Genomic DNA, 144,179 nt, shown 5'->3' with positions numbered 1-144,179 from the left:
CAAACATAGAGCATTCAACATGTATTGTATGTAATGCTATTAATAAGATATAATTGATTTGATAGTAAACAGAAATCCAATGCAGAGGTTGATTTGTACTTTGGAGAGTTCTTTTATCAATGAACTGTTGATACATTGCATAAGATATCACATAGCACAAGTAGGTACTGATTCAGAAGCAATGATTTTTCACTTCAGGAAAGTCCTAAGATTCAAACATGCTACCCACCCCCTACTCCAAGACAGCAAGAAAAAAAGATGTTTGTGAGCAGATGTAGCATCTTGAAAAATCAAAAACATGTGTAGAGAGATTCTAATACTTCCCCTTAAAAGGTCATGCCAGAACCAGGGTTGGAGGTGCCTGAACTCCAAAATCGAGTTTGGGAGGCACGTAGAGAGGGTCTTCAGAAGAAGTCACACAAATGATCTGGGTAAAATCTTCACCACTTTCCCCCCACCTCCATCTGTGAACTAAGACTATATAGTTGGTTTAAATCAGTAATTCTCAAACTTTAATGAGCTCATAAACTGAGGGTCTTGTTAAAATGCAGATTCTGATTCAGAAGGTCTAGGGTGGGGCTTAAGATTCTACACTTAACAGAAACTGATAGATGGTGCTGACACTGCTGGTCCGAGGACCTCAATTACAGGAGTAAGGCTATTTATTATATTTTTGTCAATAATTTGATATGTAGAAGGAGACTTGATTTTAGTTGGTATGATGGTTAATTTTATGTGTCAACTTGACTGGACAAAGGGATGTCCAGAAAGCTAGAAAAACATTACTTTGGGGTGTGTCTGTGGGAATTTTTCCAGAAGGGATTATCATTTGAAGCAGTAAGACCGAGTGAAGATCACCCCTCACCCCTGGCAGGTGGGCATCATCCAATCTGTTGAGGGCTTGGATAGGACAAAAAGGTGGAGGAAGGACAAATTTGCTCTCTCTGCTTATGCTGGGACATCCATATTCACCTGCCCTTGGACATCAGCCTCTCAATTCCCAGGTTTTTGGACTCAGATTACAGCACTGGCTTTCCTGGTTCTCCAGCTTGCAGACAGCAGATTATGAGACTTCTCAGCCTGCATAACCACATGAGCCAATTCCTATAATAATCTCCTCTTACCTGTATCTATCTCTATCTCTCTATCTCCTACTGGTTCTGTTTCTCTGGAGAACCCTAACTAATACACTTGAGTAAAAACAAACTGAGTCTTGTATGTATAACTGACTCACCTTGCTGTACAGCAGAAACTAACACAACATTGTAAATCAACTATACTCCACTTTTAAAAAATTAATTAAAAAAAAACTGGATCTCACAACTTTCCAAGATGCTCTTCCCCGGTTATAATCCTCAAATTTGGCTCAAATAAAATTTTCTAATTCTTTCTTTAAAAAAAAAATGCTGGAGGGCTTCCCTGGTGGTGCAGTGGTTGAGAGTCCGCCTGCCGATGCAGGGGACACGGGTTCGTGCCCTGGTCTGGGAAGATCCCACATGCAGCGGAGCGGCTAAGCCCGTGAGCCATGGCCGCTGAGCCTGCGCGTCCGGAGCCTGTGCTCCGCAACGGGAGAGGCCACAACAGTGAGAGGCCCGCGTACCGCAAAAAAAAAAAAAAAAAAAAAAATACTGGAAATTGATGTATGAAGACTCAGTTGGATTTGTGCTGTGCAATATGGTAACTTCTAGCCTTGTGTGGCTATTTCATTTTAAATTTAAATGACTTTAAATGAAATAAAATTTAAATTTAATTTCCTCAGCCACATTAGCCACATTTTAAGTACTCAACAGCCACATATGGCTAGTGGCTACCATATCAGAGAGCATGGAAGTATATTTCCATTACCATAGAAATCTCGAACAGTGAGATGGTTCAGTTACCAAACAAAAATTTAAAGAATAAACTATAAAGTTTACTCCACTTTAAAACAACTCAAAAAGTGAAATCTTGAACTATCTAAAATTCCAGCCACCTTTGCTCAGAAAAAAAAGAAAAAAAGGAAGGATAGGTCAGGACAACATGATACCCATTAATAAAAGCAGCTTACATTCTTTCTTCCCAGCAAAGAGCAGTACAGCTCAACCTCAAATGGAACGTGACATTCATGGGCTAAAAGGGAAAGATGGGTAACAGAGAGCAGCTGAAGCTTAACAGAATAGGCCCCATACTCTGCATGCTTCATTCCAAAGCCGTTCTCATTACCCTTAACTTTTATCAGTCTATCTCATGACCTGATGAGGAAACTAATACCAGTGAGAAAAAAAGTCTAGGTATGTGGAGCACCACATTATGTTCAGCTCTCTCTGAAATACTCAACTCTTGACTATTTAATACAAGTAACAACCACCAAAAAAAAAAAAAAAAGACTGTATTAGTCAGGGTTCTCCAGAGAAACAGAACAAATAGGAGATAGATAGATATATAGGGAGCTAGAACTATATATATGAAATTTAAATTTTATATTCTAATATGTATTAATTAATAATTGATTTATTATTAGAGAGAGGGGATTTCTTTTGAGGAGTTGGTGCATGTGATGGTGTGGACTTGCATGTCTGAATCCACAAGGTAGGCCAGCAGGCTAGAACCCCAGGGAGAGTTGATATTGTAGTTTTGAGTCTGCAGGCAGTCTGAAGGTAGAATTCCCTCCTCTGTGGCAAGCCTCAGGCTCTACTCTTAAGACCTTCAACTGATTTGATGTGGCCCACCCACATTATGGAGAAATCAACTTGACTCAAAAGCTATTGATTTAAATGTCCTATGTAAAAACTACCTTAACAGAAATATCTAGACTCATGTTTGACCAAACAACTGGGCACCATAGCCTAGCCAAGTTGACTCAGAAAATTAACCAGTACAGGGGCACAGAGGTTATATAAAATCTTTAGCTCTGGGTGCCTAGCATTTGAGGCTTCCCTACCAGCTCCCTTTCTTGCTTCTTTTCTCCAACTCAACAGCAACACCAGTGGAAACTGTAATGATAGTGATGCTGTAATCAAGGCAGACTCAGCTCTGGGGGCCACCTGTCACCTGTCCAGTTCAGTTTGTGGACAATCGCAAAGTCGCCATGAGTTTTCAGGTGGGGACACCTGATGTCAGCACTGAGACTGCTCTAGGACAAGGGGAGAATGGAAAGTGTTGGCCTTTCTCTTCTCCCCAAACTCTCCCTTGCCAAAGCCCACCCAAGACACTGAAAATTGAAATTACATTTTGCTGATTATATGATCACTTGGGAAATCTGGAAAATAAATGTTTGTCAACTACTCTGAGCATCTCAAAGAACAAGCACTGATGAAAGGAAAAAAGGATTTTCATTAAAAGAGCCTTTCCAGCCTGCTAAACTTGAATTTGTCCCTGGCTTTGGTATATGGAAGAGAAGGGAATTTGCTCATCTTCTAGAAAAAAAAATAATTCTTTCAGACCATGGAATTCATGGTCTATGAAAGATATAAGTTTATACTCCCACTACAAAGTTCCTTCTGCCTTTATTCCTAATTTTTTATTCAGAACTGATGAATATATAGACTGCAGTGGTATTATCTGAGAAGAGGAAATTAAGTTATAAATCTATAGAAATCCTTCCTCCTCATGATATTAAATATTGAGGGAGCAGGTTTCTGGACTGATTTCCTTTACCACTTATTTCAAAGTCTAACCATAAACTTTGTGAATCACAGGTTCTAATATCCAACTTGCAATCCAAGTGCAATTTTTTTGCCATGCTTTGGCATAATCCTTGGGGCATTTTTTTTTCTAAGCATTTTGGTCAGAGACACAGCCTCACTTGGAATATTACAAGCCATATTCCTTGCATCTGCTTATTCCACAAGACACCACTAAAATCTATGATTACCAGTTACCCTCAGTTGCTAATGAGAAAAGATTAGCAAAAGCACAATTATCTTAAATCATAAAAGCGTCGGTTTGTTTCCACTCCATGCAGACTTTGAAAGATTCCATGGACCAAATGCCACCATAATTGGGTTTCATAGGAAGTATAAGAATTGTATATGATTAAAGGGACTTAGTTTCCAATAGTCAATGTAAATTCACTGAAATGAAACTAGTAGTAAATTCATTCATATGGGGTGAAAAAAAAAATAGAATATGCCCATGCTACAACTTGGCCCTCTATCCACCTTTCTAAATTCTAGACTTATCTCCTGCTACCTTCACCTACCCTCTCAAATTCATCCTTCCCTTTGAATTAATCCAACCCATTCCCATTTTTAGACCCATCAAAAGTCCTGTCTGCTACGTACTTACCACTCAAATCCCATATCTTCCATAAGCCTTCTAGATCATTTCCCTATCACGTCTCTAATCACTGAGACTTTAATCTCTCCTCCTCTGTACTCTCAGAATGCACTGTCTTTACCCAAATTAGAGCCTTTATCACATTTCAGATTGGGGTTCCTTGTATCTTTCTCATTATTTGTGAGCTCTGACTCAAAAAATTTACTGTGTGTCATTTTTGTCCAACACCTAATGCCCCACGCCCAAATAAATGTTTAAGATGTCATGGGATGGAAAAGGCAATAGCTCCAAAGAAGGACAGTTTCACAAGCCCAGGTTAAGTTGCTAAAACAACTTTTCTGAAGGCTCAGGGATTCCGTAGCATAGCACAATGTCATTAGCCCATGGGACCCTAAAGACCAGGGAGAAAATGTCCTTAGAAAAATGACATAGAGAAGTAGAAAAGGACAGGGGGTCCAGTGAAGGGGATAATTTAGCAAGAACCAAGGTGTACTCACTCTCCCAGAATTGCCTCAAATTCCTCATTCTTGCAAGAAGAATCTCCTAACTCTGCCACTGAATCTTCCCCAGCCAAGTGCAGCGGTCAACTATGACTCCCCACCTCCCCCATCACAGACTATAATAAAAGAATAAATTGAGTTTAAAGCTCTTCTGCACACACTTCCACATTCCATTCTTATGTACCTTGTGAGGGTAGTTTTTACTCATTTTATAGATGAAGAAAGAGAATCTCAGAGATTCAGTAATTTTCCTGAGGTTCCATAAGTAGTTTATGGCAGAGCAGGGACTGTAAGTCAGGTCTCCTTTATCCCTGTTTTAGAATTGGAGGTGCTGTCTACACTCCCACTTTTGTAGAAGTAAGATTTCCAAGCCTTGACTACCACTGAACGTTTGGGGGTTTCAGAGAGGAGAAGAGCAAGCAGCTCAGCTGTGGAAGCAGGAAAGGCTCAGGCAAGGCAAGAAGGGGGCAGGAGGGAAGAGGGTGAGCCCCGAGATTTGGGTTTATTCTATCAGGGAAGTTCAGATAGTCTGTTGGATCTTTTCCTCTAGAAGCAGAAACTTTGTTCTTTTAAGTTAAGATAAACCCTTTAAAGAGAATCAGTCGGGCTTCCCTGGTGGCGCAGTGGTTGAGAGTCCGCCTGCCGATGCACGGGACGGAGGTTCGTGCCCCGGTCCAGGAAGATCCAATATGCCGCGGAGCGGCTGGGCCCGTGAGCCATGGCCGCTGAGCCTGCGCGTCCAGAGCCGGAGCCTGTGCTCCGCAACGGGAGAGGCCACAGCAGTGAGAGGCCCGCGTACAGCAAAAAAAAAAAGAGAATCAGTCATCAAAATTATCCAAGTCAAGTTAAAGTAAAGGACTCTATTCCAGCTGGTGGGGCTGGAATGAGAGAGCTCCTGGGACCCATCCAGGAGTCATTGCTCCAGAGAGGGAGGAAAAGGGACTGTCCACTTCTCAAGAAGAAAGAAAAGGTCAGGGTCCCTTGACCTCTCAAAATATGCAATCTTGAGACATTCGATCTTGAGAGTGCAAGTATCTCCTTGACTAAAGTCCACGACAGTCAACCACAGGCAGCAGACACTTCTCGTGGACAAGAGCTGCTGACAAGGATGCCAAATTCAATGTTGTGTCATTTCATGGGAATTAGCCCAATACCATGGTTATCTGCTAGTGATAGGCTGGATAGGAAAGGTGTTCCACAATGCAAGGCAAGGTTATTTATCAAAACTTTTTGACTTTGGCATTTGGTATGAAGCCAACATTAACATATACATTAAGCCAAAATGGAACAAATGTAAATGATACAGCTGATAACAAGAGAGAAAAAACGCTAACCAAGATGATGGAAAGAGGTGAAAACTGAGACAGAAAAAAAGCAAGTTTCTATAAATATGAACATCTGCTCATCAAAAAAAGATTTTACTCTTTAACATAGATTGTAAGAGTACTATTTCATAAATTTATTTAAATATAATTCCATTTTGCTTCAGTAGGTTTAAAGTATGCAAAAAGTTTGGCTTTTTAAATAGAAATATTGAAATATAGTATAATCTACTGAGATGGTAGGACTGGGAACACTTTTTAAGTTTAGATAATTCTAATATTGTTTGGAATATGTATGTGTGAATATGTATAAGTGTGTGTATAATATATATCATTACACCTATATTATATGCATTTTGTATATTATGTGTAATAAAATACAAAAGTATATATATATACTTTAAGAATACTGGCAAAGACTCAGAGATTGTAAGCAGGTTGTGAACTTTGGGTTCACTAGGCTAAACAGAATAATAATTTAGCTAAAGAAACAAATTTGGGGAAGAATAAATGACTACGCTGATAGGGGAATTTTCTCCTGGCTGGTCCAAAAAGATAGCTAAAGGGAAAGATTGAAAGAGGGAACTTGCCCTCACCCACTCGCATACCCACCACCCCCAGATGTCAGCCACTAGGAAGTGAAGCAGAAAAGAGTGTCACCCTTCAACTCAGAAGAGGGGTCTTTGAAAAGCTGGAGGCCATGGCTAATTCAAAGAGCTAAACAGAAAAACCCCTTCCTCCTTTCCTGATCAAGAAGAAGAAACTTAAGACTTGGTTACAGGGTTGCTGTATAGTGTGTGCACATGTGTGTTATACTGCAAAGTTAAATCAAGTTCTAAATGACTGTCAGACAAGTAGAACCTAGAAGCACAGTTTTGACTCCGAAAGAAAAATCCAAATGGACTGTACTTTATCTGAAGAAGTAAATCCATTATTATTTATGTATTATTACTTCTTGCCTAGTCAAAAGAGGGTGTGGGGATTTGATATAGCTTTTTGGTAAAGTCGGGCATAAACACTGTTGGAATAGAAATTAAAACCAGAAAAGGAGAAAGAAACAAATATCCTAACCACAAAGGATAATACAGTTACTGTGATTGAACTCCATGCCTGGCCCCAAGCCTCTTGGCAGTCAAGACCAAAAGGAAAACACAGTGATTTATACAATGGCAATGAAAGAAAGCATACAAAGCCTTCAAGGGAGAAAACCTTTGTTTCTGGTAATAAATTTTCCAAAAGCATTCATCACTAGATTAAACAATAATTGATAACAGTTGAGGTCTCATGGAAGGAGCCTGCATTTGTATTTCTGAGAGAGTGTTGTTTTTTTATCTTGGTATAAATGTATAATTCATCTCTTACTTATGAGAGGTTAATATGTCTGTGACTGATGCTACAATTGAATTATTGTAGAAAAATGTATAAGAACGTGGACAATATGTTAAAGTCTTTCCTTCTCTTAGTTTTTTATAAGCAAACTTTACCATTTTAATCAAAGCCAGATGCCAGTCCATGGTGACACCTGGTAGAACTGGTTTTCATCTTCAAATCTACTAAGGGATACAAGGAACCATCTCTACCTTCATAAATAAGTGAGCATTCTCCAGAGAATAATAGTTCCAATGGGATTTTAAAATAGCTTAGATATTTTACTATAGTCCAAAGCTTTTTGGAGTACAGTGGGTTTGTTTCCATTTTAATGTCAGAAGTAGAGGAATGGTTTTATTCTTCTTCCTTGGAATGATGGAGAAAAGTGTCTCCATCAGAGCCTAACACTGGCACATGGAAAAGCATTATAGAAAAGATTAAGAAGTGAAAAATAAAGGCTTATAGCAAGAGACAAAACAAGGGAGTGCAGATATCAAGGGAAAGGATGTCAGCTATGAGGGACACAAGAAACATATGCAGGTAGATTTTCAAGGAAAAGGTAAATTTTAGAAACGAAAGTTGCTGAAAATCCTGCTTTAAAAGCAGAACTCAAGAACCAATAGGAAGAAAAACTTACAAAGACTACAGATATTCTGGAGATCCAAGGGGTTACTTAGGGTTTAGGGGCATAATTCTAGAATATATAATAGATCAAGTGTATGTTGTGTAAGAACAGGAATAATTACATCCACATGAGGATTTAAAGCCTGTGACTATTGCTAACACAGCTAAAGTGGAAACAAAAGGGATAGACAGGATAGGTGATTAGGTATAGAAATAAGGAAAGAAGAGAGAAAGACAACGTGCAGAGCAGCAGCATAGAAAAGCAGATAGGAAGAGCCTGGATTTGGAGTTGGACGCACTTGGATGTGAATCCCCTTTTACCACTCACTGTTCTGTGATATGGGACAAGTTACAAAACTTCTCCAAGCTTCACGTTCCTCATTCATAAAATAAGGATAACAGAGTTATGAGGAGAGGTAAGTGGCATAATACAAACAAATACCTAGCACAGTGCCTTTCACAAAGACTACTGAGGCAGGGACTTCACTGGTGGTCCAGTGGTTAAGACTCCGTGCTCCCAATTCAAGGGGCCTGGGTTCGATCCCTGGTCAGGGAACTAGATCCCGCATGCCGCGACTAAGACCTAGTGCAGCCAAATAAATAAATATTAAAAAAAAAAAAGACTACTGAGGCATTTACAGGGACTGGGGGTCAGGGAGGACAGAGAAAGAGAGAAGGAAAAAAGGAAGGAAGGGTGGGGGGAGAGAGGAGGGATGGAGAAGAAAGAGAGAGAGGAAGGAAGAAAAAGGGGAAGGAAGGAAGGAAGGAAGGAAAGGAGGGAGGGAAGGAAAGGAAAAGAAAGAAACAAAGAAAGGGAGAGAAAGAAACTAAAAGACATGGGGACAGGAGGAAGGAAGCAAAGAAAGAAAGGAATCTCTACTTAGGGAGCTCGAAAAGAAATATAGATAGCCAAATAAAACAGCAAAGAAAGCCCCTGCTGTTATATACTATTGGACGTAGTATAATGGAGTAGCCATGCCCCTCAGAAATTATTGAATTCAACTCCAATTTTATAGATAGTTAAACTGAGGCCCAAAGTGGTTCTAACTCAAGATCACACTGCGTGTTTGCAATAGACCTCTTCTTTGGAAAAAAAAAAAAATCTATTATAGTCATTTTAGAAAAGAAAACTCATGTCAGGCAAGGCTGGGTGATTACTTATAACGATAAACAGGGGAAAAGCACAACCCTGGCTGACCTAAATTTCCAAAATGTATTACCTGAATTTTTTACTTGCTTTTGGCCTAGTCACTTGAAGACTTTCTCCTAACTTTAATGAATAGTGTTTCAGATTCTATTTAAATATAAACCTAAAGAATCTCTTGAACATTTTATTCATTATAAGACTGTCAAGACTGAGCATGTTACTCTTCGGAGTAAATAAGTATTACCTCTTTGTTACTGTAACCACCGTCTCTGAAAACAATTTAGCCCAGACATGACAATTAATACCAGAATCATTAGTTCCTGGCAACCAGTGCTTCTTGATACATTTTCCCTTATTCTAGCCAAATCCTAGCAGCTATAATAACATAGATCCTTTTCAATGCCTTATACCCTTGGTTGTTATTTTTAAATTGCAGCCAGGAAGTGTATTTCTCAAATGAAAAAATACACAAACCTTCTTTTGTGAAAAAAAAATTATATGTTCCAGCCAATGAGGCCTATTGTTGAATACTTGCAGGGAATATAAGAATATGTTTCAGTTCTTTCTTTCATTGCTTCAAAGTTCAAATTAAAAAGTCACTAAAAAATACCTGGAACGGGGTTTTGGTTTATGTTTATTTTTGACATCAGCATATGCCCCAAGATCTACTTAGGAAAATGGCAGAGGTACTTGGTTCTACTTTTTAACCAGATTTCTTGACTTTTCACTTGGTGACCATTATCAATCTCCTTTCAGTCCTCAAACACTAGCTATAAGATGTTTTTAGACCCTTCTAAATCTTTACAGAGTAGTGTCAGGAAGATTCTCCCATTTTCTTGAAGGAGTTTAGCATCTAAAAGAGGAGATAATACTTAAATAATTTAAAAGATAATTACCAACACAAGAAAAAACATCATTCTGCCAATGAGTAATTTAGTCAATAAATGCTGAGTTAAGAGGGGTGATGTAAAATGCTCAAAGACTTGTTTTTCATCGTGTCATCATCGTCATCATCAACCTCGCCATCACCACCATATAGATATCTAACATGTGAAAAGTGTTTATCATGTGCACTGGCTAGTTTAAGTACTTTATATGTATTAACTCATTTAATATTTACAACAACTTGTGAGACAGGTGATATTATCCTTATTTACAGCTGAGGAAATTGAAGCTCAGAAAAGTTAACTGACTTGTCCAAGATCACAAAATTAGTAAGTACTATACCAAAGCTGAGATTTGAATCCACACATTCTGGCTTCAAAGTACAAAACCAAAGAAAGTTAGGTTTCATCTGGGTCTTGAAGGACTGATAAAATTTCACTAAATGGAGGGGAGACTGGTGGGGAAAGGGATGAGCAAAAGCAAAAAGGTGAGAAAAGTCACAGTTTGCCAGAAGTGGAGAAATATAAGAATGGAAAGATTAGCTATTGGTAACAACAACAAAACCTCTGAGACTTTTAAGCAAGAAACAGAAAAATCAAAATGACATTTTAGAAAGATGACTGACTATTATGTTCAAGATGGATTCAAACAGCTGAAGGATCAGTTAGCACACCTTCATTATAAGTCAGGTTTGCAGGTATAAAGACTTGGACAAGCAGTAATGAGAAGGAAGAAATGAATGAGAAACATTACAAAAAGAAGTGTCAGATCTCACTGAATGAACCTGAGGGGTCAGAAAAAAAATGAAGAACAAAAGATGACTCTGAACTCAACCTAGACAAGTAGGAATATGGTGTCATATTGACAAATTGTAGAGTTGATTTTACAAAGACAATGATGAATTAAATTGACCATTTCCCTGAAGTCACTGGTTCTCCTACACAAATGGTTTCTTCGTTGTATTACTTCTGTCCCTGACACTCCATGTTTCTATTTCCCAAGGCTTAGTCTTTGACCCTCTTTTCTTCTTTCCCATCCTTTACCCTACAGACAGCTCATCCATTCTCATAGCTTCAATGTTAATTTGTATGTTCATAATTCCTTAATTCCACATCTGTATCCAGACTCAGTCCGTCTCCTGACTTCAACATCTCCTCTAATGGGCTAAGGCTTCCACTTGGAGACACTTGAGACATCACCTATGAATATGTTCTCCGATAAGTAAAGTAATGGCACAGCAGGCAACAAAGCCCAAAATGCAAGCCTTTACTGCCAAACCATATGGTCAGTGGAATCTTGACCCTTGCTACACATTAGAATGAACTATGAAGCATTTAGTATTCATACATGTCCAGTCCATACCCCAGAATTCCAGGAGAGAATCTGAACATATATCTTTGGAAAGGTCTTTCTATTGTGACATGAGGGTTGGAAATTACTAACCCATGATGAGATTGATCAGCAGAACTACAGCTCAAGGTCTGGAAAAAGGGGACGGAACAATCAGAAGTTGGAGTCAGGCTGTAGAACAGAGCTCAGTTTCTTGGGTGAAACAGTCCCAGCAAACATGTGGAGTTGTTAGTCTAGCAAAGATCAAAACTGAGTTGTCAGCTGAACATCAGGGGTAGTGGACAACAAAGCAATGAGAAATAGAGGAGGCATTATGGTCCGTACCAAGAGTTCTGTGAGTGTGGTCCCAAGACCAGCAGCTTCAGCCTCACCTGGAAACTTAAAAATGCAAAGTTCTCAACCACACATGACCTACTGAACCCAAAACTCTGCATTGGGGCCCAGCAATATGTGTTTTAACGAGTCATCCACGTGGTGCAGATGTACACTAAAGTTTAAGAACCACTGGTCAAGAATCTCATAGAATAGACAGAAAGAAAGGACCTAAGTAGAGAAGATGTCTGGAGGCCTTAAATGTTTCCAGGATCTCATGGAAATCTTAATTAACCATGCCTATACTACAAAGGAAGCTTCATCTAGTACAAAAGAATTGATATTACAGAGATAGTATTCTTTGACAGCAATGCAACGAAGTTAAAAGTTAATAACAAAAAGCCTGTAAAAAATACAACGAGAAACTAAAAACCATACTTCTAAATAATTAATTGAAGAAATACAAAGTATACTGGAAATTACAGAATACTTAGAACTGAATGTTGACAAAAATACTACATATAAAACTTGCGCAAGGCCAGTAAAGTGATACTTAAAGTGGCAATTATAGTCTTAAATACGTATGTTAGAAAAGATTGTCTTACACGAAGAGGACAGTCTTGGACTTTCCATAAGGCATCTGTTATTCAGTTCCATTTCTGTGGCATGCCATTCCCCTTCAACCACCACAAACAAACTTTCAACAGTATTTGTTCTTTGGAGCATTTTGTTTCCATAACTTCAGGTCACAGGAAGGTTGGATAGGAGAGAGGGACTTTTTGTTAATGAACCCCCCTCTCTTTTTCCAAAGGCTTGATCCTGATCCATTAGAATGCTTAATTTTCTTCTACAATAAATATACCCCAAGGTTATTTTCCCTGGTGAATTAGCTGGGTACAAATGAATCCTGAGTTTTCATGGCCTGACTTCAATTTTTTTTTCCTTTAACAATTCTCTGCCTGGCAGAATTCTCAAATTGAAGACTGACTCACACAGGCTGCCAGACTGGGCATTCTGATTAAAAGAATGAGTCTCTTCAGGTGACACTGGTTATTGGGAGAAACTAACCAAGAAAAGGTGAGTCCTAAATATCTATTCTAGAGAAAAGGCTTAGCCAGCCAAAGTAAATTAAGTACACTTAGACAAGGCACATTCTAAACATTTCTAACCCACTATCCAGATGTTTCTATGAAAACATCTCCAAATTGGTTCCTTTTGGGAAACATAATTTTGAAACACTGATGAAACCTCTATTAGAAATGAAACCTCTATTTTTCATCAGATCTAATGAATGGTTCCACTTTATTAAACAAAGAACTTATTATTCTGCATTTGTTTTCCCAGACAAAAGGTCTCATTTTCATAGTAAAAAATAATAAATGTTTGAATTCAAGTTGTCCTCACCTCGAAGGAAGTCAAGAATTTTATGATTTTAAAAACATCTTTGAAGATAGTCATTGGTAAGGTATAAGAACACTTAATAACTGACTCACATTTACTTAACTTGGTTTCTTAAAGGAGCTTCACCTTCATTTTCTCAAAACCTTCGAGATAAGGATGAGCAGATACAATCATTACCATTTTGCAGATGGGGAAACTGAGGTTCAGAAATTTAAGGGATTTGCTCGAGGTCCCAAAATTCAGAATGCTAGAGGCAAAACCCAATTATATGACTTCAAACACCAACTCCACAGCCTTTCATGACATCACTTATGTCCCCTTTGTGTATCTGAGCAGAAGACAGTGAATCCGACTGTACAGTCCCTGTTTCCAGTGGGTTATATATCAATCCTTTCTCAGCTGATTTAGTAACTGAATTCCATACTGGCCTTACTGAATGGACTACTGCAAAGACCATAGCATTTATAACTTTTTAAAAAAATGTTTAAACCACAAAACTTGTAATGCTCAAATAAGTTCATGGTTCAAACATAATAAGGAGTCTAAAGATTTAGAAGTGATTTAAAGAAATATTTCTAGTCAATACTTCATACCATAATGTTAAACCATATAAAAAACCCTATCTAATATTAACTTCCCAACAGTTAGAGAAAAAAAGTGTATGTTTGTTAGGATGGAGACTGAATAAGAGCCTAATAAAGTAATAAGCAATTATACAGAGCTCACAAAGCTTTCAGTTCAAGGTGACAGAAGAAACACATATGTTTACTTTTCATTCCTTCCCAAAACCCATTTGAAAATATAAAAAGTTTTTTTTTAAAGAATAAATCCCTAACAGCGCTGGAAACAAGAAAAACTATAATCAGTAGACCAGAAACTTTGAGGAAATAAAAAGCAGATGAGATCAGACTGATGGAAATCCAAACCAGAGAAAACTGAAACACAAAATAGGTGTGGGAAAGGCAACCATGAAAGAGACATTCATCTCTAAGGCCTCGTCACAGAGAAACTGTAAGTTCTGAATCCACAAATGTGAGGGGCAGAGTGGATGATGAGGAGATTATCAAGGTAAGCAATTAAAGAAATACCTATAAAATACCTGAGCCAGCTCTGTCCCTGAATCTCCCTGTCTATGGAAATCTTCTGGCTGGATATTTGCTTCCAGAAGATCTAACTGAGCAGGGCTATTAGCATAGGGCAAGAAACAGAAGCACAGCCAAGGCTGAGGTAACTCCAGACACCCACAATCAACACACACACACACACACACACACACACACACACACACCCAGAAAAGGGGGCAACTTCTGCACCCAAACATTTCTTGCACTGGCAAGCCTGGGGTCTCAGCTTGCACAGCTGCTCCCAGCTAACTTCGTCTAAACGAAAGCATGTCTGCTTACACAGAAATTTTAAAATTCTATATGAAACACTATGCTCCTAGAAAACATAAATATACAGAGTTCCAGAAGAAGTTGTAAACCCAAATTAGATAACAACTTTAGGACAAATTAAATAAATATGTTTGCCCCCGAAAGGGTCCTGGGTCCAGACCATTTTATGGGTGAATTTGTCTCAATAAAACCAATAAACTCTATTTAATTTAAATTGTTTCTATACATTTTTTTAAAAGCCTCCTAACTCATTCTGTAAGGCTAGCACAAACACATACACAAATACTAAATGCTACTAGCTGAGTTCTATGGGCCATACCTGTTCTTGCCAATGATATGTTTAGATAGCATTTTTTAATGCTGCATAGACGTTATGAGACCCAACATCCATTCTCCTATTACCGCAGTCTCCACTTCTCTTTGTCAGCCTCATCTACTCAATTTTTTTAGACAAATTTGGCTCCTCTAGGCATCTGAGACTACAGCTCTTACCATAAACCAATTTCACTTGTGAATGTAAATTTTTAAATTCTTACTAAAATATTAGTGAATCAATTCTAGTATAGAGTAAAAGAACAAAACATCATAATTAAATATGGCTTACATAAGGACTGGTTTATCATTAGAAAATTAATTCACAGAATTCAGTATGTTAACATATTAAAGAGCCATTTGATAGATGGACAATGAGATATCCCCTCACACGAACTATATGTGGGTCTAAGGATATATGTGGGTCTAAGGATATACAGCTTGCTCTGAATAAAGACAGGAAGAGTGGATAGGGTGGAGTCGTTTATATGACTCTTCAGTTAGTTCCTACCAGGTATCAAAAAAATTTTTTTTAATGTTCTGGGGAAATATTACCACAGCCCAGAAATGAAAAACAAAAGAGTATCTCCAAGGAATAAAGTAGGCAAGGGCTCAATATAAAAGAGCTTAAAATGCCGTTTAAAAAAGCAATGTCTAAAATGTAATACCCTCAAGGCATAATTTTTTTTAAATCTCACATGGACAGAAATCACAAAACTATAGCATGAATAAACTTTCCCTGTAGTGACTACCAGCAACATAGTATGACTAAAATGGTGACTAATGACATCACCACATCCTTGAGACTCACCTAACACCAGCATTTCCAAATGCTACTTAACCACAGAACACTTTGCCAATGATAAAATGTTGATGAAACACCAACCTAGAGGATACTCTGCACACTTGACTAAAAGGGGACAGCTAAAAATAAGTGCATCAGGAAAATATCAAAATTGAATTCATAAGTTTGAGAAGAAATAAACATTTAATAAAATTGGAAATGAATTCTTCCAATAATAGGAAAAGGTTCTTATAGTTGAGATAATCAAATATTTAGAAGTGAAGGTTATGATGTCTATAATTTACTTTAAAATACTTCCACAGAAATATATACATTTGTGAAGCACATAAAGCAAACTGTGAACATTTTTCTTTAAATCACTCAAACCCAAAGGGCAGTACATGAAGCAGCAAGTGGGAGCAAGGCCTGGAATGCAGGGGTTCCATGGCTGCAAAATCATGCTGCCATTCCAAGACACAGAGTGCAAGCATTAGATGTATTTATGGGCTGAATTTTGTCCCCTGTAAAATTCATATGTTGAACTCTTGACTCTCAACAACTGTATTTGGAGATAGGGCCTTTAAAGAGGTAATTAACGCAAAATGAGATCATATGGTGGGCCCTAATCCAACAGGACCAGTGTCCTTGTAGGAAGATAAGACTAAGACATACACATACTCACAGAAGAAAAGACCATGTGAAGACACAGCAAGAAGGCTGCCATCTGCAAGCCAAAGAGAGATGCCTCAGGAAACCAAACCTACCAAGACCTTGATCTCAGACTTGCAGCTTCCTGAACTGTGAGAAATAAATTTCTGTTGCTGAAGCCACCCAGTCTGTGGTATTTTGTTATTGCAGCCCTAGCAAACAAATACAGATGTCCGCCCAGGAATATTCAAATCAGAAAGCTGTAGACAAATGTCCTTGAGATGCTGTCTAATCCATCCACCCTCCTTTAGGCGAAGCCACCTCTAAGTCTTCCAGTTGAGGGATAACAAGAGTACCTGGGAAGGAGACCTCATCCATGAGAGATGACTGAGCTGTTGGCAATGGCACATTGAGAGAATTCTGAAATCTGAATTCTAAATTATTTACAGCACAAAACCCATCACCCAGTTTTGGACATGTAAGTAGTAGTCCTAAAGCCTTGATTGACAAATTAAGATGAAAAAAATTGGAAAGCTTTGTGACAGAATACACTCTGCATTAAAGATACTTAAATGTCATCAATAAATATACATGAAAAGCCAGAAGTCTCAATTGTTGGTTTTTTTCTTGTAGTATTTTTTATGGTTTCATTCTTTACATTTAAACTATTGATTCATCCAGTATTTATTTAACAAATGAAATGGGTGTAAAGCCTGTCCCCAGTGTTTAGTCATTCCTCAGATAACCTTTTTCCCACTGATGAATGATTTGTAACAGATAATTTATTGATACCACTGAGACTTCTGGAGTCAGACTGCCTGGCTTCAACACTTACCAGTAATGGCTGTGGGTAATGCTGTAAAACCAAGAGAGTCATTGGGCCTAACTTACAGCAACTTAAATAAGATAACCTGAGAAATGGCTCCAGTAGCTGACACACAAGCACTCAGCATATGTGAGCTACTATGATTATACTAAACACTTACACGTACACAGCAATTTCTGGATTCTATATTCTGTTCACTGGTAAATCGCCCACATCTATCTGATCCAGACGTTAACACTCCATAACCCAACTCACTGTCCCATCTAACCGCTTCTTTTTCCTCATTTTGAAACCAAGCAGGACCCCGTGGGGCTCCTGGGCACAAAAGTCATTCTGTGTCCCCCATTTCTTTCTTTCTTTTTTTTTCCTACTCTGTGCAGCTTGCGGGATCTTAGTTCCCTGACCAGGGATTGAACCCAGGCCCCCCCAGTGAAAGCACTGAGTCCTAACCACTGGACCACCAGAGAATTCCCCCCCCCCCCATTTCTTGATTACAGGAAATAGGCTTCATTCAGCCTCCATGACCTTCCCTGCATTCCAATGTGCAGGTTCAAACAGTTGCTAATCAGGGAAGGGAGGGGATCCGGAGACAAGGGAGGAACAGTCAAGAAACAATAGTGCAGCCTTGGGGCAGGGTCCTGGTTCCCCCTCAAGGGATACACATAATATCTTTGAGCTGTTTTGCAGATACTGAAACCCCTACCAGGTAAGAGAAGTAACAGGTATGCTGCCCACAGGCACGTAGCCCCCAGACCAGTTGGAACCAGAAGGTTGATGATGCGGACTCCCACTTACCTCCCCACCAACCAATCAGAAAAATGTCCGTGAGCTGATCATACCTTCCTTTTTGAACCATTACTATAAAACTCCTCACTACCCCCTCCAGGTAGGGACACAGTTTTGAGGGCACTAGCCTGGTGTGGCCCCCTTTGCCTGGCAAAGCAATAAAGCTATCCTTTTCTACTTCACCCAAAACTCTGTCTCAGAGATTTATTTCCGTGTCGGGGTATAGAGGCCAGATTCGGCATCAATTTCAACAAAAAAGTCCTATCTCAGGTGCCTTTCTAATCGTAACTAGAGACTGAAACTGTTAACCTTGGTGGGGTGTGGTGGCTGGGAACAAGCCCCAGCTGCACCTTACACTGAGAATCAAAATCCAACCAAGGCACCAAACACATGTCGGGGAAGGCAGGGTGTGCAGTTCTCCCACTTCCCTTTCTGAGGGTTGAAACCTTCTTTCAGCCCTTGGCATATAAGAGAGGTTCTCAAAGACTAGGACCTGTCTTACAGCTGTGGTTTACAGCCTACAGACAGGTTACCCTTGTCTGCCCTGTTACCCACCCGGGCCCTGAACTTGAGGTCACACTTTGGAGATCTGGAGCAGGCAGTTCGGGAAAGGATTCACGCCTGAGCTCTGGTCCTGACCTGGCGTGTTCCTCTGGGCTGATGGTGGGTGGCAGACTTCAGAAACCATGAAATCTGCAGTCTGGCACGAGGGCAGGCAGGGGTGGTGGCAGAACCTCCATTGGAGCCCTCACAGAAGGCGGCGGGAGGAGCCGGCAATGGAAAGGAGATGCGAGAAATGGAGGGAAACCCGAGGAGACGGTGCGTGGGGAGGGGGCGAGGGAGTGCCGCTTCCCTGCTCAACCGCGCACGCGCGTCCCTCTGGCTCCCTGAAGCCCGTGCAGGTCCGGACCTTGCGTCTTCTTTCTATCAGGGCATTCCTGTGGCTCTCCCAGGGCCCTTTCTCATCACCGCTGGGGCCCCAGTCTTTCCACCTTCGTTGGCTGCTTCTCCCGCCTCTGCCTGCTGGCCTTCTCCCTCTCTCAGTTATTGTTTCTTTCTTTTTTTTTTTTAACTTTTAATTTTATATTGGAGTATAATTGATTTACCATGTTGTGTTAGTGTCAGGTGTATAGCAAAGTGATTCAGTTGTACATATACATATATCTCTTCTTTTTCAAATTCTTTTCCCATTTAGGTTGTCACAGGATGTTGAGCAGAGTTCCCTGTGCTATTCAGGAGGTCCTTGTTGATTATCTATTTCATATGTAGTAGTGTGTACATGTTCAGCCCAAACTCCTAATTTATGCCTCCCCCCCACCTTTCCCTTTTGGTAACCATAAATTTGTTTTCTTAGTCCATGGCTCTGTTTCTGTTTTGTAAATAAGCTCATTTGTATCATTTTTTTAGATTCCACATATAAGTGATATCATGTGATATGTCTTTGTCTGATTTACTTCACTGAGTATGATAATCTCTAGGTCCATCCATGTTACTGCAAATGGCATTATTTCATTCTTTTTTATGGCTGATTAATATTCCACTGTATAGATGTACCACATCTTCTTTATCCACTCATCTGTTGATGGACATGTAGGCTGGACACTTAGCCTTCAGATAAAGCCATGGAAAACATATTCACCTTTAAAAAATGTAAATTAGAAATTAGCATCAATAAAAGGCTTTACCTGACATGCAAGCTTCCTTGTCATTGTTCACCTCCATATAAAAATAGAAAAATTATTTCCCAAGAAAATAATTTTCCTTTTCCAAAAGTTACCAAGAAGTCTTGAAATAAAGGCTAATGTAGCAATGCTAATTTCAGATGGTGTTGATTTTTCTTCCACCTATTATGAAAGTAAACTTAGCAAAAAGATTTATACTCACTACTTAGCAATGTTTCTGCATGTCTTTTTGCACTGTTTCTAATTACTAAGGTATTTTGAATGTGTGTAAAGCAGAAAAGTTTGCCTAAAGGCTCAGCTTGACAGCCTTAGAACAATATCCCCCTTATTGCCGATCTCCATGACCCATTCCCACTCTTCATTCCCTTTGACCTCTCTTGACCATTCATTCATTCCTAAAACTCTCCTCTTTCTTTGTGTCACAGACACTGCCCTTCTTCTCTGGTTCTTTCTCGGGTGATTCTCTCTGATTGACAAGCTTCTAACTGAATGCTTTGTACAAAGCTCATCCTCATTTCTTTGCCCTTTTCTTTTTCACATTCTGTCTCCAAATGAAATGCATCCAACTCTTGGCTTCAGTTACTGATCTCTACATGCTTTAATTTCAAGCCTGAAGCCCTCATATGCCCTTAGATTCAAGCTATTTAAAAACTGAATTCTTCTTCTTCCCACATAAACGCCTCTGGCCCCCCAAACCTGGCTTCCCTTTTTAGGCACCCTAACGGATTCACTGTCCATCTTTCTCACCTGGTCACTTTGCTTACATATTGTCTAGGGCTCCTTTTGTGTGATCACAGCAGAGTTCACTGGTTGTGATAGAGGCTGTAGGGTCCACAGAACCAAAAATACTTACTAGATATCCCTTTACAGAAAATGTTTCCCAGCCCCTTATCTAGCAAATAGGTCTATCCTAACACTTACTGTGTTGTTTTTAAGCTGTTGATTATCTTTTCCCCATTAGACCCGAGGCTTCTTTAGGATAGGGTCATATCTTATTTGTTGTTGCTTTTTCAAATCTCTGTTCCTAGCACAGAACCTGATACACAGTTTTTACTAAATAAATATTGATGAACAGTTCTGAGCTCACTCCAGGAAATTTTAGAGTCATTTTTTAGTCTCTTCTAACTTCAACCCATAGATCCAATCTGTTCCTCACACCCCCCCAACACCGCAAGAAAAAAAAATTCTGGGTTGCATTAGATTGTTTGCACAAATGATTGCAATAATTGTCTCTCTCTCTTTTCATGCCCTTGGCTAGTCTCCACCAATACTGACTCTGGGCTTGACCATGTTACTTGCTTTGGTCAACAGGATAATAGCAAACATGATGCCAGTACTTGAAAAGTACATGAGCATTCGGGCTTGCCCTTTCTTGCTGCACTTGAAACACTGATACCACCAGGCGAATGAGCCAGGATAACATGCTGGATGATGAAAGACACATGACACTGATAACTAACCCCTTACTCCAGCCAAGAGCCAAATATGTTAGCAAGGCCATAGAAGCTGGGTGACTGCAGATACGTGAGGGCACTCTATGGCATGAATGAGCCTGGCTAAGACCAGCAAAAGCCCACCCAGATGAGCCTAGCCCAAATTGCTGACCTACAAAATCATAACCTAGTAAAAAATTGTTGTTTTAAGCCAACGTGTTATTTTGGGGTGATTTGTTATACAGCATAAGCTAGCTGCTACATCAGTCTTCTTCATTTTAAATGTCTCTAGGATTTGTGCCTTAAACATTATCCCCAAACCACCAAAGCAGTGTTCATCACCACTTTATTCTCTACCACATGCTTCATACTAAAATAATACACCAACCTAACCTGTCTTCTTGCCACTAGTTACTATTCAGATATGTGAAACACTTCTGCCAAATTAATCTTCCAAAGCTTTTCTTTCACATATCCTGATCAATGATAAATAAAGACATCTTATTTCCTAAATATAAAGTCCACTTTATATCCTAAATATCCATTTTGATCCTAAAATCATTATAAGATAATCATAGAATCATAAAGCATTAAAAAAAAGCCTATAGTTAATATGATCTTACAACTTCCTCTTACATATGAGTAAACTGTCTATCCTATGCCTATCTCCCCATTGTATTTTGGAAATACATAACTTGTCTGTTTTCGCACATTCACAGCAGGAGAGGAATTTTGTCTCAGGGCAAATCATACCTTAAGTCTCACCCATATCTGATTTAGATAACGTTTAAGTGAAACTTTGGACCTTAGACTTTAGAATTGATGCTGGAATGAGTTAAGACTTTGGGGGCTGTTGGAATGGAAGGAATGTATTTTGCATGTGAGAAGAACATGAATTTTGGGGTGGAATGATATGGGCTGAATGTCTGTGTCCCCCCCCCCCCCATATTCATATGTTATAGCCTTAACCTCCTATGTAATGGTATTTGCAGATGGTGCTTTGGGAGGTAATTCAGATTAGATGAGGTCATGAGGGTGGGGCCCTGAGGATGGAATTAGTGCCCTCATAAGAAGAGACACCAGGGTTTCCCTGGTGGCGCAGTGGTAGGGAATCCACCTGCCAATGCAGAGGACATGGGTTCAAGCCCTCGTCCAGGAAGATCCCACATGGTGCAGAGTGGCTGAGCCCGCGTGCCACAACTACTGAAGCCCATGTGCCTAGAGCCCATGCTCTGCAACAAGAGAAGCCACTGCAATGAGACGTCCGTGCATCACAACAAAGAGTAGCCCCCACTCTCTGCAACTAGAGAAAGCCCTCACACAGCAACAAAGACCCAACGCTGCCAAAAATAAATAAATAAATTTATTTTTTAAAAAAAAGAAGAGATACCAGAGTACTCTATCTATCTATCTCACTTTTCTTCCCTCTGCCATGTGAGGGCACAGCAAGAAGGCAGTAATCTGTAAGCCAGGAAGAGGGCTCTCACCACATCTTGAGCATAATGGTCCCCTGATTTCAGACTTCCAGGTCTCCAGAACTGTGACAAAATAAATTTCTGTTGTCTTAGCCACCCAGTTGGTGGGTATTTTATGGCGGCAGCCCAGCTGACAACATCAACATCCACAAGACAAGAATCACTTACATCTCTACCAGTCAAAATTAATTTTCATTTCTATGGACAAGAATCACTTGCATTTCTGTCAGTTTTCTACAATTAACAGAGTCATAAAATAGCTCAAAGATGAGGAAAGGCATAGATAACACAGAAGAGTGCACTAGACAGGACACCTACCAATCTTTTCTGCCAATGTCAGGGTCTTTCATGTTACCCTGACATATCTAAACAAAAATTATAAGTTAATGGCCTTTTCCTCTTCTGATCTGAAGTTACTATACATGAGACCTGCTGTCACCTTGTATGGCCAGGCCATTCAAGATGGCTGTTCTCTTGCTCTCTGTACATCCCCTGCTCGATCCATCCCTGTTTCATTTACACTCTACTCACATAACTGAACTTCCCTCTTAATCATAGAGCCTAATCAGTAAATACCTACATACTTGCCCCCAGCCTGAGCTAGTGACTGTTCTAGTCTTTAGGTCAGAATGGCTCCCCTACAATAGTTTACCAAGGTACTTCCCTGGTGGTCCAGTGGTTAAGACTCTGCCTTCCAATGCAGGAGATGCAGGTTCAATCCCTAGTTGGGGAACTAAGATCCCACATGCCACAGGGCAACTAAGCCTGTGTGCCACAACTACTGAGCCTGCATTCTAGAGCCCTCACCACAACTAGAGAGAAGCCCTTGCCATGCAATAAGGAGCCCTTGCGCTGCAAGGAAGGATCCCCAATCCTGCAATGAAGATTCCATGTGCCTCAACTAAGACCCGACACAGCCAAATAAATAAATAAATATTTTAAAAATTTTAACAAGTTTATCAAAAGGAAGACCTCTGCCCATGAAGGTACTTAGCCTGAGGGTCTAAGAGGGCCATGTCCCTCTGCTGATTTACCTGGTAACCGATGAGTCGACTCCCCCTATAAGTAGTAGTCTCCCTATTCCTCCCAGGAGTGAAGATTGTTGCCATGTCCTGCCTGCTGTCTGCTGTCCACGGTGGGGTATCACTCCAGGACCCTTTTGCTCAGACATGGAAGATTCCCATCATTAAACTATTGATGTCTCTGTCACTGACTCCAGGCTCTGTCTTCGGTCTCAAGGCTGGGCAAGTACAGGGCTTGCAGGCCTGGGGGGAGCAGCCCAATGCACCTCTTTTCACTGTCTCCTTCATTCAAGATCAGGCTTTCTGTTTGTTTGTCTTTGACTGCAAGTGCAACCCACAGTTCCCAAGCCCACATCAGCCTAAGGAACATTCAAGAGTCAGAGTCATAATGACCTCATGATAGTACTCATTTTGTTCTGTCCTCACTAACAAACTCTGGAACTCTCAGGTCCCTTCCTTTTTTTTTTTTTTTTGCCTCACCACGCAGTGTGCAGGATCTCAGTTCCCCAGCCAGGGATCGAACCCGCACCCCCGACAGTGGCAGCACAGAGTCTTAACCACTGGACTGCCAGGGAAGTCCCAGGCCCCTTCCATCTTGTTAAGGATCCCTGCTGCAGCATCGACATTAAACTCTGCTGTAGATGGTTGGTCTCCTCTGGGCCAATGCAAGGCATCAGATCCCCTTCCATCTTTTACCTTGTAGCTCCTTGGATGCCACTGGTCTCCTTGGCCTTAGCCCTACTGCTATGACACCTTCCTGAAGTCAGCCAGGTTGTCACGTGATGCTGCTTATTCTGCTCTACCAGTCACCTCACAGACAAACAAGGAAGGAAGAAATGAAAGTGAAAAGATCTATCATTTACTGAGCTCCTGTTATGTGCCAAGACTTCAGGTACATTTTTATTCTTCTTCTTTTTTTTTTTTAACTCCTGTCATTTTTGTTTCTGCTTTGGTAGTTAAAAGTAAATTATATCTCCCCTAAAAGAATCTCAAAAAGATAAGACCATTCTTCTATATGCCCCAAATAATGACATTTAATTAAATTAGTAATTTCTTAATAACATCTAATACCTAGTCCAAATCAAAATTTTCCCAGTTCTCAAAAAAAAATGTCCTTTATAATTGGTTTCTCCAAGCCAGGATCCAATCCAGGATGGTGTAACTGGTTGTTGTGCTCCTTTAAATCTCTTATAATCTAGAAAAATATCCCTTTTTTATTGATTAATTCACTGAAGAGTAAAATGTCATACTTTCTGGATTTATCTATTTGCTTCTTCATGGTATTTGTTTAACTTGTGTGTTTATCTCCTATCTTTCCTGGAAACAAGAATAGCTAAAGTCTTGATTCAAGTTAAACATTTCGGGCCAGATGGAATATGTAATCAGAGGACACCTAATATCTGCTCATCCAGTCATTAGTGATGCTAAGATTGACTGACTTTTCAGCCCTCCTATGAGGCCGCCAGCAGTTTACAAAACACTGGGCTACATAATTATGCCTTCGGTATATTTTGATGAGATACCCTGCAGTCTTGACCACCAGGTGCAACATTGTTGCGGTGAGAAAACTTCTAGAATCTTCAGCAACCCCTCTACAACCTAGCATTTTGGAATACTTCCTTTTGGAAACAAACTGCCTATGGTGAATTTTAATTAAAAATGGACCTTCAAATCACAAGGCTTGCTTTTTCTCCTCCAGGTCAGTGATGTTCTCTGCCAATAGTGAGTCTCAGCCATGATACTGCCCAGTGCTGCAGTGACAGGTTCAGGATTTGGTGTACACTTCCCCAATCTCTCCATCTTTCTTCTCACAACCAGCTGTCCAGTCTTTCTTTATCTCTGTGGTTCTTCCCCAAACCCATCATGTTTTATTGCCCCAGGGAGCCTTAAAGTGAACACAACATTCCTAGCAAATACTGTGCAATTCAGATCCTTTATTGCAGTTCAGATATGAGGAGCTAAGGAATTAGCGATTGTGAAATGGATCTGCACATTTGAATCAAGAAACTTAAATTCATAAGAACATTTACCCCCAAGGACCCATGAAAAGTTGGCTTTTAAGTGGTATCTTGAGTACTTCTTAATCTTCTGCAATTATTGTTCAGGAAATCAATAATGATAATGTGATGCTGAGAAAAACCATTGTAAATACCATTACGGTAATGCTCCACTTAATGAGCTGCATGAACTAGAAGTCAAGTGTGACTGAGAAAGTCTCCCTGAAACCCAGAAGATCTGCAGATTGCTTCCAACCCACCTTTCAGGGAAAAGAAATAACCTTTGGAAGTTGAGTTGAGAAACTTAGTCAAATATGTGAATTATATGTTCGTTAAAAGTACAAAGCAGGGAATACAATAGTGAGGCAAGTATTTAAAGTCTTGGCTATAGGGAGAGGGGTTACTGGAGGTAGTTACTTTGAATGACCACTGGTTTAAATCCACTGGAGTCATTTTCCCGAAAGTAAAGTGGAGAAGATGAGAAAATAAATCTTCAACAACTAAAGTTCATGTTGTTCTCACCTAGAATGAGGCAACCTCAATGTCTTACAAAGGCAGATCTGTGCTGGTGATGCACATAAACATATTTGTTTGTATCTAAAGATCTTTCTCAGAAGAGACAGAAAACTGTTTTTATGAACTTATAGGGCCAATCAAAAGGTAATATTATGGGGAGACAGATTTCAGCTTAATGTCAGGGAGAATATCTTTTATTGTGGTGAAATATACTTAAAATAAACTTATCATTTTAACCATTTTTCCGTGTATGGTTGTGACAGTAAGTGCATTCACATTGTTGTGCAACCATCCTTACCATCTACCTCCAGAACTTTTTCAACACCCCCAACTGAAATTCTGAAACCCATTAAACAATAAACCTTCGTTCCTCCCTCTCAAGTCCCTGGTAACCATCATTCTACTTTCTGTCTCTAAGATATTGACTATTATTCTAACTACCTCATATAAGTGGATTCATACAATAGCTCTCCTTTTGGATCTGACTTACTTTACTTAGCATAATGTCTTCAAGTTTCATCTATGTTGTAGCATGTATCAGAATTTTTTTCCTTTATAAGGCTGAATAATATTTCAGGTTACATATATATACCACACTTTATTTGTCCATTCATCCATAGATGGACATTTGGGTTGTTTCCGTCTTTTGGCTATTGTAAATAACGCTGCTATGAATATAAGTATATGAATATCTGTTCAAGTCCCTGCATTCAGTTATTTTGGGTATATACTCAAAAATGGAATTGCTGGATCACACAGTAATTTTCTGTTTAATTTTTTGAGCAACTTCCAAACAGTTTTCCACAGCTGCCGCACTATTTTACATTCCCATCGGCGACACACATGGGTTCCAATTTCTCCACATCCTTACCAACACTTGTTTTCTGCTTTTAGATCATAGCCATCCTAATGAGTATGAAGAAAAGACTTTGAACAATTAGACCTGCACCACAGTGGGATGAGCTGTCCCAGGAGGTAGAGGCTGATAGATGTGCTCTACCAAAGACTGGATAGACTGCCATGTTCAGTTGTGCAGGTTGTACTGTCCAAGTGTGTCTGGTCATAGGGTGAATGGGGGCTAAAAACCAGCACACGTTTCACATGCCAAGGTTTGAACCCTGGTGTAGGACTTCTTCTTCTCTGAAAATATTGTCAGCTTGCCAAGCCCTGTGCCTAAAGGGGCACCTTTTTTTAAATGCAAACAAAGGCACTTATAAAAGCTATTAATTATTCTGGCCGACTCTTCAAAGTGAGGGAGCTGTAGATAGAACAGATTAACACACAGGGTAATACCCAGCCCATTGGACTAGGTGACTATTAAGGTCCCTTTCAACAATGGTATTCTGTGGATCTCTTTGAATGCATTACAAAATGCCCCTCAAATCTTCTGACACGCCTTGCATTGACAGGTGAGGTCTGTATTCCCTCACCTTGAATCTAGGATCTGTGACTGCTTCACTAATAGAATTCGCAGAAGTGACACTGTATCAGTTTCTAGGCCCAGACTTTAAGAACTGGCAGCCACCATTTCCTGTCTCTTGGGACACTCCTTCTTGGAACCCAGCCACCATGCTGTGAGGAAACATAAACCACTCTGTAGGGAGACACACAGAGAGAAAACCCAACACTCATTACCAAGAAAGCAAACTCTTGGAAGTGGAGTCTCCAGGCCCAGCAAAGATGACGAGCTGTTCCGGCCAAGTCCCGCCCAAATTGCAGATTGATGACTAAGGTATGTTGTTTTAAACCACTACCATTTTAGGGTGATTTTCTTTAGCTGCAGCTGATAATCAGAACAGTCTGTAATATAATGTGACTCCAAACTCACATTTGCACAATGTGCCTCCTACCAGCAATGCATTGAAGGACTCCCGGGCAAGGCCTTCTCTAAGGAGCCCTCGATTATATTTTTCCATAGAATGTTTTATTTTTATTCTTTTCTTGATATTGAACATTTACTCAGGTTATTAAATATTGTCTCATATTGTGATTTTAACAAGGTATAGTTAATTTACAATATTATATAAGTTAGAGGTGTACAACATAGTGAGTCACAATTTTTAAAGATTATACTCCATTTAAAGTTATTATAAAATACTGGCTACATTCCCTGCTATATAATACTGCTATATAATATATAAATACTGCTATATAATATATCCTTGTAGCTTATTTATTTTATACATAGTAGTTTATACTTAATCCCCTACCTCTATCTTGTCCCTCCCCTCTTCCCTCTCCCCACTGGTAAGCACTAGTTTGTTCTCTATTTCCGTGTGTTTCCTTTTTGTTATATTCAGTAGTTTTTTTTATTTTTTAGATTCTACATATAAGTGATTACCTACAGTATTTGTCTTTCTCTGTCTGACTTATTTCACTAAGCACAATACCCTCCAAGTCCATCCATGTTGCAAATGGCAAATTTTTGTTCTTTTTTATGGCTGAGTAGTATTCCATAATATATATATATATACACCACATCTTCTTTATCCATTCATCTATTGATGGACACTTGGGTTGCTTCCATATCTTGGTGACTGTAAGTAACACTGCTATGAACACTGGGGTGCATGTATCTTTTCGAATTAGTGTTTTCAGTTTTCTTCAGATATATTCCCAGGAGTGGGATTGCTGGATCATATGGTAGTTCTATTTTTTCATTTTCCGAGGAACCTCCATACTGTTTTCCACAGTGGCTGCACCAATTTACATTCCCACCGACAGTGTACAAGGGTTTCCTTTTCAAGGGGCCTTGATTTTTTCTCACCTGTCAAGGCAATGGCCTTTGTCCCTCATCTCCTCTCCCACGACCCCATTTAGGATAAACTCTCTATGGTATAGACATGTTGAAACCCACCTTCTGCAGCATCTGCATCCTCCCTGCTTGGATTTCTTGAGGAATCATGGATTTCTCAGAGCAACATACTGGACCTTTCAACAATCTCTCCAGGGGCTCCTGCTTTGCCCTGGGCCGGTACTAGGTAGCCCTGGGGTGCTGGCTTCAAGGGACAAGATAGAAACAAAACGTCCTTGATCCAGTAAACTGCTGTCCATGTTGGCTCTTTTACTTGCTATAAGCTTAAGGGGGGAACGTACAAGACAAGCAAAGGGGCAGGGAACGCAGAGCAGAAACCATGCTCGGATCCTGACTCTGCAGTCGCTCCCTCCAGATCAAATCTGCCTGCACTTAATGGGAAAGGAAAGTTTTCTCTGCAAGGCCTTCCTCAGTTCTGAGTCTTGTCTGTTAAACTACCCTCCTCCTCGATCACCGTCCCCTCACAACCACTTTCATTTCAGGAAGGAAATAGTTAAAAAGACTCCTACCCTTCAGGGCCTGGGAGGGGGCGGCAGCCTAGTGCTTTATAGTGGCTGCATCCCTGGAGGGCTGGAAGGTTTGGACATTCTTGCCGCCCTAGAGTGGAGTAGAAGGTCTGGGAGCCTTGGGAGAAGGGGAGGACAGACGGGAGGCGTGTTCCTCCGGAGTTTTCCTTTTCTTGCGAGTCCTCGTGCGCGCGCACAGTCATCCCTTTGGTCTGGCGATTGCGGACGGGAGGTGGAGACGCTCCATCCCACCGGGTGGCCGGAGGCGGGCGGCTCGGGGAGGACCTCCCCAGAGAAGCCGTGCCCAGGAAGTTTTGCGAAGCGGAGGCAGCGGTGCAGCCGGGGCCGCTGCAGCGCCGGAGCCCGGGAAACTCGCCACCCACCCTCGCCGTCTCGGCTTCCTCTCGCCCAGGCGCCGCGCGCGGACCGGGCAGCCGTCCGCGCCCGCCGAGCTCCACGGTCGGTGCAACTCTTTTTCTTTAGGGGTCCCGAGCTGGGTAGGGGAGACGCCGGCGGGCCCTTCGGTCGGGAGGAGAGGCGAGCCTGGAGCGTTGTAGCCCGGCGCCTGCACCTCCTGCACCAGGGCTGGCATCACCTGCCAGAGGGCGCGAGGCGGCGCGGGCGCTTTTCCTGGTCGGGGTGCGCTCCGGGTACGTTGGGGGTTTGGGAAACTGATCCAAAGCGCCTCAGCCTTCCCAGGCGGGCGTCGGATTTTTAGTCGAAAGAAAACCAGCAGTTCTCCCCGGGTCTCCCTTTCCCCGAGGCTTGCGAGAACTTTGTGGAAGCTCACGCCCTTGTTGTTGACTCAAGAGCCTACTTGTGAAGTTTGCCCCGCAGCCTGCTTCTCCCGCACGCCCGGGGCATGCCAAGGGTAGCCAAGGACACTGGGTGTGAGGAACAGATGTGTCTGGAAAACCCCCAGGGCAATGAGTTTGGAAACCTGCCCTTGGAGGTCTGGGCGTTTTGTTCTGTGCCCTCCTTTCATGGACACTTGTTGCCCTTCACGTGCCGAGAACAAGGGCTGTTTCCCGATAATCAGCCTCCGTTTACACCATCCTAATGGCGTTCCGGGATAGACCAGACGGCGGAGGGGGGTGGGCTGGGAGGCATATTAAAGTCAGGCGTTGTCAGTCAGGAGAGTTACTAATTTCTTACCCACCGAGCAAGACCCACCAAAAAAACTTATTTCGAAGTTCCTAGTTTATTTGGTTTATTCCTCCTCTTGTAGATATTTACGACTCCTCCCATTCCCTCTGTTTTGTGTTAAGTAATTGAGAAACACCTTGGCAGTCGTTTCTTGTAAATTACCTGCTCTAAACGCTTGCCTTGTGGGTAAGGTCGGAATTTCCAAATTGCTAATTACGAGTGAACTTTGATCCTGGAAGTCTGAGATGTTAAACTGTTAAAGCACAAAGGATTCAGTCCTCTTGCTTAATAATAGCTTTTTTAAAAAGATAAATTTATTTATTTTATTTATTTATTTTTGGCTGTATTGGGTCTTTGTTGCTGTGCACAGGCGGGTGGGGGGCTAGTCTTCACTGCGGTGTAGGCTTCTCGTTGCGGTGGCTTCTCTGGTTGCAGAGCACGGGCTCTAGGCATGCAGGCTTCAGTAATTGCAGCACGCGGGCTTCAGCTGTTGCAGCACGTGGGCTCAATAATTGTGGCTCGTGGGCTCTAGAGCACAGGCTCAGTAGTTGCGGTGCACGGGCTTAGTTGCTCTGCAGCATGTGGGATCCTGGACCAGGGCTCGAACCTGTGTCCCCAGCATTGGCAGGCGGATTCTCAACCACTGCGCCACCAGGGAAGCCCTTAATGGTAGCTTTTGAACTCCAGCAAATCCTTAGACCCCAAATATGAAGAATGCTGAATCTATAAACCATGTCCTTCAGGTCTGAACCTGAGGTGCTTCACTAGAGCTATGACTGATTATGACTGATGATCTGAAGCGCAGTGTGACTTAGAGAAATAAGCTTGGAGGAACATGCCTTTGAAAGGGTTTTTTCCTTTGGTTTTGTATTTTTCACCCAATGATGGCATGGCAGCCACGTGCCTTTGCCAGGTATCCCTTAGTTCTGCAGCTTCATATGTGTAGAGAGCGGAAAGAGATGTCTTCAGAAATGATTTCTGTGGTGGCGTCATTGTTGGAGGAGAAAGAAAATGGTTTTCATGGTAGCTGGCGCACACTTTGATAAGAACCCACAGCTTTGATAAGACTTCTCAGCCCCTGAGGTAATCAGCTCACCAAGCAAACCAATGTGCTGACGTTCAAACACGAGTGGTACTTTTGTGAGTGGTGTCAACCCACCATAGATAGCCAGGTCAGTTCATGAAATAGCCTCCTAGCAGACTGATGGGCAAAGAGCCATTCCATTTCTGGAAAAGGCCTTCTCTCTTTTACTTTTAAGAAAACTGTTTCTGAAGGTTCATTCCTATTGGGCAACTGGGAGGCTTTAGTCATTAAACAGCACAAAATACTGAAGGATTTCCTTTTTACCATCTCTGATCTGAAGGGGTGGATGACAATATGCTTTGTTCTTAGAGTTCTGGTCTCCACGGTGGAATGGAAATAGCGGCGTGTCGTAGGTCTATCAACATTTGGTCAAATACTCCAAACTGTAAGAAGCAGGAAAAAAAAACCCCTGCAAACTACTTATAATTAAGTCTAGGCAGAACTGTATGCCCCTAGCTTAGAAAAATTGATATTTTAAGACTTGACTGAGTCAAGTCTTATGAGCAAAGTAGAGTGAGGTGTTTTACCTGTCCTGCCATTTCTTGGCCACAAAAATGTGACAACTTCTTCAAGGCTCAGTATCTTCATGATATTGTCCCTGCTTACCTAGAGTTGTAAAGTTCAAGTCTGACAACAAATACTGTATATAATAGATTAATACTATACGTAAAATGTTATTATTAATTCAGGTTCCTGGGGGGAAATCTCTGAGGAAGGCAGAAGTATGCAGTATTTGCACCTTATATTTATTTTAGACCTTCTGTACCACTTGAATAAATCTTATTTCATCCATATATCGACTAAGTCCTAAACTTTGTTGATAACCAAGATAACTGTCAAAATTCCTAAAAGTTCATATCAAAATTCATATCAACCATGAATAGACTCAAAAGGACACAATTCTTAAAATTTAAATTGTGACCTGGGTGTATTCATCATACACACACACCACATCATCATAAATGAGCTTATGGCCTTCATTTTAAAGATTCACAAAAATTCACAGAAAATATACAAAATATTAAAATGGGAAGAGCCGTTTTTATTTACCTTTAATTGTTGTGTTACCACCAACCTCCCTCATTTTCCCAGCATCTTTTCTTCAAGTAGAAACCTAGACTTCCTGAACAAGAAGGACCACTGCTCTCTGCAAGTGACTAAAACAAAACAAAACAAAATAATGAAATGGTCTTTTGAAAATATCTAACCAACCTCCAAAGTCTATTGCTTCTTCAAAACGCTGGAAACATTGTTAAAACACTTTAGATGCTAAGAAGTCGTGAGAATGAGAGACAGTACAGTCTAGTGGTTAAGAGCTCAGGCTCAAAGTCAGACTAACCTGCCTTTGAATCACAGAAGCACCACACCAGCTACGGCCTTGACAAGCTACTTGACCTTGTGTTTCCCTGTGTTTATAATGGAACCATGTAACTGCTTCAGAGGGTCATTGTATGGAATAGAGGGCATCACGCATGTGAAGTGCTCAGCACAGTGACTGGTCATAATCAATGTAGCTATAAAGGATGTTTAAAGGATGTATAAAGGATGTTTGGAAAACCAAATAGTATGCCTGGCCTGAGAAAGTCTATTACTCCTAGTTTCATTCATTGGCATATATCCTGATAATAATTTCTGACGAATGGAAAAGCAGAAAAACTCCTGTCAGAAGATGTTGATTGTACACAGTAATCATCCAGGTTTTCAATAAAATAAATATTTGGTCTTTATCAACTATCTCACTTTTAAATGACTAAGATTGTTAATTGTATTGATGGTGTTAATCAGAGTTCTGTTTTTAAATGAACATTTCATAACACTTCGAATGGCTACCTGAGCTGCATGTTATTTTCATGTTCGTTATTTGCCATTGGCAAAACAGCACACATGTTGGAATACTGAATTGTTAATTACAGAATTTGGTGATTTTATGCCTTAATACTACATAACTTTCACTCAGCATATAATGTCTCTTCTCTTCTGTTAATAACTAAAATATTGTTATCTCAACTCGTGAAGGTTTTTTGTAATTCAGGCTATCAGCCTAGGTGTAATGTAACTTCTTCTCTACTACTCGAAGGAAAAACTGCCATGTCCTCATATTATAATCTAGATGTAAGTATAGCTATGGACAAAAGCGAGAGAGACAGAGACAGAGACAGAGACAGGATACAGAGATATAACTTGCCCTAGTAGAGCTTTGATCTTTGCTTCTTTTGTTCTTCCATGGGGTAACCTGACAGAGATATATCTTATCTAATTACCAGATACGTCCTGCTTTTTAATTGAAGCAGTAATTATCATTGACTACAGTCTTATTGGCAGCTGGAATTTGTAACCAAAATTATTTTTTCTCTTGTCTCTTTTCAGGTAGAAAAAAAAAAAAAAAAAGAGGGTGTCAAAGCAAAAGAATAAGAGACCTTTCCTCAAATTTGCATCAAGATGGAAACCTTTTGCCTCAGGGTGTTGTTTGGGTTGGCGCTGGTTGGATGTGTCGTCAGTGATAATCCTGAGAGCTACAGCACAAATCTAAGCACCCGTGTGGACGATTTCACCACTTTTCGTGGGACAGAACTCAGCTTCATGGTTACCACACATAGACCCACGAATCTGGCCCTCCCCAACAATGGCTCAATGCACAACTATTGCCCACAGCAGACTAAGATTACTTCAGCTTTCAAATACATTAACACTGTGATATCGTGTACTATTTTCATCGTGGGAATGGTGGGGAATGCAACCCTGCTCAGGATCATTTACCAGAACAAGTGCATGAGGAATGGCCCCAACGCACTGATAGCCAGCCTTGCCCTCGGAGACCTTATCTATGTGGTCATTGATCTCCCTATCAATGTATTTAAGGTAGGAAGTAACCACAAATGCGTTTGCAGGTTGGAACATATGCTCTGATTCCACAGTTGAGAGAGGTGCTGCAGACTTTTCTGTCCTTTGGAATTTCAGTCTGTGTTTTTACTGAGAGCCATTTCTGCTCTCTTAAAACTGGGTGACATTTGAAATTTTTATTGTTTGTTAAATGTGACACTGACTTTCTAACTTAATTGTTAACAAAATAGTATTTCAGGGATGACTCTTCAAAGTCATGGTCTTGCATGAATGGGATTCTCATGCCAGCCGTGAGCTGGCTGGGTAGATGGGCAATCTGGGGAAGATCACTGGATTTTTCTGACATTCCATTTCCAGGGTAAGACCTGCTGAGCCCAAAAAGTACTTAAAATAAATTTATCTTCAGTTTCGGTTACCTTTTCAATGTGATGCTATTCGGAAGCCCGATATCCATAGTACGGCTTGAAATGAGAAGGGCTTATTTTATTTTGACTGTCTGGATGATTGAAGGCAAAGGTCATGCTGGCTTCCGCAGTTAGGGCAACTTAGGGATAACGGGTGCACGAGATGGCAGGCCAGTGGTGACCTCATTGAGCAGCATTACTAAGCATCAGTTTACTGTTGCCTCCCGCATTGCTTCAGCTTACATTCAAGGAGCACCTACTGTGTGCCTGCTGCAGAGCTAGGCAACAAGGATCCAAAGACAATCAAAGTTAGAGCCTGAGTGGGAGAGGAAGAGAACTCACCCACCGTTGGTGTGATCACCTTGCTCTAGGGACTAGTTAGTACCAAAACAACTAAAGCCAAAAGGAATCAGTTATTCCATATTTGGTCTAGTGGTTGTGTGAGGGAAATTGCTGCAAGAATTCAAGTGAGCTAAAATTCAAATGAAATTTCATCATCTGTGTCAGATGTTTTAGAATGTCTTTATTCCTAGCACAGGGAAAGCACTTTCCTCAGCCTTTAGTTTTTTGTCTTCTATGTATTATCTGTAGAAACAAAACTATTCTGAGCAAGAATATTCTGAACTATGACTTGAAATGGGAAGTTTGTCAGTTGAAGACATGATTAGTTTTAAGTGAAATAGTAGCATCTTGGTTTCAAGTAGATACACTCCAACTGTGGTGAAATGATACTAGCCTACCAGAAAAAGCAGTGGTCTAACCATAAAGATGAAAACAATGATGAAAATTTTGAACATTACAAGGAAAAATCATCTCAAAATTACTCCAATACACTGTTTGCAAAATTGGGGAAATTAGACAAAATTGGGGAAATTAAGGGATTTCCCTGGTGGTCCAGTGGTTAAGATTCCACCTTCCAATGCAGGCCAGTGGTGACCTCGGGGGGCATGAGTTCAGTCCCTGGTCGGTGAACTAAGATCCCACATGCCACGCAGTATGGCCAAAAATTTTTAAAAAAGAAAAAATTTTTAAATCACATACCATCTCTTTCCACAGAAGAGCATGAATACATGTGTTTTCTGTTTGAACTCAAAGCAGGATTTCAGAACCAAATTAGGAGGCAAAATTGAAAATATGTAAATAATTTTAAATATTTAGCATATGCTACAGAACTTTTTTTCTTTTAAAAAGGTTTTGATTTTCTCTTAGTGAAATATTACACATACTCAACACGACTTCCTCGGGACATCTCTCTTTAATAAGAGATTTGAAAATGTTGACTTGACTCACTCACAATCACGGTGCGGGGTATTAAACATTTTCTGTTCACACTTACACAACTAGTTAACCAACCCATTATGGCTCGGGAAAATAACATAACCATCTCTGATTAACAATTCCCATTTGACCATGTGCAAAAGCAGCTTTTGACATAACCGTATCTGCTGAGAAGGAGCCTTGCTTATCTCTTTGAGGTGCTACCTGCTATTCACGAGACTAAACTTCATTTCTATTCCGTAGCAACATTTTAAGTCAGATCATCTGAAATATCTCCAAATTCGGTGAAAATTCCAATAAAACTTTGTTTTACATTCATACAACAATGGAAAAAAACTGACACTTCCTTATTTGACCTTAAGATTTTTCCATCTTGGGAATCCAATACTTTATATACCTTATTGTAGTTCTCAACAACGTGGACAGTTTGATGTGTTTTTTCATAGCAGGAGTACATTTGTATAATTCCTGTTTTTCTAAAACTCATGTAGTGAGTCCTTTAACCAACATTAATTTTAGAAAGTAAACCTTTGGGGTTAAAGAAATAAATACTCTTTAGTCATTTCAATCTTCTTCCAGAGGAAAAGAGAAAAGCATTGGAGCGAACAGAAAAGCCTCACAATATTCGAGCGTTATTTCTATTTCCTCCTGGCAGTCCATTCCTCTAGGTTAGGAAACCATAAGATGTTACTGTTTCTCTGACTTCTGCCCAGGAGAGTCAAGAGAAATCCTTCTAAGCAATGTGTGCTCTAGGTCCTCATGCCTTTTCTCCACAGCTGCCTCCTGCTCTAAGAGTCTGATGCTTTGGAGTCTCATATATCAGACCTGTGGATTCCTCTGACCATGTCAAGCTACCTCTGCATTGCAGGGCAAAGTAGTAGCCATCCAGTCTCACTTTACCATTATGTTTAGGTACTGATGACAAATGCATAGACTTGAAGAACATTCTATTAAAGGGATGCATGAAGCTTCTTTATCTCCCGTATTATTAGAATTAGGTTGAAAGAAGAATGGTGTAAAAGATCTGCTGTGTTCGTCAAAGAAAGATAAGTTTTCAAATCGCACAGGTCGTTGTGTTTAACAATTCTATCAGTTGCTTTTAGACTCAGTTTTAAGGTGTCTCCAGAGGGAGAACATTGCACTGAGCTAGGTTAGAGTCAGAGTGAGTGAAAGTAGTATGAAGATTGAATCTTGGGGCAAGTGAGACTTGCTAATTAGACTCTAGTAATATTACAAGAAAAAGGAGAGCACATGACAAAGTGTTCTTTCTATTCACATTTTATTATCTTTCTCTCACTTTGAAAGAGTTGTACTGAAACTGTTTCATATATTGATATGCTGTAAAACACAACTGAAAATCAATGCAGCAAGTATATCAGACGGCTAGGCTGTTTCTGTTCTGTCATTATCCCGTGCAGCTAGTGCTGGGTAGCTTTGGATCGTCTGTGGGCATGGAAGAGGGGTTCACTACACATCTGAATTTCCAAGTTTCCTAGTTGATCTCTATAGCTTCAGGACTTCTTCTGCCAGGCTGTACTGGACTTTGCTTGTACTTATCGAGTGCTGCTCTGCTCAGAAACCCCCAAGAGCTCCTGCTTCTTACTGGTTCCTAACACGCATGCGCAGCTCTTGTCCGAATGTCATCATTACCCCTAAGTAACATTCTCTGCCCTAAATGTCATTCTCAGAGAGGCTGGATATAGTCGCCAAATTGCTGCTGCTGAAGCATGTACAGATCCTAAATTAAAAAATGAATTAGGTCTGGAGTTATATACATTTCATAGAGAAGAAATAACCCAGAAAGTGGAGAGAAATTCCTCTAGCCCTTGTTTACACTCGTGCACGTGCACACACACACACATACACTACCTGGTGATAAAAATCGGACAGTCTGAGACAATAAAATGTAAAACAGAAGGAACCAAAAGATGCAAATAAATGCCAATTACCTTCTTGGTTTTCAAATGGCAATGTTAAAGAAACGGTATTATTTATCAAAGGATTACTCTAATTTGGAATTGTGCAAAAAACATATCATTAATTTCATGAGCAGACTGACAAAACCAGGAGAGAAGAAGGAAAAGGAGTTAGTAGACCCTTTCAAGTGTTCACACTTGTAACCCAAACTGATGATGGATTCAATTTGTCAAGAAATTACACTATCTGATATGCTGAATTTTCAAGGAATGCAAAAAGTTAGGCAAGTAGATTAATCTGCATACAAAATATTTACATTCATTACAATGGCAAAATAATTAAAGCATTGTATCTGTGTTTAGAATCCAAAAATGCCCCCCAATGACTAAATGCCAATATAGATTAGAAGTATAGAATTTAATAATCATATTCTTTAATGATTTATTTATGCCCTAGAGTGTCACCTATAGGGAGATGGGTTTTAATTTTGAATAGAGTGGAAACCCTAAAAGTGATGTTTGTGCATGGGTGGGCCAAAGTTTGGTGTCATGTGCTTTCAAGATAACTGTCACCCAGATGTGCACACGGATATGCCCATAAACCACTGCACCTTAGCCTCTTAAGTAGAAACAGAAGTGTGGAGAAATATATGTAGGAGAGAAGTAGAATGGAGAGGATGAGAATGATGGTCATGGGAAGAGCGAGGCAGTTGAGTCCAATGACTTGACATAGAAATGTTGGCACAGCAGGGAGGTGGAACCAGTGACGTCATAGATAATACTGTAGATGAATAATGTCTCCACTTAATGTGTGGGGTAAAGCAGATCTCTGAGAACAAAGGAAGCAGCCAGTGATACATCCAGTAATCAGCTGTTGACTATTTTAGTCCACTCTAAGCAACCACCTCTTCCTGAGGACAACAATGAAAAATAAACAAAATTTCTGTATGAAATTTTCAGGAATATTTTGCAATGAAAAGCCAAGATTCCCAATATGTTGCTCTGGCAGAGGATCTGAGCAATGTGGAAACCAGAGACATTCACACAAAGCCAGTTTATCTCCATATTCACACAGCCTTTGACATCTTGTGCAACTGGGATCCATCCTGTTGGGGCAGCCATACAAAAGTTGTTTCTTGACACATCAAGAAACACATATATATGTTGTGATAAACACATATCACAACATATAAGTTGTATGCCTCAAACATAGTAGCTGTTCAATTAATGCTTTTTGATATGATTAAAACTTCTTTTTTTTTTTTTTTTTTTTTTTTTTTAAACTTCTTTTTTTAATTGAAGTAGAGTTGATTTACAATGTTGTGTTAGTTTCTGGTGTACAGCAAAGTGATTCATTTATATATATATATTCTTTTTCATATTCTTTTCCATTATAGGTTATTACAGGATATTGAATATAGTTCCCTGTGCTATACAGTAGAACCTTGTTTATCTCATTCTATATATAATAGTTTGCATCTGCTAACCCCAAACTCCCGGTGCCTCCCTCCCCCACTCACCCTCCCCATTGGCAACCACAAGTCTGTTCTCTATGTCTGTGAGTCTGTTTCTGTTTCATAGATAAGTAAAAAATATGGGAACACTTCACAAATTTGCATGTCATCCTTGCCCAGGAGCCATGCTAATCTTCTCTGTATCATTCCAATTTTAGTATATGTGCTCCTGAAGGGAACACTAAAATATACTTGTAATCAGATTTTTCTGAGACCTTCAAATTAAAATATTGATGATGGTGATGATGTTGATTTGTCAGAGGGATTCTTTGTTTACAGACAAGGCATAGGGTATTATCTGTGGTCTGCACATACTACTCCCCCAAGCTGATCCAATTACACACCGTTGCATATGTGATAGATGTTTGCCTTTTACTCATCATCAAGCAAATAAAAACAAGCCTTTCTCAGGTATTCCAGTAATAGCGCTATAATCGTAAAAGTAGGTATAGAAACTGTATTCCCTGAATTTTAAGAGAGAAAATGTTGTCCCTTCACCAAGCTCTCTGTCCCTTGAAGGTGCATTGCACTCCAGCTCATCGTGTCCTGTTAGATAGCTCTGACCCTGCCTCATCTCCAGGCACCTCTCTCTTCCTGTTTTTCATCTACCCCTCTTCACTCCAGCTAACCAAGAGTACCAAGATGATCCTTCTACCTTGAATATCTTCCCTCATGCCTTCTCTGGCTTATTCTACTTTATTCTTCAGATCTCAGCTGAAGCATCTCTTTGTCTGGCAAGTATCCCTAACATAGACTAGGTCAGTGCCTTTCTCATGTGCTCCCATGACACCCTCTAGTAACCCCCTAAGAGCATCTAACACACGCTCTGTTGTGCCTGCCAATTCGCTTGCCTGTCTGCCCCGCTAGACTGCAAGTCCCCTGAGGCACGCTGCCATGATTCTCATTTATCATTGTATCTCCACATCCAGCACTGTGCCCAGCTTTCAAAATATTTGATGCATGAGCAAAATACTCATTTTGCTCAAATACTCTATTTGCCTCTGTAAGAATGTTTTTCTCCCATGCAATTCCGGATCTAAAGGCAGACTTGCTTTTTGAATTCACTGAATCTCTACTTTTTTCCTGCAGACCAGGGATGTTTCAGGGTCCATAAATCTGTGAAAAATCTGTCAACCTAGAGTTGTTTTCCCCTTGTCCCTTTGTCTTTAGAAGTCAAGAGTTCTTGTTCTGTGGTTCCGGAATTATATTGTTTAATTTCCTCTCTCTCCGGTACATATAACCAATTGAAGAGTCACTTTTCAAGATTTCTGTGCAATAGGCATTTTTTGAGCATAGTTGTAATTGTGGTTTTGATTGAAATATTAAACCTACAAGTGATTTGGAATATCAAAATGAACATTCATATCACAGACGATTTTAGTTACTAATTTAGAGAACAGGAAACATGTTGATTTTCTAGCATGGCTAAAACACAAGCACACTGAACAAGCACACTGTTCATTCACACAATGAACAAGCAAAAGTTCATTATGCTAACCAGCTGACTTAAGGATATATGTACATATAAAATAACAGAGTGATACATTTATTACCCAACTTGCTGTTTGTTATAAGGAAGTTGCTGTCTGGAAAGGCTTCAGAACCCTCTCCAACTCTACCTCCCCTTCTGACTTTTCGTTTCCTGTGTCTGGGAACCTCATTGCTTTCTCTCATGGTCCTGTTAAGTAATTATTCTCATGTGAGGTTACTGGGCTAACCCTCAGCATTTGGTTCACAGCACAGTTATTCCCGTTTCAGGGATGGGGGATGGAAACCATCCGTAACTGCAAGATCGTTCCCATGGCTGAGGAGGGAGAGATGGATTCAGTCCCCTTCTCATTAGGAAGGTGTTGGGCTGTGTAAAGCATCGTGGTTGAAGATATTCCTCCATCAGACACTTCAGATCACAGAAGAGGTTGCTGTATAATAGTGATGCATAAATGTTTTACTTTTGAGAAAAGAATTTTCACATACACACTGTGTGTGTGTGTGTGTGTGTGTGTGTGTGTGTGTGTGTGTGTGTGTGTGTAATGTTGCAGTAATTCCAGCACTCTGTGCAGTAAAAGCAGATGTCCTGGCTATTTTATTCTGAAATATTTCTAGAGTGTCTTTATCTTTTGAGTTGCTAGCATGTGAGTGTTATTTTTTTATTATCACACAAAGTTTATACAGTTCGTGTAAAGCATGTGTGAACTAAAATGAAAGAGGTATGAAGTTTACTGTCTCTGAAGTTGATTTGAAGACTAGAGTGGTTAGATAAGGAATGTTCTAAGAAATTCTGTCAAAATAAATTTGATATACAGCCAGAAATTCTACAACTGCTTTCTGGAGCTACCATATTCTCTTGAGAGCTAGAGTAACTGCTTTCTATAGCTACAGTTTTATTTTTAACTAGGTCTAGTTTTTCTTGGAAAAACTTTCCTTCATTATAAAGTTAATAGTTGCAATTAAACTCAATAATAGAACTGAACGTATCATTCAATGTTAATATTTGATAGCCTTATTTTTAAATTTGAACATCAAAGATTTTACAAAACCACATGCTCTAAAATATTTATTTAAATTTGCAAGGTTTGAAATCCCCAGTGTTCCTGAACTCAAGAAGAAAAATCAAGTGTGCCCTCAGATTTAATACCATTTTTGTGGATGTGCAAATTTAGAGGTTACTTTGTATAATTTAAACTTCTCTAAAAGTTTCATCCACATTTTTTGCCATCACGACTTACTTGGAGACTAGGATAGATAACAGAATCTACTCAAATCATGCTTCTCACAACACTTATCTTAAACACGGGAGTCCTATTATTGGTCCGGCCAAAAAGTTCATTTTGGTTTTTCATAACATCTCACGGAAAAACCCAACTGAACTTTTGGGCCAACCCAATATTTTTTAGGTCAAATTTTATACTAGAAATTAATGCGGATGGGCAACTGATTGGCTATTTGGTTACTCAGTTACATCAGGTCTCTCTTCTCTGAATGTTCTTCATTTATTCATTCATAAATATTTATTGAGCTCCTAGTATATACCAGTTACTGGGGAAATAGCAGTGAAGAAAAACAATCATCCTTGTCTTTGTGGAGTTTGCATTCTAGTAGAAGAACAAGACAACAGGCAAGTTAATAAGTAAATATATAGTATGTGAGATAACTGCTAAGGAGAAAAGTAAAATAGGGAAGAGAAATAAAAGAAGAGGAAGAGGGTATTCATCTTAGTGTGAGTGGCTGAAGAAGAGCTCAATACAAGGTGACGTTGAATAAAAACTAGAACTTAAAAGGAGCAAACCATGCCACTATCCAAAGTGAGAGCATCCAGCCGGAGGAAATGGCAAGTGCAAAGGCCCAGAGGCAGGAATGTGCCTGGAGGGTTAAAGAAGCAGCAAGGAAACCATGGTGGTTGAGTGGAAGGAAGAGAATAGTAACAGATGAGATCACAGGGATACTAGGGTAGGGCAGGTGATAGGGAGAAGCAGATAACGTGGGGCCTAACAATAGGTGACCATATAATTTATTGTCCAAACCAAGATGCTTTGAGAGTGAAAGTAGACACTATCAATAATTGCATCTGGACAATAGGCATAAACCAAGACTCCTGGAAAAAATAGGAAGCGTGGTCACCCTATGTATACACCTTTATAAAGCCTTTAGCCTTTTTCTCTGAGTGAGATAGGAAGCTTTTAGAAGGTTATGAGCAGGACTTCCCTGGTGGCGCAGTGGTTAAGAATCCACTTGCCAATGCAGGGGACACAGGTTCCGAGCCCTGGTCTGGGAAGATCCCACATGCCGCGGAGCAGCTAAGCCTGTGTGCCACAACGACTGAGCCTGTGCTCTAGAGCCCGCAAGCCACAACTACTGAGCGCACATGCCACAACTACTGAGCCCACGTGCCTAGAGCCCGTGCTCTGCAACGAGAAGCTACCACAATGAGAAGCCCATGCGCTGGAATGAAGAGTAGCACCCGCTCGCCACAACTAGAGAAAGCCCATGCGCAGCAGTGAAGACCCAAAGCAGCCAAAAAGAAATTAGTTTTTTTAAAAAAGGAAGGTTATGGGGAGATGAGTGACATGATTTGGTTTACATTTTAACAAAAACATGCTAGCTACTGTGCTGAGAAGCATTTCCTGAATCGATGCAGGAAAAATATGCAATCTTAAAGTATGTTATGTATACCAATTTATAACATGACCTAAAGCCTAATTACTATTTACTCTGTACCAAGCTAACTCATTTGATCCTCACAGTAAACTTATCCTATATGACTGTTGCCTGAAAATGAATAAACTGAGGCATGGTGTTTAAGGAATATCCTCAAGGCTACACAGTTAGCGAGTTGCAGAGCCAGGATTTGGATCCAGTCCGATCCCAGAGGCCATGCTGTTAGCTAAGCTGCCACATTGCTTCTCTTCCATATGCCTCATAAGGCAAACTTGATAGTCATCCAGATGTCCTCCCTAGTACAGAAATATATTTTCAAAGACTGTGTTCAAAAATAGTCATTCTCTTTTCTCTCCTGCATTAAACCCAATACTTCTTTAGTTGCTTATTTAAGACAGAAGTGACACACTATAAAGGAAGATGTGTATGAAACAGAGGTTGCTCTCCAGAATAGCATTTACGTTGTAAGTCTTGCAGATTGCATGGGAACATCTGTCAAACAGATTTTTGTATTCCATACTCATTGTCATGTTGGTGAGATCAATTGACGGAAGGGAGCCAGAAAATAAAATTTTTTAAAAATGAAAAGAAATGTTAAGTTCTTTGATGGACTGACTGCCTAGACATATACATCTGCTTATCTTCCCAGAGGAACACTTTTTGCCAAACTGGTGTCTCATCCAGTTATCATTGGAAAGGCTAGGCAATTTGTGGCATGAGACAGAAAAGTGAGTGTCTATGGCTATCCCAAGGTTTCAGTTGGCGTACAAACACCTGGTTTTATTGATAAAACTAAATGTTGCATTTCTAGATCTTCAACTCCTTAGGAGTTGAAGGAGTTTCTAGATCAACTCCTTAGGAGTTGACCAGATGCATAGGAATTAAAAGGGTAATGTGAAAGCATAATGGATGACATTTGGGAATATGTCTCAAATGATATTTAAAAAGAAGCAAGAAATAAAATACCTAGGAATAAACTTAACCAAGGAGGTGAAAGACCTATACTTTGAAAACTATAAAACACTGATGAAGAAAACTTAAGATGATACAAAGAAAGGGAAAGAAACCCCATGCTCTTGGATTGGAAGAATTAATATTGTTAAAATGGCCATACTACCCAAAGTGATCTACAGATTTAATGTAATCCCTATCTAAATACTCATGACATTTCTCACAAAAGTAGGACAAGTAATTCTAAAATTTATATGGAACCACAAAAGGCCCTGAATTGCCAAAAATATCTTGAGAAAAAAGAGCAAAGCTGGAGGTACCACCCTCCCTGACTGCAGACTATACTACTGTACAAAGTTACAGTAATCAAAACAGTATGGTACTGGCACAAAAACAGACATACAGATCAATGGAACAGGATAGAGAGCCCAGAAATAAACCCACACACATATTCAGTCAATTAATCTTTGACAAAGGAGGAGGCAAGAGTATAAAGTGGGAAAAAAGACAGTCTCTTCAATAAGTGGTGCTGAGAAAACTGGGCAGCTATTAATACACGTAAAACAATGAAATTAGGACATTTCCTCACACCATATGCAAAAATAAACTCAAAATGGATTAAAGACCTAAATGTAAGACCTGAAACCATAAAATTCCTAGAAGAGAACATAGAATATGCTGTGACATAAATCATAGCAATATGTTTATGGATTTATCTCCTAAGGCAAAAGAAATAAAAGCAAAAATAAATAAATGAGATCAATTAAACTTAAAAGCTTTTGTGCAGCAAAGGAAACTATCAGCAAAATGAAAAGACAACCTATGAAATGGGACAAAATAGTTGCAAATGATATGACTAACAAGGGGTTAATATTCAAAATATATAAAGTTTGTACAACTCAATATCAAAAAAATAAACAACCCAGTCAAAAAATGGGCCAAAGACCTGAATAGACATTTTTCTGAAGACAGCATACATATGTTAACAGGTACATGAAAAGATACTCAGCTTTGCTAATTATTAGAGAAATGCAAATCAGAACAACAATGAGATCACCTCACACCTGTCAGAATGGCCATCATCAAAAAGTCTACACATAACAAACACTGGCAAGGATGTGGAGGAAAGGGAACACTTGTGCACTGTTGGTGGGAATGTAAATTGGTGCAGCCACTATGGAAAACAGTATAGAGGTTCCTCAAAAAACTAAAAATAGAACTACCATATAATCCATCCCTGGGTTTATATCTGGAAAAAATGAAAATACTAATTTGAAAAGATACATGCAACCCCAATGTTCATAGCAGCACTATTTACAATAGCCAAGGTATGGAAGCAGATAAATGGATAAAAAAGATGTTGTAGGGCTTCCCTGGTGACGCAGTGGTTGGGAATCTGCCTGCCAATGCAGGGGCCACGGGTTCAGGCCCTGGTCCAGGAGGATCCCACATGCTGCAGAGCAGCTGGGCCCGTGTGCCACAGCTGCCGAGCCTGCGCTCTAGAGCGCACAAGCCTGGAGCCTGTGCTCTGCAACGAGAGAGGCCACTGCAGTGGGGGTCCCACACGCCACAACCAAGCGTGGCCCTCGCCGCGGCTGGGGAGGGCCCGCGCGCGGCAGTGGAGACCCAATGCAGCCAAAAATAAATAAATAAATATAAATTTAAAAAAAAAAAGATGTTGTATATATATACAATGGATTATTACTCAGCAATAAACAAAGAATGAGATTCTGCCATTTGTGGCAACATGGATGGACCTAGAGAATATTATGCTTTGTGAAGTAAGTCAGACAGAGAAAGGCAAATACTGTATGATATTACTTATTTGTGGAATCTAAAATATAAAACAAATGAATGTATATAACAAAACAGAAACAGGCTCACAGATATAGAAAACAAACTAGTGGTCACCAGTGGTTTGGGGGGAGATAGGGGCATTGGATTAAGAGATACGAACTACTATGTATAAAATAGATGAGCAACAAGGATATATTGTATAGCACAAGGAATTATAGCCATTATTTTGTAATAACTTTTAATGGAGTATAATCTATAAAAATACTGAATCACTATGCTGTACACCTTAAACCAATGTAATATTGTAAATTAACTATACTTTAATAAAATAAAATAAGCTAGAAATCCTCAATTTAAAAAAAAAATTACAATGAAGTTTAATGAAATTGTTTCATTAAATCTGAAGCTATTTGAATAAGGAACTTTATTAACATCGCTATTTTTTTTTTTTTTGGCCATGCCACACGGCATGTGGGATCTTAGTTCCCCAACCAGGGGTTGAACCCGTGCCCCCTGCATTGGAAGCATGGAGTCTTAACCACTGGACCACCAGGGAAGTCCCTAATATCCCTAATTTTAAAAGCAAACTATATTGAGCATGTTCAAAATATCCAAAATCATTCCTTTCAAAATATAAAAGGTAATGGGCACACATCTCTTTGCCAAATATTGAATAGCATACTATGCCCCATCCCACATGAGTTTTATCTCAGATAAAGCAATTCTGTAGAATGTCTGTGTATTTTTAAAAATCTGGCCACTGTGAACTTTTAGCTTAGTTTCACAAAACAAAAATGTTCAGAATACTCCAGCGTTTCTCTTTCAAAATGATGTCATGTATGTCACAAATGCTGTGTTTCTCTGCCTATTTCCTCTGTTTCCACAAATTTGATGTTCTTATAGAAGGTAAATTTATGAAAATTTAGGGTAGTGTTACATCATTTAAGTGCCATAATACTTCGTAAACATTTTCGACATTTTATTGAGATGTAATATACATGCAAAAAAATGTACATTAAGTGTCAGCTCTATGAATTTTCACCAAATGAACACATCTGTGTATCCAGGATCAGGAATCAGAACATTACCTGCACCCAGAAGTCCCTCGGTCACTAATTACCCAAACTCCCAAGGCAGCCACTTTCCTGACTTCTAACAGCATGAATTTGTTTGCCTACTTTTGTGTTTTTTGTAAATGGAACCATATGACGTATGATCTTTTCTGTCTGGCTTCCTTTGATCAGCACTATGTTTGTGAGAGTAACCCATGCTGTTGAGTTTAGTTGTAGCTTATGCATTCTTATTATTGAATAGCACTTCACTGTCTGAAAATGCCACAATGCGTTTATTCATTCTACTTAGGTAGGCATTTAAATAGTTTCCAATTTTGAGCTCATATGAATAGTGCATCTATGGACCTTCTCACATGCATCTTTTTGTGTGCATATAGATTACCGAAAAAATAAATATATACAGATATATAAAACTTAACATGTATATATAAATATATATAACACTTAAATATCAACATATATACCTATATACTAAATAAATGCTTTTAATATAAATCTTGATCATGAATACTTAAATATCAACATATATATTTATATACTAAATATATGCTTTTAACATAAATCTTTATCATAATCCTTTTCTATTTTGATCAGTAATTTTGGAGAACCACCAGGGCATGGTACAGTACTGGGAACTAGGCAGAATTTCCTAGACAGAATTCTTTTCTAAAAGCTCTAAAGGCTTGCGTGGCATATGTCTGAACTTTGTTCATTATAATTCTTCTTGGCCTTTCAAGCAAATCTATTATCTGCCTTCATATTGGATAATCCCCAAATCAACTCACACATTTACTAAGTGTCTATAGAAAACACAAAGAAATCTAGGACAGCTGTGCCTCTGAGTGGCTTGCATTCCGTGTGAGGATACATATATTCCATCAAGTTAGCCTGAATGCCAGGCGAATGTTATAGTCCAGTCTTCTGTTGAAATTTTTGAGACCATTGAACACAATTTTACTGAAAAAAATAACATTTTGAATGTAAAACACCTATTAACATTTTCTTTAAAAACAGAAAAACTGTCATCTCTCCTTCTCCTAAAGTAATATATACAGCTAAACCAAAATTAATCCAATTAATCTCAAGAGACACAGAAATAAAATTAGGTTTCAGCATTTTCCATTACTGCTGCAGTAAATGGCCATTTATTTTAAAACTTTAAAACACCCCACGAAACACAGATTAAAAAGCACTGATTTCAGACAGTAAATGTTCTGAGAGTTTCAGTTGGATTGATGAAATTTTCCAGACAATCTCTCTGAGGTTATTTTTGTTAAATGACATATTTTGGGATGCCAGTTGCTAGGTAAAACTTGGAGGTTTAGTTGTAATCTGGTTACCGCATTATTCTAAGACAAAATGGTAAGGGAGGGTTGTTATAGGAATTTACCAAATTGTAGCATACGAAGACAGATCTAAAAGAAAATCCTTCCTAACATCAACACCAAAATTTGCATTTCAACATCACATAAAAGAAATCTTATGTATCAAAACCACTGAGTAGATTTTAAATGGAATTCGATGGCGGTCTTACAAGGCCCTGAATACATACTGCCAAGAAGTTATTCAGAACTTTGTGAAATGTGTGAACACTGGGCTTTGCAGTCTTACGGTTGTGCCTTTAAACTTAGAGGATTTGTTGAAATTTTTCCTGCTTTTTGTTCTGAGGAAATAGTTACCTTCACAGTAATATTTTTATTGGTTTCATGGAGTGACCTTAAAATGCCTCCAGCTCCTGGGTTACCGTAAAGGAGGGGAAGTAAATCCAGGGGGAAGTTTGCACATTAAGGTAATATTCCAGGGCCTAATTTGCAAGCACTGAGTACTCACCACTTCGGCTTGATCCTGTCTGATTCTCTGACCCAGGGGTGGGCAAACTACAGCCATGAGCCAAATCTGGCCCAAAGCCTATTTTTATAAATGAAGTTCTATTGGAACACAGCCATACCCATTGCTTACATAAATGGTTTCGACAGATACCAGATGGTCTGCAAAGCCCAGAATATTTACTATCTGGCCATTTACAGAAAAAGTTTATCCACCCCTGCGGCATCTCACCCGCTGCCCTGGCCCTGCTTTTACTTTTTTTTTTTTTTTTTTAAGTTTATTATTTATTTATTTTTGGCTGCCTTGGGTCTTTGTTGCTGTGCTTGGGCTTTCTCTAGTTGCGGCAAGCGGGGGCTACTCTTCGTTGCGGTGCGTGGGCTTCTCATTACGGTGGCTTCAGATTGGGAGAAAATATTTGCAATCAACATGTCTAACCAAAGGAGTAGTTTCTAGAACATATTAAAAACTCTCAAAATTCAACAGCAAAAAACCAAACAATCCAGGCAGAAAATGGGCAAAAAAAACATGAACAGAAAATTTTCTGAAGAGGATATAAAGCTGGTCGATAAACACATGAAAAGATGTTCATCATTATTATCCACTAGTGAAATGCAGAACTGAAACCTCGGTGAGATATCACTACACACCTATCAGAATGGATAAAATTTAAAAATAGTGACAACACTTAATACTGGCAAGGATGAGAAGAAACTGAATCATTCATACATCACTGGTGAGACTGAGAAATTGTAGAAGCACTCTAGAAAAGACCTTGCAAGTTTATTATAAAACTAAACATGCAATTACCATAAGACCCAGCAATTGCAATCTTGGGCATTTATGCCAAAGAAATGAAAATTATGTTCATGCAAAAACCTGTTCAGGCATGTTCATAGTAGCTTTATTTGTAATAGCCTGAACCTGGAAGCAACCCAGATGTTCTTCAGTGGGTGAGTGGTTAAATAAACTATGGTACATCCATTCCATAGAGTACTACTCAGTGATCAAAAGGAACAAGCTATTGATACACACAACAACTTGGATGAATCTCAAGGGAATCATGGTGAGTGGAAAAAAATAAAGCCTATCTCAACAGATTACATACTATAATTCCATTTATATAACATCCTTGAACTGACAGAGTTATTGAGATGGAGGACAGATTAATGGTTGGCAGGGGCTAGGGAGTTCAAGGGAGAGGGGAAGGGAGTGTGGTTATAAGAGGTCATTATAAGGGGTCCTTGTGGTGATGGACCTATTCCATGTCTTGCCTGGAGGTCGATACACAAACCTACACGTGTGATAAAATTGCATAAATACAAATAAATCAATGAGTAACATGGGAGAAATCTGAATAATATCACTGGATCATATCAATGTCAGAAAAATGGTTGTACCAATTTACATTCCCACCAGCATTATATGAGACTTCCAATTTCTCCACATCCTCACCAGCTTATTGTTGTCAGTCTTTTTTATTATAGCTATTCTAATGATGTGTAGCGGTAGCTCATTGTGGCTTTAATGTACTTTTCCCTTAATGATGAATGATACTGAGCATTTTTCATTTTCATGTACTTAGCTCTTTGTATTTCCACTTTGGTGAAATGTCTATTTAAATCTTTTACTCTTTTTAATTATGTTATTTCTCTTTATATTTTTTAATTGTAGGAGTTCTTTACATGTTCTGGACGGAAATCCTTCATCAGATATATGATTTGCAAATATTTTTCCCACTCCGTAGCTTTTCTTTTCATTTTCTAAATGCTGTCTTTCGAAGAGCAAAATTTTAAAATTTTGATGAAATCCAATTTATCAGATTTTTTTCTTTTATGGACATGTTTCTGTGTCATATCTATGAAATCTTTCCCTAAGCCAAAATCACAAAAAATTCTCTTATGTTTTTTTAACAGTTTTATAATTTTAGCCATTACATTTAGATCTATGATCACAATTAATTTTTGTGTAGTATATGAGGTAAGCTTCTAAGTTCACTTTTTTGCATACAAATATCCAATTGTCCCAACACCATTTACTGAAAAGACTATCGTCTCCTCAAAGAACTGCCTTGGCACCTTTGTTAAAACTTAATTGATGATAAATGTAAGGGTTTATTTCTGTCTTTTCTTTTCTAGTCCAATGACTTATGTGTCTATTGTTATGTCAATACCATCCTGCCTTGATTACTGTAGTTTATAGTAAGTTTTTAAACAGGTACTATAAGTTCTACTTTGTTGGATTTTTTTTTTCAAAAAATTTTTGGCTATTCTGGGTCCTTTACATTTCTATATAAATTTTAAGATCAACTTGCTAATTTCCTTGAATTTACCTAGGAATTGTATTGACTCTTTGGGTGAACTTAGAGAAAATTGCCATCTTAACAATGCTTATCCTTCCAATGCAAAAACATTTATTTAGGTCTTTGATTTCTCCAGTATTTGGTAGCTTTCAGCAAACATGTCTTACACTTCTTTAGTTAAATTTATTCCTGAGTATTTTATTCTTTTTTTGATGCTATTTTGAATGGAACTGTCTCAATTTCATTTTTCATTTTTAGTATATACAAATGCAGCCAATGTTTATATATTGCTGTGGTAGCCTATGACCTTGCTGAAGTCCTCACCATTATACTTGCAGCATCAACTTTTTTCCACAGCTAGTGTGTGATGGCGAAGAATGCAATGACTCTTAGAACAGTTTGCACCAATAATGCAAATGTCAACCAGTAGAAAAGGCAGTCATCTCAGCGTTATCTTGACCTTGCAGGTTCTATGAAAGGTTCTCCTGAACTGTGAAAAGGGATCTTCAGGGGTCCTCAGGCAACACTTAGAGAACCACTGATCTAGATGGTCTCTAAGCACCTGTCCAAAGTCTGAAATGCTGTAATTTTTCATATATAAGATAAATGTTGTTTACCAGACTTGTCTTAATAACATTTGCTTAAGTCACTGATTTTCATGGCAGTCAATATTCCTTAGACAATTGCTGCATGTAAAACAATGTACCAAGTGTTCTGAGAGAGATGAAAAGGAAATAGAACATTGGCCCTAATCTCAAGGAAATGGTACAATTCTCTCTCACTACTCAAGTGTCTAGGAAAGGAAGCCCAGCTAATTAGTAGGCTAATTACATTAGACCCCAAATTTGTATGTTTTCTGTTCTAGGTAGCACTAAAAATAAACAAAATACTTATAATGGAGATACAGTATGTGTCGAATATCAAGACTGAGAAGTAAAACTAGGTTAAAATCTGTTATTCTTGACTTATACAATTTAATGTTATCTCATTTCCAAATGACTGGAAATAAGACAAAGTAGGATCAAACTCATTTTCAAATCTTTTAATTCTTAATTTTACACTATGATTTATAACAGACCCTTGACTGGAAGCTTAAAATAGCCACTTACCTACTGTTTTCTCCTGCATTTTACTTATAGTCCGGGTTTACAGTATGGTGCTTATAGCTCACTGGGCAAATTTTCCGTATATCTTAGCTTCTCCCTGGAGAGGAATAAAATACTGTTCATACATTCGAGGTAAATAAAGTCTCAAGACTTCACCTGTGAGATTCCACAGGTACTGACATCCTTCATCCTATTGGGTAGAAAAAAGAAAGGCAAAAAGGACTAAAATACTCATAGTTGGGAAGAATAAAAGAGAAATTGGGAAGACAAAATTATTCATATAAAATGAAGGGGGGGATTGAGGTTAAGCGAGTTTAGGGATAAATGGAGTTGCTAATAGTTTCAGTGAAACCAGCTGCAGACTGGAGTTCTGATATGAAAAAAAAAAATCGTGCAATTTAAGAGCTGGCAGAGAATTTAGAGATAAGAAATGTTGGGCCAGAACGAGATTATATGGCAGAGGAGGAAGGCAAAGCCCAAAGATTTCTGACAGGGCTAGAGCCGGAAGCCAGAATTTCTAACTTCCCTGCAGTATATTACATCCTTCCCTCTTCTGAAACTTTAGTGGGTGAACTGTTTACATGCACGTCATTCTTATGTGAAGCATCATTACATGACTGGTAACTCAGCCATCTTGAGCAGGTCTTCCTAATTCACTTTATACCTCAGCTATTGCAAATTGTCTTATTTCCTAATGAATTTGTTATTAAATATTCAAAATCACCTCAACCTTATTTACTGTAACACATCAGCTTCAGCATCAATAGTGTTCTTTTTTCCCCAAAAGACACATATGGTATCATTTTCTTCATGCCGCATACCGTATCTTAGTTGGGTCATCGTTTCCATCAACACAGGATAATTGTGACCACATGACATACTTTACAATGAAGAACTAACCTCAGTTCTTAAGATTTCACACATTACATCATTATATAGGCAGCATGCTTTCAAATATGCCGTTGGCTTTTGCTTTTTTCTACTTATTACCACCTTCCTGATAAGTTCTTTGGGGCTACTACCTAAATCTACATGTGGAAATCATTACCAGTTTGTTTTTTGTTTTGTTTTGTTCTGCTTGTTTTCGCCTGCATGTTTCTTTTAAATAAGCACTAGCATGTACTACCATAGAGAGTGCTGATTAAAATAAACAGTAACGTTTTTTCAATAGGTTTTGGGTCTTATTGTGTGTCCAGGTCAGAGCACTTATTTTCTATAATTAACTGTCTTTTCTCCATCCAGGAAAAGCCGGGTTCATTCTTTCCAGTGTAACTCTTCTCTCCATTATGAATTAAACCCTAAAATACTGACACACACATTTGGCACTAACCTATACAATTTTGATACTGAGTGCTTCTAACTTTTTTTTTTGAAAAACAATTAATTCTTCTCCATCCAATGATCCTTTGGTTTTAGGCATACCAAAAAAGTAGAAGTCATAAATCCCTTGATTCTAGATTGGCATCCTTACAGCAGCTTTATCAGAGATATTTCTTTTCATTCCCAGCCTTCAGGTGACTGAGATTCTTGGGGATAATAAGCCCATATCTTGGGTGAACCATTTTTCCTCTAATGAAATAACCTTCCTGGGTTTGGAACTTGGTTTTAGAAAGTATTTTTTCAGGACTTCCCTGGTGGTGCAGAGGTTAAGAATCTGCCTGCCAATGCAGGGAACACGGATTCAAGCCCTGGTCCGGGAAGATCCCACATGCCGCGGAGCAACTAAGCCCGTGCGCCACAACTACTGAGCCTACATGCCACAACTACTGAGCCTGTGCTCTAGAGCCGGCGAGCCACAGCTACTGAGCCCGCTCGCCTAGAGCCCGTGCTCCGCAACAAGAGAAGCCACTGCAATGAGAAGCTTGCGCACCACAACAAAGAGTAGCCCCCGCTCGCCACAACTAAAGAAAGCCCATGCGCAGCAACAAAGACCCAACGCAGCCAAAAATAAATAATAAATAAATTTAAAAAAAATTAAAAGTATTTTTTCCTCTTTTTTTTTTCTCTCCTTCACCTGGTTGTTATTAACATCTATGTATTTCAGATTCTAAAAAGTTAAGACCTCAGCCAACACCGAAACACTGAATATTCAATGGTGAAATAGATGAATAGTGGGTAGTAGCAACAACCTCAAGTTTTCTAATCTAAGTGCAGAGTAGCTGGAGCAGTTCCTCAAAACCCATCTCTTACAGGAACTAACATTCACAGCCTGCGATGGGTCAGGCCCTGTTCTAAGGGCTTTGCCTGGATTAATTCATTTCACACTCCCGTCAACCATATGGCATAGTTTTCATCTCCAGTTTTCATTGAGGCACAGTTCACTCGCGTAAGTCATGTAGGGTACAAGGCCTCCGGGTTCCGGAGCCTTCTTTGGCTGAGTTCCCACAGAATGTTGCTTGCGGCTCCTTTAGGGACCGTCACACCTGTTCATCTTCTGGGTAGTCATTTCCTTGTGAATGGGGCCCTTTGTACCTGTGGGGTCTGCCACCCCCCTGTACCTGGTAACCTGGCTGACCGTCCTTCACAATCTCACTGGAAAAAACAGACAGAAAGTAGAGACTGATAACCACAGGCCGTGCAAATAGCTCACACTTCCAGATACTTACTTCTGCTAACTGCTTTCTACGGATTGTCTCTTCTGTTACACACAGTAACCCTGTGAGGTAGCTGCCATCACCATTTCCGTTTTCTAGAGGAGGAAACTGAGAAGCAGCGAGGACAACCAACATGCCAAGGTCACACGGTGTGAAACATAGCAGAGCTGGGATTCAGTCCAACCCAGGAAGTCGAGCTTCAGGGCCCACGCTCTTTGCTACACCAAGCCACTTGCTTTCATCAAAAGGAGTGCTTCTCCATCCCCCCAGGTCACGGAGGGCACCCAGAGTCGAGAACATCTGTGGAGTGTCTGCTCTGCTCTAAGGACGTCATGCTTTCCAAATTCTTGGGCTGGTCGGGAGGCAGGAGGAACCTGTCAAAGGAAAAAGTGTATGGCTAGGGTGGAAGCCACGGGTTTTGTTCTATTTATTTGATTTGATTTCTGTGAAAACTCTGCCTCAATCCGGAAGCAATTAAAGCATAAGGGAAAGGCAAAATTCATTCTCAGTCACGCAAAGTGATTTATTTTATTGTAACCAATTTGAGATTTGCAACAGCCAGAAAACATGTTCTCATGGAAGGCCTGTCCTGGGCACCGCAGGCTTTATTACCATCCCAGTCTGTACTGTTGGGAGATGTAGAACATCTTTACTGGTGATTCGACTATGTACCAACTTCTACATCCCAGCCCCTGCCCCAGAAAGAAAGAAAACCTCAGAACCCCACTTTCTGAAGACTGGTACCTGGTCCGTCATGTCCAGCTTCAAGTGACCCAACAATAATCCACGTTGAGGGGAAGAGAACATGTCATTTACTTTGAGGGTTCCAGCTATTACAGACTATGTTCATAAATCCCTTATTCCTTCCTGAGATGGGTGGGGTGGGATGAAGGGAAGGAGAAGAAGCCCTCATCCTCACCGGATGGGCTAGAAAGAAAATTAGCACAAAGAAAAATGCACCGCTGGTTCTACTTATCGCATTATGAAGATGCCATGACAATAACAAAGATAATATCCAAGTAATGGCATTAGCATCTGGAATGGATAAAAAGAGGGGGTAAATTCATTTATATTATCCTTTTCTTCATGGTCATGAATAATTGGTACATTTCAGTTTATAATTACAAACTATAGCAGTTCAAAATAACTAACGTCTGTGCAGTGTACGCTCAGCTTGTGGATTCTCTCGTAAGCATTGTCCCATTTGAGCCTCCCAGCTGGTCACCATACCGTTGTGGCAGGTATGAGAGCCACCCCATTTCACAAATACAGGAATGAGACATAACAATGGGTAAGTGGCTTACCCCAGGTCACTGTTGCTAACAGATAAATCTTGTATTTGAACCTAAGTCTTACGAAATGACAATCTAAGTTGATTTCAAGGAAAGAACAGCCTTATTTCATAATGCCAAGCTGGTGAGGCCTGGGACATTAGGCCTGGGACATGAGCGTCATGCACACCAGTTAGGGCACCTGCCTTTCTGTACTGATGGCTTTAGGCACTATCAGCATGAGAGGCATGCAAGCTACGCGGCCCCAAGCCATTATGATTTTTTAGTCATGTCTACATTATATTCTATTTTCTGCTCATCCTGCACTATCTGGCTGTCAACTAGCCATCATTTTTTTGCTGATCATGGCATCTCTAGAGCAGAGGTTCTCAAAGCAGAGGTTGGTGGACTAGCAGCATCCGCATCACCTGGGAACTCATTCGAAGTGCAAAGCCACGGGCTTCCCTGGTGGCGCAGTGGTTAAGACTCTGCCTGCAGATGCAGGGGACACGGGTTCAAGCCCTGGTCCGGGAAGATCCCACATGCCGCGGAGCCACTAAGCCCGTGTGCCACAACTACTGGGCCTGCCCTCTAGAACCCACGAGACACAACTACTGAGCCCACGAGCCACAACTACTGAAGCCCGCATGCCTAGAGCCAGTGCTCCGCAACAAGAGAAGACACCGCGATGAGAAGCCCGCGCACTGCAACGAAGAGTAGCCGCCGCGTGTAGCAGTGAAGACCCACCGCAGTCAAAGAAAAAAAAAAAACAAGTGCAAAGTCTCAGGCCCCACCTCAGACCTACTGAATCAGGAACTCGGTGGGGCGGGGGCGGGGGGCGTGGAGCAGTGTGGTTTAATAGGCCCTCCAGATGATGCTGGACCTGCTGAAGCTTGAAAACAAGTGTGCTAAAGCAGTGATTCTCAACCTTGGCTGTACACTGGAATCACCTGGAAGCTTTAAAAACTTCCGGGCTTGTGTCCCAACTCCAGAGATCCTGATTTAATTGGCCTAGGACAGGTTTGTTGTTGTTTTGGGGGTTTTTTGCGGTACGCGGGCCTCTCACTGTTGTGGCCTCTCCCGTTGTGGAGCACAGGCTCCAGACGCGCAGGCTCAGCGGCCATGGCTCACAGGCGCAGCCGCTCCGCGGCATGTGGGATCTTCCCGGTCCGGGGCACGAACCCGTGTCCCCTGCATCGGCAGGGGGACTGTCAACCACTGCGCCACCAGGGAAGCCCTAGGACAGGGTTTTTAACCTCAGCGCTACTGACATTTTGGGCTAGATAACTGTTCATTAGAGGGCCTGGCCTGTGCATTGCAAGATATTTAACAGCATCCCTGGCCTCTACCTACCAGATGTTAGTAGCCTCCCAACAATGTGTAATAACGAAAAATGTCTCCAGACGTTGCCAAATGTTCCCTGGGAGACAAAGCACCCCACAATGAAGAGCAGTCATCTAGGGGCATGGCCTGGGCATTGGTATTTTTAAAAGCTCCCTCAATCATTCTAATGTACAGCCAAGGCTGAGAACCATTACTCAGGCGGGTTCGTATTAATGAGTAGCTTTGGATGTGCAATGCACAAATAACAGAACCACTTAAAAAGAACAGTAAAAATGGGTGTAAAGTAAAAACAAATCAACCTGCGGGGAAGACTCAGACCGTTCACCCGTAAGTCAAGGACGTGAACTTCAGGGCATACATTTCACAGCAACCATTTGGCGCCTTACATTTTTGCTTACTTTCTGGTGGTCAGGTATGTTCCAGAAAGCTGACATAAGCAGGTACGTTGTACATACCATCAATAAAAGATCACAACTAAGTAGAAATTGCTTTATACCAAATATAGTAGTGGCCAGACATCCTGCTTTTGAATCTAGTCATTCTAAAAACAGGGTGCCTATTGGTGGATCATGTGGTAGAAGTCCTTAGGTAAATCTGTTTCGACAGGTTAAAAAACGCAGCCTATCAATTTTATGTTGATTTTTCCACAATCCGAATCAGCCACACAAATACAGAATTTCTCCATTCATTTGTGCCATTTAGTAGTGCTTTCGTTTTCAGGTGGAGATCAGGACTTTAATTATGTTTCAGCTGCAGAAAAGTCCCCTAAGAAAAGTCCTAAAGCAAAATCCATGCTCAGCAGATGACCCTCTGCTGCCTAGGTTGCCCTGTGCTGTTCCTCTGTGGTCCACTTGAGAACCCGATTGGACCATAGGACGGGCGTCATCTTCAGGTGCCTGCTCTGTGGCTCTTATCAAGCTGGACGGTCTCAGCACAAAGGGAGGGCTCTCCAAGCAAGTGTTTGGCAGCCCCTCTTTACCGTGGACTTTTCAACAGAACGGTACTCTCCCACCTCCTCCAACAACTAGTTGAACGGTACATTGTTTGTTTCAACATAAAGAGTGGAAATACTACTTTCAGATACTTTTAAATGACTTTTAAATAGAAAGTAAATTATAAGATGAATGTGTTTTCTGTGGAAAATTGGTGCTATCGAATTTCAAAATGTGAAAATATTTCCCTGAATTAGTGAGTTGAAATCATTAATTTGTTCAACACCTACTACATACGAGGTACTGTGTGATGCCCTTGGTAGTTATAAATATGAGGGTTACATAAAAGCACAGATCCTCTCATGGCAAAAATAAGCTATGACTGCTCCAAGGTGCCAGATTTACCCTTGAACCAATCCGACTTGTTAGTTTGTCAGAATGGTTTGGTTTTTCTTTCATTGAATTGATATTAGCTTGTTAACAATAATGAATTCAACTAGTTCTTCTACCATGGTCTCTTTATGCCAAGCAGTTCTTTATCTTTTCCTATCCTGGTCTAAGTGGTTTTCCTCAACGTGCTTTTAAAAAATCAAAACATTTTAATTAGGCAATAGAACTGCTTCCCAGAAGTCTGCTCTAGGAAACAAAATCATAAAAGACTGCTGGAAGGTATTATTTCCATAATGTTCTGACTTTAAAAAAAAAAAACAGGATTTATGTACATAGGGAGTTTTCCGGAAGAAAACACAATTTATAATTAACAGTGGTTGCCTTTGGGCAGGGAATTAAGGGGTCTTGAATAGAAGGGAGACTTAACTTTTCATTATACAAGTTTTTATACAGCTTAACTTTTACCATTTTAAATATTGTATTTTCCATTTTAAATGCTAGTAAATAACAGAAAGGATACATTTCCCGTAGTCCTTCATAAGCTCCAAAATGCCTCTTCTAAATAAGAGAAAAATAGGTAAGCTATACTCTATGTCTCTTTGATGTCTTCCTTTTGTATATGTTTTCTTGCTAAGACAGAGTGGGCTGAAAGGAGTCTTTGAATCAAAGATTACTCCAATATTGGTTCCATTAAAGAGGTTAACAAGCAGGTCCTACTTGAGATTGGGTAGTTAAGCAGGACCTCTTTGAGGAAGCCAGCTTTAACCAGAAAGAGAAGTTGCCTGCAGGTAGGGCCCTAATTTCCTGCTGGCAGCATGCAAACAGTTACTATCCATATATCCCTTGAGAATGAAGTGGATATCGGTCAGGGATGTCTACACTGTGATTGTACCTAAAATTTTTTTCCAATGATTTCTTTCATTCTCCTTTGTCAGTAATTCCCAAGAAGAATCAATGCTGGCAAAGAAAAAAAAAAAAAAAGAACAACAAAAATAACCAAACACCTATTTGTGTCAAAGAAAGACAATTCTGTGATCTATTTGGTGCTCACCAACTCCATGATATCTTTCTCTTGGGTGCTTCCTTTATACCTAATCCTAATTAAAAGTTTAAGCAAGCATGAAAAAAAAATATTTCAGTTGAGATTGGAAGGGCCTGAAACAATACATGCTCTGTTGTGGGTTCTCCCAGATCATTTTTCTTAGCACTTGTTACTTAGACCTGCACAGGATTTCAGAGTCTCCCTTGTTAAGCCAGAAACATCCTTTTCTTTTCCCTCATTGTTGGATGTGTGAATTGGGAAATCCATCCACGTAGATTTCAGGATCGTCTGTCTCTGGGAATGAACCAACCATAACAATTCAACTGTTCCAAAACTTATCCTATAACAATCCTTACACATTTTAATTACATCTCTCTAGTCTTTAGTGGAGAATTACAGTTCTGGGACAAAATACTAAACTCCCACTGTGTAAAAAGTAATTTTCAGGTTTTCTTTTCAGGGGGTGATTCATCTCAGAAATAATGTTTTATGTGTTTACTTGCATCAGGCATTCATAACTAGCAATCAGCAATGGTATAATTATTTTTTAGCTTCGTGAGAACTGTCAGAGTTTAGGGCAGTATTTCTGTGAAGAGCCTACTGCTTGTCTTTGGACAAAGGTATTTATGGAAATTCTGAGAAGACACCAACCAAGACCAGTTAGAGTGAGAGGAAGAAGAGACCAGCAGTAGGGCTGGATTGAAGGAAAAGGTCTTTTAGAAAACTACTCAGAAGAAGGGAAATATGTTTGAAAACCAAAAAGAGAGAACATCAGAAATTAAATCAAACAGGATCTTAGCCATAAAAAATAGAATTATAGATAGCCCTATGTTACTAAACTCACAAAATGCATTAGTTCTGATTTTGTATTTCTCGGGTAATAGTTTCCTATCCTCTTTCCATGGACTCATATGAATGACCACGCCAACCATGAAATTAAACCTTACTCTTTTAGAAGTGGTAGAACGAAATTGGAAGGTCAACTTAGAGTTACTATGGCGATAGGTACTCTGCAAAAAAAAGAAGTTTGTCAAGTGAGTACAGTATTATCTCCTATTGAGTGGAGTACGTTTAAATTCTGAGTCACTAAGCAAACATAAGAAAGGACATCAATACCATTTTTACTCTTGAAAAGGCATCATAGATATTCAGCAGAGGCTTCCTCCTTTTAGGTAGCTGAGCTATTATTTAAGGCCATGCTTCTAGTACGATACCTAATTAGATATCTCTAATTAGATATCAGCAATTCACAGAGGATTTATGTTCCTGCTACTCACCACAGCCACTAGAGGGTCATCACTCTCTCCCTGGAGCAAAAATTTCAAATTGTCAACATGGAAGAATAGATGTCCCTGCGAATGCTACAGTAACCACATTTTCTTGTATGATAGAGGAAAATCTGAGCCTAAATAAAGATAGGCCACTGGTGTCACACCTGCTGAAGCAGGGCAGCAAGTTAAGCATGGAGGAAAAGGTGAGTTTCAAGTGGCTTTAGCTGTTAACCAGCTGGCAAGGCCAGTGCATTCTAAACCACTTCACTTTCCCAGTATTCTCCAGAACATCTTATTCAGAGCTTTGGCTGCTTCTCAGGAGATAATATAATCTCCCAATGCCACTAGCTGAAAATGATTCATTTCACTCATGATTTAGTAAGACTTGATCAGAGATGACTGCCCGCTTCTCAGTTAAGCCGTCATCCAAACCCCCAAATTTTGCTCCTCTTTGAAAATCAGGCGGCACGACTACTTCCTATAAGATCAAAGTCTCATCTCTTGTTATGATATTTATCACTCTCCACATTGTTCAGGATTTAAAAAATTGCTGAGGCTTTAAAATATGGAAAAAAAATGATGATCATAGTCTCTTGCTACCACACTAACTGAAAAGCATAGTGAACGATACAATTTAGAAGTTTGGAAGCCTAATTAGAAATATTAAGTGTCCGCGTAGCCTATGCTGGCTCTGCCACTTCTTACCATGCTCTTTCCTTTTTTCAGCTGCTGGCTGGGCGCTGGCCTTTTGATCACAATGACTTTGGCGTATTTCTCTGCAAGTTGTTCCCCTTTTTGCAGAAGTCCTCAGTGGGGATCACCGTCCTCAATCTCTGCGCTCTCAGCGTTGACAGGTAACATGGTTCTTTCCCTTTACTCTGTTGTTGGGTTGAGAAAAGCAGTTTTGTCAGAAAGAAGAGAACTCGAGGAGCCTTGAGAATTGGTGTTCAAGACAGTTGTTCATTAGTTCCCAGCAATGAAAATACTAGCGATCTTGCTCTACTGTTTAGAACTGCTTTCCACAGTTGTTGATTACCAGCCATCTTTGGTTCAAGGCAACTTGTACCGAGAGCATTTCACCAACTATATCCATTTGACATCCTTATGGCAACGAAGGAAAAAGGAACATGTTAGATGGAATGAATGTTGGAAAAGGAAATTCTAGGACATCCACATTCTGTATTTTCAATGGTAGATTTCTCATTAGAAAAAAGAAGATACTGTTCAATTGTGTTTCTAATGCTTGATTAGTTGAACTGAGTGGTGAGTACTCAGAATTATGTTCTAATCTATGCTTTTCTGAATACCTGAAATGCTTCCTAATTTTTAAAAAGAGGACAACAGAAGCACCCCTTGATCCAACTCTGAAAAAAACCATCAAGTATCTCAGAGTCTTTCCAGAATTCTTCTCAAACATGGATGTCAAGGCGTCAAGAAAGAAGTCCTTCTGAATTCCATGAACTTCTAGAAGGTATTTTCTATACCTTCTAATTTTCATAGCAGGAATTATAAAAAATGAAGTTAGGAACTCTATAACACGTTTTGTGGTGCTTTTTTATATTGAAAATAATCCTTTGCAAATGCTGTTTAATGTCTTATTTAGGTGGTTTACCTACAATTTAGAAGAGGTTTTCATTTTTCCTTTCACATGCTGACAATCACTTTATCAGAGCACCTAAGTCCCATCATAATAGAAATAAAAGTCCCACTTTCTTAAAGAACATTTTAGTGTTTACAGATATTCATTATTTATCATTAACAATTAATTTTCAGGACCAAAATTGTTATTGTTAAAACATAAAAATACTCATTCCATTGGTAGTAGAAAATTATAGTGGTATCCTTGTTATAAATTTATGGTTATAATAATTGTGAAACACTAAACAAAATGTTTAGCAGTGTTATTAAAAATAAATTTATTGCTGAAATTAAAACCAAAAAATTCCATTAGTAGTTTAAATTGCAGTAATGCTATTGACAAAAATGCTACCACTGCAGTGGTAAACACAAAGATCAGAAATAATTTCATCACCTATTAGTAGGATTCACAGTGATTCCCAGGAAAACCTGAGGTCTACATAGGTTTCTTCTGCATCATATCAGATGTTAAGGGCTGCTGCATAAAAATATTTACATACAATAGATGGCCACTGTATCACTTTCACGTGACAAATAATAGATTATGCTACTTGTGACCATGTCCTAAAAAATTGAGCAGGCATTTATAATCTGGACTTTATTCACTAATGAATTCTCATTCTGTTGTTCCCACTCCTAGCACCCCAATAATATCATTTCGTCTTGTAACTAAAGTATTGTATTATCTAAAAATTAAAGTCATTAAATTATATCTATTACATTACTGATACATGAAAAATTTTTCCTACCTGTATTTATCAAGTTGTATATTTAGAGATGTAGCTAGGTATTTTCATTATAATATCCAATTAAAATTTTAAATTATAATATAACTCTAAAACCCATATGGGGAAAAGAAATAAGAAAATGATCATGACAATTTTTAAAAGAATTACGTTTCCTATACACATATTCTTCCTATATGATATTCTTAAATGTTATAAAGCTACAGTTTTAAAACAATGTGGTACACACACATAAACACATTGACAAATCAATGGGAAAAACAGAAACAGGTGTCAGAGTGTACAAGAATATATTATAGGCTGAAATCACTTTAATGGGGAAAGGAAAGATTCATCAATAAACAGTGCTATGTACCGTCTGGGGGAAAAAACATGTTAAAGTCTTATTTTGTACTATATATCAGTAATAATATTTATAATTATTACCATTTATTGAGTATTAGTATGTACCAGGCCCTGTTAAAAATACTTTCCAGAAATTATTTTATTTAATCCTTATAACAACACCTGTGATGGTGCTATAATTATCCCCATTTTACAGATGAGGAAGCTGAGGTCGAAAGGGCTTAATCAAGGCCAATTGGCTACTAAGTTTTGGAGCCATAATCAAAAGTAGTATGTGTTCTTAACCACTATGCACAAGCATGCAAAAACTCAAACCATAGAGCAATAGAAGAAAATAAACCAATATCTTTTTGATCTCTAGAAAAGGAAGACATTTTGAACCTAAAGTGGATGGTAGAAAATCTGAATAAAACTATAAATGCATTTCAGGACATAAAATTTTAAAACATGAATATCAAACATTCATAAAATTAAAAAACAAATAAATAAAGCAATAATCCAGGGAAAATATTTGCAGCAAAACTACATGTTAATATTTTTGGTATTTAAAGAAGCCATACAAATAGTAATTAAAATCTTACTACTTCCATATAAAAAGGGCATGAGTATAAAAATCATCAAAGAAGAAACTAAAATGACTAACATATGAATCATGTTCATATTATCAAAGAAATTCTCATTAAAAAGCATGTTTCTCAAAATCTGGCAGTAGTAGGGAATTGAACAGCCCTTCCAGAAACTAAAGTCCTACAAATGTTTTTGCCTTCTGACCCTGTAATTACAATTTTCACGATCAATTCTATGGAAATGATCCAAAATTTGAACAAAGAAGTCAGGTACAAAGATGTTCCTTACAACAGCAGTCCCCAACCTTTTTGGTACCGGGGACCGGTTTCATGGAAGACAACTTTTCCATGGACTGAGGCGGCGGGGGGGGGGGGGGGGGGGGGGGGGGGGGGGTGCGGGCGGATTTGGTTTCGGGATGATTCAAGTGCATTACATTTATTGTGCATTTTATTTCTATTACTATTACATTATAATATATAATGAAATAATTATACAACTCACCATAATGCAGAATCAGTGGAAGCCCTGGGTTTGTTTTCACTTGCCACTCACTGATAGGGTTTTGATATGAGTCTGCAAGCAATTGATTTATTATGGTCTCTGTGCAGTCAAACCTCTCTGCTAATGATAATCTGTATTTGCAGCTGCTCCCCAGCGCTAGCATCACCCCCTCAGCTCCACCTCAGATCATCAGGCATTAGATCCTCATAAGGAGTGTGCAACCTAGATCCCTCACATGCGCAGCTCACAGTAGGTTCCTATGAGAATCTAATGCCACCGCTGACCTGACAGGAGGCGGAGCTCAGGCAGTAATACGAGCGATGAGGAGCGGCTGTAAATACAGATGAAGCTTTTCTCGCTCACCCGCCATTCACCTCCTGCTGTGCAGCCCTCTTCCTAACTGGCCACAGGCTGGTACCCATCCGTGGCCCAGGGGTTGTGAACCCATGCTTTACAAGATCATTTAAAGAAAAAGTTGAAAGCAGCCTTGTATTAGGGAAATGGATAGGGATGTTAAATGCAATTTATATGTATAAGTATATGAATATAAAATTCCTTGAAAGGAATATGATAAATATTAGTATTAGTTATGTCAAGGGATAGAGTAACAGATGTAACATTCTTCTGCAAGCAGAAAAAAACTTATCAAAGTTTATTTTATTTTCTGTGACCCATTTTCCTTATTTACTTCATGCTATTCCCTACATTTTATTTTTCTCATCTGCCCAGCTCATTCTTATGACCTTTATTTTAAATTAACACTAATTTCCTATGACTGGGTAGCTCCAAAACGCAAGCATATGTAGGCCTGTGTGTGTGTGGAGAAATACAGGTACATGCCCAGCTCAGAGTTACTTCCATGCCTACTCTTGCCTTTACAAAAGCACCATCAAATTTGGGAAAACAGCATTTTATTTAAAAAATTAAACTTTGTCCCAAAGTTTAGGTAAAAATAGGATGATAACGAGTTTTAGGAAAGGGCCACTCAGTGTTCTAAGAAAACTGCACCTCCGAGGAAACATCTAACCAAACCCAGACAAGAACAGCCCATGACAAACAAGAATGAAAAACAGGAGAAGGAAGACAAGGAAGATGCTTGGCTCCTATAAATAGTAAAACCTTTTTTAAGGCAGCTGGGTATAATCCTCTGAGAAGAGAGGCATTGATGAAAAGAGAAGCCAAGGAGAGGAAAGAATTTGCTTGGTTTGATAAGAAATATAGGCAACTTTTCATCCCTGCAATATATTTTCTTGTTACAAAAATTAGAGTGTATGCTCTGAGTAGTGTTATGTGCCATGGTATAGTGGTCCCTTTTGTAGTTCGTATGAATCTATTTAATAAATTTTTTTCTTGATTAAAAAATACTTTAGGGCACTTATTCCTCAGTGATATACTGTATCATGAATTATCCCTAGATTGAGAAGCATAATTAATAATATAGTTCAACAGAGAGACTTGGCAAGAAGGGTATGAGGTACAGACATGAAGAATCAGGCCTGGCTGCTGTTCTTTAGGAGTTTCCATGGATGTGAAGACAATGACCTGGGAACCAGGGAGAAAGAAGTGCACAGGGAAGTGTTCAGGCAGTTGGATTCCCCAGCCAGCTAAATCATCAACATCTTCCATTCCTTCTCTAGCTCACCTTGTTCTGCTGCCTCTTTCTCCCTTGGGGGAACCTCAGAGGATGATCTTCCTGAGCTTCAATGTCCCCAGTATAAACCCTACCTTTAGGCAGGGAGAAGGGGGTGGTGGGAGATGATGGGATGGGGAAATGGAGGGATTAGGTCATAGATTCCTGTTTCTGGTATAGGAATACCTCACCCACACCATGTCCTCCCCTACCTCATGCATGGAGAAAAATTAACTCAGTGTTCAATCACAAGCTGTCAGTTATGTAGCACATGAAATGTTCTTGGTTTGAAAAAAGAAAGAAAGAAAAAAGAATGTCAAGCATTTATTTCATTAAGACAACCTCAGTTTTAGATCAACGAGAAGAACTGTTTTAAAATTCCACTTTCGCAAAAATCTGCCTGAATCCAGGAGGTTTTTTCTGGGTAATCAACTCACCGTCCTTTGTTCCCTGGGTCCTTTCTTTATTATTTTTACATTTCATTTGGTACTGACTCTCAACTTTGGGACCGGTATGTAGGGAATCTATTTTGACATTTCTATTTCAAAAGCTTTCACACTAGAGAATGAATCATTCACACTTGACTTCTGAAGATAAGATACAATTTGCTTTCAATCTTGATTCGGTTGCATTATATTCTTCTAAAAATCAGAAAATGCCTTTATTTAAAAAAACAAAAACAAAGCACGGAGTAAAAAGAGGGAAATTGGAACCTGTTATGAATCAATTTGCAACTTGGGAATCGCTGCTTTCATTCTATGAGCTGAATCAAATTACGGCCCAGGAAGAGTTCCCGTGATTTTTTTGGTTTTGTTTTTTAAATATGATGATTATGTCTCATTTCAGAGTTGTTGTTTTTGAGGGAAAATAATGAACATAACTATTCATCCAAGTTTTATACAATTTCTCCATTACTTCATTGATTGCTCAGTGAATACTAATACTTTAGGATCAAAGAAAAAGTCTAGCTTCCTTACTCCAGGCTTTTAATCTGAATAAGGTAAACAAGACAGAGAAAGCGCATCCCTTGTACCAGAACAGATGACTTCCCATTGTTCATTTCAACTATGGACTTGTCTTATTAAAGCTTTTCACTAAGTCTTCCTCAAATCTATTATTTATTTTTATTTCACATCATTAGTTACTTAAGAATAAGATAAAACAGGAATTTCAGAAAAAGACTGGGGAAATTTAGAAACAAATTTTGACCTCGATCCAAGCTTTAGCAGTGAAATAGTTTTGTCTAATGCTAAAGCAGTATACTTCTAAAATGAATGAATTTTTCCCAACAAAACATGAATAACCAGCCATTACCAATAGTGCAAATAGGTATTCTTACCCGCCATAAGTGACAAGCTTTACAAGTTACTCTGAGTTTGTTTCAGGGGGAAGAAAAGAAGCGGCAGGGATTGGGAAGAGGAATTCAATGCTATTCCTTGTAAGGTTAACAGTCATGTTTAAAGCAGAAAATGATGGGGGTCAGACCAGTAAAAAAGGTCTGGGTACAGTTCCAGATTGTACTTAAAAGTTGCCTAGGGAAAGAGGCTGTAAAAAAGATATAACTCTTAACAACTACTCCAGATGATGTGTAATTAGATACCTGGGAACGTTGTAAGGATCCATTACTAACGCACTTTGATTTGCCTCAAACTCAAAGCCAGTTCTTCATCCCTCATTTCAAGTAATTGCTTAGTGGTCTCTATGATCTTCTCAAAGGTTTATCCTAACTCAAGAAAGCATGGAAGTGATTTTCTGAAAAACTTCATTTTTACTTAGACTCGGGCTTGGTTTCTCCTTATTCTCCTGGTGCTATGATTTTCCTTTCATGCTGGGTGTAGGGCAACTTGGGATCTCATTTGGGGGTCTGTTCCCTGTCGCACATAGTTATTCGTTCTTTTATCTTATTTCTATTGTCAAGATCAGGTGACTGGTTAATCTTGCTACCTCATTTTTCTTTGATAACAAACTACCCCCAAACTTAGTGGTTTAGAACAACCACCATTTACTTATTATCTGACCACGTTCTGGGTCAGGGATTTGGGCGGTTCTTCCGCTCCTTGTTACTTCGACTGCGGTTTCACGGTGGATTTCAGCTGGCCACTGAGCTTGCTTCATGGGTCCAAGACTCACATGACTGGCCCCTTGGCAAGAACAGCTGGACACCTGAGCTCAGCGGAGCCCATCTCCCTCTCCGTGAAGTCCAGGGCTGTCCAACACCCCTCCAGCAGGCTCAGGGCTCCAGGGTGGAACCTGCTGCTCCATTCGGAGGCCAGGCATGAAACTGACAAAGCATCGTTCCAGCTGTGCCCAGCTGGTCAAAGGAGCCACAGGCCAGCCCAGATGAAGGACCCAACTGAAGAAATGTCCAAATATCTGCAGCTATCTTTCTTTTTTATTATTATTAATTTTTCTTTTTTTGTTGTTGAAGTATAGTTGATTTATAATGTTGTGTTAGTTTCTGGTGTAGAGCAAGGTGATTCAGTTATACATATATAAATATATATTCTTTTTCAGATTCTTTTCCATTGTAGGTTATTACAAGATATTGAATATAGTTCCCTGTGCTATACAGTAGGATCTTGTTGTTTATATACTTTTTGTATAGTAGTTTGTATCTGCTAATCCCAAACTCCTAAATTATCCCCTCCCCCGCTTTCCCCTTTGGTAACCATAAATATGTTTTCTATGTCTGTGAGTCTGTCTCTGTTTTGTAAATAAATTCATTTGTATCATTTTTTTTAGATTCCACATATAAATGATATCATATGATATTTGTCTTTCTCTGACTTACTTCACTTAGTAATCTCTAGGTCCATCCATGTTGCTGCAAATGGCATTATTTCATTCTCTGCAGCTATCTTTTATTTTTTTTTAACATCTTTATTGAAGTATAATTGCTTTACAATGTTGTGTTAGTTGCTGCTGCATAACAAAGTGAATCAGCTATACATATACATATATCCCCAAATCTCCTCCCTCTAGCGTCTCCCTCCTACCCTCCCTAACCTACCCGCCTAGGTGGACACAAAGCACCGAGCTGATCTCCCTGTGCTATGCAGCTGCTTCCCACTAGCTATCTATTTTACATTTGGTAGTGTATATATGTCCATGCCACTCTCTCACTTTGTCCCAGCTTACCCTTTCCCCTCCCCATATCCTCAAGTCCATGCTCTAGTAGGTTTGTGTCTTTATTCCCATCTTACCCCTAGGTTCTTCATGACCTTTTTTTTTCTTCTTAGATTCCATATATATGTGTTAGCATACGGTATTTGTTTTTCTCTTTCTGACTTACTTGACTCTGTAGGACAGACTCTAGGTCCATCCACCTCACTACAAATATCTCAATTTCGTTTCTTTTTATGGCTGAGTAATATTCCATTGTATGTATATATGCCACATCTTCTTTATCCATTCATCTGTCGATGGACACTTAGGTTGCTTCCATGTCCTGGCTATTGTAAATAGAGCTGCAATGAACACTGTGGTACATGACTCTTTTTGAATTATGGTTTTCTCAGGGTATATGCCCAGTAGTGGGATTGCTGGGTCAAATGGTAGTTCTATTTTTACTTTGTTAAGGAACCTCCATACTGTTCTCCATAGTGGCTGTATCAATTTACATTCCTACCAACAGTGCAAGAGGGTTCCCTTTACTCCACACTCTCTCCAGCATCTATTGTTTGTAGATTTTTTGATGATGGCCATTCTGACTGGTGTGAGATGATATCTCATTGTAGTTTTGATTTGCATTTCTCTAATGATTAATGATGTTGAGCATCCTTTCATGTGTTTGTTGGCAATCTGTATGTCTTCTTTGGAGAAATGTCTATTTAGGTCTTCTGTCCACTTTTGGATTGGGTTGTTTGTTTTTTTGATATTGAGCTTCATGAGCTATTTGTATATTTGGGAGATTAATCCTTTGTCAGTTGCTTCGTCTGCAGATAGTTTCTCCCATTCTGAGGGTTGTCTTTTCGTCTTGTTTATGGTTTCCTTCCTGCAGCTATCTTTTAATCCACTTCACCTGGCTTCTCTTTAAAGTTCTTCCTGCTGGCATTTTGCTCCCAAACCTCTGTATGGCAATTGGTCTGCCTAACACATAGGAGACACCAATCATAAACAAACATTACAAAGGGTCACGTTTTCTCAATTAAAGATGTGCAGGGCTTCCCTCGTGGCGCAGTGGTTGAGAGTCCGCCTGCCGATGCAGGGGACACGGGTTCGTGTCCCGGTCTGGGAAGATCCCACATGCCGCGGAGCGGCCGGGCCCGTGAGCCATGGCCGCTGAGCCTGCGCGTCCGGAGCCTGTGTTCCGCAACGGGAGAGGCCACAACAGTGAGAGGCCCGCGTACCGCAAAATAAAATAAAATAAAGAGATATGCAGACATAAAGATATAAGTGCCACTTTACCTTATGGAACTGGCAAAACTGAAGAAAAATAAATTTTAATGAAGGCAAGCATTGACAGGCACTTAGGAGAAACATTTTTTAAAGGTACTTAAGCTACTTTTTCATTCCCTTGATTTAGTAATCTCACTCAAGATAATTAACCCAGGAAAATCATTCAAAAAGAAAAAAAATCTGTACGTGCAAACATATTTATAGGCATGTTATTCACAACCTTGAAACACTAGAAATGATGTGATCATAGGAGGAAGATTTAGGTAAATTGTATCAATATCTTGTTATACTGGGTAGCCTTGAAATTAATAAATGCCATGCCTATGTAGAAACATGAAAAGCAAATAAAGCCAAAAACAAAATTGTAACTGACAAGATTATAATATAATTATATTCAAACTACACTTATGAGAATAGAAATGGGCAAAGAATAAGAAGAAATGAAAATAGATTTTGCTGAAGTGATCTTTTGAATTGAAGTTTTCTTTTACGCTGTTTTAAAGTACATTCAATAATATTTATTTTCAGTTTAATGAGTTTCCCAGATCATACCTTAAAGATTGAAAGACATGCATTTAATGCCTCTAGCCTTGAAAACATGTAAAAATCTATTTATAGACCCATACAGTAACAAACATCTTTACATAAACAAAACATGTAATTTATTCTTGTATTTTGGCATGTCACATGACAGAGTTCACGGTGGTGTCATGGGAAAAGACTCCCCTGGGACTTGGCAGACCAGAGCCCTGGCCCAGGCGCCCCACATTCACTGGAGACCAGGCAGAGGACTTGGTGACACACCCCTCCTCAGGTTCCCAAAGAGAACACAAAGGGAGAAATTTCAGCCCAGAGGTCCTGCTTGGTTTTAAATGATTGTGTTCTAGGATTCTGAAAGTATTAGCTCTTTATCTGTTGCCTAATTCAGGGCTGGCTTGAAAAATAAGAAACTCTTTGGAATGTATATTGGCTTTGGCCAATAAAGACAAATGCATGGTAAGGAAACGAACAAAGAAAGATTCTTAATTCAACAGATATTTATTCAGCACCTATCGTTGTAGGTCTTGTGACCAACATGCAAGATGTCTGCCCTATGGAGCTTATATTCAAAAGGGAGAGGTGGACATAGACCATAAACAAAATAAATAAGTAACATATTTGATTGGTCCCATAGTAGTAAGTGCTATGGAGAAAAATAATCAGGCTGAGTGGGACAGGGTACATCTGGAGGGGAATCTGGCAGTTTTAAATAGGGTATTCAGGGAAGGCCTGAATGGTGAAAAGACACCATTGCGTAAAGATCTGAAGGAAGTGAGGAGGCAGCTCTGAGGACACCTGTAGGCATTCCCACTGGGGTGGGAGCCCACTGGGGGATCTGAGCAGAGGGGTGACATGATTGGCTTACATTTTAACAGGCTCACCCCGGTTGCTGTGTTCAGGGCAAACTGCAGGAGGGCGAAGTGGACACAGGGAGACCAGTTAGGAAGCTATTACAATAATCCAGGCAGGTGGTAACTGGCGAGATGGTGAGAAGTGGTTGCATCTGGATACGTTTTGAAGGAACAGGTTGCAAGGTTTGCTAAAGAACTGGATGTGTGGTGGAAGAGAAAAAGAGGAGGGAAGGCTAACTTCAAAGTTCTGGGCCTGAGATGGTCACGACTAGAGAGAAGGCAAGGAAGGGGGCAAGGAAGAAGACCAGGAGTCTGGTTTGGGTGAGTTTCAGTGCCTATTAGATAATCCGAGTGGAAACCTCAAGTAGGCAGGTGGATATACAAGTCTAGAGTTAGAGGTGAGGCTCTAGGCTAGAGTTATAAATTTGAGAATTAATTATCAGCATATAGAGAGTTTAAATGATACTAAAGCCATGAGACTAGATGAGATCACAAAGAGAGAGGGTGTAGATAGAAAAGAAAAGAGGTGTGAGGACTAAGGAGAAATTCAACACTAAGAATCTGAGGCATGGGCATGATCCAGCCAAGGAGATGAGATGGAGTGGCCAATCCCATCAGCGGGAGGAAAACTAGCAGAATGTGGTCAAAGCCAAGTGAAGAAAGCCTTTTGAAGAGGAGGGATTATTTCCGGAATAGTTTTTGTTGGCAGGCTGTTCATAATCACACCTAGTAAGGAGAACATATTGTGTATGTTGTGTCATTATCACTCAAATAGAAATCGTTTTGGGAACATCCAGTATTTCTTATTTTCCACACCTTTCTGCACCTCCAGCATCACACGTGAGTGTTTCTAATCGCTCTTATGGTTGTTTTCTCATCTCATGGAGATGTTATTAAGATCAGTGTGATTACAAATGGGAAATATTCTAATTCTCAGTCATGTGGGTTAATGAAGGAGCAGACTGATTATGAATCATTTGCTCAACTAGGCACTAAAAATTACTTCTATTTGTTTTTAAATGTTGAATTCACACTGGATTATAGATATGTCATATTCTGGGAACTCATGGGCACATTACAAAATGAAGCTGGTCTGTGAATATATTTATCATTAGAACGTGTAGATCACATTTTCTTACTAAACCACCTTCTATCTCCAATCCTGCCTAAGAAATCTGGCTTTCCCTCTTAAGAGATAAAGTGTTTTATTTACATCACCTTTCCTGATAAGAGGAGGGGAGAAGAAACAGATATAACTCATGGACAGCCTTGGGATATAGACATTCTGTCTCCGTTCCTTTTAGCTTTTACTGGACATCAGGCTGCCAGTCTAATAAGGCAGCAAAGAAAAGTAAACAGAAATAGAAAGCAGAATATATAGCAGTCTTCATCCCACTGGCAATAACCATAAATTTTCAAATGCAGTGTTGGCTACATTGTAAAAGGATTTTCTTGGTCTGTTTGCATAGCTGTATTTTATTCCATTCTGAACTAATCTGGACTTTTTCAGAGATTCTTATTGTACACCAATCTTATTTATCCTAAAAATCTTTTGCAAAACATTTCTCCAGCAAAGTGTGGTGTATATATGCCACGTGGCATCATCGTGCATACCAAAACTATAGTTTCTAATCTACAGTGAAGAACAGGTAGCATAACTCCTAGGAGTTGTGTTTTCACAGGTGTACGTTTTAGTTGTACTGAGACAGAACACTAACTATAAATGATAGGGGCTCATTTTGGTGGCTATGGGTAGCTTGTATCTTGCCTCAGTGCTGCTAACTAATCTTTCCCATTAAGCTGCCTGGCCTGCAAACCCACGTGCACCTGTCTCAACGCCTTGGTCTGTTTTACAGCCTTTTTCTGGCACTATCTAATGAAAGCTATTAAAAGAAAATGTTTCCTTTCCATTACAACAGCAGCAAAAATTTCAAGAATGAAGTCACAAAAATATTGTACCACAGGTCCCTTCTTAATAGTAAGTCTGAAAGCAGCACCAGACCATCATCTCATGTCAAAGAGCATAGTTTCTGAAACCAAAGTTTCTTTAGACTTAACATGTAAATGTGATTATTATCATAAAATATTAAGGTAAAATATAAGGCAAACACAATTTCTTAATGCCAGTTAGTGCTTTTTTTTTTTTTTAATGTATTTATTTATTTATTTATTTATTTTTGGCTGCGTTGGGTCTTCGTTGCTACACGCCAGCTTTCTCTAGTTGCGGTGAGCCGGGGCTACTCTTCTTTGCGGTGCGCGGGCTTCTCATTGTGGTGGCTTCTCCTGTTGCAGAGCATGGGCTCTAGGTGCATGGACTTCAATAATTGTGGCACACGGGCTTCAGTAGTTGTGACTCGCAGGCTCTAGAGCACAGGCTCAGTAGTTGTGGCGCACGGGCTCAGTCGCTCCGCGGCATGTGGGATCCTCCCGGACCAGGGCTCGAACCGGTATCCCCTGGATTGGCAGGCATATTCTTAACCACTGCGCCACCAGGGAAGTCCCCCAGTTAGTGCTTTGATTGGCATGATTGTTCAGTTATATTTATATCTTATGCTTCTGTATGAACCATTCTTTCCTATTAAACTGTAAACCCTAAAGTTTAGGAACCAAGCTATCTTTAGCTCAGTTTTATATAGTCTAGCACAGGGCCATATGGGAGAGATATAGTTATTCTTTGACATTTTCAAATATAATTATTAGAAATATTTATTTACTAAAACAGCCACCTGGTACAAGCCCACTTGTGATCATATTTCGAGGGTAGAGGAAGGGAGAAAACAATGGAATATCTATGGTCACTATTCACTTAAGGATATCTAGATCCACTTCATAGATAATATTTCGAGTTTTTTTAATATAGAAACAGAAATAAGACATTACCATAACAAGTACCAGCAGCTTTCACTACCCCTTCCATCATCCAATTTTCCCCCCAGCTTAATAAACATAGCACACCCATCTCTGCTGCCACATCCTAAATTCTCAGGAGATTTCGATGGGCCCCAAGTGAAGATCTCAGACTCAGGCCTGCCAGCCAGTTGAACTCCAAATGGGTAGAACTTTTAATAGCCCCACTTGTTTTTCACACCAGGACTCACAGAAAATTCCTAAAAAGCTAATGGTTGGTCACTGGCCAAAGGAAGGATCTTTCCAGCATTTATAATTTTCATTTAATTGAAATAAACTTAAAATTTCCTAACCACTTGGTACCATCACCCCCTTTTTTTTAGGTACAGAGCAGTTGCCTCCTGGAGTCGTGTTCAGGGAATTGGGATTCCCTTGGTCACAGCCATTGAGATTGTCTCCATCTGGATCCTTTCTTTTATCCTGGCCATCCCCGAAGCAATCGGCTTCGTCATGGTGCCCTTTGAATACAAGGGTGAACAGCACAAAACCTGTATGCTCAATGCCACGTCAAAATTCATGGAGGTATGAAAAGTTTAAAGGAAATTAACTGGGGAGGGGAGAAGGTCTTCATTTACCATCACCAAGATTTGTTGATATCTCTACACTGCCGAGTGTGGTTTACTCTGTTAGTTCAGTCAAATATTCTTTAATTGCATGAAAAGCAGATGTTAAACCAGGGCTTAGCTTCTTGAATAAAACAACTATTTTGTTTTCACTCTTGTATTATAGCACAACTGTAGATACAACTATTGCTCTGCACCAAACAACTCAGAATTCTGAAACCGATTTACTAAGAAAGAGAGATTGATGTGTATGCATGTCGTGCTATTTGTTTTGATAATAAGGAGTACAGCACAATTTCCATCTGACAGACACGCTGATGCTTATTTGATGTTACTTGGGGAAATGCACATTGCTCACACAGTTTTTAAAGACAGATTTACTAATTCAAAGTAGGAAGTCATTCTCATGTGTGCTTATGTTAGTACAGATTCTGTCTAATATATAAATAATTTTTTTTAATTTTTATTTTATTTGGATTCTTTTCTCTTTTTAAAAAAATATTTATTTTTGGCTGCATTGGGTCTTCATTGCTGCACACGGGCTTTCTCTAGGTGCAGAGAGCAGGGGCTACTCTTCGTTGTGGTGTGCAGGCTTCTCATTGCAGTGGCTTCTCTTGCTGCAGAGCATGGGCTCTAGGCGCGCGGGCTTCAGTAGTTGTGGCACGCGGGCTCAGTAGTTGTGGCTCACAGGCTTAGTTGCTCTGCGGCATGTGGGATCTTCCTGCACCAGGGCTTGAACCCGTGTCCCCTGCACCGGCAGGCGGATTCTTAACCACTGTGCCACCAGGGAAGCCCCAAATAATATAAATTTGCAGAACTTTTTTAAAAGGCATTTTAGTGTAACAAATTCAATTGTTGCTTAATACACCTGACTGCATTAATGTTTCTGAAAAGCTTAATTACATAACTGAGAGTATTAGGAAACACATTTAAAATGCACATTTCCTCTGCAAAACTAGTCACATGTAGAACGAGGAGGAAAACCAAGAATAACTATTTCTCTTAAATCAGCATAATTGAGTACTTTGATGTAAGTTTCATGCAGTTCAGATTCCACATTTAATCATTTACAGACCTCTTAAGGTATGTTTTCCTTCCATGGAAAATTCACACAATTAGTGGTTTTACAGTTGACCAGTTATCCTGCTTGGAAAGTCTTGTTTCAAAATTAGAAGTGCTCATGAACACAGCCAAACTAGCAACCTTAAAATTAAAGTCTTCTGCTGATCCACGGACTTTTTTATGAAGTCAACCTCCACAGTGAAAAACAAAGTAGTAGGAGGCTATCAGAATTTGGGCAGTGTGAATGAGCAATCTAGAAAACCCTGACTAAAACATTAGAGAGAAGAGGCTCAACATAAGAAGGAACTCACTGGGAATTTCCTGGCGGTCCAGTGATTAGGACTCATGGAAGTCATGGGTTCAATCCCTGGTCAAGGAACTAAGATCCCGCAAGCCGCGCAGTGTGGCCAAAAAAAAAAAAAAAAAGAGGAACTTACTGACCATTCCAGCTGGACAAAATGAAATGGGTTTCTTCACAAGGATGCATATCCTTTCTAGAGGTGAAGCTAAGAGTAGCTGCCCTTCAGGCTGGCGGGAGCGTTGTGGCTGGCGGGCACCCGGAGGGTTGCAGTATAGGGTATGAGTTTGAACTGATGATTTTGAAGGTTTCATTCCAAGTCTAAAGTTTTAGGATTCTCTTTCCCCTCCTGTTCTCTTTCTCTAATGTGATTCCCCCTCTTTTTCCACTCTTTCCTCCTCAACTTCGCTCTAACCTAGACTGGAGGGAGGTCCCTCCATACCCTTGCTGGTGACATCAGTTCAAAAGAAATGTGTGACCCCATTCTCAACAGGCCTCTACCATGGAAGGGGCAGGGAACTCCATCCAGTCCCAGGTAGGGTAGGGTCAGCTTCCAGGCCCTCCGCAGCTGCTTGCAGGCAGTCACACCCAGTCAGCAATGCACCCAGAAGACGGGGGTACAAAGGAAGGGGGTCCTCCAAGGAGTGTTTGTGTTGCACTTAAATGAAGAGAGAGTTCTTCTGATTTTTTGTTTGTTTTTTTAAGTTCAGTACTAAAATCTTTCTACAGTGTGATGTGAATAGGAATATATTTGTATAAACAGATTTGAATAAACCAACTCCTTTGGGAGTCTGCACTTAACCTGAGGCTAGAATTCAGAGGTTTGTAAACTTGAATGGAAAGGAAATTACGTGTTTATTTTCACTAACTTCTAACTGAAATTTATCATTTCCTTCTAATATGAAAGTAGGCAACAAACCACAGTAGTATTTAGCACTACCATGATTTTTTCACTAATAGAAATAACAGACATTTCATACCACATAACAGTTGTATAATCTCGAAATATCATTTACATTCATCATTGCTTCTACATTCTGATAGAACCACCATTAGATCTGTGATTTAATTTGTTAATAAACACATATATTACTACATCAGAACTTTCTTTTTCATATTTTGATATCTGTGTTTGGATGTAATTGGTTTCCATTGTAATCTTACATATTTTATTTCATGCACATAAAAGTATTATTCTCAGAAAGAATTATAGTCTACACCAGAAGGCAATCTATGGCATAAAAATATTTAAGAACCCCTGCCCAGAACTTCTTTTCCTCAGGAACCATTTAAAGAATATTTTAATAGACATGTTATAAATGCAGCCCACTGGGCCTCTTTCTATATTCAGAAACTCTCCCGTTTTTCACAGAGCAGTGTGATTATTTTTTACTGTGGGAACTGAGATATTACAGGAGGCTGCATTATCCTTAGTAAATAAACAATCTGGAGAAACAGCATAAGAAAAGGAACAGCATTTCTTCCCAAGCTGGTGATTAATTTAGTGGGACGAAGAATTTAGATGTAATTTTCTAATTTCCATTTTTATTGGGTATTATATTTTCTCTTTCAAGAACTCATAAAACTGAGTCATCCTGGTATTTACAAATCCTGTCCTCAGGAAGATAATGCTCAGTGTGCCTTCAGATAAGCTACACTGCCTCAATGGTTTCCAGGTGGTAAGTATTAAAAGAGAGCGAGAAAGGGCACAGTTATTGATGGCTCAAACTGGCTGGCTGCGAGGTCACATAGCAGACATACCAGACAAAGGGTTAATTCCCAGTAACCGGAACTCCACAGATAAGCCATTCATAACCCTCACTGTTTCCAGACTAGATAGGCACATTAAGTACACTCGAACCACAATAGTCAGAAGTAAGCCAGGCACTAGCAAAATGTTGAGAATCACCAACAAAGATAAGAGTCTGTATGTCTCAAAATCATGTTTTATGAGCTTTGGAAGGGAGCTCTTTTTATTGATTAGGGCTCTTGCCCTGTGTAATTAAAACCAACTTCAGTTTATTCAAAATATCTTTGTTGGGATAATTTTTTAAATTTATTTTATTGAAGTACAGTCGATTTACAATGTTGTGTTAATTTCTGCTGTACAGCAAAGTGATTCAGTTATCCATATATATACATTCTTTTTCATATTCTTTTCCATTATGTTTGATCACAGGATATTGAATATTGTTCTCTGTGCTATACAGTAGGACCTTATTGCTTATCCATTCTATATATAATAGTTTGCATCTGCTAATACCAAACTCCTAATCCATCCCTCCCTCCCCTCCCTTGATAACCACAAGTCTGTTCTCTATGTCTGTGAATCTGTTTCTGTTTCATAGATAAGTTCATTTGTATCATATTTTAGATTCCACATGTGAGATCATATGATATTTGTCTTTCTCTTTCGGACTTACTTTACTTAGTATGATAATCTCTAGGTCCATCCTTGTTGCTGCAAATGGCATTATTTCATTCTTTTTATGGCTGAGCAATATTCCATTGTATATTCATCTGTCAATGGACACTTAGGTTGCTTCTGTGTCTTGGCTATGGTGAATAGCGCTGTTTGTCAGGACAATTTTTAATGCAATTTCTTTGTGTGCTATTATAAAGCCAAGATAATGTCTGGAGTTTCCAATTTAGTTGTTTTGACTACCACCTCCAAGCCCATTACCACAACCAGAGAGCATGAATATACAAACATATCTGCAAGCGTGAAAATGTTGAAGCCACCAGAGGTGCTGTACAGCTAATTTTCATTATAATGCTCCTCTTCCTCTCTCCCTTCTCTTCTCTTTCCAGTTCTACCAAGATGTTAAGGACTGGTGGCTGTTTGGGTTCTACTTCTGCATGCCCCTGGTGTGCACCGCGATCTTCTACACCCTCATGACTTGTGAGATGTTAAACAGAAGGAACGGCAGCCTGAGAATTGCCCTCAGTGAACACCTGAAACAGGTAAATCTAATAAGATCGTGAAGACGTGACCAAGACTGTTTTGTCCTTGACAACAAAAGGCCTATGAATACTGTATTTCGCAGATTTAGCCTGATTTCCTAAAAATAAAAATACTGTCAGGGCTTCCCTGGTGGCGCAGTGGTTGGGAGTCCGCCTGCCGATGCAGGGGACACGGGTTCGTGCCCCGGTCCGGGAGGATCCCACGTGCCGTGGAGCGGCTGGGCCCGTGAGCCATGGCCACTGGGCCTGTGCGTCCAGAGCCTGTGCTCCGCAACGGGAGAGGCCACAACAGTGAGAGGCCCGCGTACAGCAAAAAATTAAAAAAAAATACTGTCTTGTTTGTCTGTATGGTGGCCCTGCGGGCAGGGCCCAAACAGAGAGAAACTATTCATTTATTTTGCCTAGAGTGTATCAAACATGCGTGTTTGTGATTAACAGTACGTTGAACTGGGGTTGGAACTGTGCCAGGACAAAAAAAGAAGTATATGACTTTCTCCACGGGCAGGCTTTGCAGTCTTGTTGTGGAAATAAAACACAAACATGAAATAATTGGAAAATAGAATCACAAGTTGTGGTAAAAAGTAGCCTTTGCTATAGAAAGCCAAGGAGGATATGAGTAAAGTCATGGAGAAATTGTATGAGGGGGATTGAACTGTTCATGGAGGATAAATGGGTTCCATGGGGAAGAAGAAAAGGACAGGGGGCATTTCAGGTGGGTGGACAGGGGTCTAGTAGAACACAGCATGGGCACCATGCATTTGGGGAACTGGAAAAAAAGATGGACCTCATTAGAGCAACATCTAAGGTAAGACTCATGGTAGGAAACGGGATTGGGTACATAAGAGGCCACATTTTGGAGGGCTCAAAGTTCTAGAAGAAATCTGAACGTGTCATTAGGACGCTATTGGTCCTTCCCAGGCAGGAAACAGAACAGATAAAACTGTGAAGCTTATATTTGCTGGCTCTGTGACACTGGGAAAATTGCTTGATCTCTCTGAACTTCTAGTTCTTCAGAAAATGTATATAATAATACCTGCACTTTTCTGTACAAATACCAACTTAATTTTGAGTCTTAAAAATTTTAAATGAAATGTATAGAATAATACATCAAAGGGATGACCTAAGGCATGTGCAGTGTCTAATAGAACCCAACTCATAGTTTAGTCAGAAAATGTTGATATATATTAATTCAAAGAGTAAAACTAGGACTATGGGTAAGTTTTCAGTTTCAACAGACAAGTATATAAGGATGATGAACCATACCAAAAGTTAATGTGAGTTGTTGATGGAGCCTGGAAATCTGCCCTGTATGATGACCATACAACAAGCATCATTCTTCATTGGCAACACTTTTCAGCTAGAGGACTGATTTCTTTTTGAGCGTCAGCTCCCTATCTATAAATTGGACATAATAATATATGAATCAGTGTTATTATGAGAATCAAAGGAATTAATGTGCATACACATACTTTATAAAATCTAACATGTTATACAAATGGTAGCTATTATCTTTTATTATAATTTAACAGGAAAATTATCTTGAGAAACTTTAGTATGACATCATCCAGGCATGAATGTTTCAAGTACTCCAGATGTGAAACATATTAAGCAATTATTATGGCTCATTCCTGCAATGAAGATAACTAATTAGAATAGATTTGTGGAAAACAGTGTTTTAAAATGTTGATTTTGCACAAGCACCACGACTGAGCCTATTTAAGCTATGAGTGGCAACTGCTCTAAAAATAATTGAATGGGGATTGGGAGCGGTAATAAGATGCTGCTGCTTCACATTTTCATAGCATTTTTTAAAGTTTTTAAAGAGCATTTCCATGTCCTTTTGGTATTTGATTCCTCCAAACACCCTGTGAGATAAGCTGGACAGGCATTACCCCCATTATATAGGTGTTTAAGAAATTGACTCAACCAAATGGAGATCAGAACCCAAGACTTGGTCCCCATGCAATAGATATTCCCTCGTGTCTCACTCAAAGCTAGAGCAGGTTCTAACAGCAGGAGAGCAAGCCTGGCTGGAAGGCCTTCAAGTGGGATGCCAGGGAAGCTAGCTCAGAGTGAAAGACCCTGCCACCCTGTCCAATAACCAATATGGCTTTTGGTCTTGCTTCTTGTGTGGTTTTCTCAAATTTCTCTTCATTATACCAACGATACCTTTTATCACTTAGGGATTGTGTTTGGATGCTGGTAGCAGAAAACCCAAAATAACAGGGAGGAGACCAAGTAGGGGTTTATTTTTCTCCCGTGGCAAGAAGTTCAGATGTCATTGGCTCAGTGGTCAAGGGACTCAGAAGCCAGGGTTCTGCTGGTGTACTGACCTTTCCATTTTTATTGGAAGACAGCCGCTATAGCTCTACCATTATATCTTCTATCCAGGCACAAGAAAGGGAAGAACACCGATCACATTAGTGTGTGTGCGCCAAAGGAGTATACCCCACGTTTTTTTTGGCCACGCCCCACGGCATGTGGGATCTTAGTTCCCCCACCAGGGATTGAATCCGTGTCCCATGCACTGGAAGAGCAGAGTCTTAATCACTGGACCACGAGGGAAGTCCTATCCTCCACTTTTAAGTAACTTTTCCAGAAACTCCACACAACGATTTCTACTTAATGTAATTGGTAAGAACTATGCAGATGAGGAGGCCAGGCTCCCGTGCTGCCATGACAAAAGCAAGGATCTGACTGATAGTAAGGAAAACAGAAGAATGGATATTGATTAACCAAACATCAGACTGTCATGGCAACGTATTAAAAAGTTATCCTCTTTGAGGATGTGCACAGGGGATGTAACCTCTCCCCAATACCCTCCTTTTCTATTTTTCTGGGCACACTGTCTTTCTGTGTATACAAAATTGGCCCTTTAAAATGATCCCCCATTCCTGTAGATTAATAAATAAAGGAATCCTTTATTTCTCTCAATCATCGTTCAGTTTATACATTCTCTGAAGTCATAGCCCAGCTAACTAGCCAGCTAACTCTGAAAGATTAAAGAACTCCCAGTTCTTGGGACTAGAGCCACAATTTGTGACAACTGCCCTGAAATCTTTTTAAATGGCTCTATTAATCATGTGGGTTTATTGTAGGCTTCCCTACTTAACGCTATATGCTTCGGGTTGAACCAGCATTACCCTTCCAAACCCTGTTTTCAATCAGTTTTATTTTGACATTAAGTGATTCCAGTTACAGACAAGTTGCATTTTACATTCCCAGTGGGGCTTCCAAACGCATGCCCTGTAATACTCAAGTACAATGCACACAAATACTGGTTGCAGATAATTCTTAACCTATGGTTTTGCTGATCCTACGCAGACCCCAAAGCGTGTAAACCTGCCATTGGAGTCAAGCCAGGGTCAACATGTCCCAGTTTTTCTAATCGTCATTGCTGATAATCCTTTACCCTCATCCCTCTATTTGTAAACAATATATCCTTGGAAACTACATGTCCATGTCATTAATGAAAGAATTTTAAAAGCAAAAAAATCCCAATGCCAGGTTTCTCCAAGATCAAGAAATGGAGAAAACACGTTGTTCTTCCTTTTTCTTTTCTGTTTCCTACTCCTGTTTTGCTTTCCAAATATCTTTTTAGACTTGTCTTTTTTTTCCCCCCCATGCTGCATGGCTTGCGGGATCTTAGTTCCCCAACCAGGGATTGAACCCAGCCCTCGGCAGTGAAAGTACACAATCCTAACCACTGGACCACCAGGGAATTCCCTAGATTTGTCCATTTTTTATCATGCTAGGGTCAGTCACCTTGACTGCCATGCCGTCATTAATGCCGGTGAATTAACTGCTATTGAGACTTTTAACTAACCCTCACCCCACATATTCAACATACACACACACACAGACCCAGCCACGGTGTTGGCTCAACCCCAGCCAGTCCCCACCTCTGCCCACCATCGAACCTCTGTCTTGGCCCTGTTGACCAGCCTGAGACCACCATCCTTCCTGGCACCTGCCCCCGAAGAATCACTAGCAGCTCCTTGCTTAGAAATTAGACTCCAAATGTTTTCTTTTTCTTTTCTTTTTGTTTTTTTTTTCTGGCCACACTGTGCTGCATGAAGGATCTTAGTTCCCCGACCAGGGATGGAAACTGTGCCCCCTGCAGTGGAAGCACAGAGTCCTAAATACTGGATCTCCAGGGAATTCCCTGGACTCCAAATCTTGAAGAGGTGGAGGCATGGTGAGGGGCAGGCTGCTCTGGCATTTCTTCGAGTTACTCTTCCCCAATTTACTACTTCCTTTTGTGTAGCTCTTTCCTCTAGTAGAGAAACACTAAACGTATTGTCTTTTTTTTTTTTTTTTCTCACTTTCCTTTAGCGTCGAGAAGTGGCAAAAACAGTTTTCTGTTTGGTCGTAATTTTCGCTCTGTGCTGGTTCCCTCTTCATTTAAGCCGTATTTTGAAGAAAACCGTGTATGATGAAATGGACACGAACCGATGTGAATTACTTAGGTATGATCCTCTGCACTCAGGAGGAAACTGGAGTTTCTCTGATTTCATATTTATAAGACTTTTACAAAACCACCTACTCTACATTCTCAATAGCCCTGAAAATTAAAACTGCAAAGTTGATTGTTTTTCTTTAGCTGACAGAGCCCACAACTGATCTCAAAAATTTGCGCAAGCCATATCACTAATTTTGCTGCTCCCCTCCTGGGGCTGTGCATAAAATAGTTTGGGTTAACCAAGTGCTGGGTATATGTGTAAATGTTCTGCAGAACTGAAATTACCATTTAAACAAGGACTTAAGGGCTTCCCTGGTGGCGCAGTGGTTGGGAGTCCGCCTGCCGATGCAGGGGACGTGGGTTCGTGCCCCGGTCCGGGAGGGTCCCACATGCCGCGGAGCGGCTGGGCCTGCGCGTCCGGGGCCTGTTCTCCGCGGCAGGAAAGGCCACGGCGGTGGGAGGCCCGCGTACTGAAAAAAACAACAAAAACAAAAAAAACAAGGACTTAAAAAAAAAAAAATTCTGACTGCCACCTATAAGAAATGGCTTCTGGGCAAGAAAAATGCTTATTCTAGAGATAAATGCTAGTTAGCAGATTTGAAAACATGTTCTAATCTATCTCCTCTATTTTCTTTTGCTCTAGTTTCTTGCTGCTCATGGATTACATCGGTATTAACTTGGCAACCATGAATTCATGTATAAACCCAATAGCTCTATATTTTGTGAGCAAGAAATTTAAAAATTGTTTCCAGGTAAGACGTTTTGCAAGCATTTTTTAAGAACAACCAAATGAGTATATTAAGTAACCAACAGGCATGGTTCATTCCAGTGGTAAATATCACTTTCACTAGCTGTACTTTTCAGTAGAGAAGTGAAAAATCACATTTTGTTACCCAGAAAGAGGGTCAAGTTGTCAGCATAACAGCAAAGCAATATCTATTCAGACAACAACATATTCAGAGGTTAAAGCAAAAAGAGCTAACTTAATAACATGCCAATTTAGTGTCCTGCTTTAAAAAGAAATACTCCAACTTGAGCTCTAGGCCAACAGAATAGATAAAATTTATTCATGATCTCAACAAAACATAAACTCATTGTTAAGAAATCTCTTGCTAAACGCTATTTAATAGTACACTTAATAATAGCCTTTTCAAGGAAAGTAAGTGTTTATGGATCTGGAAATCTGAACTAATGTAATTTAATTTGAAATCAATTTCCTTCCGTTCTTCAAAGTTCCCCATAGCTAAGCCAACCCATGTCCTCCCAAAGCTCCAAGCACTTCCTATTGAGGTGTCATTTTTCCAGTTCCTAGAATGATTTTAGCATAAAGTTAATCCTAACTGGATTCTGTTATCTTTGGCCAGGATGTTTAACTTCAGTTTATGGTACGTATTAGAAAGAGTAGCATAGAGTTCAAGGGTGCAGGATCTGGAAGCCAACAATCTTGATTTAGATCACAGCTCTGCACTAGCTAACTGTCTTATCAGTTCCAAGTGGTACCCCTCCTGCTTCCTCAGTTTGCTCATCTGTAAAATCAGATGCTCACTGTATCTATCTCATAAGGTGGAATGCAGTGGGTTAATATATGTTAAGTGCTTGAGACAACAGAGAGTGCTCAGTACGAGCTTCTTATTATTAGGGATAGAAGAGAGGAAAAACACAAGCGACTGCCCTTGTGGAACTTATAATCTAGAAGGAAACAGACAAATATTTTTTAAAAAATCATAGAAATCGATGAAACCTGGTGTGGAAGTTCTTGTTGCCACACTTTTGAAGTCTAGTGGGTCACGTTTACAAGTCATGAAATGCCCTAAGAAAGATTCTGCCCTAAGAAAGATTGACTAAAATGCAGGTCATAACAGATACATGACGTAATCTGGAGTTAATATCAGTTTCTAATTAGTTTACACATTAACTAGAGGGGAAGGGAAAAAATCAAGGTGCAAACCCTCAGACATTAAACACAGTTTTGACTGATCTTCATAAAAAGGCAGCATACCCAGGCGGAAGAGCCCAATAGAGAAAGTCCTGGGTTCTAAGTTCAGTTCTGCCTCTTATTATCCTCTCTAAGCCTCCCTCTTCTCATTCATAAAATGAGGAAAATAGCACCTACCCCCAAAAGCTGTTAAGAGCATCAGGTGAGGTGGCCAATGCAGAGAGCCAAGTAGGTGGTACACACTGAAGAAATGCCAGGCCGGAGACTTCCCTGGTGGTCCAGTGGCTAAGGCTCTACACTCCCAATGCAGGGGGCCTGGGTTCAACCCCTGTTTGGGGAACTAGTTCCCACATGCTGCAACTGAAAGATCCTGTGTGCCGCAACTAAGACCCAGCACAACCAAATAAATAGATATTTTTTTAAATAATAATGATTTTTAAAAACACTTAAAAAAATGAAATGCCAGGACCCTCCCAGCCCTTTCCACTCATGCCCACCCCAAATCATTGAACACTCTCCCTCCACCAACACTGCCTTCCCTTCCTCTTTGACTTGGTGAATAAATTAAAACAAGAAACAAGGGATCTGTTGCTTTGCAGTAGAATAAACTGTTTAACTTCTCCCTAGAGGTTACAAACTCCCTACCCTACATTACTAGTAAGGCTCACACTCTGTCCTCAAATGCCTACAGACATTCACCCTTTGTTGGTAGGCCTCCAGGTTCTGCAGGGAACAGATTGTTGGCCTCATCTGTTTTTTTTGTTTTTTTTTTAATTATTTTTGGCTGCGTTGGGTCTTCATTGCTGAGCGTGGGCTTTCTCTAGTTGCAGTGAGCGGGAGCTGCTCTTCGTTGCAGTGCGCGGGCTTCTCATTGCAGTGACCTCTCTTGTTGCAGAGCACAGGCTCTAGGTGTATAGGCTCAGTAGTTGTGGCGCACAGGCTTAGCTGCTCCACGGCATGTGGGACCTTCCCAGACCAGGGCTCGAACCCATGTGCCCTGCATTGGCAGGCATGTTCTTAACCACTGTGCCACCAGGGAAGCCCTGGTAGCCTCGTCTTAATTCGAGTCTATTCTTTCTCCCAGTCTTGCCTCTGCTGCTGCTGTTACCAGTCCAAGAGTCTGATGACCTCAGTCCCCATGAATGGAACAAGCATCCAATGGAAGAACCATGAACAAAACAACCATAACACAGAGAGGAGCAGCCACAAGGACAGTATAAACTAAACATCTTAAGGAACATTCATCAATATACTTCAAATACTATTGGAGAAAAAAAAATCAACACAACAACTGCATCTCCAGAAATCTCTTCTTCCATCCTTCTCCCATGACTCAGTACCACCCCCTGGAAAAATGTTTTCCGAAACATTGAAGGGTTGACTGGTTTATACCCACAAATTCAACGAATCTTACTTTGATTTATCTAATTTACATATTCTGCATGTTATATTCAGCCCTAAAAAATGGTGGGAGTTGGCGGGGGAAAGGAGATTGTTCAGTTAAACCAGAAGGATATATACTATCTTTGCATGAAAATAGAGTTTTCGAGTACGTGGCTAGCTTTCATGGCGGTTCTGTAGAATGTTCCGTAAGAACTGGTCACCATGAAAAGCTTAGAAATTATAACAAGGTTTTCTATTTTTTTAAAGTAATTTTGTTTTTTTGGCCAAACATGGTATGGGTTTAAGTCTCCTTTATTTGAAATGTCCTTCAGTGCCAGTATTTTTTAACTGCATAGTTGCCTATACAAATGATGATTTGAGCTTATTTACACATATTTTGCCCCCAGAAAAGAAGAAGACATAAAATGGACTTCAGGTGAGCAATTAGGTTAATGTTTCTCATGTCACTGGCTTATTTTTAAAACATAAATTCTCAAGCTGCAAGAGCTTACAAGATCTTAAAGCACAGACCGATATCCACATACGGCAGTTTAATAGCTGCTATTCAAACAACTTTTAAGAATCTGTATTTTCTTTTTTAATGGTGTTTCATTACAGGAGACCTTGTGCATATTTTTATGTTAAATTTAAAAATAATGCTTGAATGAAATAGTTCTATTTTTCATGAGCCCAATTTTTTTAATGGAAGCATGTTATGTAAAATCAATACCATATACTAAAATTCAAATGTATGTGTCATTTAACTATGCCCAAGACTTTCAGTGCAATGCACAGAAGTCCAAAGCACAGCCAGGAGAAAAGGACTGAGTACTTTTAGAAGATTTGGAAATTTTCATTGAGGTTTATGTAACATGTATACGTGTGTGTATGTATGCAAATGTACATACATATATACATATATATGTATGCAAATCACCTCATCGTCTCTTGATTGCTTTTAAAATGTTAACTGGCAGTAAGACTTTTTTGGTCATTCCCTTTTTCACATAGGAATATAGGAAACATAATTTCAAAGAGGCCAGCTGAGTTTATCATGTCAGTGAAATATAATTGCCACCATGAACTTAAGGTTCTCTGTATTTCCAGTATGCACCTAAACACCTCCCTCACCCCAACTCCTCACATAGTCACCATTTCAAGAGGCCCACAGTGATTTCTGCTGGGCGTTTTCCACGATGTTTACAGACTGTGAGTACAGCAGAAAATCTTTTACTGTGTGTATATAAACATATATATATATATATAAACAACCATACAGTTCTTTTAGCCAATTTTTCTGTGATTGTCTCTATGGAAGGCACTCGTGGGTGTGGTGTTTGCACGTGGTGGGATGGTTGTATGGACTTCACGTAATCTAATACTAATGCCCAGCAGTTGTGCCGAAGCACACACTCTAAGTGGAATCTAGGTAGATGTTCCTCTCGACAACCAGCCTCAGTCAGTTTTAATCTGTCTGTGTTCGTAAATCTTGTGACAGTGTTACTATTACAAATGGAACGTGGCAGGCAGCATGAAAAAGGACGAGCCATGGGTAGACAATGGGGTTTTGGTTCGTTGGTTGGTTCATTAGGAGAAAGCAGTATTTGGGGTTATATTTTTTTCCTGTGCTGGAGCAAAAGTCATTAACATTTGAAGTATTATATGGTCCCAGTTCCCAACTCAGTGTGGTGATGAGACTGACAAGTGGGCAGATGTTTCTATCAGACTTCGCCAGAAAGATTGCTGATGATAAATGAGCTCAGCCGATTCTTCGGGCTGTATTTTAGCACAGTCACGTATAAAATGATATCAGATTCCAGCCATCCAATGGCAGGGCTCCTTTACGTGTTAGCAGTCAAATTCCATTAGCCCACTGGTGTGTCACATGCAGTGATATATCCCTATAAGGTAAGCCATATGTTCACACCATTTTGTTTAGACAGATGTCTTTTTGTAAAGATGCTTTGTCTCTTGCATATTAAAAATGCATTTTACAAGTTCAAAAAGTCAGAGATTTCTGAATAACCACACAGGCTTCCATGGGCATTTTGTTTATGGACCAGTAAGTGACCGTGGTTGACTAGTAGGAATATTTCCAATTTCTACCTTTATCACATCTTTTCAAGTAAATCTGTAGAAATGAGCCAGAAGCCAAGGCCCTGCACTGGCAGTGGCCCATAAATATAAAATAAAAGTTTACAGAAGCCTTGCAGGTGTCTCTTCATTTGTATATAGTTCTATGTAGGAAACGTTTGTTACACAATACCTATTGCAAACCTCTGCCTAGTAATAGCCAGGTGAGCAGTTTTACTTTCACACAGATGCTTCCTAACTGTACTCTACTCTCAACCAACTTTGCTGTATTGAACACTTAACTCTCCCATTCCTTCCTTCCTTCATCTTTCCTGTAAATTTTACTGAGCATCTGCTATGCACCAGGAGTTCTTCTACGTATTGGGGATATAGCAGGGAACAAAACAGGCAAAATGCCTGCTCTCATGGAGCTTGTGTTCTAGAAGAAGGAGTTGGACAATAAACAATTAGGATCAATAAACAATGTGTCAGGTGGATACCTGGAGGAAAGGCTCGTCTACATACAACTGCTTATTTGACATTTCCAACTGGAGGACTAATAGACTTACTATATCTGAAACTAAGGTCCTGATATCCTTCTAACCTGTGCTGCTGTAATATTCCTCTGCTCATGTATTAGTCAAGGTTCTCCAGAGAAACAGAACCAATAGGATAGATAGATGAATAGATAGATGATAGATAGATACATACATACGTAGAAGATTCTCTGTGAGAATTGGCTCACATGATTATGGAGGCTGAGATATGTATGCCATGATGCGCCATCCACAAGCTAGAGAACCAGGAAAGCCAGGAATATAATTCAGTCCAAATGCTAAAGCCTGAAGAACAAGGGAGCTGCTGGTATAACTCCCAGTCTGAGGTCAAAAGCCTGAGAACCATGAACAGCTCGCTGGTGTTAAGTCCCAGGGTCCAAAGGCCGGAGGACCAGACGCACCAGTGTCCACAGGCAGGAGAAGATGGATGTCCCAGCCCAAGAAGAGACAGAGGAAATTCATTCTTCCTCCTCCTTTTGTTCTTTTCAGGCCGTCTACTGATGGGTGATGCCTGCCCATGCTGGTGAGAGCAGATCTGCTTTACTCAGTCTCCTGATTCAAATGCTAATCTCTTCCAGAAACACCCTCACAGACACACCCAGAAAGAACATATTCCTAGCTACAGGGTGTCTGTCCCTCAGCCCAGCCAAGTTACACAGAAAATGAACGATCACAGCCCATCTTTTGAGGTGTCAGGACAAAAGCCTTGAAGTCCTGTCCCACTTCTTCCTCTCACAGCTTATACCCAACTCCTCAATAAATTGTGACAGGCGCATCCTCAGACTATCTCCAGAATCTGACTCTCCCTCTCCCTCCCTCTTTTTATCTCTCTCTCTCTCTCCCCCCCACCCCCTGCCGCTGCCACACACACACACCTCCCACCTCCCTTTTCTGAGCCACCAACATCTCTTGCCAGGATAACTGCAATCAGATCCTACATGCCTACTTGTTTCCAGCCTTGGAAACACCATACTCTAACTGGAGCCTCTCTCTCCACCCCCATAAGTGGTCTAAAGGTGTTCACATTTCCAAGCTAGGCTGATCAGCAACCCCTAGGGAGTTTTCTACTAACAACTAAAGTAAGAAAGAGCCCTTTCTCACTGTTGCAAGCAGGGAGGGGAGGGTGGGCATTGTGCAGAAAGTCAGTCTAGAGTGTAACAGAGATGAGAAAGCACATTTAAGTCCCTGGGTCTAGTTTGCCCTGCTGCTTTTCCGTGGCTTGAGTAAGCCAACGAACACATTTACCTTGGTGCCCATGCTAGTTAAATTTGGTTTTCTGTTGCTTACAATCACATGGTCTAAGAACATCTCATCTAAGTTATTTTTATTTATCTCTTCCTATTGCTGTTGTTTAAATTAATAGACTATGTTTTTTAGAGTAGTTTTAGGTTTACAAAAAAAATTGATGGAAAAGTCCAGAGAGTTCCCATATGCCCTCTTTTCCCTGCTTCCTCATACACAGTCCCCCCTATTCTCTACCCCTTGTATTAGTGTGGTGTATTTGATGAACCGATGTTGATAACGATATTATTAACTAAAGTCCGTAGTTTACATTAGGGTTCGCTCCTTGTGTTGTACATTCAATGGGTTTTGACAAATGGAGAGTGACAGTTAATCTACCATTATAGTATGATTCAGAATAGTTTCACTGCCCTAAAAATCCCCTGTGCTCCACCTTCCCTTCCCTCCTCCCCTCCCTCTTGATTTATCTTTTCACTCAACACAGATGTAGCAACAGCATATTACCCTGTGCTAGTTGCTGGGAACGTAAAACCGGATGTATAAATAAATACATGCACTGAAGTGCTTAGTGGTGAATCTGTAGCCATCAGCATCGGGGACGGTAATAGCACAAAGGCAAAAGCAGTCACCATTCTTTAAACTTCAGCGAGTGACATCAATGAGCACAGTGTGAGGGCTCTTGCTTCTACAGTTCTTATTTTAGCCAATATAATCATGTCACTGCTGAGACAATGGCATTACAATAAGCAACACAGCATTGTCTCTACATTAGGAGCTTTTTAAAAGTCTGTAAATACACGTTGTTCACCATCCAAAAATAAACCCACCCAGGAAATTTTAAATTATTACAGTAGTGAAACAAATTGGAGATTAAGTCCAAGAAATAGCCAAGACACATGTGAATCTTTCCCTAGTCTATTACCTCTATTGTTATTTTTAGTAGTATTGTTAGTCCATGAGAGTGTATTAAACACTATATATGTGTAGAGTGAAGAAAATGCAGTCAGTCTTCCAAAACCTTTCTAGGTTTTGCCCTGAAATTCTTATTCCTTTGTCTATAACATAACCTAGCACAGTACTGTACTTATTGATTTTTCTCCATACTTTAAACAAGCAAAGTTAAATCAAGGTACAAGTCCACCACATGCAGTTGATCTTTTCTGAAATTCCAATGGAGTCTTCACATTGAAAAATCCCAGTGTTTTTTAATAATCCTACATTTGAGAAGCTTCTGTCACACTCTCCTCTAAGTAGTAACAAAAAAAAACCCAGCATCTATATTTGGTCCGCACTGATACTTCTACTTTTTTGTTTCTAAAACTGAAAGGAGACAGGCCACAGCTCTTAGAATCAGGGAATAATCAAGAACTGAAAATAACATTATAACTGCAAAGCCAGCTTTCCCCATGAAGCATGCTAACAGAGTTCACTTTTGATTTGATGAAGCCAGAAGTCCTAATATCTCATGGATTCCCAAGCTTTTAGCATCAATAATATTCAGTTGATTCCGTGTTTCTTCCTGGGAGGTAATAAATTAGGAACAGCAATTCCACCCTAAATAGAATCAGAAGAGTCATGAATCTTCCTAAGGGAATGTAGAGAACTCCACAGATTTTTCCTTTTTGGTCCTAATCCACACAGTCTCCTTACCTAATTTATGTACATGGAACTGATCATCTTTTATTTGAATTTGATTCCATGAGAGTGGATGCAACTGTGTGCTTGGCGTTGTGTGACAGATTTGTCCCAGATGGTAGAGAGAGTACTGGACGCTGCCCAGACTATGTAGTATCACGTGATCAGCCAAACCACAGGCCCCAGGCACCTACAAGGCACAGCTTGTCTCCCTCCATTGACACAAGTTTTTACAGAATAAGCCATTTCTCCATGACATATACCTCTCTATTTCTCTCAGAGTATGACAATTGGGATTCACTACAATTAAATTCTTGTCTTTTAAAGGATCCTGAAATGAGAAAATCTACTAAATGCGATCAAGTAAGGGGAACATGTGTGCCTTTTTAGGCTTTTCAGGGCAAACATTCGCGCATAATGAAAATTTGATCTCCCAGGTCCAGTCTTTTCTCTATTTTAGGCAACCCAATGGGGTTAGGCCTGGATCACTCACTCTCAATCAAACCCCTGTTGGGAGGGATGGAATTCTGCTGACCAGCTTAGGCCAAGAAAGGACAACTCCTGGAGCTGAAGTTGGGACAGGGTAGGGGGGAGTAACTTTCCAAAGGAAAACCCATGTGGCCTTAGTAAGGGGAAAGGAGGGACTTCTCTGGTAGTGCAGTGGTTAAGAATCTGCCTGCCAATGCAGGGGACACGGGTTCGAGCCCTGGTCTGGGAAGATCCCACATGCCGTGGAGCAACTAAGTCCGTGTGCCACAACTACTGAGCCTGTGCTCTAGAGTCCGCGAGCCACAACTACTGAAGCTCACGTGCCACAACTACTGAAGCCCCCGCGCCTAGAGCCCGTACTGCACTGCAAGAGAAGGCACCACAATGAGAAGCTCGCACACCGCAATGAAGAGCAGCCCCCGCTCGCCACAACTAGAGAAAGCCCGCGCGCAGCAACAAAGACCCAACACAGCCAGAAATTAATTAATTAATTAATTTTGAAAAAGGGGGAAAGGAGAACAGCTGCACCACTTCTTTTCTCCATCTTTAAGGATATTGTGCATATATCCTGCTCCTCCTTATTTTCTGCTGCTTTTTCACATTTTTAGCTCAGTTAATCCCTTGATTTGTATTCTTTTCTCTAAAAATAATTTTTGCTGTTCAAATTATAAAAAATAATATATAAAATGGATGTAGGATATATTTAAAGTCCTTGCAGAACAAAACAATAATTAATGAATGATCCATATATGCAAGGGGAGAGATCCCTCTACATGGGGCATTTTATATATATATAATATCTTACCCTTCAATATCTTACATTTAATTTATCCAGTTCTTTGCTACCACAGCCAAGCTACACTGACTGTACATCTGTTTACAAGTCTCCATGGAGACGTGTGTGATTTCTTTAGGAAAATTAAAGAGAAGCAGGATTGCAGCTGAATCATACATCCTGCCAGATTGTCTCCACAATGGCCCCACCAGTCCTGGATTGATCCATTAGTAAAGATTTCAGGGCTCTGGGTGCCTTGATATTGCTCCTCTTTACACGGTCGCCATCACATTGGAGGGGGACATACCTCTAGGTCTCTGTAGCAGACACTGTTGGAGACCTGACCAGATTCTCCTGGATCCTTTATACCAGCTCTGTTCACCCATCCCCACCTTCAGTGTTTCTGCTACTATTTGCTCCTGTAAATTTCAGTGGCCTGCCTTTGGACGCTGGAGCCCTCTAGCCTGTAAGGAGAAGAAGAGGAGCCTGGGAATTTTATATCCACCTCGATCACCACCATGACCTGTGGCCAAGGACTTACCAACGTGTGAGTGCAAAAGCCCAGCTCTTGTGTCTCTGGTGGGGTAAACAGCAAGCATGCCCGGAGAGCAGCCTCACCTGAAACCTCACCCTAAGAAAGGTGAGGGAGCTTATTCCCTTTCCCCAGCCTGCCTCTTCTACTCCCTCACTGGTTTCTTCTGGGGGCTGTGCCTTAACAAACCACTGACACCCAAATCCCTGGCTCAAGGTCTCCTTCTGGAAGAACCTGACCAAAGACGGCACACATTTCTATCTCACTGCTGAACTTAAATGGCAAATTGCAGACATTGAACGTGTCAGGTTCTTTAGCAAACTAAATGGCATCTGGGATTGGAAACCACTCTTTCAGGTTTTCTCTGTCTGGGGCAGCTGAGCGTGTATGAGAGCTCTCTGCTAACCGGCAATCCAGACTTCCTCAGCCTCAGTCCCATTTTCTGTGAAGGCCCAATTGACCACTTTAGGAACTCCATTTCAGGCTCTTTGGAGCATGGCTGTTAAGTTCTTCTGTGTATCCAAACATTCCTCATATCGGAATTCCACTGCTATTGCCCTTAGAAGAACGTGCCTCTCCCAAGTGGCCGCCAAACGAAGGTTTAGGTCATTTATGAAGCTGGAAATCAATGAGACGGGTAACAAGATTAGTCAGCTGTGGGTTGGGAAATGCACGTCACAAGCACAGGCCACTCTTTCAAAGGGTTTGCCCGTGAGGGTACTAAGAGCTAAGATGACAGCGTGAGGAAGGCAGGGCCGAAGGAAAGGTTTTTATCTCTTCAAGGGAAAGACAACCTCAGCATTTTTAGGACAGTAGAATTAGGCCCGTGATAGGAAGAGATCACAGATGGATGAAAAAAAGAAGATAACTGATGGATCAAGGTCCCAGAGGAGATGCAAACAGCAGCCTTGGAAAGGAAGAAGGATTCTTCCTCACTGAATAATCAACGGCATCTGTTTCTTCAGGCATGTGATTTCCTAGGAGTTTCTACTCATGAATGTCCTTTGTCCATATTAAGAACAAGAAAAGGCCTGCTTGTACTGTGCGTAGAAGAGTGTCCCTTTTAAATCGTACCTTACAGGAACATCCTGGAAAGATACCCACCCAAGTGCACTGTCTGAATGAACTCTTCAGCTAGGTCAGCTCCTCGCTAGATGGACTCAGGGAAGACTGACCTACAGCTAGAGTCAGACCATCTCATCCACACTCCAGGCTGTACATAGCTGCCAGTGGAAACCATAACTGTATGACTTTCCTGTAATGAACATGTGTTGCTCTGTAAACAGCATATACATAGAAAGAGAGAAAATTTATCTTTGGTTTTTGGTGATGATAGTGTTAAACTTTCTTCAATTTACCAATTGTATTAGTCAGGGTTCTTCAGAGAAACAGAACCAATAGAACATACATGCATAGCTACACATAAGAGATATATCACAGGAATTTGCTTGCATGATTATGGAGGCCGAGAAGTCCCACGATCTACCAACTTCAAGCTGGAGAACCAAGAAAGCCAGTCGTATAATTCAGTCCAAGTGCAAAGCCCCTAGAATCAAGGGGGATTGCATAAGTCCTGGCCTGAGTCTGAAAGCCCGAGTACCAGGGCCTCCAATGGTCAAGAACAGGAGAGATGGATCACTCAGCTCAAGCAGAGAGAACACATTCACCCTTCCTCCATCTTTCTGTTCTATTCAAGCCCTCAGCAGATTGGGTGATGTCCTCCCTTGTTGCTGAGAGCAACCTTCTTTACTCAGTCTACCAAATGTTAATCCCTTCCAGGGACACCCTCACAGACACACTCAGAAATAACATTTTACCAACTATCTGAGCATCCCTTAGCCCAATCAAGTAAAAATAAAATTAATCATCACAGTTATGCAATAAATATTTAAGATAAATCAAAATCATTTTATTACATGCTTTCTCAGAGAATCTATCAGGGAAAATAAGTTTTCATTAAGCTGGATAATAATACTATCCATATACCTATGCCTTAAAGCCTTTATTTTACAAACATTTCCTAATCTCATAGCTGTTCCACATTAAAGAGTCTCTCTCAGTCTTCCAAATAGATCAGTCAGGATGGCTGGTGGAGATTAAACCCTGAAGTGGTCTAACACATTTTCCTCCCCTTCATCTGTGTATCCATGGAGAATCTATAAAATGCTAGACTTTTTGTAACTCCTCCCACTCCACTGAATGCTCCGTTTCACAATTCATTAATTCGACCTGGAGTTCAGTACTTCTTCCACGTTGACCCTCTGTTTCTCAGATTCCGCATCACCTGAAGGTATTCAGCAATTGCTCTATACTGTAAATTGCACAATACCTTGGGCTTAGTTAGTTGGTACAGCCACACGCTTTTGTCATCAGCCCAGCATCCCATGGTCTCTTACAATCAAAAAGTTGAAGGGTCACGGGAACTTACTATTCTACTGAACAATGAATTAGTTCAGGCAAAATAATGGCATAACTTCTGACCACACTTGGGATTAGTCATCATCCCACCAGGTTGTCCCAGTACTCCAGGGAACACTGTGTGGTAACACTCGAGTACTCTCATCTGAAATTTATGCTGCATGACGTACGATCTTACCAGCTCTTGCCTCTGTTGATTACACAGAATGCAACAAGAAAAAGGTTGTCATTCTGATTGCTTAAAGGTCACTTTCTCAGAGAGATTTTTCCTGACCGCACAATGTAAATTAGTCACCCCCCACTCTATCGTTCAGTCTGTTTTAATTCTCTGCACAGCACATATCGCTGAATGATATTTTTCCTGCTCATTTAAGGTTGTCTACTGTCTAGTCCCTTCCATTATATAAAGGATCTGGTCTATCTTGTTGATTGTAATATACCCAGTGCCTGCAATAATTCTGGATGGCACAGAGGAAGCCCCCAGTATGTATATGTTAAATGAATTAAACCAAGACGAAACAATAAAAAAATGGCTAGGAGACCACCTTAAGGCTACTTTTAATATAGGATGATCAGAGAAGGTCTTTCTGGGGAGACGATTTTTGAGTTAAAATCTACATAATGACAATTTGATAAGAGTACAGGAATTCCCTGGCGGTCCAGTGGTTAGGACTTGGCATTCTCACTGCCGTGGGCCTGGGTTCAATCCCTGGTTGGGGAACTAAGATTCCGCAAGCCGTACAGTGCGGCCAAAAAAAAGAAAAAGGTTTTGATTATTACACTGGCCTGTTCATTTTTACTTTGATATGAGACTGTTCTTATTAACAAAGGGCTTTTTAACTGTTGAAGAGTGACCCCAAAAATTATGGACTTGACCCAAGATTTCAACAGAACAGGTATAGGACTGAACTTACAGAGTGGGTTTAAAAAGAGGTCATGAGAGAAATCATTTTCAATGCCTCCCAGAGTATTTTCCTTTGTAGTATTCCAGATTTTTTTTTTCCTTTGTCCCTGAAGCTCCTTCCACCATTAAGGCTTAATCAACTGAAGGGAAGTGATGGCAGATACCATCTAGAACAAAAGACCACGTGGAAGACATGATGAGGGAAGTATCCACCAGAGTAGGGAGAATACATGCTCTTCTGATGAGCAGTGGGAAAGTCTGGGGGGCACTATGTGCACATCCCACCTGGGTTCTTCAGGGTTTCAATGCTCCTACCCTACACTCCTAAGACTTAGCCAGTTGAGGGGTTTGTTGATTATGGAGACAGAAACCAGGCCAAGAGAGACAAGCCAGAAGCCTCAGGATGGTGAATCGTGCCCTGTGTAGAAAAAAGGTCCAGTGCATTACAGCTCCTATTTGGAACACATAAACAGACCACCTCACAGAGTGTCTGCTGACCTAAATCAACATGGGTGTCTGCAGCAAAGGAGGGATAAGCATGAGTTATTAGAGAGAGAGGACTGTACTATCTTCAAGTCTCCCATACTTTCCTATGTAGTGCAGAAAGGACACAGAAGTTCCACTTGCTCCCAGAGAATGTCACGAAAGCTAGCCAAGAGTCAAGACGAGGGAGCTTGCCCTTGGGTCACTAGAGAGAGTTGCAATGACACTGAAGACCACAGGTAAGACAGAGTCTGCCAGAGAGCCAGGAGGACAAGGCTGGACATTTCAGCAGTGGACGCAGCGAAGACAGAAGTCACTCCCTGCAGAGGTGAGGCTGTGTCTCAAGGGGTGAGCAATAGGAAAACAGAGAGAACGGTAACACTTGGGCAAGGAGACCTTCCCCAAAGCTATGAAGATAAACAAGCTCCCTTTTGCCCCCAGACACCATCTTGGGTATAAGGAGAAGGAAGGGAAACTCTCCAGAAGAGAAACAACTCTGGGAGGGAGTCTGAATTTTAAATTGCTTGAATATGAGTATAAATTACCTTCTGATTGTAAGCTTTAAAAAATGATATTCGACAATCACCAGCAATTTAAGTAGGTGCAGAGGAAGATGAAGTCAGGTATAGAAACAGAGAAGCTAAACTTGTCACACAGTGACTTTAGATTGATTCCAGTTTAACCATACTCTGTATGTACAGTGCAAGTGTCCCCTCCTAACGTTCCAGCTTGAGAAGCTCAAGCATGCTTAGTTCAACTGACAAACCTCCTCACTGGGAGCCCTAGGATTCCTTTGATCTTTACTTGTCCTGGAGGCAGAGGTATGGTGCAGATAAGAGAGTTACTTCTTCTATGTGCTGTGGAGTCAAGGAGAGGAGACTCGGCTGGGCATTGCTTCCACACCCACAGTGGCTGTGTGATTTACGGGCAGGACACTTGAGGCCGGCAATATGAAATTCTCCAATGACCAGGACCATTGATGGCGTGACCCTGAACTTCTCTGGCAGTGATCAGGGCTCTCCAAGCCCTGTGTTCACCTCCACACCCCCCATATACTTCTCCCGTCCTTAGCCTCTCCCAGTTAAAGCTATTTCCCTCTTCTCCTGTTGCCACTACAGAAAAGTTCTCTCTTCTCTTTTTCTAACACAGTATTAATGGCTAATAGGTAGAGTCATGATCATCCATTGAACCTAGGTCCCATAGCACCAGTTCTTTTTTTTCAGGAGCAGGAACAGTTTTTCCAGATCTCCCATTCCTGGAAGGGAAGAGAGAGCTTTGCTTCCCATGCTGGAGAAGGTCACGCAAACATTCCCATCCCCAGAAAGACAAATGACTTCTACCAATGCCAAATAGAAAAGATAAACCTAAGACAGTTTGGTGAACAAGAGAGATTGACACTAGTAAAACAAGATGGTTAACCAAGATAAAATGTGGAATCCAGAAAAACAGAGGCTCCAACACCGTAGAGAGACAAAGAGATGTACCAGAATAAGATGAAGAGAAGTCCCAGGATGACAGCTGAGCAGCAGCTGGCCTAGAGCAACCAGTCCAGATGACAGCAGGAGGACGGAAAGGGGGTCTTGTCTCCAGAGGAAAAAGACAGAATTAGTAGATGATCTAATATTGTCCAAATTATGACCTTGCTCCATTGTAGTAATCAGAGAAAGGAAAAATATAGTTGTGTGTGTGTGTGTGTGTGTGTGTGTGTGTGTGTGTGTGTGTGTGTCAGATGGGGGCGGGGTGGGGGTGCAGAGATTGATTGAGGTAAGATCTCATTTACCCTGAAAAGAAGCCAAAAGATAATGTATAAATTTGACAAATCTAGGGAAATGCAGTGTAGCCACATTGTTCAAAAATATGGAGTTAAATACTAGTAAAAACAGTTAAAAAGTTGAAAGTGGTTGCCTCTGGGGAGCAGGTCTCAGGAGAGGTAAAGGATGGGGCAGGGATCTTCTTTTCTTCATTATTAGCTATGGTGGATTAAAGATGGTCACAAATTCTTTGACACTCTTCCCATGGAGAGGTGGAGTCTATTTCACATCCCCATGAATGAATTTGGGCTGGCCTATAACTGATTAGAAGCTTCCACTGTGGCTCATGAATCCCTGAACCAACATGTAAGAAGACCAACCACTCCCTCGAGAGGCCACATACAGAGGCCCTGAGACGGTATTAAGAGAGAAATAACCAGCTAAGCCCAGCCTTCTACCCACCCCACCAAGACACCAGATATGTGAATGAAGCTTGTCTTCAAACCGCCAGACCAGACCAGACCAGAGGACCACAACCAGTTAACGCCATGTGGAACAGAAAACTCACCCAGCCAAGCCCTGCTTGAATTTCTGATGGGCAAAATCATGAGACATAATAAAATTACAGTTGATTTAACTTATTACATATTGGAGTAGTTTGTTATACAGTGATAGATAACTAGAACCTAAGTCTTTTAGTACTAAAGAGTAGCAAGTCTTTAGTGCCAATGTTTTAAATGTACATGTATAATTTTCATTAAAATAGAAATTAATTTTAAATAGTTTGATCTGAATAAGGTCAGTGGATTGTATTGATGTCAATGTCATGGTTTCAATACTGTGCTGTAGTTATACAAGATTTTACCATTGGGGAAGATGGAGGGAAGTGCATGTGGGGTCCCTCTCTATTATTTCTTACAACTGCATAAGACTCTACAGTAACCTAAAAATGAAAATTTTTTTTTTTTTTTTTTTTTGCGGTACACGGGCCTCTCACTGTTGTGGCCTCTCCCGTTGCGGAGCACAGGCTCCAGACGCGCAGGCTCAGCGGCCATGGCTCACGGGCCCAGCCGCTCCGCGACATGTGGGATCTTCTGGGACCGGGGCACAAACCCGTGTCCCCTGCATCGGCAGGCGGACTCTCAACCACTGTGCCACCAGGGAAGCCCAAAATGAAAAATTTTTAAAAATAACTTGAAGAGTTGAATGTTTGTATCTTGTCACATTTATATATTTTTAACAAAAATTGTGTCATACTTTACATATTATCTACATTCCATTTAATACATTTGGTATTCATACCTATTTCTAAGTCAGCACTTAAAGCTTATTAATTTAAATGACTCCATAATATTCCACTGTATGGATTTACTATAATTTATTTAGGTAGCACATTACTGATAGATATTTAGGTTGTTGTTCTTTCTAGAGACTGTGTACTCTATCAGGTCAGAATTTTAATTTCCCTGAGTCATAAAATCAGAGGCTAGGCAACATGGCAATATTCCCCCTACTCTAAACTGAAGGGAGTTATTTCTACCCTTCTTATGATAATTCCTTTCCTATCTTTACAACTTCCATAAGCAGTTATAGAATCATTAATCCTTCTGCTTTTAAATCCAGGAAGGGTCCACATATATGTGCATAGCTAACTCAGCTTCTGGGTAGCATATTGCAACTCAAGCTGCTAGATGTCAGAAAAAAAACATAAAGTCCCAGTCCTGAGTCACCCTGTTTGAAGGGGTTCTAAAACTCAATTAAAGTCCCAGTCCTGAGTCACCCTGTTTGAAGGGGTTCTAGAAAAAGTGAAACCAGGGAATTCCCTGGCGGTCCAATGATTGGGACTCTGCACTTCCACTGCAGGGGACCCGGGTTCCATCCCTGTTCAGGGAACTAAGATCCTGCATGCCCCGAAGCGTGGCCAAAAAAAAAGAAAAGAAAAGAAAAGAAAAGAAAAAGTGAAACCAATAAAGAACACAGACATATGAAAGAAAGAACTGATCTTGAAAACTAGGTCTCAAATCTCAATGCTTCCAATACCCATCCTCCCCAAAATAATTATTTAATCTGAGTAGCATGTTTTACATTAATGATATCATTAAGATCAAAAGAAAAAGTGAAAAGGATGTTCTAGGTGGATACAGCCATGGATTTCTGGGCAAGAATAAGTCACACTGCCTTCTAAAGACTCTTGTGCTTTTAAGAAAATGCATCTGAAGTGTATTATTCATTCATTCATTCAACACATATTTAAGTGTCTGATAGTGTGTCAGGAGCAGACAAAGTCAGCTGTGGCCCTGGAGGAGCTCATACTCTAGTGTAGGGACAAAGAATCCAATAGACAAGTATAAACAATGTGGCAGACAATAATAAAAATAAATAAATAAGCACATTGTAGCATGGAGGAGGGCACTCAAAGCTTTTATGAAGGAAATTAATAAAATCTTAAAGTAGGAAGAGGCATCGTAGGTGGGGAGAGAGAGGTCATTCCAGGAGAAGGGCAGCATGGGCAAAGTCCCAAAGCAAGCATAGAGCTGAGTGTAGCTTGCAGGTGGGGATGGTACATGGCCAGAGATGGCTCTACAAGCAGTTATATGATGCCCAAGTAGGCACTGGAAGCACGGAGTGACATGAGAGACAGCCTATGGCCAGATCATACAGGGCTGTGTGCTTTTCTGCAGAGTGTGAAGTTTCTTCCTCCACTCAGGGGGATCCAATGAAGAAGAGCTTTACTTAGGGTGAACATATGTTCCACTTTGACCAAGACTATTCCCGTTTATGCCTGTTGCCCCAGGGTAATTCTTAATTAATAGTGCTCGTTTTCACATTCAAATGTGTCCTGGTTAAGAATGATAACCCTAGTTATCACTCTAGGTATGACAGATCTACTTCCAATGGTACTCAGGTCATTGGAAATCTGCTTAAGTGAAAAATAGCAGAAAAAGGTAGGAAGGAAGGAAGGAAGGTAGGAAGGAAGGAAGGGAGGGAGGAAGGAAGGGAGGGAGGGAGGAAGGGAGGGAGGGAGGGAGGGAGGGAGGGAGGAAGAGAGAGAGAGCAAAAGAAATGAACTAGTTTCCATCCTGCAGAGTTTGATAAATGCTAAATTAAATAGCGGTGAAAGATCAGATGCAAAGTTTTCATCCAAGACACACAGTAGCAATTTTTATGAAGTCTTTTGCATTGGGAAACCCAAAAATATGGATTCTACAACCTTTTCCTTCGCTTTCTTATTCTTTCTTTTGCAAGATTATCTTTTTTCTTGAAATGATACTTGTTGGTTTATAAAAGGAATACATGAACATGATAATAATTATGAAAGTATAAAAGGAAAAATTAAAGTCTACCTTTCCTCCCCAACCCAGGCCCACGACTCAAACAACACCATATGAATTCATCAGTTTACTAAACAGGATGAACCTAATTGGGTAAAATAAAAGAAGAGGTTTTTTATTCTCCTCTTACTGCCCCTCTTAGCGTTAGCTAATTCCTGAAATAGCAAACAACGGGCCTGCAAAGCACACCTTTCATATGCGAGCCAACTAATCCCAAGCCCACACTCCACCACCACCTTTATCTGGCTCTGGCACTCAGGGACCCTAACTCCTTGCCCTAATTATCCCAGAGCCAAGTACCAAACCACTTGGGACAGCCCCTAAGCTCCAGAGCTCTCCAAAATTATTCAAACTAGGAATGACATCGGCAAGATGGCCAAACAACCCATCCCCCACTCTTAGTGCCTACTCCAACAACAATGTAGCACTCATCCTCAGACAAAAGTGCCTTTGTGGGAGCTGTGGATTCAGCACCATAGGCCAAGGGACCCAGGGACACTCTTGCCCCACCTCCCACCACTTTGCATTGGGTAATAGGCATGTAGATCTTGGTCCCAGCTGTGGACCCTGAAGTGGCCCAGGAACCAGCTCCAGCTGCTCTCAGACACGGTCTGGGAGCCCCTGGAGAACACTGCCTTAGACAGCCACCCACAGATGGGAGAGTCTTCGTGGAAGTCCAAGTTTTCAGCAAAGAAGGGCCAGCACACCACTGAAGCCAAAAAAAAAAAAAAAAAAAATCCAAGTTTGGACATACTGGAGAGGGTAAGAGGAACAGCCTGACTTTATCTGCACCACCCCTTCTGGAAAATAGCACAGCCTAAGGCCCTGAGAGCCCTCGGCTGTGACTCCTCCCACAAGGGGTGGGGGAGGGGTGGGAGGGGACGGTGCAGGGAGAGGGAATGTGTGAGTGAGCACCTGGCTTCTCCAGCTGTGCAGGATGCTGCCAAAGAGGCCCATTTCCTGCTCACACCAAAAGAGTACTGAATCGTGAGACGCACGACTGGGGGCAGTGGGGAGTGACAGAAAGAGAGGCAGATAAGACTCTCAGAGGGCATGAAAGGGAAGCAGATCCTACCACGCATGTCACAGACTCCTTCAGGAAGCCTGCCCACACGCACCTGGGCACACCTTGCCTCAGATGTCCCCAAGTGGCCCTCAGACACCCCCAGCATGCCTCACGCCACACACCTCACCCACACACGCACCTTGCACCCCATGGCCAGCTCCCTGTGCATGCTCACAACAGCAGTGAGAGTGAGCTTTGGCAGATTCAAGTAGATAACATCAGAAATGAAAGAGGAGAGACTTCACTGGCGGTGAAGCATGGTTAAGAATCCATGCTTCCACTGCAGGGGACACAGGTTCGATCCCCGGTCAGGGAACTAAGATCCTGAATGCCTTGCAGTGTGGCCAAAAACAAGAAAAAGAAATGAAAGAGGAGACATTACAACCGATACAACAGAAATGTGAAGGATTATTATAGATGACTATGAATAATTATATACCAACAAACTGGATAACCTAGGAGAAGTGAATAAATTCCTAGAAACATACAACCTACCGAGAACGAATCATGAAGAAATAGAAAATCTGAACAGATCACTACTAAGTAAGGAGGTTGAATCAATAATCAAAACTCTGCTAACAAAAGAAAGCTCAGGATCAGCTGGTTTCACTGGTGAAATTCTATCAAACATTTAAAGAATCAACACCAATTCTTCTCAAACTCTTCTAAAAAATTGAAGAGAAGGGAACACTTCCAAACTCATTTTCTGAGGCCAGCAAAACCTGATATCAAAGCCAGACAAGGGCATTACAAGAAAAGAAAGCTACAGGCCAATATTCCTGATGAACATAGACGCAAAATTTTTCAACAAAATATTAGCAAAATAAATTCACTCAGGCCATGAACCGAGGAGCATTCGCCATTCATCATCAGTGACAATCCAGTTGCAATAATGCTCATCAGCCTTTGGAGACTTTAATACTTTTTGGGATGACAGTGACATCATGAGAAAGCCTCATCTTCCAGCCAAGATGGGACCAGGCAGAACTATCTAGAAATTGCCCTACAAGCCAAAAGAGGAGTAAAATTTGCTTCGGTATATATTTGGACTATGTATGGGATAAAGCATTTTACCTTCTCATTGTCTTTTATTATTTTGACAGCTGAAGAGAAATATGCTTTCATGATATTAAGATGCTCTGTGTTTTTCATAACACTAGTTGTGGTGAGAAATAGTTTTCTTCTTAAAGATGTTCTTTACAGAGCCTCTGTCTTCCTGTTCTGTTATGGATTATTGCTTTCTAAGCCTCTATACAAGTGCCATCCTGCAATCACTTATCATTGAACTCCTGGCTTCTACTGCTTCTGTATCTTCCTCTCGTTTTTTTTTTTTTTTTGTCCTAGTGAATATCCTTAGGTAATTTTTTCAGATGGGAGAAAATGTCTTTCTTTTGAAAGTATTGGAAATGTCTTTATTTTTCCTTCATATTGGAATGATAATTCTGCTGTGTAATGAATTCTAGGTACAAAATCCTTTTCCCTCAAAATTCTGAAGGTATCGCTTGTGTCATCAGTATCCATAGATGTTGAAGAGACATTTACTAACAATCAAATGCTTACTCTTTTGAAGTAAGATGTTCTTTTATTCTCTCTGGTCACAGTCGAGATTATTCTCTTTTCCCTTGGAATTCTGACGCTTTATGGGGATATTTTCATCTGTTCATTCATTCACTCGACAAGTTTTTACCAAACAAGTGATACAGGAGTGCAAGCAATATAGCTGGGAACAAAACAGATTAATGTTCTTTTCTGTTCTGTTTTGGTTGTTGTTGTTGTTCTTTGCTTGGAGCTCTGTGAGCCCTTGCCATCTGAAAACTATAGAGTCTTAAGATTCAGGGAAATGTATTAATTATAATTTACTCGTATTTTTATTTGACTCAAGAAAGCAGGGCATAAGAGTTAAAGGAAAAGATTTCGCATATTTTCCATCTCTTTTTCTTTTCGGTTCTAAATTCTAAGAGCTTATCTCATTTTATCCTTAAACTATCAACTTGATCTTTTTCCCCATTAATTTTATAACTCAGCTAGTCCATACATTTGAGGGGGGGGGCATTCTTTCTCTAATTTACGTGTATTCTTTCTTAAACTCTGCTTTCTCCTTTTATATAGCAGCCTGGTTTTGACAGACACAATATTTTCTTAAATATCTCTGAGGATAGTCTTTAGAATTTTAAAAATTCTCTTCTGTTCCCTGAATTATCTGTTTTCTCCAGGATTGGTTATTGTTTCACCTTTAGTCTTCCCCTGCCCATTGCTTGTTTTCCTCCTGTGTCTGCTGAGCTGTTATCTATTCATATTTATCAATGGTGGATGACATTAGTTAACATAGGGAACTGAGACAGTTTTTCTCTCTAGTTGTGTGGGTCCCTTTCTCCAGTGGGCTCTCCCTTGGAATCTGACAGTAGGTAAATGGACAGAGGGGTGTTTCCAGGCAGCCAATATGGGTGAGCAGAGAACACTTTCAAATATCAAATTATGAAGGACTGCTTAGTTTATTTTACTCCTAGAAAACTTCTTCTTCCTCCACCTCCTCCTCCTCATTCTTCTTCATCTTGTTTTGTTTCACAAGTCGACAGTTATCTTAAATTCTGTGCTACTTTTTGCTCAGAATGATCTCTCTAGGAGCCTCAGGCAAGCCCACTGTTAACTAAAATCCGTGGTTAACTTGGGCCTAAGAGTAAAGCAACTGCTCCTCATGGCCCCAATTTAGCGGGTGGAAGAACAGTAGTAACAGGACCCAGTATATAATTTGCAGGTCTTGATGCAAAACAAAAATGCAAGGTCCCTTGTTTAAAAATTATTAAGAATTTCAAGACAATGTCAGAGCATTAAACCAAGTAGAGGTCTCTTCCAAGCATAGGCACTTTGCCACTGTACAGGTCACATGCCCACTGAGACAGCCCTGACTCCCCACTGGGCATTTTACCAAGTTTTTCTACCAATAAATATCCTTAAACTCTTTGCCATTGCATTTTTCTGTTTTTCCCCTGTTGTGCCTTTTCCATCAATAAAACACCTTCTGCTTTCAATCAGGAATTCTCCAGGAATTCTCTTCTAGTTTGCTGCTTATGGTAATTGTCCTCACTTTTCAGTGATTTTTTTTGGTCTTATTCTTTTGTAAGGTATATTTTCTATTATTTTGGAACTTTGAGAAGAAGAGGACTTAGTGTCCATTTGAACCAAAATCTGGTTTCTTTTAATGACAAATGTTTAAGTAATCAGAAATATGTGAGTGGTATACTGGTTTTAAAACAATCTGGTCCCCTATAATTTGTTAACCTTAGTCATAGCCACCAGAGCTTAAGTTACACACTAACATAATACACTTCTGGGGCACTTGTGAACTTCCCCTTAAAAATTTCACATTATTTCTTATGTGAACTCATATTAAAAACAACTTTGATATCAATTAAGTTCTCAGTCTTCAAAGTTAGTGGAGTTTTCCATTGCACAAACAAACATCACTTACCAGGAAAGTCAACTATTTTTAAGGTCCATTTTTCTTGAGCCAAAGGATGTGGTTTATATATAGAGAGATAAATGAACACTATAAATCTGAGGGGGGAAAGGAATTTTCTGATTTAGCTTATTATTTTTTGCTATCTTCATAAACTCCACCCCCATCAAAAGACGAAAGGTTTAAGTGATACTTTATTACCTGGTAAAGCCTTTAAGTGAGAAGAGACTTTCATTTGTTTCCCTAACACCCACAGCAATTTTATTGAAATGATTTATCAGAAAGTGTTCAGAGTCCCAGAATTTCCTTTCATGTGAACATATTTTTTTCTGAGAATTTTCTTTTGTGAAGGACAACTGTATTTAGCTGTTTCTAGCTGTACTTTGTCAATTAGTGAGAAATGGACTTGACTAATGAAACATGGCATGAGAACCATTATTTCAAGTACTCCTATTTCATGACTTTTGAAGCAAGTCAGTGATTTCCCAAGCTTTTTTCTTGCAACTTCAGAAATGAAAATTGACAAGGAAAGCGAGACATAACAGATCAAATTTGTTCTAGAAATAACACTATTTTCAATGGACATAGCAAGAGCCTTAAGTGCAGTCTACACATCTTGATCCAACAATTGCAATTCTGGGAATCTACCCAAAAAGTTATCTGAAAAGCAAGTTGTATACCAACAATGTCAATTTCCATTTTTTTCATGCTAGCAAAAAGTAATACATCTTAAGTAGGGTCTGAATATGGCTTCCCTCTAAAACAGAGCCTGAGACACAGACTTGGACAGGTGGCTTATTTGAAAGGTGACTCTGGGAAACATAATATAGGAGATGGAAAATTAAGAGAGAGAAGAAAGAAAAGTCAGCAAATGGTTTATTTTAAGCTCATGCCATCTGTAGGTAACTAGAATCTGGTCCTGCTGGAGACCCTCTGAAGAACCTGGTATTATGCATCTCAGAATTGGGAGACAGTGCCCCAAGCCCACAGGGTGTTGTCTCCAAGCTCTCATCTTATCTGATCCTTTAATACATTTTTCCAACATTTTATCAGACCGTTGCTTCCCAGTGATGTGGTCTATTGTAGTACTCATGGATCTTATGGTCATAAGCCAATGGACACATGTCCTTTGCCCCCAAATTAGGTCACTTGGTCCAAGGCAATGTTATGGAGAATCCATGTCAGTAAATCAGGTACTGTAGGTCATAAGACACTACTAATGGCAGTGAACGTAAACCCATCTTCTGCTAAACAAAACTTGATCTAGGTGAATGAATGATGAGCCTGAACTAAAATAAGAGACCACAGAGAAGCACCAAAGCACTGGGGTGCCAGACAAGTGGTAAGACTTCTTGGACCACAAAACCAGACCAGCTTCTCACTGAATGCAGCAAAATGCATGGCTGACACCACAGGGAGCAGAAGAACCATCCATCACAGCTTGGCCCAAATTTCTGACCCACAGGATGATAAAAAACAATAAATCACTTTTAGTTTGAGACACTAAGTTTTGGGATGACTTACTAGCAGCAAGAAGCCAGTAGCTTCTATTTTCATGCTCTTGGGAATCCTTTCTCTCAGAAGCCAGCCACCATTTAAAAAGCCAGAAGATATGCTGAGACCATCATGCTATGAGGAAGCCCACTCTGGCTAAATCGAGGGGCTTTGTGGAAGAGCTCCGAAGCTCCCTAGACAATAGGCCTAGCTCAACCAGAATCAATCATGCAGAAGAACCAGCTATGCAATCCACAGAATCAGGAGAAATTAAAAAACAACACAATCATTTTTGGTTTAAGCCCTTAAATTTTGGTGTGGTTTGTTACATCGCAAAGGATCATTGGAACACATGGGCACTGCACTCACGGGCCCAGTGCACAAGCACCAGCAGCGTCTGGCTGACATCCACCAGATGCATCATTTTGTCCAACTTACTGCCCGCTGCCTTCTCTGCCATAAATGCTTCCTAGTAGACACTGTTATAAGTCCAAAGATTTTTGTGCCCACACTCATAGGTCCATCCACCTTCTTCTTTCCCCAGATCTTTATTTCTCATGGTGTTCTCCCTCTGTATGTCTACGTGTCTGTGCCCAAACTTCCGTCTTCTTATCAGGATGCCAGTTTTTGGATTAGGGCCCAATCTAATCCAATATGGGCTCATCTTAACTCGATAACATCTGTAAAAACCTATGTCCAAATAAGGTAACACTCTGAGGTTCCTGGTGGACATGGATTTTGGAGGGACACTATTCAGCCCAGTACAGTCCCCAAAGACGAATAACTAACCAGATAGCTCTGTCCTTTTGTCCACATAGACATGCGGCTTCAGGGGGCAACATAGTAGGTATTACTACACACTTATCATGGTGTACATCATTGGATAACTGGACAATTAAAGTTTTCCCCTAGCCTGTACCAGAGTCAAAGTGTAGTGGTAAACTTTGCTAAGAACATTCTCTAGTTCAATGGTTTCTAAACTCCTTTACCCACAGAACCCTCTGTTCAAATGAAGTTTTACTAGGAGTGTTCAGACAAATATAACAGATAAAAGTTTCTCTGGTAGAAGTGGAGCTAGAAGGACCAGAGTCTCCTCATCCTGGATCAGATTATGAGGAAAGGAGCGTCACAGAATGTTACTGGAAATCCACTTACCTACTTTTTTTTTAACATATGTTAACTATTTATTATTATTATTATGGGTAAGCTGGCACTTCTCTACTTTTCTGTTTGGTTCAGGAAGCAATGGATAAATACCACGAATATAGAGCAAAATAGCTACATGAGGACTAAGAGAAGAGGTAAAGGGAAGAATAAAATGAATTTATGAAGGGCTGGAGAGGAGATGGTTATGGCCACCGTAAGTATCTGGGAGAGGGAAAGTCACAAAATACCAATTTGTGGCCTCCTGGTAACACCAGGGGAGAGGGTAAAAGGATGGCAGGAGAAGGAAGGGCCTCCTTATACAATGATTTAGAGTGGTAGCTAGTGTTTTTATGGCCCTATGATAGACTCATAGATGAAGCTCTAGAGTTTCCTGGGTCGAGTTTGAGGCAATTAGCTACATAGTGCAGGCAAGTTTACACTAAATGTCTTAGAGATCTTCTGTTTCCCAAATACGTAGATAAACAGAAGACTTTAGTCTCCAGACTCATTAATCTAATAACTTCTGTGAGCACTCAGCATGCATACAAGGCCAAATAAAAGCATTCAATGTAAATAAATCAATATAATTTATATCTTTTGTTCTCTCCAAAGAGAAATGTTTATGTGCGGAAAAAAAATAAATAAAATGACATTTAAAGGAAGAAACATCCCTCCCCACAAACCCACAGGACATAAAAAAAGTGAGACATAAGCCATTCGCTGTGGCTTTAGCGTCTTTACCAAAGGGGGGAATTATCTGTCAAGACGCCAAGGCCTATGAGGCAATGGGTCTCGGTTAAGTTTTTCTAGAGTCCTGCTCCCAAGAAAGCACTTTAATTTGTTGTATTAAATAGTTTAATAATTTAACCTATTAATTCTCATGTCTTAGAACTAGCTGAGTCTGATATGGGGCTAATAGCTAGTTGGGAACAATTCTGATATCAAAATGTTGCTAAGTAGTATTACAAGAATCTTGTGAGACCTGAATACAGGATATTTCGTCCAATGAACGCTGTGCCACCAACTCCACCTGTGTGACTAATTCTTTTTGGTGCAAGGGGCTGTCTTGCTCTGAGCTCCTATAATAAGATACCATAGGCTCAGTGGCTAAAAAAAAAAAAAAACACAATTATTTCTCACAGTTCTGGAGCTGAGAAGTCCAAGATCAAGGCGCCCACAGACTCAGTGTCTGGTAAGAGTTGCTTCCTGGCTTGCTGACGGCCACCTTCTTGCTGTTTCTTCACATGGTGGAAAGAGAGAGGGCCATCTTCCTCTTCTTGTAAAGGCGATAATTCCATCACGGGGGCTCCACCCTCTAGGCCTCATCTAACCCTAGTTACCTCCCAAAGGCTACACCTCCAAATACCATCATATTGGGGTTAGGGCTTCAACATATGAATTTGGAGGGTCACACAAACATTCAGGCCGCAGCAGGGGCTCTTAATCTTTTGGGGATCATGCACGCCTTTGGGAGGCCAGTGAAGAATATTCTTAAATGCAGTTTTGAAATACATGGAATGTATTTCTAGGGAGAATAGAAAAGCTACAACATACATGCCTGTGTATGTGAATGCACACACATATCCTCACCCACACATATGACAGTAAACATTACTTGGATGTAGAATTCTAGTTTAGGGATCAACTCTGCACCCCCTAAAAAGAAAAAACAATACAAGAATACCATTTACATTAAAATACAGAATATTTTTTAAAAACAAATTTGTGATAAGGCAACATACATCTTCTGTATTAACACATTAAATAATAAGATCTAGCGGCAGGACAAATAACAATCATCACTTCAAGGTAGCGATGAGTATAGGTGATATATTGAAAGATCTACCAATAACTGTAATATGACGTGAAAATATCCATGATTTCTGTTAATCACAAAATCATAGGTTTGGCTAACTACGGAGGTGTGTTGCCTATGTTCATAATTGAAGGAAATGCTTATTGTCTAGTTTGAAGTGAGTGAATATAAAATTGCAGTTTTTTTCCCATTCACATACTCAGCCCCCCCAGATTCAGAACTCCTCCACAAGGTTCTCTATGATTTCAAAAGTTCTATCACTTTTCTTTAGTTTTACTTTGGGCAGAAAGACAAGGAAGGGTGGCCATCTCAAAACAACACAGATAATGCATCCTGAGTACTATATACTACACGAGACAGCATGATGTGTAATCCTGGTTCTAGGAGAAAAGTACCTCAACTCAAATTTAAGCTCTACTACAAAAGAGTGGAATGAACTTGGGTAATAATCCAACTTCTCTGAAGCTCAGATTGTTCACCTACGATGTGAAGATTTTGTAACACTTGCTTTACCTAACACATAAGGCTGCTGTGAAAAAATAAGCAAGATAATGTGTATGAAAGTACACTATAAGTTATAATGTGCTATAGAAATCTGTTATTATGATAGACATTTAAATACAGAAGCCTGAAAAGTGGTTCCAAAAGTCTTAATACATTTTTTTAAATAGAGAGGCAAGATGTAAGACATCAACAGAAGGATCTCGAAACGATTTGTATAAAGCCTGTCCTCTTTAGTGGTCTCTCTCTTGGGTTGTCCCTGTCAAGACTTCATCAGTATTTGTGCCAACTCCTTTTGCCCTGTGCTGAAAGCAGACGTAATTCAATTAGAGGTCTCAAAACTGATAAAGTGATCCTGAAGTGGAAAATGCGAGGAGATTACTGGCAAATGAAGAAAGATTTGCATTGAACTAACAACAAAAAACGTTCTCCTTTCCTCAGTGCTCACAAGGGGCAACAGACCTGGATGAAGAAACATACCCTCAGAAACCCCTACTCTTACAGCTCCTGCTCATGGCTGTTCTAATGGAGGACATTCATATCTATCCCACCTCTGCCACCATGTCAGGGGCCACCATCCCTGGGGCATGGGCAAGAGGGCCGTTGTCACCAGTATCAGAGATTCAAATTAATGGAGACGGAATGGAGAGTAGAAATTATCTGACCTCTACTGGAAAGGCAGAAAGCAGGCAGAAAGGGGGTGGGATTGCTTCACTGGCCACTGTGCAACTAACCAGCCAGAGCAAACTCCTAAGTGGGTCAGGCACCCTAGGGGTCCCAAGTGCTGTTTCCAGGAGCTAAACATGCATTGGCTCAATAGCTCAATAATTCACCCAACAAATGTGTATCAAGGACCTATGTGCTAGGTACTGTGCAAGGTGCCAAGAGTAGGCACCTGGTTCTCCTAGGGTCCTGGTCTACCAGAGCATGAAGGTGCCCGAGAGTCCCTCAGTATAATTAACAAGAAAGAACAGAGAGGCCAGACACTCCATGACCAAGAGGTCCATTTCCCAAATGATGCTCTGAACCCAGGATGCAGTTGGTAAAAGGAAAGAGGCAGGAGAACTAAGATTTATCGAGAATCCACTCTGTGCCTGGAAGTCTACTGTAGGCACTTAACGTTGATTATCTCAAGATGTCCTTAGGAAAAAGGAAGAAAACGGGTCTTTAAGTGGAGAAATGGTTTGTTTGCCAGTTAGTCCATGCCTGGCCTTGGTTTTGAATCCAAGTCTGTCTAATTCTAAAGTGCACAATCTTTTTTCAGCCTACCATGCATTGCTGACACTGGGCCGACCTTTTGACCATTCAGAATCAGTTTCCTTATTGGGATATAACAATATTGTGGATCATCTGAGAATATGTACACAAGTGCTCCGTAAACTGTAAAACACTAAGCACATGTTACTGCTGTTGTAATCACATGTCCTTGTTGTTACTACCATCTTCAGAAATTTGGTACACAGTAAAACTGAACTCATCGGAAATCCTGGGCATCTAGACAATTCTACAATAAATGAGCCAAAGCAAGGAAGATAACTATGTTACAGTAATGTGGGAAATAATATATTCTTCTTTTTCCTGATAATTGCTTTATTATTTCAAGGAAATTGGGTTTCTCCTAATAAGGAAAACAATTTGCAAACTAAGTCCCACTTAATACAATATTTAGTTTCTAAGGAGTTACGTAAAGCAAAACAAAAAAAGTAATAAAATTAATAATATTCCAAATGTGATAAGGAAATATCTTATTCAGCACTGAGGTGAGATGTAAGCTTTACTCAAGGGGGCAAAATTTTTCACAATTCCTGGGCAGCAGATCTGTGAAAACGGACGTGCAACGTCTTCTCAACTGCAAACTTATTCTTGATTTTTTTCCCAAAAGGTTTCATTGTGCTGGTGTTCACTGAAGTGCATTTGCTTAAAATAAAATGGTTTGTTCTGTAAATGTTCTAATGCTGTTTTTTCCTTTTTACAAAAATAACACCTGCTCATACTGGGGGGGGGGGGGAAGATAAATGCAGATGAAAATTAAAATACCAGAGACAACCACTGTTAATACGCTGTGTAAACTTTTAGGTCAATTTTTAAACTTTTCAATAAATTCACTCCTCTATTTTGAACTGTGACTCCTCTTAGCAATCAGGCTTCTTCAGCGGATTTAGCAGCACTGACTTTCTATATATGGCAAAAACATCTTTCCTGATAAAGGGAATATGTTCCAATGACCCAACTATGCAGCAATGGATTAATAATATAAGAGATCCATGGATGCATTTTTTAAAACAGTTAAGTTACCATCCCAAACTCAAACTAAAGGAATTTTGTTGTATCAGAAAACACAGAACATATCCGAGGACCCTGGGGAGAGGCAGGGGAGGACAGAGTCAGTTAAAAGAGGTGGTTCGGGCTTCCCTGGTGGTGCAGTGGTTGAGAGTCCGCCTGCCGATGCAGGGGACGCGGGTTCGTGCCCCGGTCCGGGAAGATCCCACATGCCGCGGAGTGGCTGGGCCCGTGAGCCATGGCCGCTGAGCCTGCGCGTCCGGAGCCTGTGCTCCGCAACGGGAGAGGCCACAACAGTGAGAGGCCCGCATACCGCAAAAAAAAAAAAGAGGGGTGGCTCAATTGTCCCAGGGTGTGGTTTCCCAGGGCCTGCAGGTGGCGCTCCTGCACTCCCACCAGCAATCTGGACCTGACCCCTCACCCCCATCCTCACTGTGGGTCTGGGGAAAGCAGTGTGGGAAAGCTATGCCCCATTCCTTCTGACCTTCCTTCTTCTCATTCTGCAAAGTAAAACTAGTATTCAAGTCTTCCTGATCCATTGATTTAAATAAAATGTGAATTCTGGGGACTGCAGAGTTCGACATTTTCTTACAGACCAGGGCTAAGTCTTTCACTTCAAAAAAGGAAATGACAAGATTAAATTTCCAAAGTCTGGCTGAGGTAATATTGCGGCATAAATACATTTTGATCAAAGTTAATCAGGTGAGGTGGGAAGCCGTTTCGGATTCCGTGTGAGGGCAGGGTAACTGGGGCAGGAAGAGACTCGGGGTGAGGACATTCATAAAGAAGACATGATATTTCCTAGGATGAACTGTTTACTTTCCACTGACTGGGAACAAATAAAGGCCAGGCTGAATTATTTTTGTCATTCGGGTGCAAATACAGGTAACACCATGCATACAACTTCAAGGATGTGTCACTGTGTGTGACACTGCTGGCCGACACACAGGACTACCCCTTTTATTCATTCTTCAAGAACCCAAGATCCAGGGGCTACTGGGGATCTTTAAAAATCACCCAGGGGGGTGGGAGGGAGGGATAAATTAGGAGGCTGGGATTAATATATACTCACTACTATGTATAAAATAGATAACCAACAAGGACCTACTGTATAGCACAGGGAACTCTATTCAATGTTAGGTAATAACCTATAAGGGAAAAAGAATATATATAAATATACAGGTATATATGTATGACTGAATCACTGTGCTGCACTCCCGAAACGTATACAATATTGTAAATCAACTAATACTTCAATAAAAATATTTTTTAAAAACAAAAAAATTTTTAAATAGAAAATGAAATAAATTAATAAAATGGGGATTTTTAAAAAGTAAATAAAAAAGTAAAAATCACCTAGTTTTCAAAAGAAGAGAGCAAATTTCCAAAAGGTGAAATGAATTGCTGAAGACCAAATCTCTAGTTAGTAACTAGAATAAAGTTGTTGCAATCTTGATTTTATGTTGCTTGTAGTCTCTCTGTGCTAATTTCAACTTTAAGAGCCTTTACACATACACTAAATAGGGTTTACCTACATAAGGTAGCTGACCTATATCTCTTTTTACTTGGGATATTGTCGTCATCATAGTTTCTTTATAACAGCTGTACCATGACACTAAAGAATTAATGGTGGGGCTTCCCTGGTGGTGCAGTGGTTGAAAGTCTGCCTGCCAGTGCAGGGGACACGGGTTTGTGCCCCGGTCCGGGAGGATCCCACATGCCGCGGAGCGGCTGGGCCCGTGAGCCATGCCCGCTGAGCCTGCGCGTCCGGAGCCTGTGCTCCGCAACGGGAGAGGCCACAACAGTGAGAGGCCCGCGTACCGCAAAAAAAAAAAAAAAAAAAAAAAAAAGAATTAATGGTGGATATAAAAGAGTGACTTAGATGGTTAATTTTATATGTCAACTTGACTGGACTATAGGGTGCCCAGATATTTGGTCAAACATTATTCTGGGGGTTTCTGTGGGAGTTTTTTGGATAAGATTAACATTTAAATCAGTAGACTGAAGGAAGTACATTGTCCTCCCTCATGTGGTTGTCCCTAGTGTGGGTGGGCCTCATTCAATCAGTTGAAGGCTTGAAAAGAACAAAAAGGCTGACCGTCTCCCAATTAAGAAAAGAATTCCTGCCCGACAGCCTTTGAACTGGGACAACAGCTTTTTTCCTGCCTTTAGGCTTTAATTGAGACATCAGCCCTTCCTGGGTCTCCAGCCTGCCAGCCTTCAGGCTAGAACTACACCACTGGTTCTCCTGGTTCTTAGACCTTCAGACTCAGACTGGAACCTACACCATCAGCTCTCCTGGGCCTCCACTTGTCAACGCACCCTGTAGATCTTGGGACTGTCAGCTTCCATAAACATGCGAGCCAATTCTTTATAATAAATAGAGAGAGAGAGAGAAAGGGAGGGAGGAATGGAGGGAAGGAAGGAAGGAAGGAAGGGAGGGAGGGAGGGAGGGAGGAAAGAAAGAAAGATTCTGTTTCTCTGGAGAATCCTGACTAATATGTGAGCTCTCCTAATGTTCAGATGTTGTGTCTCTCAGGTGCCTCAAAATACACTTTCAAGGTGATTTTACAAGCTTTTGCACAGCTTCCATATAAACCATTTGGTACCACCACCATAGTTCAGATACATTAATGGACAAAGGGGCAGAATGAGTATGAACCCCCAGACATCACTGCTAAAATGAGTACTGTAATATTCTGGCTGTCTTACGTTGATTAGCTGGGAAATTTGGAGGTTAAGGTCCTGGACTGGTAAAATTCTATTACTAGATCAGAAGTCCTCTGGGAAAGCAGGTCAGCTTGTGGGTAGTTGGCCAAGGAAAGGGAAAAGAAAGAAAAGCCTGATTAAAAAAAATAGTCTGTTGGTGCCTATTGTATGCCATGCACTTTGCAATCATTCATTCATCCAGCAGATATTACTGAGCACCTTTTTATGTGCCAGACATTGTTCAAGGTGCTGGGGATACAGCCGTGTAAACACAGACTTGTTTTCCTGCTCTCGTGGATCTTACGGTTTAGAGAAGGGAGACAGACAAGTAACAAATGTTACTGAGAAAAAGAAAGCCAAAAGAAGGGATAGGTAGTACTAGGTGGAAGGAATTATAATTTTTGAAATTTTCAATAGGGTTGTCAGAGAAAGCATTCCTGTAGCCAAGACGACATTTGAGAACAGAGCTGAATGAAGAGGTGAGGAAACAAGTCATGTGGGGAGATATATGGAATCAGCATGCACAAAGGGCCTGAGGCAGGTGGGTGTTTGTATGCTCAAAAAACATCAAGGAAGCCAGTAGGGCTGGAGCAGAGCTAGCAAGGGAAGAGCAGTAGTAGATAAGGTCACTGAAACAGCAATTAACCAGATCATGTAGAGTCTTAGGTATCTGTGAGACAGATAGTACTAGTGGTGTAAATGAGATAGCTGGAATTCAGAGTGGTTTGTGAATTTCCTACAATAATTTAGCTAGTAAATGGTGGAGCCCAGCATGGACCCAAGGTACATCTGGGTCTAACACCCTTGCTCTTTCCACTTCATCGTATTATCTTTCTCCGGAAAAAGCTTAGAGCCTCTCCAATTGTTTTGTGTATCCCTAGTATAGTAATTGCAATAAATATTTGCCTTTTTTTTACTATCCAACGTATCACATATCCTTCCTATTTGGAGAGAAATCCCCACTTGCGAGCCTCGGCTTGCCAGAGTGAAACCAAATGACCAGATATTCCTTCTCCCTCGCCTGTGGCAGCGGGAGTGAGAGCGTGGGACCTGGGCCAACTTGATGCCCCTGCCCTAGACTTTAACTCCTGAGGGGTAGTCCAATATGGGTCGTCTAGCAATGCTGGTGGCAAGCGTCCGTCAGCGGCAGTGGCGGCGGCAGCATCCTGATCCAAAGCGCCTGCAGCAGGACCTTGGCTGGAGCGCTGACTCCTCCCATTTTACCAGCTTGGTTTCATCACTGCTAACAATTTTGTGAGCCGAAAGAGATGAAGGAGCATCTTTTTCAGCTCCCATTATACATTTCTGTTGGGAGAAATTATGCAAGACTTTGGACTGGAAAAAATAAGTAAGATTATTGTGTGTCCTGTTCATTGTACCTTTCCTGATTATATCTGCCCTTTACTGTTTCTGAGCTATACAACTCTATAATTTGTAGAAAGCTGAAAACAATACAAACGATTCTTGTCCACACAAATGCAAATTAGTTGTGTCAGACAGAAGCAATTGATTATTGCCTGTGGATAGATCCATATTACATGTGTTTGTTAATGTTAAAATTCATTTCAGCATTCCTTATGTTGCTGTATAAGTGTGTGGTACTTTGAATTCTCCTTTCAAGCAGATGTAACTTCTTATCAAGTTCCCTGAATAATTAATGAGTTCAATAAAATCTGTGCCATGTTGCATTTATTTGTTAATTCATTTCAGCATTCCTTATCCGCCTATGTATATGTGTGTTACTTTGAATTCTTTCAGCCTATAACATCCTACTGGTTCCCTCAACAACTGATGAGTTAAAATCTATAATGCATGTTCATCTTACATTTGTATCAGAGGCATGATTTTGCCACTTAAAAATACTATTCTCTAACAATAGTGAACAGGAAAATCACATCACTGTCCTGTCTTTAGCTCAGAGCTCTCCTCACCCATGACCTCCACCCTCTGCACACAGCCATGTACTTCATGGGGCAGGAGACTCACGTGCTGGTTTTAGCTCAGACCTTAACCAATTCATTAATTCATATAGCCTCCCTGGACTTCAGTTCCCTCATCTTTGAAATAAAGAGAATGGATTCAATATTTCTGAAGAGCCAACTCAGCTCTAATTCCTTCTGACTGTGTTACATACCTTTATGTTTTCTCCCCACTATCCTTGGTGAGTTTCTCACCCCTTTACCCAGGTTCTGCTGTATTTATTTCACTTTCCACCACAGCATTCCCTGTTTTCTTTCTCTTACTTTCTCAAGGCACAATTCCTCTGTATTCAGCTTCGTGCCTCCCCACATCCCTACACACACACACACACACACACACACACACACACACACACACACACACGGGTGCAGACCCCTTTATGGGAACCAAAAGACTACAACAAACCTGTACTTATTACAGGATTACACAGTAGAAACAAATCATTTCCACTCTGCTTTGCCTTTAAGCCCCCCCAAAGAAAGTACCTCAAAACAAAAAAAACAAGTACTTCACTAAAAAACAAACCAGTTGAACAAACAAACCACTTGGATCTTACTGTTCAGTTTAACCCAGAGCTAGATGAATAATAGCACAAGTAATGAGCTTTTTTTTTTCTTCTCTACCATTTCCCTTGCTCAGCTGGGTCAGGAGAATGCACATTCTGAGGATCTCTTTGTAGCAGATGACTGACTGCTCAGGCCTGAAATGGCAAAGACTCAGGAGTTCCTGATCCTTTTCCTGCATTTCACAGAACAGAACAAGAGTCCTCAAGGTCAACCACCCTCAGGGAATCTGCTCTTACAAAATGCTTTCCTGTATATTTTTCTACCAAGTTCAGTTAAGAATTCAGATGGTATCTTTTCTATCTAAAGAAAAGACCGGGGGGAAAACCAAATTTGATTCTCCCAAGAGTTGTTTCTAACATTTAATTGCAGGCCAGTGTGATGTGATGTCTAAGATTTCTCACAGCTCATAAAATATCGGGATGTTTGAAGGTTGGAGAAATTGTGCCAAACAAAGAAGGCGAGAGGGACTTCCAGGCCAAGGAAACGCATATGCAAAGCACAGACTCTTCAAAGACCCCACTTTTCTTGGCAGGGGGAGTAAGTAGTTCAGTGTGGCTGCAGCAAGGGGCTGTGTAGGGTGGAGGAGGGAGAAAGGAAGGGGATTCTGAGGAGGTAGGTCTGCAGAGATAAGTGAGAGCCGGACTGCAAGGGCCAAACTGCCCCCGCACCACGAGGGAGCTCACAAAAGGAGGCCTCCCTCAGATTGGCCTCTTTATAATCCAACAAAACATGGAGATGTGACTTAGGAAACTTCCCCTTTGAGGTACTCATTCACACTAAGAGCGTTTCCCCACACACAACACCAAGAAGTCACTGGACCCTCGTGTTTGCTGAAAAGCACAACTATGGAAAATGGATGCCTATTTGGGAGTTGTTGCTCTTCTCCATGCAAACATATGGGGGTGATGATCTTTCTCTCCCCACGCCCCACCCTCTCTCCAGTATTAAGAAGTCATTGAGCAACCATCAATAGAAGTAAACAAGCATAGTTGCAGTAACTCCAAATACTTTATGGTACATTCATGACTCAGGAATGTGGGTCAAAGCACATGATGGTTCTTCGTCAGGGAATTTCAAATACATATTCACTTTGATTTTGGTCTCTTGCGGGACATATGGACAGGTGATGCTTCAGTCGCCTTATTTCCTGGCTAGCACTGAAACCGAGCAGGACTCTGTGGGCCTCCTGGGCATAGAAGCCTTTCTGTGTCTCCCATTCCTTGTTTCCAGGGAACAGACCCCCCACTTCATGACCTTCCTTGAGTTCCAAAAGGGCAGATTAGAACAGTTGCTAATCAGGGAAGGGAGGGGGCAGAGACAAGGGAGGAGCAGACAAGAAACAACAGTGCAAGGGATACACATAACAATATCTTTAAGCTCTTTACAGAAATAAAACCCCCAACAAAGGGAAGATGTCAGCATTCTTCATTCCAGAGGAGACCACCTGAGGCCAGATGAAAGGAAACAGAGAAGCTCATCAAGCGATTACCTGAGACCAGATTAAAGGAGTGCAGGCCCTGTGCACACCCTGACCTTATCAGCAACCCCGCCCTTGAACTATTGCTATAAAACTCTTCACCAACTCCTCCCGGGTTGAGACACACAATTTTGAGAGACACAAGCCCACTGTACCTGGCAAAGCAATAAAGCCATTCTTTTCTACTTTACCCAAAACTCTGTCTCTGAGATTCAATTTGGCACTGGTGCACAGAGGCCAAGTTTTCAGCATCAGCACTGGGCTCTCTGCTGGGGCGTGCCTCTCTGTGCCCGCTGAACTTATGAGGAGGAGGGGATTGGTAAGAAGGACTGCCATTTTGATAAACTCACACAGTTGCCTGAATCTATGATCTCCTGCTCCAAGGTACAACCAGCCTGGAATAAAACAAGAGAGCAGATCTGCCTTCAGTATACTCCCACCTCATTCCTGTCCTGTCTCTTCCCCACTGAGACTCACCACGTGTCTTAAGCAGCTCAGGCTGTCATAACTAAATACCACAGACTGGATGGCTTAACCTTCTCACAGTTCTGGAGGCTGGAAAACCAAGATGAAGGTGCCAGCAGGGTCAGTGTCTGGTGAGAGTTCTCTCTCCTTAGGTTGCAGACAGCTGCCTCTGCTGCATCCTCATATGGCCTTTCCTCTGTGCTTGCCCAGAGAGAGAGATATTCTCTCTGTCTTTCTTTCTTTCTCTCTCTCTCCCCTCCCCCTTCTCCTTCTTATAATGGCACTAATCCCATAATGAAGGCCCCACCCTCGTGACTTTATCTAACTTCAACTGTCTCCCAGTGGCCCCATCTCCAAATACCATCACATTGGAGGTTAAAGCTTTAACGTGTGAATGTGGGGGACAAACATTTAGTCCATAACATTCTGCCCCTGGCCCCCACCCCCAAATTCATGTCCTTCTCACATGCAAAATACCTTCATTCCATCCCAATAGCCCTATAAGTCCTAACTCATTCCAGCATCAACTCTAAATTCCAGAGGCTCATTTAAACATCATCTAAATCAGATGCAGGTGAAACTTGAGAGATCATTCGTCCTGATGCAAAATTCCTCTTCAGCTGTGAACCTATGAAAACAGACAAGTTATGTGCTTCCGATATATAATGGTAGGACAAGCATAGGACAGAATTCCCATTCTAGGAGGGAGAAATAGGAAAAAAGGAAAGGGTGGCAGGTCCTAAGCAAGTCCAAAACCTAGCAAGGCAAACTCCATCAGATATTAAGGCTTGAGAAAAATCCTTTTTGGTTTGGTGCTCTGTCTTCAGAACCTACTAGGGCAGGGGTCCCTGGGAGTGGAAGCAGCAGTCCTCATGAACTCAGAATCTAATTTGGTGTCCTTTTCCCTTTCCTTCAGGAAGAGCACAAGCTCACAGCCAGATAGGTCTATGTCCCTGTCTTGTAGGATCCAAGAAGGCCAAGAGCCTTCCTTCACTCTGTGCCCTTCAGTTCAAACTGACAGTGTTTCGCTCCTATAATCCCATAAACTTTTATCGATTGAGTGGCAGTGCAGCCACGCCCTTAGTCTTCTCTTCAGAACATGCTTTCTCACTTTTTTTAATATGGACAGGATGAGAATTTTCCAAATCTTCAAGTTCTGGTTCCTTTTTGCTTAACAATTTCCTCTTCAGTTCCCCTCTCTTCTCTCATTCCTCAGTCAGAAGGAATCAAGACACTCCTTCAACACTTTGCTTAGAAATCTCCTCAGTTAAATATCCAGTTTTATCATTCATAAATTCTACCTTCCACAGAACACTAGAACACAGCTCAGTCAAGTTCTTTGCCACTTTATAGCAGAGATCACCTTCCCTCCAATTTCCAATAATGTGTTCTTCACTTCCATCTGAGACTTCACCAGAACTGCCCTTAATGTCCATATTTCTAGTGTGCACTTCAAAACTCTTCCAGCCTCTTGCCCATCACCCAGTTCCAAAGCTGCTTCCACATTTTTAGGTATTTCTTACAGCAACACCCCACTTCTCAGTACCCAAATCTCTCTTACTCTGGGTTCTCCAGAGAAGCAGAACAAATATATAAAGAGATTTATTATAAGGCACTGCCTTACACAATTATGGAGGCTGACGAGTCTCAAGATCTACAGTCAGCAAACTGGAGACCCAGGAAAGCCAACAGAGTCCAAGTCCAAAGGCAGGAGAAGACTCATGTTCCAGCTCAAAGGCAGTCATGCAGAGAGAAAGAATTCTTTCCTACTCAGACTTTTTATTCTATTCAGGCCTGCAGTGGATTGGATGAGGCCATTCACACTGAGGAGGGCAATCTGCTTTACTCAGCCTACTGATGCAAATGTTAAGCTCATTCAGAAACATCCTCACAGACATGCCCCCAAATTATGTTTAACCAAATACCTGGGCACCCCATGGTCTGGTCACATTGACACATAAAATTAACCATCACACCAGGTCAATCTGCCTTGACCTGCTTTCCTGTTTTTTCCTCACATGTCTAACCCTAATCTCACCTGTTCACCACAATTTTCTGATTTTGTCCAATAATCAGAATCTTTCTAAGAGACTGCTTGATTGCTCTAAAAATTACTGCTAAGATATTGGTAAGTGCAAATGACTTAACAATTATTCTCACTACTGCATTTAACCTGCACTTTACTTAAGGAAGAAAAAATTTGTATTTTGGTAAGATACATATAGCATAAAATTTACCATTTTAACCGTTTAAAAATGTACAGTTCAGTAGGATTAAGGACCTCCACAATGTTGCACAACCATTACCACTATCTAGCGCCAGAATTTTTTCAACACCTCAGAAGGAAACCCCATACCCGTTAAGCAGTCACTCCCCACTCCCCCTCCCCCAGCCCCTGGCAACCGTCTCCAGGGATTTGCCGATTCTCTTATTTCCTATAAATGGAACCATACACTATGTGGCATTTGGTATCTGGCTTCCTTCACGTAACTAAGGAAGAATGTTAGCCTCCTTAGCTAAGGGAAGGTGAAAAATGGAAAGTAGACTATATTTTGTGAAGTAAACATTTTGAGGTATCTTTAAAATCACACCAACTACCTATTGCGTTGTTTTACCAAGATTTGGAGAACTCATCTGTGATTCCTCTGCCCCAGACATTGTGCTTTATGTTATTAATTCCTGCTTTCCATGGAGGTTTGAGGCAGCCAGACACAAGCTGGCATCAGGACAGGGTGGTAAATGTGAAGTCACTTCAGGGGACCCTCTTCCCCCACCCATCAGGGAGGCCTTCCTTCCCTGAAAGTGACCTGGCAGGACCATGGGGTCATAAGGTCAGGCAGCCCTGAGGGGCACAAAGATGTTTGTCTCCCAACACGTTAGGTCTTGAGGAAAATAAAAAGCAAGCATGTCTCTGGCAGAAAAGTAAATTATTCATGGACTTTATTTAAAAAGAGAGACCATATTTATAGGGGAAAAAATGGACGCCATTTCAATTCCAAAAATCACTTCCAGAAGAAGATTTTGAATCAAATGTGAGTCAAGGATACTCCCTTCCTAGTTCGCACGACACAGCTCCAGAGCTATGGAAGGACCCCAGGTTTGCTAGATGCTGGTTTCTACAGTGAGGGTAATCTGAAAGAAGGCATAGCTTTATAGGGACTGTCCTGCACAGATGGCCAGCCCAGACTGCAAGCCTGCTGAAGTTTTGTGGGAAGGGAGCAGCTTGGCAGCCCTCAGTATAAAGGGTCTGAGAATGGCAGCCAGAAGGGCACAGGGGCCGCTTCAAAACACCCAAACCCTGGAGGCCCACTCAGGGCTTCAGCGCGGGGCACAGATTTTATATGCTGCCAACTCCTCAGCTTTATACAATCTGACATACGTACCTATGCTGAGGCTTTACTTTTCCTTTTCAGCCCTTCCTTTTTTTTTTTTAACCAATCTCGCATTTTTATTAATAACCAAACACAAAAAGGTTGTAAATATTTTTAGTCTTTGTTTCTATCCTGTTACTATTAATATTTTTGCTAAGATTAAAGTCTGGATTCATCCTCAGATGCGTTCATGTTGTTTTCCTGCTTCTGTTTCAAAATATGGACCACATAGTCCTTATTTTTTTTATTCCCTGGTGACCAGTTTAGATTTAATCATATACACAGAGCTTCAGCAACTCGCTAAACAAATCCATGTGTGGGTAAAAGGAATATGGCAGACTGGTCTGGGCACAAAGGCCTTTATATTTTTCTCCTTTTCAGAAGTTTCTAAAGTGTACAACTGAACACAGGACGCTGGTTAAAAATTCACAGATTCCTTTTTAAATAAAGGCATTTGTCTTTAAACGAAGTCCGTTAACCCAAAAGGATCCCTGTTTGACCCCATAGATATTTACATTCAAAAGACCTGACTACAAGGCAAGGCCAATGGCTTTTAACAAACATTCCTGAATTTATCCATGCTGTTAAACGCTCTCCCCTTCAAATAGGTAGCAATATTCCAAGGACTTTGCTATTGTTTGAAACAGCTTTGGGACTCCAGTTAGTAACTGCCTTCCTCCTCACGCTGAGGGAATTACTTTGAATTTCCTGAACGATTAAAAGAAAATCTTTTTCTCATCTGTGTAAGTTTCATTTTCAGAAACAATCAAGTCATTCAATAAGGCAGATGGTAATTGACTGAATAGAACTGCTTTAGCCTAAGTAAGAAGTGACTACAATGTAATAAGACTAGCTTTTTCTTTAATATGATTCCTTAATTAGTCCCAAAGGTAATTCCAAAAGAAGTTCTTAAAAGGTTTAGAATATATATTTTTTATATTTTTTTCTATATATATATATTTTATATAAATAAATAAATGTATTTACATTTATATCTAATTAAATATGTTTAGAATATATATTTTTATTTTATTTTATTTTATTTTTTAAAGAAAAATAGGCTATCCTCACTTTGATTTTCCACAGGTATTCCATGCTATTGGTGACCAGATGAAGGGAGTTGGCTGTTCTTTAGCTTGCTACACGATACATTTTTATTTAACAATCCCATTTTTGAAGCAATCTGAAATTACTTCCTAGAACTATACTTTACTGATCTCTCCCCAAACAAACTTAAAACATTCACATGGATATACAATCTGGAAGTCAGTGTATATGAAACAGAGCAGGACCCTGTGGGACCCTCCCATGTATAAATCCTTTCTCTCTCTCCCATTTCTTGTTTAGGAAATAGGCTTCATTCAGCCTCCTTGATCTTCCTTGAGTTCCAAAGGGCTGATTCAAACAGCTGCTAATCAGGGAAGGGAGGGGATGCAGAAACAAAGGAGGAGCAGTCAAGAAACATTATTGCAGCCCTGGGGCAGGGTCCTGGTTCCTCCTCAAGGAATATACACAAAATACCTTTGAGTTCTTCTGCCGGATCTAAAGTCCCTACCCAGGTAGAGGATGGTAACTTCAGGCTGAGCACACTATGCCTGGGACACCATCCTGTTACCTTACCACGAGCCAATGAGAATAAAGTATGCACAGAACGGAAGATAATGAAGACTTTGACACCCCCCCCTCCCCAAATGATTCTCCCCTTAAAAACTTTCATGGTCAAACAGAATCTTCAGAGTTGGCTTTTGCACACGAGTCCACCTTCTCCCCAGTTTGCCAGCCTCCTGAATAAAGCTATGGGCTTCAAGTATGGGCTTTCGAGCCACAAGCAGCCAAACCTAAGTTTGGTAACATATATGCTATGCACAACAGATAAACATACGTTAAACATACACATGAATATTAACGAAATATTAAAATACTAAGTCTACCTATGGGAATTTATAATGTTGGTTTCAAAGTCTTGTTTCCAAAGCTAATTTCATTAGGCATGTCTATGATGGGGTTGCAAGCATGGCATGTCCTGGAATGTTAGGTGCCATACAAATTACTTTAAACAAGTTTCCTATTTGGCCCCCATAGAGGTGTTTAATATGTGGATAAACCTGCATTTTGTTTTTTGTATTCCTGTTGATGATGAAAGGCAGAAGGAAATCATCAAACACTGGGCACCTACTGTTCATGAAAAACTGAACATGGTACTAATTTAATTCTCTCAGCATCTCTGAGCTAAATAGTTTATCCCCACTTACAGATAAAGAAACTGAGGTGTGGGGAATTTAAACAGCAGAACACTGGCACACCACTGGCAAGTGGGAGAAATGCATTCAGAACTAGCTGATCACTGAGAAAAAAGCCAACGGCTTTTGGAAAATGAAATGTAAGTATCTTCCACAGAGAGCCATTTTTTTTCCCCAAAAAAACTGATGTTAACATACCCCCCTAATCACTTTTTTCATTAATCTCAATAATTATTTTGCCACACTTTTCCCCAAAATGAAAGTGTAATTATCTCCCAATCTGGGAAAATAAAATGTTCTATCAATTTTTATCTTGTTATTTTTACAAGGAGCCTTTGGAAACCAGTTAAGTGCTTGAACCAGTTAAGTGTTTGGGTGGGACATATAAAAATAAAGCAAGCTAAATAAAGAATTGTTGAAATAAATAGAATAAAGAAAAAAATGAACCTTAGTTAAAAGATACTTGGAGACTTAACCACCTATGGAGGTAATAAGTTAAAGATTTAAATTAGGAAAAAAATAAAGAGAAGAGCCTTCAAATAAAACAAAGAGGAAGCTGAGAATCAATGTCAGGGCATTTCAATTGACCTTAGAAACATATTTTACTGGTGACTTTTTTGTTTTTAAAACTGTTTTTGATTTTTTTTTCATTTGTTAATGGCCCCAATTTTCCAGTTTATCTCCCAGTGTATTCTGCCTATTAAAGCTTGTTCATTTTCAGCTTTTATTTTCTTGTTCAGCCCCTAATGACTGACAATTTGAAAGGAAACCAACTAAAAGAAGGCATTGGACTAAATAATGAATTGTTTTCATCATCTTGATGGATAGCAACTCAACTATATGATAAATATAAGCTCCACAATTTCCTAATATTTTCTGAGATTCTTACCTTATTTCTGTGAGTGTTTCATTGTCATTGCCTTCTGTCTTTACCATTGCTAAAACTAACGCCACCCAAATCCTAAAAGGGGTTAAACCTAAAGTGACTGATGTTTTGATAGCGGTATGACAAAAAAAAAAAAAAGGTCTTATCCAGAATTTTTTTTTCAGAATATTTTTTTTAACTGCATAAATTTGACAGGCAATACCCAGAAATTTAGACTTGTGAATATGTTATCTGAGGAGTTCTCAAAATCTCAAAATTACTTGCATAATTCTGGCATTTTTGCTTTCTGTAAGTCTGCATCAGCATCTGTTTTTATGCCAAAGGGATATACAGAAACCTGTATGCATTGCTCATCTTGAGTTGACATCTTATAAAGCAGAGCTGAGTACAGAATTTTCCTTCACTTCAAAGGGCATACTACAGGGTGCAAAGAAAGAAGGGGTTGGGTCCTTCCAGCCAAATGTTGCCCTCTGGCACTCATACTCAACTCCCCGGGGATAAAAGAGGGCAAACTCTGGACCCTTGTGACTCTAGGTAACATTTCCCACAACCCCTGACTCATAAATATTGACATTTGGGAAAAACAAGAGCAGAAAAGAAAAAGGGGCGGGGCGGGGGGGGGAGCTTTACTTTTCTTGAAGTTGTTTCAAGTTGGAATGTACATATGTTTTCCAAAGCCTGATTTATATCAAAGATACCATTATGATTTTTAAATAAAATACACCTTATCTTGGTATGTTAAAAAATAGTCTTATCCATCAACTAGAGAAAATAGGAAACAAAACTTTCTACAGAGTTTTGTTTTGCTTTGTCTTGTTTTGTTTTGTTTGCCATCAGGAAAATAGTTTTAACTAACAGTACTGAGCAATTTTTTCTAAAAAGAACCTTAACAATATTCTCAGAGAAAATCTTTTCTGCTGAATATCACATTTTTTAATCATAGTGAATTTGGAATTCTTTATTTTCAGCATAGTCTTTTCTTTTTTCCTTTTAAGTATCTGTCTCCACCCCTCTTCGCTTCAAAAAACAGAAACAATATGGTTAACTAAGACCTCCGAGAATTCTTCATAGACCCTAGTCTGTTTCCATTGTGGAACTACAGCGCAACCTGGTGGTGATTACTGTAATTAACACGGTTTACACCTGTGAAGGGCAGAAGTTACAATACAAATGGAAATAAAAGAACGCCTTGTATTTAGGCTTTTAGAAAATAAACTATCAAGAAAAAGAACAGTGGAGTGGCTCTCTTAAATCATAATTGCGAGTAGAGCTTTTTATATTTTTTAATATAATATACTTTTTAAGAAAAGTTTAGTTAGGTTGCTGATGAGGGATACAAATTTTAGCCTTCATATATGTTCACAGTAATCCCTATCATGACTTATGAAATTATATGAACAATGTTTCAAAAGCATTTAAGAGGTTAAATATCTTCAATAAGTAATAAAGGAAAGTAAACTAAATAGTTTATCAGTCTTTTGAGGATTTTTTTCTCTTTGTGTCTCAGGTAAAACAAGCACCATCAAAAGAAAAAAAGATGCATTTGTCATAAGACTTTTCCTCCTAACCTTGAAATTTTAGCTAACAAGAACTCAGTTAAGTTCAGTTCCATTCTTTGAAAGGACATGTTTGGTTTTTTTTTTCCCTAAAAGAGAAGACAGTTTTATCTGCTTTTCTTTCACATCTAGCAACACCACTGATGCAGGACTTGGACAAAATGGTGATTCATAGTAACTTGTCATCTTTTATGTGTTTATGGTACTTTACACCCATTCTCTTATCTAATCCTGTCAACAACCCTATAAATTAAGGATCAGTGTCTCCATTTTACAGATTAGAAAACTGAGGCTTAGGGATATGAAATAACTTATTCAAAGTCACTCAGCTGGTGAGTGACAGAGGGACTGAACCCTTCTCCAAGGCGCATGCTCAGGGTCTGGCGGATGATCAGCCCTCAGCAAATCACTGTTGACAGTGAACAAATGCACCTGATGCAAGGATGGTAAAGTTAAGCCTGGACTGGAGCCAAAGTCATTTTACGCCACACCCAGTAATTTTTCCAGTAAACTTTAGACATACTTTGACTTTCTCTTGCTTCTGCATGCAATTCTTCTGAGTCCGATAAGTGCCTCCTTTGTTCCAGAAAAGAACAAAGAAGAAAAGCCAGGCAGGAGTCACCTGAGCTTCACACCTAGGCTGTTTCACCCATGAAGCACTAACAGGGGATCTTTACAACTTTTGTGCCATATATCCCTTCGGAAGTCTGGTGAAGTTTCTGGAACCCATTGCCAAAAAAAATCCTTTTAAGCATATTACAAGGAAAATCAACTATTTTCAAATAAAATTTTCAAAATATTTTTAAAAACTACTTTGCAACTTATGTGCTCATTTATGAATGCGTTAAATGATGAGATGTAGCAGTAGATTTAATAACTACTATATTTTTAAAGTAACAATAAATATAAATGATATTTTGAGATATCTGTAACCCCTGTAATGTGCTTTTAATGTATCTGTGACTTCTTTTGGTGAGAGAGATACTGTTAATGTTAATATGTAGCTTATACTCATAATTAAAGAAAATGCCAAATTTCAGTTTGAAGTTAATGAAAATAAGAATTTCTTTTCATCCAGGTTCATGGGCCCCTCACCCTCTTAAATTGAAAAATCAATCTGAAGTGAATTACTCATAGACAAATCTTTTCAAAAACTAAATTATAAATCATAATTTATAAAAAATTATAAAATTAATTCAAAAATGCCTACAGCAAATATATACATCATATACACATAAAATCCCTTGATTCACACATGAGATATTCACTTCAATATGAATGATGTGATGTGAGGCAAGGCTCTAAAAATAAGCATGTCTAAGACCTAGGAAGATATTAAAAAATAGTCTTACCTGAGTCTTAGGACATTCATCAAGAAATAAATAATTATTTATTGATGACCTATAATAATAATTCCTTTTGACTTACCAAATATTTGTTGAGCAGTTACTATGTACCAGACACTATTCTGGGAGTTTTAGGAAATAGGTGAAAAATGAATAATTTTATTTCATTTGTTTGTGTAGTACTTTATAATTTTCAAAGCAGTTCTAAACACCTCCTTCATTCATTCAAGCCTAATTACAACACTGAGAGGTAAGCAAAAAGGGTCTGGAGACATTCATTAATTCCATATTCCCACAATAAACCCCACTCCAGACACATGGTAGATACTCAATAAATGAAGACACTGCTCTGTTCTTATCCCTTAAACAAGCCCCTGAATTGGGGTTGTCAGATAAAATATAGAAAGCTCAATTAAATTTGAATTTCAGATAAACAAAAAGTAGTTTTTTAGTATAACTGCATCCCTCGCAATATTGTAACATACTGTATTTGTTTGCTAGGGCTATAATAACAAAGTAACCCAGACTAGGGGGTATAAAAACAACAGAAATGTATGTTCTCACCATTCTGACGGCTAGAAGTTGGTAGAGTTGGTTTCTTCTGAGGCCTCTCTCCTTGGCTTGTAGATAGATGTCCATCTTTTCACTGTGTCCTCACGTGGTCTTCCCACTGTGTGCGACAGTGTCCTATTCTCTTCCTATAAGGGCACCAAACATATTGGATTAGGGCCCACGCTAGTGACCTCATTTTATCTTAATTGCCTTTGTAAATATCCTATCTCCAAATACCGTCACATTCTGAGAGACTGAGGACTTGAACATATGAATTAGGGAGGGGGCAGAATTCAGCCCATAACACACACTAAAACATTATTTGTCTTTTATTGAAAATTCAAATTTAACTGGCCATCCTGTAGTTTTATTCACTAAATCTGGCAACCCCACCCTGGATGTCCCTGCCTGAGAACTCTCTCCACTGCAGCAACTCAGCCACGGGCAGGAATCGGCCGGAAGTGTGGGGAAGTTAGGGCCCCTGTTAGCAGCCAGCAGTCAATGATGGATGTACTCTGGTGGACAAAGGTATCAGCTTCCTCTCTCTCTGGCAGACAACCCTAAACATGTTCTACAAAGCATCCCAGAGGTTCCCAGTGGGCTGGAGCCCAGCTGCCCTCAGTGGTAACCTGTCTGTGAATGTGTCCCGCCTTGGCTTCCTCTCCTTCAGTATCTCCCCTTCTCACTCCCTTTCTGCTATTCTGGGGTCGCCTCCCAGATAAACCTTCACATGTACATCCTTGTCTCAGGATCTGCGTCTGAGGGAACTCAACCTAAAACAAAATGCTTATTGAATTAAATCTTCATTTTCAGATACGAGGTTCAGGGGACATACCAGATGCTGAAGGGTGTGGAGGTGCATCGGGATGGGACTTCTTTCCCTTGCTCAGCAATGCCTCCAGCTAACAATCGTGACACTCGATTCGTGTAGCAGGCACGGGGAGAGCCCCTTTACAGGTATCCTGGCTAATCCTTTCAACCACTCTGCATGGTAGCTATCTCTCACATTGCAAAGGGGGGGAAATGGATGCTCAGAGAGGTTTTCTGAAGTCACACAGCTATGGCAAATGCCTTTGCCTTGAGGTGAGTTGAGAAACAATATTTATCATGAAAAGATAACTAACAACTCAAGAGAGTAGGCTGAAGTGTATACTAGGTAGCTCAGAAAAGAAGTCCCATGATTCTTCTCTGAAACAATCTGAAGAAATAATAGCGAACTGGAAAAATTAGGGAAGTCTTCACGGGAGAGGTTGGACTTGGGGTGAGTCTTAGTGGATGTGGTGGATTCAGGGGTGGGAAGGAGGGCAGGGGAGAGTTTTGGGTGAGAAGGGGGGGTGAGCACAGTGCAGAAGCAGGGCTGGGCATGTGTACTGACTACACACAGACAGGTGGCCTGAGGACAGGATATAGGAGACAAAGCCATATCACAGAGGACTAAGAATGCCAAATAAGAAATACAGAGTACATCTAAATACTTATCTGCAGCAAATGAAGGTTGTTAAAAGAAGAAAATTGACATGATCAAAACAAGATTTAGGGCTTCCCTGGTGGCGCAGTGGTTGAGAGTCCGCCTGCCGATGCAGGGGACATGGGTTCGTGCCCCGGTCTGGGAAGATCCCACATGCCGTTGAGCGGCTGAGCCCGTGAGCCATGGCCGCTGAGCCTGCGCATCCGGAGCCTGTGCTCCGCAACGGGAGAGGCTACAACAGTGAGAGGCCCGTGTACCGCAAAAAAACAAAAACAAAAACAAACAAACAAAAAAGATTTAATCAGATTCATCTGACAGTGGCTCGAAGCAGAGATTGGTGAGTAGACACCTGACAGTCCCTGCCCATGACAATAAAGACCCAACCAAGAGTAGCAAACAGGAAGGTGTAGACGATGGTACAAAGAAGAGGTTTTCAAACCCGAGTCACTGAAGAGTCAGAGAGAAGGAAGAATGAAGAAAGCTCATTCACTGCCCCAGAGTAATGAGGGAAATGGCACCATGAACAATATACTGAAAAGCTGGATATAGGAAGACGAAGAGAATAACTCTCCCAGGGTGTTAGACTGTTCCTCTAAAAATTATACTCAAGATACTCTGAACAATCTGGAACCGTGGATCTGTTCCCACTTGCCAGAAGGAAGTAACTCAACCTGTGGATGAGTCAGTATCTCTTCTCCACCCTCCTGATTCCACCCTATGACCTTGCCTGTACCTAAGCCCAGAGGGATGCTATAGAGGACATTGGTTGTTTCTGCCTGCCCGACACCAGCCACCCCCTTCACCTGGTAACAGCACTCTTTCCTGTAGTGATCTCATTCCATGCAGAACAGGTGGGGCTGGTCCTGTACCACTCCACCCCCACCAACCCCCCCACCCCTCGCCCAGCTACAAAAATGGGCATATAACCCTACCTGCCGATTAGGCCACCCCAGCCCCCTTGCAGTGATTCCAGAAGAGGCATGTGGCTGAAGCCAAGACAATCCTTATCCATGAAATCCTTCTTGAGAACTAACAGGAAACGCTTCTTTCTGCTACAATGAGTCCATAGGAGGAGTTAGGTGTTGTATAATCAATTAAGGGTTAAAAATCAAAGGATGGGACTTCCCTGGTGGTGCAGTGGTTAAGAATCCATCTGCCAATGCAGGGGACACAGGTTCAAGTCCTGGTCCGGGAAGATCCCACATGCCGCGGAGCAACTAAGCCTGTGCGCCACAACTACTGAGCCTGTGCTCTAGAGCCCGCAAGCCACAACTACTGAAGCCCGCGTGCCTAGAGCCCGTGCTCCGCAACAAGAGAAGCCACCGCAATGAGAAGCCCACTCACCGCAACAAAGAGTAGCCCCCACTCACCACAACTAGAGAAAGCTGCACACAGCAACAAAGACCCAACACAGCCAAAAATTTAAAATATAAATAAATAAATAAACTTATTTTAAAAAAAAATCAGGGTGACATGAGGGCTAGGAAAGAGCTGGGCTAAGAGGAGAGAACCAGAGTCCTAGCAAAATCATTTGAACCCCTGGATCCAGCCATATCTGAAGTTCCCTGAACTTCTGAACTTTCCGACTACGTCATCAACAAATTCTCTTCATGTTGTTTTCTTTAAAAAAATACAATTAGATTTCCAATCACTTGCTACCCCCAAAAAAGTTTTTGTGCAGATAATTTTATTAGCTTTTTTATTAAAATCTGTCCTGCCGTTGCCAACAGCCCCCACAATCTTAAAAATCATTTTACTAAAGTTCCTCCTTCCTTGGCCACCCGTTCCTCCCCTCTCTCTGTCTCCCACATCCAGCGTATCTGATGTACTTTAAAAACATTTAAAAGTTGGCTCTAGCAGCACACCCTCCCTTATGTGGTCACTAACAAAGGAGGATCTCCAAAAAGAGGAGAGCAGCAAATGACCAGGTCCAGAGGACAACTGCAGTCCTAGCCAACACCTTGATTTCAGCCCAGGGAAATCCAAGCAGAGAATCCACCATCTGACCTATTGAAATCATGAAACCGAGCAGGACTCTGTGGGGCTCCTGGGCATGGAAGCCTTTCTGTGTCCCCCATTTCTTGTTTGTAGGGAATAGGCTTCAGCCTCCATGACCTTTTCCCAGAGTTCCAAAGAGCAGGTTCAAACAGTTGCTAATCAGGGAAGGGAGAGGATGTGGAGACAAGGGAGGAGCAGTCAAGGAACAGTAGTGCAGGGAACTCCCTGGCGGTCCATTGGTTAGGGCTCCACACTTCCATTGCAGGGGACATGGGTTTGATCCCTGGTGGAGGAACTAAAATCCCACAGGAGGGTCGGTGTGGCCAAAAAAAAAAAAAAAAAAAAGGAACAATAGTGCAGCCTTGGAGCAGGGTCCTGGTTCCACCTCAAGGGATACATAATATTTTTCAGCTCATCTGCAGAACTAAAAGCCCCAACAAATGGAAGATGTTAACTACTGGATGAAGCATTTTTCTTTCCAGAGAGAAGGTCACAGTTTGATAACCTCGAGAATCACAGAAACTCATCAGGAGACCATGTGAGGCCAGATCAAAGGAATGCAGGCCCTGCACATACCCTGATCCTTATCAGCAACCCTACCCTTGAACCAGTGCTATAAAACTCCTCACCAAATCCCCCTGGTGCTGGGACACACATTTTTGAGCGCATTAGCCCACTGTGTCCCCGCCTTTGCATGGCAAAGCAATAAAGCTTTCCTTTTCTAATTCACCCAAAACTCTGTCGCCGAGATTCGATTCAGCACCCATGCAAAGAGGCCGAGTTTCAGCATCAATTATGAGATAATCAATTCAGATTGTTGTAAGCCACTAAGTTTCTAGTAATTTGTTAGCTGGCAATAGAAAACTGATACAGATTAGATGCAACAATTTGCCCTTCACCTTAGGAGGGATGTCTTGGCATGCCCTAAACGACTAGGACCTTAGAAAACACACAAAATGCCGATGCAGTCTATACATCTGGAGAAAAGCCCGCCCTGACTCCTGGTACAGAGCTCTTCTCCCTGTGCAACACTGGCCCTGCACGCTTGATCATCCACTGCAGTAAATATGATCAAAGCTCCTTCTAATTCCTTACTTGTGGCAAGAGAAAAATCTGTGTTCACTCTCAAGTACATTTAGTTTAACAGAATCAAAACAAAAACCCACACTTGATAGAATCATGTAAATTGCTATTGACACTATTTCAGACTTAAGAACCTTCAACCAGAAAGAAAGGTCAAAGCAAAATGGAACAATAGCTTGGAAGATCATTGTTTCTTTTCCTTTCAGAATTTCATTATCAACAAAAACTAATATATATTGAGCATGCTATTATAAGGCACTGTACCAGGCATAACAGAAAAAAGTGAGTGCATAAAACATAGTCCTACCCTTTTTTTTTTTTTTTTTTTGGCTTCACCTCGCAGCACGTGGGATCCTAGCTCCCCAAACAGGGATCAAACCCACGCCCCCTGCAGTGGAAGCGCAGTCTTAACCACTGGGCCACCAGGGAAGTCTCAGTCTTACCCTTTTAAAATATGGTTGAGTGTATAGAATACAATCATAGCATACATAACCAACTCTTCTTGATAGCCTATTCTAACCACTACATGAATGATACAGAATAGGGAATAATCACTGAGGACTGGAACAATGAGAAAACATTTTTTACATAGATATAGATATCTATATACATACATATCTGAATCACTTTGCTGTACACCTGAAACTAACACAACATTGTAAATCAACTATATTTCAATGAAAAATTTTTAAAAGAGAAAAAAAGAGTAAATGGGCAATGGTGTACAGGCTGGATAAGAGGTATCAGAGAATCATAAAACATACTATTCCACTTGTCAACAAAAAAATTAATCAGTTGATCAAAGAAAGAAATGGAAAATTTTTCGAACCAATTTGAGGATTATAACCTGGGAATAGCCTCTCACAAAACTCTGAGAACTGTTCCGTCCATCAGAGGTCAAACCACAGTTATGTAAGTTTTTGAGACAGAGGGCTGTACATTAAATGACATATTTTTGACAGTTTATACAATCTAGCAGCTAGTGGGTCACGGGTCATGGTGGCCCCTTACAAGAGTAAGAAGGAAGTTTTAAGCTGAGGGTACATGCATATTCATGAGGGGGTGGTGGTGTATGCATATTATGAAGGAGCTTGATCAGAGGAGAATTCAGTATAGAACTGGGGCAAAGGTTGACAGAGTCCAGGCTTGGGTCGACTGGAGTCATAAGGGTCATAAAGGTCAGCAGCATCATTCCTTAGGTTCCAGTTAATCTGATGGTTGAGTGCTCCAGGGGGTTTGAATTCTGCAAAACAGCCCAAGAATGAGCTTCAGGCTAATCTTTACTTTTGAAACGGAACTGGGAGTCTTTACAACTGATACGTTGTCTCCTGATTGGGTTATCTCCCTGGCCTGGTAATAGCTGTTTGTTTTTTACCTTCTTTTGTTCCTTAAAATCTTTAACTCCAGAGACCTATTCTTCTGCAAGGGCAAGCATTGTGGCCAGGCTTAGATCACAAACTTACATTAAGAAAGTTGTGTCTGGTTCTCTTCCCTTGGGGACCCCCTGCCCTATCTGCTTACAGGTTCCTATTGAGCAAAAGTTAAAAAAAAAAAAAAAAAGGAAAAAGAAAAGTGATGAAAAAAGCTGCTAAGAGATAAATCGTAAGATTCCTAACTCTTTCTTGAAGAAAGTGTTGCCAGTTAAGACTAAAGAAATCTTTTTTATTAAATCAGCAGTAAACTGGATTATGTGGCCTCCACAATAGATATTATTATATATTACATATATGTAATACATAACATATAAATAAATAATATGAATGTTAGAAATATGAGTTCATATCAATAGGCTTCCATAATAAGAAAGTGTCTAGCTTTATAAACCGTCTTTGGGGATAAACAAAAACAACATCCTGCTAGATCTAAGAATTTGTAACTGTACACACACACACACATCTCCCAAGATTAAAATAATCTGATTAAGAAACCATAGTCCCCCCTTAAAGCTGAAATTCTTTAAGACTGTGAGTAAAGATGACAGTGATATAGCTGATGCAATATATGATGATAGCTCTTTATTAGAGATTTTAAGGATTAACTATAATTGGAAAGAAAACTAGACCACCAAGCCTCATTTAGGTATTATAGATTTTTGCATAAAATTTTAACTAGTCTTCAGTTGCAAATTTTGCTCTCACTCTGCTTGGCTTCACCTCTTTTCAGAAAATATATGTCGTGCAGTCTTGGGCTCCCTGAGGATAGCTAGTATGGTCAGTTCGGTGTTGCTGTAGACTTCAGATGTGGATATTGTCACCCATTTGCTCTTTCCAAAGACAGGGCACTTATTTCAGGACACCTGTCCTGTTGTATCAGCTTTTAAAAAAATGCTGGTGACAGTGTAGCTGAAAATTCAAATGGTAAAAGGATTGGAAAGGGTCAGCATCTTTCCTTCTGCTGATTTTTAAAAACTGATTCTCGAGAAGAATGTTTCTGTGCAGCATGACCAGGCTGTGGCACCACTGATCCTATCATTTGCAAGCCCCTTCGTTATCAGCATAGATGGCCACACCGTTCATTCAACCCATAGTGATGAGAATCAGACATGAAGATGGCTGAAATAATTGGGTCAAATCTGCAGCAGGCCAATTCACTGGTCACATAAAAATGAGGGCATATTCAAAAATCATAATGGATCATTCCCTGCAGGTAAAAAAGGAGTGATGCTAGTGAAGTATCAGCTAATTTCAGAGGGACACTAGCAAGTAAAATGATGTAGATGATGTATTTATATGGGTGTGGAGTAAAAATAAACAATATTGTTTTTCATAGAAATGTAGGCAGATTTATGTCCCAAACATCAAATTTCCAGCTCATTTCCTCTCATAATAAAAATGTTAGTAATGGAAGCATTGGGGAGTCAGAATATTTTAAGCTATTATTTTGAATACTTTCTGCTATGTTATGCTGGGCTGGCTTTCTTTTTCACTCTGAATCCATCCTCTGCCCTTCTTTGCTGTATTCTGTGCCCCGAGAAGCTGATCTGCTTGGACTACAGCAAAAGGCTCCTTTGTCCTCTGGCTTCCAGTGGGTTTGGCCAATAGGGGACATGAACGCAAGATCAGGGAAGGGAAGAGAGCAAGGTCCAGCACTAATGGCTTCTGCTTCCCTTGGTGGGGTCATCCCTCCACAGACAGTCATAGCTCTTTTTTATGTTTTTTAATTTTTAGCAGGATTCCAATATTCTTACTTGAATTAACACTCCTAGGGTTGTTGCAAGTCTTTAGTTAATATCCAGAATGCTGAAAAGGTAATTTTGACAAGTTTTGCCAGTGTTTTCATTGCTTTTATGGAGGAGCAGGTTTGGGGTGGCCATTACTCTACCATTCAAAAGTTAACCTCCTTCTAAGACAGCATTTTTGAAATTCATTTAAGTTGTTTTAGTACTTTGTTCATTTTTTATTTCTACCTAGTATCCCATTATATGGATATATCACAATTTGTTTATGTATCTGCCAACATATGTTTGAGTTTCTTTGTGAATATGTGTCTTCTTTGTTCTTGGATAAAATCCTAATACTTGCTGGGTCATAGTTTTATAAGGAACTAATAAAACACTGTAAGTGATTTTAGAAGGAACAACTAGTTTTTCAAAGTAGTTGAATTCTTCTACACTCCATCAAATGATGTATTATGAGAGTTACAGTTGATTCACATCGTCATGGTCATATCTTTGTCAATCTTTTTTTTTTAATTGAAGTATAGTTGATTTACAAAGTTAGTTTCAGGGGCTCAGCAAAGTGATTCAGTTAGATATATGTATCATGTATATATATATATATATGATATATATATATACAATACATATATGTACCATATATATCTCATAGCTCTTTTCAGATGACCCATTCCTTCCACACAGCCTCTCCATCATCGTGTTCCTCTTTGCTGTTACTTCACCATCCCAAGTGGTTTCCATGCTCCTTGACCAAACCTTTGTAAACAGTCCCTCTATTGAACACTCTTTTTTATTTCCCCCTTGGCCGCGCTGCAGCATTCAGGATCTTAGTTCCCCCAACAAGGATAGAATCCACGACCCCTGCAGTGGAGGCAAGGAGTCTTAACCACTGGACCACCAGGGAAGTCCCCTACTGAACACTCTTCAAATCGCCCAACTTGACCAACCATGAGTAACCTTGACTGAATCATATGATGGTAATCATTATTTAGACTTATTTGACAGTGTTAATTCAAAACAGTTGTGTGATAATAACAAAAGGTGTGGCTGTTTCCCTTTACCTTGTACATAGCTTCCTTGATACACCTGAGACAAGATTCGTGGAATGTACCTTCAATATTATCTCAGACCTTCCTCAAGGGTATGTGGCCTTGCTTTTATTAAAATGTCTCTGGGTCTAAGAGCAGTCTTAGGGAGGGAAAGCAAGTAACTCTGTCAGGTTGACTCAAGTCAGGCTTCCATTCACCAAATGTGTAATTTTTGGTGATATAAATCACCTGGTTATCCAGTTTACTGGGAGCCAATCCCCATGGTACTTCTGTATACTTTCTTTCTATCTTTTGTTCTGGAATATCTTTTCAAGGATATTCATATAGCAAGCAGCCTTGAGAGGTAGAGATAGCCTCTCCTTCTAGGGCAAAGAGCACATTTGTTTCCCGACTAGGATGATAAAGACAATGTCTCTCTCCAGGACAAAGGTTGACAGGTTTACTCTCAGGTCATTATAAAAGACAGCGTTTTCTAAGCTCAGAGTTGCTCGGCTGTGGTGCAAGCTCCTTCCTACGCAGCATACACCTGGGTCTCTCCACCTCGCCCCATAGGACTTGGGAGGCAAGAGGAATCAATGCGAACACGAAGCTCTTACTGCCTGCTGTGCTGTTAGTAGAAAAGTCTTTTGCCTCTGACTCAAATGTCTCATGTCTTGTCAGCATCCATGAAACTGTGGCAGGCTAACCTGTTAGCTTGCAAATACGGTACAAATCTCAGACCCTTCACAGATATTAACAGTCCAAGAACTCCTAGCTCAGTGGCCCACCATCCTGAAGCCATGTGTTTCTATGTCAGCCACTAACATTCTGGTCATTTGTTACGGTAGCAACAGAAAATACATCAGGCGGGAATTCCCTGGCGGTCCAGTGATAAGGACTCCGCGCTCACTTCCAACGGCCCGGGTTCAATCCCTGGGTGGGGAACTTAGATCCCACAAGTCACAAGGCACAGCCAAAAAAGAAAAAGAAAAAAGAAAATACATTAGGCAAGGTATTTTTCTACTTAAGTCTTCCTTCCTGGGATCACTGATCACAAACCCAGGGTTCCTGAGAATAAGGAGAGTTAAAAAACTTAGTTCTGCGGCACTTGCCTGATTCTTATATCCTGACTTAGAGACCCTCCTAGGGAGAGTGTCAAGGAGGAAGGGGAAAAACAAAGACACTGCTCACCTGTTTTCCTCTCCTTTCCCAAATGAGAAAATTGGGAAAGCACAAATCATACGATTCACACCCAAGGAGTTAAAAAAAAAAAGTCTAGTTCTGCATCTACAAAGTAAAGCCTGGTGGGCTCCAATCAGAGGTTTGCATGCACAGAATATCGCTCTACGGGGCGAGAGAGGAATCAATTCTCACTCCACCCCCAGATCTGACCCACATAAAACCAAGCAGGACATGTGCTCATGAGTTTACACAGGGCAACTGACAGCCTAAAACACATGAGAAAAGTAAGAGGTAAAACTCAATCTCCATAGAGAGCTCTGCTCACATGTGAAAGAGAAAACTTCCTCCACACAGGGGCGAAATCCTCCCATGAATTCTCCTTACTTCATGTAAGTCAAGCCTTCTTTCTGTGGGGATCACCACAGTCTAGCATCTAAAGTACACTAAATGACACAGTGATTTTTGTTTAAATCCTAAAAGAATTTGTCTCAGTATAAAAATAGTTTCCTTTCTCAGTGCACAGATCATCCTAACAGATAATGCACAGAATCTTCTTCCTAACCAGAAATACCTTCTCTCCCACGTCTCCTGAATTATCTAGTTTTGAATCTGTTACAATTATTAAGGTTTTTCATATCCCTTTTAGCCTGTAAATTGATATGCCAGAAGTATCTTAAATCAGTCTGAAAATAAAATATCAATTAAAAAAAAAACTTCCTCATCAGAGTTACTGGAAAGTTCATCCACTGAGTAATAAT

At 40.3% G+C, this 144,179-nt stretch overlaps 1 protein-coding gene across 3 annotated transcripts; it reads left to right on the top strand.

Annotated features, from left to right (window-relative positions):
• Nucleotides 1–27,706: 27,706 nt before the first annotated feature.
• On the top strand, nt 27,707–90,589 carry EDNRA (endothelin receptor type A). 3 transcript variants are annotated; one of them, XM_079921135.1, is made up of 8 exons: nt 27,707–27,773; nt 33,960–34,451; nt 62,324–62,451; nt 76,044–76,242; nt 80,455–80,607; nt 84,943–85,076; nt 85,713–85,821; nt 88,090–90,589. In XM_079921135.1, exons 2-8 carry the CDS (start codon nt 34,032–34,034, stop codon nt 88,228–88,230), a joined length of 1,284 nt encoding a protein of 427 aa, XP_079777261.1. In that variant the 5' UTR covers nt 27,707–27,773; nt 33,960–34,031; the 3' UTR covers nt 88,231–90,589. The 3 variants fall into 3 exon arrangements, with proteins under 3 accessions (XP_079777261.1, XP_079777259.1, XP_079777260.1); XM_079921133.1 differs by lacking the exon at nt 27,707–27,773 and adding an exon at nt 29,448–29,821; XM_079921134.1 differs by lacking the exon at nt 27,707–27,773 and adding an exon at nt 29,448–29,825.
• The last annotated feature ends 53,590 nt before the right edge of the window (nt 90,590–144,179 follow it).

This window comes from Stenella coeruleoalba, assembly GCF_951394435.1.
Source record: "Stenella coeruleoalba genome assembly, chromosome: 4".
NCBI lineage: Eukaryota > Metazoa > Chordata > Mammalia > Artiodactyla > Delphinidae > Stenella > Stenella coeruleoalba.
This window is presented reverse-complemented; position numbering and strand designations above follow the sequence as displayed.

Coding starts and splice junctions, on each gene's coding strand:
- EDNRA (XM_079921135.1), top strand. CDS start 34,032: ATGGAAACCTTTTGCCTCAGGGTGTTGTTTGGGTTGGCGCTGGTTGGA. Junction 34,452..62,323: donor TCCCTATCAATGTATTTAAG/GTAGGAAGTAAC, acceptor TCCTTTTTTCAG/CTGCTGGCTGGGCGCTGGCC. Junction 80,608..84,942: donor TCAGTGAACACCTGAAACAG/GTAAATCTAATA, acceptor ACTTTCCTTTAG/CGTCGAGAAGTGGCAAAAAC.